This window comes from Lactuca virosa, chromosome 4, assembly GCF_052849685.1.
Source record: "Lactuca virosa cultivar CGN04683 chromosome 4, Lactuca_virosa_CGN04683_v6, whole genome shotgun sequence".
Classification (NCBI taxonomy): Eukaryota; Viridiplantae; Streptophyta; class Magnoliopsida; order Asterales; family Asteraceae; genus Lactuca; species Lactuca virosa.
Window position 1 is genome coordinate 92,634,236 of NC_136429.1, and position 144,179 is coordinate 92,778,414.

General features: G+C 37.3%; 1 protein-coding gene across 2 annotated transcripts; it reads left to right on the forward strand.

Moving 5' to 3' along the window:
• The first annotated feature begins 25,570 nt into the window (after window positions 1-25,570).
• LOC145106348 (GDSL esterase/lipase At4g18970-like) lies at window positions 25,571-107,827 on the forward strand. 2 transcript variants are annotated; one of them, XM_079043349.1, is made up of 5 exons: window positions 25,571-25,887; window positions 106,697-106,821; window positions 106,923-107,168; window positions 107,281-107,518; window positions 107,613-107,827. In XM_079043349.1, exons 1-5 carry the CDS (start codon window positions 25,638-25,640, stop codon window positions 107,825-107,827), a joined length of 1,074 nt encoding a protein of 357 aa, XP_078899475.1. In that variant the 5' UTR covers window positions 25,571-25,637. The 2 variants fall into 2 exon arrangements, 1 of the variants encoding a protein (XP_078899475.1); XR_013707545.1 differs by lacking the exons at window positions 106,697-106,821; window positions 106,923-107,168; window positions 107,281-107,518; window positions 107,613-107,827 and adding an exon at window positions 35,151-35,253 and having other exon boundaries at window positions 25,792-25,887.
• The last annotated feature ends 36,352 nt before the right edge of the window (window positions 107,828-144,179 follow it).

The following is a 144,179-nucleotide window of genomic DNA, read 5'->3' on the forward strand; positions in this document are numbered from 1 at the left end:
TCCAAAATGAAGTCCAATGCGTTGGGTTACTCTTTCTGTCCTGCTACAACCTTACTAACACCCATCTGAGTTCTTTTGACCCTCAACAGATATGGGACTCAAAGCCTTGGACTCGTCGAGTCCCAAGAACGGACTCGCCGAGTTGGTCACGTCCACACCCTAAATCCTCGATTTCTGATGTACAACTCATGACCAAAAGATAGATCTAGGCTCCTACAATCGTTCTAGCACGTAAAGTTACAAACTTTATGTGCATGCATGGGACTTTGAGTCCAGAAGGTCCTAAAACAAGCTCTTGGGTTGCATGGAGTCTTCCTTGGGTGGAAAAGCACCCACTTTCTGCCTTGTGACCCCTCAAAGGACCTAGATCCGAAGCCTTGTCCCCAACCATGCTTGCATTCATGGTTGGCTACCTAAAATGGCTTATAAAAGCCCTAAATCTCCACAAAATGGGATCTAGCAAATGAACAAGCAAGTTAGCAACTTTATACCTTCTGAGGACTGAAAATGAAGCATAAACTCGAACCCCTCTGGTCTCCTCTTGTTTCCTCAAGCTCTTCTTCTTCCTTCTTAAGACCACCAACACCAAAATCCACCAAAATGACTTAGATTGCTTTAATAACGGCTAGGGTTTTCTATAGAGGGTTTCTGGGAGCATAAGGGACGATGGAGGCTGTATAAGGTTGTTTAAATAGGGTACAAACCCTCAATTTAGGGTTTTGTCCAGACAGAGTCTACTCGTCGAGTCCGGGACTCGACTCGACGAGTTCATCACTTAAATCCCGCGTCTCATCCCGCTTCTACTCGGCGAGTTGGGCCTTCAACTCGCCGAGTCCCAGGCCAAAAATGCAAAATTGCTAAAATAAAATACATACCAGGAAGCGGGTGCTACAAATCTCCCCCACTTATTTTAGACTTCATCCTCGAAGTCTGCTGCTCGATCCTGGAATAGCTCCGGGTAATGCTCCATCATCTCATCCAATAGTTCCAAGGTCCATTCCGAGCCCTTCCGGTGCTGCCATTGCACCTTCACGAGCTCCACCCTCTTGTTCCTCAGATCCTTCGACTTCCGGTCGAGAATCGCTACAGGACGCTCAATGTAATTCAGGCTGTCATCGACCTGAATATCCTCTAATGGTACCACTGCCGAGTCGTCCGCCAAACATTTCCGTAACTGGGAGACGTGAAAAGTGCTATGAATCTGACTGAGTTCAGCTGGCAGATCCAACCTATATGCCACCTTGCCCACACGGGCTATAACCCTGAAGGGTCCAATATACCTGGGACCCAACTTGCCCCGTTTCCTGAATCAGATGACGCCCTTCCATGGCGACACCTTCAGGAGAGCCATATCCCCGACCTGGAACTCCAGGTCTGAACGACGCTTATCGGCATAACGTTTCTGCCGACTCTGTGCAGTCTGAAGTCTGCTCCTGACCTGCTGAATTCTTTCTGTCGTCTTGAGCACCACCTCGGTACTCCCCATTACCCTCTGGCCAACCTCGCCCCAGCATATCGGGGTCCTGCACTTCCTCCCGTATAACATCTCAAAGGGAGGACGGTGAATACTCGTGTGGTAGCTGTTGTTGTAGGAGAACTCAACCAACGGAAGGTAAGTATCCCAACTACCACCAAAATCTAACACACATGCCCGCAGCATATCTTCCAGAGTCTGGATGGTCCGCTCGCTCTGGCCATCCGTCTGCGGGTGAAAGGCGGTGCTGAAATGCAAACGAGTACCCAACTCGTCGTGGAATTTCTTCCAAAACCTGGAAGTGAACCGAACATCCCTGTCAGAAATCACGGAGACCGGCACCCCGTGACGAACCACCACCTCTTGAATATAAATATCGGCCAGCTTCTCGGCCGATATGCTCTCCTGGATCGGTATAAAATGGGCACTCTTGGTCAACCGATGCACGACGACCCATATGGAATCCACTCCCCGCGCGGTCCTGGGAAGCTTGGTGATGAAATCCATAGTAATATCTTCCCACTTCCACAGGGGAATATCCAACGGCTGCATCTTGCCGTGTGGCCTCTGGTGCTCGGCCTTGACCTTCCTGCAGGTCAAACACCGCTCCACATACCATGCTACATCCCGCTTCATGCAGGGCCACCAATAATCAAGACGAAGATCCCTATACATCTTCGTCGCCCCGGGATGAATGGAGAATCGGGATTTGTGCGCCTCCTCCATTAAAACCTGGCGCACGCCTCCGAGGTATGGAACCCACACCCTGCGGTGTAATGTCAATAATCCCCTACTGTCATAGTCGAAGGAGGAAACCTGACCCACTATACGCTCACTCTTCCGATGTTCCTCCTTCATAGCCTCCTGCTGGGCCTCTCGGATCTGCTCCAATAACGGGGTCACTACTGTCATCCGCATGCAGATATCTCTGATCGGCGCCGCCTTGTGGCTAAGCGCATCGGCCACCACGTTGGCCTTCCCCGGGTGGTAAAGGATCTCACAATCATAATCCATTACCACGTCAAGCCACCGACGCTGCCTCATATTTAGATTTGGCTGGTCCATGAGATACCTCAGGCTCTTATGGTCCGTGTAAATGGTACAACGGACCCCATATAGGTAATGACGCCAAATCTTGAGGGCGAATACAACAGCCCCCAGCTCCAAATCATGCGTCGGGTAATTCGCCTCGTGAGGCTTCAGCTGCCTCGAAGCGTAGGCAAAAACGTGCCCTCTCTGCATCAAAACCGCACCTAAACCCGAAATAGACGCGTCGCAGTATACCACAAAATCCTCTACGCCCTCTGGCAGGGCCAAGATCGACGCCTCACACAATCTCTGCCTCAGGGTCTCGAATGCGGCCTGCTGCTCAGGCCCCCAACGGAAGACTACGGCCTTCTTAGTTAGCCGAGTCAATGGCACGGCTATCTTGGAGAAATCCTGGATGAATTTCCGATAGTAGCCAGCCAATCCCAGGAAACTCCGAATCTCAGATGGAGATTTCGGAACCTCCCATCTCATTACGGCCTCCACCTTGGCCGGGTCGACCAGAATCCCGTTCTGATTGACAAGGTGCCCAAGAAACTGCACCTCACGCAACCAGAACTCACACTTGGAGAACTTGGCGTACAAGCTCTCCCTCCTCAGAGTATCCAAAACCTCTCGCAGATGCTCCTCATGCTGCTCCTGCATCTTGGAATAGACCAAAATGTCGTCGATAAATACTATCACGGACCGATACAGCATCGGCCTACATACGCGATTCATGAGATCCATGAACGCGGCAGGATCATTGGTGAGCCCGAAGGGCATCACCACGAACTCATAATGGCCATATCGAGTCCGAAACGCAGTCTTCTGTACATCCTCCTCTCTGACCCTCATCTGATGGTAACCCGAGCGCAAATCAATCTTGGAAAACCAAGATGCTCCCTAAAGCTGGTCAAAGAGGTCGTCAATCCTCGGGAGTGGGTAACGGTTCTTTACCGTTACCTTATTCAGCTCCCTATAATCTATACACATCCGATGCGACCCGTCCTTCTTCTTCACAAACAGAATCGGGGCTCCCCAGGGAGAACTGCTCGGTCTAATGAATCCCTTGTCTAACAGCTCCTGCAGCTGTGTAGACAACTCCTGCAGCTGTGTAGACAACTCCTGCATCTCAGGAGGTGCCAACCGATACGGTGCCTTGGCTATCGGAGCTGCACCAGGGACTAGGTTGATCCTGAACTCCACCTGTCGCTCTGGGGGTATCCCAGGAAGCTCCTCTGGGAACACCTCTGCGTAGTCTCGCACCACCGGGACGTCACTCACCGTCGCCCTACCCACCTCCCGGGTATCCATGACATAGGCGACATATCCTGCGCAACCCTGCTGAAGGTAATGCCTAGCCCTTGTTGCCGAACACAAAGCTGGTCCTCGCTGTGGCCTCTTGCCCTGAATCACCAGTTCTCCCCCACTTGGGGTCCTGATCTGCACCAACTGCTGCGCACAGTCGATCACCGCCCCATTGGGGCTTAGCCAATCCATGCCGATAATAACCTTGTTGCCCCGTAAAGGTATGGGAACCAGGTCTACCAGGTAGCGCTCCTCGAATAATCTCAGCACACAATATCAGAGGGCAATCCAACAGGCCTGAAGACTCGGGAAACCTCTTGCTGAGCGCAAGAGAAACAAACGATCGGGTAGCACCCGAATCAAACAATACCTGAACTGGGATATCGTTCACATGGAACGATCCTAAATAGGGCACATATCAATATCATATACATCATATAAATAAATCAGAGGGAAAGAATCATACCCGTCACCACGTCTGGTGCAACGCGTACCTCCTCTGTCGTCAACTGGAAAGCCCGACTCCTCACCACTGGAGCCTCTGCCTTGCCCTGCCGGCCATCCGTAATCCGCAGGGTCGCTGGAGCTGGCGCCTTCACTGGCGCTGCTGCTGCTGTCAACTGGGGGCAACTGGCCTTCTTGTGGCCCCTCTGGTTGCAGTGGAAACACAGCAACTCAGATGTCTGAATAATGGGTGCAGGGGCGGTACAATCCCTGCTGAAATGCCCCGTCTTGCCGCGCTTGTAGCAGCCAGACGATCCCATCCTGCACGCTCCCTCATGAGACCTGCCGCATTTCTTGCAGCGGCCCTGTCCCGGCTGGCCTTTCGGCCTCCCATCTAGCCCCTTGGGCTTCTTCCCCGAAGCCCCAGTCACCAATCCTTCCTCAGCTTTCCTCTTACCAATGTGCTCTAGGTCAATCTCTCTCTCCCTCGCCCTGGCAATCATAGAATCCAGGGTGGGACAAGCGGAGAAGCTGACATGCTCACGAATGTCGGCCCGCAGCATGTCGTGGTAGCGGGTCCTCCTCATATCCTCATCTCCCGCATACTGAGGCACCAATAAAGCCCTCTCTCGAAACTTGGCGGTGATCTCCGCCACGGACTCAGTCATCTGCCTCATATCGAGAAACTCCCGGACTAGTCGCTGGAGCTCCACAGCGGGTGCGAACTCAGCCCAGAATCTGGTCACGAAGTCCGGCCATGTCATAGCCTCAATAGCTGAGGCTCCCAGGGAGTCACCGACCGACTCCCACCAATCTCTGGCTCTGTCTCTCAAACATCTTGCTGCATATCTCACCTTCGACCCCTCAGGGCAGAAGCTGGTCAACTGTGCAGACTCAATGTCTGCAATCCACCGTCTGGCCACAATGGGGTCCTTCGCCCCATGGAAATCCGGCGCACCACTGCCCCTGAAGTCCTTAAAGGACAGTGTGCGTGATCCCGACTGGCTGGTCGCCATGTCGTTCCTGAATGCCCGGAGGCGATCCTCCATCAGCTCGACAATCCCTTCCTTGATCGACCCAAAGATGACCGGGGTCGCATCAAGGATGCCTCTAGTGATCTCGGACGCGATAAGCTCGCGTAGCCTCTCATCCACTGGTTCAGAACCTGAGCCCGAACCCGATCCCTCTCCTGAACTGCCAACTGCTGGCCTCGAACGTAGTACCACCATTCTGCAATACATAATGACAACCGTCAGTGATACTAATACATCTAGAGGGATCTCACCTATCACAAGTTCCCTGGTCTTGCCTCAGCCTTCCTCGATTCAAGTACGGATCCTCTGCTTTCAGTAGTACGGGCCCATACTACCTTCCACATCTATCCGTACTTTCCTCAAGAACCGCCTCGACTCCACCAAGTCCCTTCTACTACTACTGCTGATCTCATGCTAATCTCGTCCTAGGCTTGCCCTAGGTAATCGCCAACCCACTCTCCGCCATCAGCTGCATAAGAAGTCCCTTCTTTCTTCCCCTAACTAGCTCGCGAATACTATTACATATTACTCAGACTAGATAATTCTTCGAATGAGAGATCCTACCCTACAACGGTTGGACTCAAACAAGAGCTGCGAAACAGAGCTAGACTCAACCTTCTGAAATTATTTATTCCTTGCAATATGTAACTTAACATATTCGTTTACTAGTTAGTGAAAGACAACTAGAACTCCTAAAAGCACAAAGCAAGCAGCATTCGGGCATTGAGTACACATAATCAAGTATATACTACTCTGGCTATCATACTGACTAATCTGTACTAGCATGCAGTTCTCAATAAGCTGGTACGCATATAACAGGCACATAAAGCATCCTTCCTAGATCCTTAGCCCTAAACCAGCATGTAGTTCTCATAAAGCTGATACTCATACAATAGGCACATAAGGCAACCTTCCTAGATCCTTAGTCCTAATCTAGCATGCTGTTCTACTGAAACTGAAACTGATAATCATAACATCAACTTGTATGGGTACTTTGGGGAATACTTACTTGAGCTCGGCCGGTCGCGCACATCACATACTTTGTTCTTTTTCAAAACTCTTTATCTTAACTTTTAGAAAAATCATTTTCTTTTGTAAAAATCTTTTAGTCCCTCGATTTGAGTCCAGACACTCCCGAAGGTGCGTCCGAATCCCTCAAACCAGGGCTCTGATACAAACTTGTAACAGCCCAATTTTCACGCCCAAAAATTTCATTTTTATAAATTATTTTAATTAAAACATTCGGAGGAAAAACATTGTCACATCATAACATCTCATAAAACTATGTATAATGTCTGAAAATCCAAATCGTAAATAGTGATAATGTCAGAGCACAATCCCAAGGAAACTCATAGTGCGGAATCCGGGGTGTGTGTATGATGTGCAGCTACCGCGCCGACTCCTTCCCCTTCGAAGAAGAGGTACCTGAAACAAAACTGAAAACCGTAAGCACAAAGATTAGTGAGCTCCCCCATAATACCACATACCATACACATATAATGAACAGCTAGGAGATACGGGCCTCACCCACACTCATGGAGATACGGGCCTCGCCCACACGCCGCTAGCTGGGAGATACGGGCCTCGCCCACACTCCACTATCTGGGAGATACGGGCCTCGCCCATACTCCACTATCTCTGAGATACGGGCCTCGCCCACACTCAGCTACTAAACCATAACATACAAGTATCACACAGACAACGAGTATAAACAATTCTATCGTACAAGCATATATCATAATCAAGCTCAACTATGAGATACGGGCTCTGCCCACACTCCGATACTAGCATATCGTCTATACGGGCCGGCCTTGGTGCCTTAGACCCGTTCCTACTGGAAGGAAACTCACCTCAAATGAGTAGCTATTGATAATCTGTGCGGGGGAATCTCTGACTGCTGCTGCTCCGGAAATCCTCCGGCTATATTCTTGTCACACCCCAAAACCGAAGGCGGAAACGTTCCGGGGCGGAGTGACGTCATGCGTAGTATCACAACAGTTGTATCATAGTAAGCATAGTAAACGCAACCATTACAATATAATAAGAGTATTTACATTGTTCAAAAACATGGTTTATACATATCAGTATATATAGCAAAAAGCAAAAGATGTGACTTCAGGATGTTCCATCTTCTCCAAAAGTTGGCAAAAGTACCTGCCTATTGATGTCCTGAGAATACAAGCAGTTTTAAAATATATCAGCATAAAGCTGGTGAGTTCATAAGCAGTTAATTCTGGTGAAAGAAATGTTTCCTTGATTCTTTGAAAAGTTTTTTCCCAAGAAAATCCCATATTTTCTTATTAAAGAGGTTTGATTTCCACCTGTTTATGAAAGATTGAGTTATCCCAAGAAAATCCCATATTTTCTTATGAAAGAGGTTCGATTGTCAATTCTGAATGAGATGTACAAGTATCTACCATACTTGTATCGATAGATGTAGTTTCCTTGAAAACCTTGGATGATCACTGAGAGACGTATTAGCCTTATTACATAAATAAAACTAATAAAGTAGATACTGAACTAGATCCTAAGGGTATTATCAATACCCTCTAGTAATCAAATCGGTTATTACTTTGGGGTTAGTTCACTAGATTCATTATTACCAAAGTAAATCTTTGTTATCTAGGTTGCGAGTTTTATAACCATACATTTAACTGGATATGGCACGTACGTTGGCCAATATCATTTTGTGACTTTGTCACCCGTAGACCTGACGGTCCCACTGTAGCTAGCAGCGAGGTGCGGGATAGTCAGTCCCGTATAGATCTATACACAATAGTCACGCTCTCCCTCCAAGAGATTCTAGTTATAAGGGTAGTCCTACACTCACGAATCCGGTGGAGTGTTACCAAGGACGTGTCTCCAATGCTTAAACTAACAAATTTACAAGTAATAATACAGAAAACCCTGTTTATGGTTGGTATGAATCCTTTGTAAAAATATCACAATTTATGACAAGATTCATAAGTTCCGTGCTTTAGTTTTGAAAACTGTTTCTACGAGTTGATTCCTAAATCGGATGGTAAAACGATTTTCTGTTTTTGAAAGCATACTGAACATGTAATTATTTTAAACAAAATAATATATTTGAGCACAAGTTTCCTTGTACTTTTGCTTGTATCCCCCCCCGAAAACATGAAAAACTTGGAAAAGTATAGGGGTATGAACTCACAGTTTGACGTAGTATCTGGGTGTATGATCGGTTACGAATGCTGAGTGTCAACCGATGTTTCGTGCGCAAGTGGATCCTATTAACATGCGATAACACATATGTGTGTTAGATTTAGGGTGTTTCATGACTAAATATGACGGGAAACCACCCTAAAGGCTTGGAAATGCTTGTCGGGACCTTTATAGTCTAGGAAACACTTATATGGAAGTGTTACAATCACAATTGATTGCATAAAAGGAGTGTATGGTTACCAAATGGAGCTTTCGGTCCAAGTGGTTCTCGGTCCAAATGGTTTTCGGTCCGAAGGAGGTTCTCGGTCCGAAGAGGTTCTCGGTCCGAAGGATTCTCGGTCGAAGGGTTCTCAGTCCATGAAGGGTTTTCGGTCCATGAAGGTGACCGAAAACTCCAGATCTTTGATGCATGTGGTGTTTCTCAAGGGTTATGCTCAAAGGGGATCAGTTTCGAGGGTTCATGCTGAGTCTTAGGAGGGTTTAAGGCTATAAGGACCCCTTTAAGGAGGGTTTTCGGTCTAAGGAGATGCATAGACTGAAAACACCTTTTGTTCTTAGATAAATGTCGATTTCCAGGCCTTAAACAAGAGTTTCGACTAGATAATAAGTGCAGAAAGTAATACCTACGATATGGAAGCAAGGAAGAGTGTTTTCGGCCAAACACACACTAGTGTGTGTTCTTGGTGTTCTTGAAGATTAAACCCAAAAAATGAAGTTAGTGAATGAAATCGAAGGGGGATGCTAGTTAGGAAGATCCATCAACGATTCAAGGTGAAAGAAACACTTACATTTTCGAGAATTTGAAGACCAAAGTGAAGAACTTGATGATACCTGAGAGAGTTTTTGAGTTCTAGACTTGTAAAAAGGGAAAGAATGATCGAAATGGTCATGAAATATATATGTAAGATGGGGTTTTCGGTCACCATGACCGAGAACTCTAAGGTCTTGACCGAAAACTCCTTTTTGAGGAGGTTTTCGGTTTGCTTCATGACTTGAACTTCAACAATTCATCCTAACACCGTTTCCTTTGATGTACAAGTTTAGAATATTCCTGTTAGTCCGAAAATAATACTAACGTGAACAGAAATAAATCCGAATTGATTTATTTACACGCAAAGTCTTTCCCAAACTATCAAATTTGACGGAATTAAATAAAAACCCGAATTTTGATTAACGGAAATTGAGTAAGGATAATGGAAAAAGAGTTCCGGGTTGTCACAATTCCCCACAAAACACTTAATCAGAATCTGGTATCTACCCTTTAGGGTAAAATGACTATTTTACCCCAGACCAAGTCCAAGTTAAAGTCAAAGTCAACTTCAAAGTCAACTTCCAATTGACCCGACTCGCCGAGTTGGGTCGTCAACTCGTCGAGTCCCTACCTCTTCAACTGTCCTCCTCCACGTCCCTACTCGTCGAGTTTAGCGATGACTTGACGAGTTCTCCTTCTAACACAACCTCAGATGAACTTTCATCCGACTCGTCGAGCGGTATGAACACTCTTCGAGCCCGTCTTCATCCTAAGAACACGTCCTGTCCTCGACTCGCCGAGTTGTATGAACAACTCGTCGAGTTCATCTTCAAGGATTGGGAGATTGCCTTGGACTCGCCGAGTCTGTTCTAGCACTCGTCGAGTCCCATGAACTCCAGGTCTAAAATGAAGTCCAATGCGTTGGGTCACTCTTTCTGTCCTGCTACAACCCTACTAACACCCAACTGAGTTCTTTTGACCCTCAACAGATATGGGACTCAAAGCCTTGGACTCGTCGAGTCCCAAGAACGGACTCGACGAGTTGGTCACGTCCACACCCTAAATCCTCGATTTTTGATGTACAACTCATGACCAAAAGATAGATCTAGGCTTCTACAATCGTTCTAGCACGTAAAGTTACAAACTTTACGTGCATGCATGGGACTTTGAGTCCAAAAGGTCCTAAAACAAGCTCTTGGGTTGCATGAAGTCTTCCTTGGGTGGAAAAGCACCCACTTTCTGCCTTGTGACCCCTCAAAGGACCTAGATCCGAAGCCTTGTCCCCAACCATGCTTGCATTCATGGTTGGCTACCTAAAATGGCTTATAAAAGCCCTAAATCTCCACAAAATGGGATCTAGCAAATGAACAAGCAAGTTAGCAACTTTATACCTTCTGAGGACTGAAAATGAAGCACAAACTCGAACCCCTCTGGTCTCCTCTTGTTTCCTCAAGCTCTTCTCCTTCCTTCTTAAGACCACCAACACCAAAATCCACCAAAATGACTTAGATTGCTTCAACAACCGCTAGGGTTTTCTATAGAGGGTTTCTGGGAGCATAAGGGACGATGGAGGCTGTATAAGGTTGTTTAAATAGGGTGAAAACCCTCAGTTTAGGGTTTTGTCCAGACAGAGTCTACTCGTCGAGTCCGGGACTCGACTCGACGAGTCCATCACTTAAATCCCGTGTCTCATCCCGCTTCTACTCGGCGAGTTGGGCCTTCAACTCGCCGAGTCCAAGGCCAAAAATGCAAAATTGCTAAAATAAAATACATACCAGGAAGCGGGTGCTACATCGTGCCACTTGTAACTTCGGAATACTCCATCTCCCAAATTAAAACGCGGAGAAATCGCCAACGACTCAGAACATGAAGATGACAATCCGAAACTTTCTCCTCTATTGCTCAAAACTCATGCAAGAATACTCATAACGACCCTGCAGTTGGTTGCCCAATCAACTTCTTCCCTTCCCATACTGTATATAATAGCCCATACTCTGAACCAAAAATTCTGAACCGCCGAACTAACCTCACATGCCAACCACCTCGAATTCACCATTTTAACCTTGAAGGATTCCTAACCACCACAAGGTCTCCGACCAACGACCACTTGTCGTGGAAACACTCATCCTCTCCCAAACACGTACCACATGCACTATCTCACTCTGCACCTCTCCTTGACCACCAATAACCCTGGTCTCAGGAATCCGCACCGCAGGCCTCTCTATCTAGTTCTCTAACCGCTCTTAAACAAATCTCTGATCTCCTCAAAAGTACCCGGTTCTCCCCCACTCAGGGTTCGAACCATCACCAATTGGTTCGCCAACAATCTAACCCACATATTGTTTTTCCCAATAACATTGCACCTACTCTTGGAAGGTGATACGCATTGTTCGATGATCTTCCCGATGGAGGTCAAGCAATTCCAAATACCCCGAATATCCGATGAAATCCTCAGAAACTCCTCATCATGACTACCTCTTAGTCATTCAAAATCTCGTACCATCCCACTACCGGACATCTCAACTGTCCAATCGTAACCCTGACTCTCAGTCTGAAAATAACGAACTAGCATATTCCTCATCCTCGACTCTTCAACCAACGTTCCATCACGTGGGTTGAAATAAGAGTGGAGTCCTCATTACCACACTCGATATTCATCAAAGACAATAAGAGCCGCCGTCCCAAAATCCTCTTCTTGATTGTCTGTCGCTGCAGCTAATACATGCCCTACTATGCTCAAATAGGGTGTATCCTTGTCCTTAACCATCCCATTCCCCGCTGATAACCTGCTCATGCTCTAAGATTACCGCTTGGCAGACATACTGCCCAAATATTCTGATGAAAGATCGAAACCAAAGCTACCCCACAGGGCTCACCCGCAACCTTGGAAACCAAAAATCTCAATACCTCTCTTGTTTCCCCCAGGAACAGAAATGGCACCGCTCAGGTCACAGAAAATGACATCTCCACCATCGGCCGGTCGCTCAGCCCAGACCGTATTCTCCCATAACCGCCATCTCTACTCATCCCTGAGTCTTGCGACTCCAACTGGCATCTCACCAACAATCCCTCGGAGCTAACTCGATTTCCCTTTTAAGGGATGCTCCACTAAACTCGTTCATCATGGCCCTCTGGCCCCATATTCTTTCACATCTGATCTCAGTCTAGACAATCACAACGGAAAAACTGGTAGAGCCAGCTACACTAACCGCCACGGGTCATGGTACTCGAATCATGTGGCCACCTCTCGATCTGCTATGAATCATGGTACCCGAACCATGTTATCTCTTCTCAATCCGCTACAAATCATGGTACTCGAACCATGACATCACCTCTCGATCTGCTACAAATCATGGTACTCGAACCATGAAATCACCTCTCGATCTGCTACAAATCATGGTACTCGAACCATCAAATCACCTCTCGATCTGCTACTTAAAACCTCCAGAATGTTCCATGTATCGAGTGCGGGTCCTCTGCTTTCAGTAGTACGGGCCCATACTACCTGCCACATCTACCCATACTTTCCAAACGGACCATCCCCGAGTTCCTAAGTAGCTGCTCGACCTCCTCAATCACCAACCCCGTCATGCATGTTCGCTCCTCTGCAAAATATCCTACTCTGTCAGCGTACTCATCTGACTAGGGTCACCCTTTCCTAGGCTCTTCCTAGGTTCTCTCACTTTACCGCCATCAGCTGCTGAAGAACTCCTTATGATGCCAGCCATCTACCTCCTGAATATCGTCATATTCACTTAGTAGCTGACTCTCGTCATCAAGAGTTCCACAAAGCATGAAGCAAGCAGCATTCGGGCATCGAATAATCTCTACCCACATGTAAAACCACTCTAGGTCATTACCCACTTGCTCTCCTCATACTCTAAGGATACCACCGAACCCAAGCAACTTTACCCCACGCGGACATCTGACTACTCCCTCAGTAGACTCCTCAAATGCTCATATATGTATCTCTCCTAGATTACTCCCCTACTCAAATCCCTCTCTAGAGGATTCCTGGTGGATACTCTTACTCAGCACATGCTCGAAAGCACATTACAGATAACAATAACTCCTAGGCTAAGTCATCACAAATCAGGCCACTCTAGTCCTAACATATGAAATACCTAGCCTATCTCTAGCATGCATAATATCTCATAACATATCTCATAAATATCTCATAACACAAACGTAAGGGTATTTTGAGAAATCACCATTCGGGCTCTGGCTGATTGTACACATTGCACCTTCTCGTTTTCTCTTAGAAACTCTTGTTCGCATTAGAAAAATCATTTCTTTGAATTTTTTTCTCAAATCCTCAGTTTGAGTCCAGACTTACCCGAAGGCGCATCCGAATCCCTCAAACCAAGGCTCTGATACCAACTTATAACACCGTAATTTTTCAAACAAATTTTTTTTTCATTTTAAAATCGCATACTTTTCATAACACATTGTATAGAAATCTCGTTTATTCAAATTACAAAATACAACTCCATTAATAATCCAGGATCATCAAAACATAACTCTTTCTCTGATGTGTACAATCAAGTCGGTGCCTTCCCGCGATCCTCTGAGATACCTGAAACACATAACACATAACACGGTAAACACGAAGCTTAGTGAGTTCCCCAAAATACCACATACAACCCATAAGCCACTCGAGGCTATAACTCGGTATGACCCTCCGGTCAATGTGTCTCAGCGGGACCCTCCAGTCTCGTAGCTCGTTGGACCCTCCAGTCCGGTCTAGCTCGTTGGACCCTCCGGTCCGGTCTAAATCGTTGGACCCCCCGGTCCAGTCTACTCGAGGACCCTCTGGCCTCATAACTCGTTGGACCCTCCGGTCCGGTCTATATAACACATAGCATACATATATCACAATACACATAAACTCCAACATACACATAATACATAAGACCCTCCGGTCTGCACATAGTTACCACTCTAGGTAATGTATAGTGAGAAGACTCACCTCGGCTAGCAGGTGAGCAAATAACCTCGCGCTCGGATCTCGAACTAGCCTCCTCCTAACACAAAGGATGAATATCTCTTATTAATACTCTTTTCACGACTCAGATAATCGAAGGCGGTTCTTCCTCTTTCTAACTCTTTAAAGTGGGTAAAAGACCATTTTACCCCTCCAAGGTCTCTATCACACATGTTGACCAAAACCCCAAAGTCAACAGAAGTCAAACTCGAGTCAACAGTCCAAGTTTGACCCGACACGTCGAGTGCACTCCTGCGACTCGCCGAGTCCCCTCGTATCCTCAGAAGTCTGAAAAGTCCAGCTCAACTCGTCGAGTTGACCCCCAACTCGCCGAGTTATCGCACAATCAAACCATCGGGACAAACCCTCGCCGACTCGGCGAGTCAGTTCATGGACTCAGCGAGTCCCTTTGATCTGATTTCTCATTCAGACGATTTCAACTAGATCTATCACTCTAAACTATAGATCTATCATCCCAAGGCTCAATAATTACGTAAAGCTTCGATGTTTACGTTCATACATGACGCTATTGCTTCAAAAAGCCAATACATGCTCTTCATGAAGGTTTTTGCTCATTAACCCTCATTTGGACCACTAAAGCTGAGACATCTAGACTCTAAGGTCCTTAGGAGGTCTAGATCTGAGGTTTCCAACCACAACCAGGTCTCATTCGACTCGTAGATTCAAAAGGATGGAAGCAAAGCCCTAAAACTCCCAAAATGAGATCTAGTACAAGGAATGAACAAGATGAGGACCTTGTACCTTCTCTTATCAGCTGAAACACTCAATACCACAGATCCACTGCCTTCCTTTGCTCCCCCTCATGAAGCTCTTCATCCTTCTTCATAGAAATACACCAAGAACCACCATGTGAGCTTCTCTCTCTCACTCTCTAGCTCCAATAGAAATTAGGGTTTGCTCTCAAGGGAAGGTAGCCGCAAATGAGGCTATAAATGCCTTTAAATAGGTCCCAAACCTGGGAAATTAGGGTTTCTCTGCCCAACACCTACTCGGCGAGTCCCTCCTCTGACTCGTCGAGTCCATTCATTAAATCCACGCGAGCAACTCGAATCGACTCGGCGAGTTGGTCCCTCAACTCGTCGAGTCCCTCCTTAAATTTCAAGATTAACATACATATTAATGTCCCTGAAAATCTGGATGTTACACGAGACCCATGGTAGTCGGGAGCTCCACAAGCTCTGAACTCCCTGAAAGTCAACGTGCGCGATCCCATCATGGCTGCCATCTCAGTGTGGAACGCGCCCATCTTCTTATCCAAAAGCTCTAAGATACCCTCCTTGACCGATCCAAAGATCATAGGAGTCTGGTCTAGTATGCTGTGTGTGACCTCCGAGGAGATGAACTCCCTGGTCTGCTCATCTAACTTCCCGGCTCCAAAGCCTGGGCTTCATCCCTCCCCTGCACCTGAACTACCATATGCTGGTCTAGGGCATAAAACCACCATTCTGAAAACACATCATAACAATCGTCAGGATATTAATATAACTGGAGGGATCACACACACTACAAGTTCCCTGGTCTTATCTTAGCCTTCCTTGATTCGAGTACGGATCCTCTGCTTTCAGTAGTACGGGCTCATACTACCTTCCACATCTATCCGTACTTTCCTCAAGAACTGCCTTGACTCCACCAAGTCCCTTCTACAACTACTGTTCTCTGCTACACTCACCCTAGGCTTGCCCTAGGGTAATAACCAACTCACTCTCCGCCATCATCTGCATAAGAAGTCCCTGCTTTCTTCCCCTAACTAGCTCACGCATACTATTACATATTACTCAAACTAGATAATTCTCCGAATGAGAGTTCCTACCCTAGAACGGTTGGACTCAGACAAGAGCTGCGAAATAGGGCTAGACCTAACCTTCTGAAATTATTTAGTCCTCGCAATATGTAACATAACATATTCGTTTACTAGTTAGTGAAAGACAACTAGGACTCCTAAAATCACAAAGCAAGCAACATTCGGGCATTGAGTACACATAATCAAGCATATACTACTCTGGCTATCATACTGAATGATCTGTACTAGCATGCCATTCTCACAAAGCTGAAACACATCTAACAGGCACATAAGGCATCCTTCCTAGATCCTTAGTCCTAATCTAGCATGCTGTTCTAACAAAGCTGATAATCATAACATAGCATAACTTGTATGGGTAATTTGGGAGTACTTACTTGAGCTCGGCTGATTGCATGCACCGCACCCTTTTCTCTTTTCAAAGTTCTTTTCTCAAAAAAAAAACAGTTCTTTTTGCTTTTTCTAAAACTCTTTTGTTTTTTAAAAAACAGACACACCCGAAAGTGTGCCCGAATCTCTCAAACCAAGGCTCTGAGACCAACTTGAAACATCCCAGAAATACAACCCAAAAATTTCATTTTTAAAACATTATTAAGCCCATAATCTCATCGCCAAAGTATAAAATCATAAACCATGTGTTTCAAAATCTCATGATATCTATCACATATCAAATCTCATGTCAAATATCATATCAAAATATCAGAGTAAAACTCCCAGGCTGAAGAATGTGGTGTGTGCCATGCGATCATCCCGAGCTCTTCCCTTTGCTACCGGAAGTACCTGAAACCAAAATTGAAACTGTAAGCACGAAGCTTAGTGAGCTCCCCCAAACTACCACATACCGTACAAAGCACATATAACAAATAACATAACTCTGGGACTACTCCCAACTGCATCGGGACGAATCCCGGCATCGGCTTACCCGGCATCGGACTCCTGCCCGGCATCAGGCTCACCCCGGCATCTGACCGCATCGGGCATCGGGCCCCCCCCCGGCATCGGGCTTGCTCCGGCATCGGGCTTACCCCGACACATACACAACATAACATATATCATAAACACATAACATAATCACATAATCTGCATCGGGCCTGCCCCGACATCAGACCGAAGCCCGGAACACATAATCATATCATATAAACTAGCATACATCGGGCTTACACCGGAACATATAATACATGGCATAAAAATTAACATACATCGGGCTTACCCCGGAGCACATAACACAATAAACATGCATGAATCACAAAGACATAAAGCATACATAACTACTTCTCGTGACCACCCCGGCATCAGACCGAAGTCCGGAAACATATAAACTACATCGGGCTCACCCCGACATACTCTACTACTTAAACGGGCCGGCATTGTGGTCGTAGACCCGTTACTACTGGAAGGAAACTCACCTCGTATGACTGACTGCTGAAAAACCGGGTGAGGGATCCCTATCTGCTGCTCCGGGGACTCTCCGGCTATAAATTCCATAACAACACTTAATCAAAAACTGATAATCCTTCCTAAGGTAAAATGACCATTTTACCCCTGGTCAAAGTCAACGTCCTGGCCAAAGTTAATCTTCTGGGTTGAACTACTCGCCGAGTCAGCCTATTGACTCGCCGAGTTCTACAACTCAGAAACCCTAAAACTCGCGACTCGACTCGCCGAGTCCCCATGCTAACTGTCATCGCGACTGGGCGAACTGACTTGTCGAGTCGTCCTTAGACTCGCCGAGTCCTAGCGTAATCAGAAAAAGGACATATCGACTCTAACTCGCCGAGTCCCTTGGTAGACTCGTCGAGTTCTTCAACTCTCGTGTCCAAGTCCTGACCAACCCACTGAGTCACCACCTCAACTCACTGGTCCTACCCCAAATCAGGAAAGAAGTTAGGGTTCACGACCCGACTCGCTGAGTCCGAGAACAACTCGTCGAGTCCTCCTTGTGACATATCCATTCAGTCAATTTTAATCCATTTCAATGCTTCTAACTCATAGATCTGGACTCCCTAGGCTAGTATTACACGTAAAGTTGCTAACTTTACGTTCATGCATGATGATATGGAGCTTAAACACCAAAACTTAGCTAGTAATGGAGGTTAAGTGCATAGAATGGGGACATGGCCGAATAAAGGTGGCAACTTTGAGCTTCTGGAGCTCTTGAATGTCTAGATCTGAAGTCCTTTCATCGCCAAATGCTCACTACTCGAAAATGAACTTAGAAATGGCTCAAAAATGGCAACAAGCAAGCTTTCATGGAGATCTAAGTGAAAAGAAGCCAAGGTATAAGCTTCATACCTTCAAAGATTCTGAAATGCAATAAAAGCTCTGGATCTACTGCCTCTTTTTGAATCACCAAGGGTTTCCTTCCTTCTCCTAACTTCAATCACACAAAAATGGCAAGAAAAGCTTAAGAATACTCCAAGGCTGCTAGGGTTTCGATAATGAGGAGTGGAGGTAATGGAGGCTGGAATGGGGGCCTGAAATGTTGCTTAACTAGGGTGCAAACCCTAAGGATTAGGGTTTGCTCCTGATGGACCTACTCGCTGAGTCAATTCCCGACTCGCCGAGTAGTCCATTTAAACCCCGCGGTTAAACTGACATCTACTCGACGAGTTAGGGCTACCAGCTCGTCGAGTAGCTCTTATAACATGAGCAATTAATGAACTATATACGTACCGGGAACCGGGCATTACAAATCGTAAGAATATAAATAAATTAGCATAAAAGTTTAATAATAACTTTAACAAGCACAACAATTTATCATCCAATTAATAAGAAAAGTTATTCAAATTTTAATATAGCTTAAGAAAAGAAGTAAATTTGGGTATTTGTATATTTGAAAACATAGAAATTTTTGAAAATTTTGGAGAAAAACTTTAAAATTTAATTTTTTTAAAATTTTTTTATATATTAGTTGAACACTGAAATACTATGAACTTTTGAAAATTTGAAAATTATGGTTTAATATTTAAAAATTTGAAAATTTGGTCGATTAGGCCGCCTAGGACCGATTAGAACCGTCTAGCTCCGACTTTGAACCCCTTTGACCAAAACCGATTAAGCCCACCGATTAGCCTTAATCCTATTCGGTAGAAGACCGCCTAACGTTTAATTCCCGATTAATCGGCCGCCTAGACCGGTTTTTACAACATTGGCTTTCACCATTAATGGGCCTATGAGCCAATGGGCTTGGCATATTAGGGTTTTAGGTCTGATCCCTCAAATATAAATAGACTCATATCTCCATCATTGTATGAGCGCAAAAATTTCAAGATAGTAATCACTGTGAGGTTGAGAGCACTCATTCGGAGCAGTTAGTAAGCAAAAGATATTCTTTTGTTTTGAGAGCTCAAGTGAGGTGTAACCTTTGTGTGTGATTGTAATTGTTCTTGGAAGTTAATAAAATCCTCTCTCTCTCGTTCGCCCGTGGATATAGGTCACCTTGACCGAACCACGTTAAATATTGTGTTCACTTGATTTACATTTTCAAAAGTTTTATTTCCGCAAGTTCATTGAAGTTTAGTTGACTAATTTTATTTATTAATAGATCATTCAAATCAACTTATTTCTTGTTTTTATCCTAAAAATATTATCGGATATATAGTAGAAAACAAATATTAAAGAGTATTTCATTATTATATATATATTAAAGTTATGAAAGTTAGGAACAGTTCCGGTTTCCCGGTCATTTATCCCCACACCCGTAAGTTAATCGCACCTTCCAGTTTCTTCCTTCCGCTGCTTCTTATCCAAACCTTCTCTTAACATCAATTGTGCACCACCGCTCCCACTTTCTACCCTTTCCCCCCTCCACTCCCTCTTACCCCTGTTTGAACATCCCCATCGGCACCTCCGGACAAACCACCGCCGAACTTGTCATGACCTTCATCACTACCACCGTCGATGGATCTTTTTCAAGCAGACTCTTCACAAGCTTTCTCAAATTTGATTTGTACTTCCATTTCATCTGAAAATCGCCTTTTTAGGGTTTTTTTTTTCAGATTCGTTTTTTTCTTTTTGACGGTTTTACTCTTCCTACCTGAGGATGAAGAAGCAGGAACATAAAGTTAATGTTCCTCTTCCTTGACTACCCATGTAAGTGAAACACTTCTCATAATAGTTATTATATAGGTAGCTTTCATTCTGCACACCAAATGTTTGATAGAATGCTTAAACCAAACTTTTTGAATTTCTATTCGTATCCATTATTGAAGGTGATGTGTGCAACACCGACTCCTGCTGCACCGGTCAAGAAGAAAACCACGACGATCCTGCAGCTGTAAGTGCCCGATGGCTGCGATGGTTAGGTTCTGATGGTGTTCATTCTGCCTGAGCGTGGTTTTGTGCTTCTTAAAAATCATAAATATGTTATTGAATCAGATTGAGGCTTGGTAAGCGTGCAGTAGGGACACGAAAACTTTAAAAAATTTGAAATCAGTATCTAAGAATATACCTGGCTCCTTTGTATAACTAGAAGGAGACGAACCGTTCATTCAGGTAAAATCCACTTCAATGATTTTCTTCAAATCGCTTCTTCATTCGAGTTTCTTCCCTATTGTTCACACTTTGGTTTTTCAAATCGATTGGTTTTCCCAACTCGACCTGCTTCTAATGTTTAATTGTCGATCTTTTGGCGGTGCTTCTGCTTCACTTTTGGATTTCAAGGTCTTTTTTCACATTTGGGATTTATTTTGGTTTCCAGATTGTTGTAATTTTCGTCTGCTGCTTCAATTGGTTTTCTCAGGTAAACCCTTAACTTTAGTTTCTTTACAATACGTTTTGTTTTTGTTTTGGATGTAAATTAGTACAAATTGTTAAGTTCTTTGTGATGGAATCCATTCAACTGTCATGGGAAAAAAATGTTTTGGGGAAGATGAATCGGATGGAGGTGTATGAATAAAGCTCTAAATCTATTGTGTGCCGTCGGCAAAAGGTATGAGTTTTTTTATCAGTATTTTGTGTTTTTTTTTTTGGTTTTCATTGCTCTCTGTCTGAATAACTTTCAGACCGTTAGCAAAACCAAACCGTTCCTACAGGACTCATGTACACACAGACTCGCCCATATTCGCCTTCCAAGAACGAAGACACCTTTCATTTTCATAGCATGAGACAGGTAATCCAAACGCTCATTTCTTTATTTCTTTGTATATCTGTTTACAACAAGAGAAAAGAGACAAAATATGTCGTCTTTTACCTAAATTTTTATGTTTAACCAAGTATAGACTAAATTTTTAATGCCCACAAGGTGTTTGTTGTTTTTCCTGTAAGAAATTTGAAGGGAGAAATGTTCAGTCTTGGTTTTGGAAGAGGTTGGTGTGAATTGGATACCGTTCCTTAAGAGTTCTTACATTATTTTTAAGAGGATCATAATCTGTACGCCGCCAAATGGGTGTTTGCTTCCACCACTTCTCAATTTCATTCCCTATAGTAATAATGATATTTAAAAAAAAAATCATAACTGGTGATTGTTTGGTTCTAGAGCATGGCAGGAAGCATTGTGCATTCCTTCGTCTATAAAAAGTACAATAGGAAGGAAACTTTTTCAAATCACACATCTTACTTCATTTGTTCCATGTAGTTATGTACCTATTTTCTAGAGATGTAAATAAGTCCTTATAAAATCCGGTATTTACAAGCTATGGAGGAACATGTTGTGGTAGTTGGTAAAATTATTGAAAGACAATGACACCCCATATGGTGTATGAAAAACACTACCTGTGTTTTTGATGGCAATAGATAGTAATTACAAATAAATGGCAGTATAATGTAGAACTTACACCTATTGAAAAAACAGTATTTAATTCATAAATATTTATATTTAACTGATGTAATGTAGTTTATTGGGTATTGTAGCAAATTAAAACTTAACAGTTTATGAGTGCAATACTTATTGATGACTTCCAATGTTGTTGTAGGTTATTAGAAATCAATGTTCATGTTATCTCAAAAACGAAGAACATGGGTTATTAAAAGCAAGAGAAGTTTTGGGTACAAGGCAAGTTCCTAAACACATATCTTCTTATTTTAGATTTTAATTTTATTCGGCTAATTTTGGAATTTTTTATTAAACTTATATCATTTACATATTTGTTAGTGTGCTAAGGATGGATAAACCGAAATCGAATCCGAATCGTTAATTTTGGGTTTTCAGATTTCAAAATAAAAAAAAATCGGTTTGGGTTCTGCTTGCACATTAAAAGCCGATTCACTTAAACTGAACAAACCAAATGGTTTTAAAGCTTTTGGTTTCTAAAAGAAATGTTTGCGAATTTGGTCGTGATTTTGAATTTTGTTAATGATTTTGGTTGCTGCTAAGATGATAAAATTAGAAGAAAAAAAAAACTAACACCTAGGTATTTGGATTTGATGATAACTTGATTAAGGACCTAAATTGCTATGAAACGTCAAAATAAGGACCAAAATTGATAAGAAATTTTATTAGGGAGTAAAACCAAAAAATTATGCTAGAATCTGGGACCTTATTTGTAAATTACTTGAATTTTAAATAATTTATTTATAATACTTACAATTTGTTATATAGGATCCAAACATATATGCTCACAAAGAGTTTGATTTTGTGACATTTGTTCAAGATGATGCTGCAGATTGTGTGACATGAATGTCATGTGAGATTTGTGGACAACAGGTATTTGAATTGTCATTTTTATTTTATTTTAAATAAATTATATTATATTTTTAGAAGAAATTCGGATTGTGGGGGTGTATGACGGAATTGGAGTTCCAGATTTCGTTTAGTGATGAGTTTCGGTTGCCAAATGGATGGAATCCTTCCATCATTCATGGAATCTACCACTCCATATATTTCATCACACTTTCATTTATTCCTATTATAACATTGGACTTTCAAGTGTTTTCTAAAATAATCGCATGATCTACTCAATTAAGACAATGTATTTTCAAAAAAAATCGGAAGTACAATACTATACTTGGTTTACTTTTCAAAATATAATAGTGTGATTGGTTTATTTTTGAAACTATGATGCCATAAAAAGTTATAGTTTGACTTTGTATTTTTTTTTACTAGGTGAAGGAATTGGGATTTATTAGTGGTAACAGGAAGAGAACTTTGGCGCCTTTAACATTATGATGCTTGGATCCAATTAGCCCAACCACAACCAAAAGGTTCAAACATTTGATTATTATATTATAAAGGTACATGTTTTTTTGTTGATTTTTTTTCAGTTTTAACCGCTATAGTATATTTATTTCATAAGCGTTCAAATTAGGTCTCATCATTCACAATGGTCGTTGTATTATTGTTACTCTTTTATTGTTGGAAACTTTATTTTTTTGGGGGGTTTTGTGGTAAATTAAATCCCAAAGGGACTTATGAACAATTTGAAACTAATTGCTCTGACTGATGATAGTGTTGTGGAGGTACAAGGGGAACGTGAAGGTATACACAAGGCAGTTGAACTAATTGCTTCACAGTTGTGGAGGTACAAGGGGAACGTGAAGGTGTACACAAGGCAGTTGAACTAATTGCTTCACATTTTAGAAAGTTATTGGTTGACCGCAGTGTTATCGGTATATTTGAAAAACAAGTAAGTTAAGTTTTTCAATTTTATTATATTTTGATTAAAAATAATAATAATAATCTAATTAATGTTTATAGATGCAAATATCAAGTGCCCGACCAAACCAGGAGATGGCAGCTCCCCAACTTTTGGTCAGATTCTGTATTGGGTGTTTTATTATTATAGTATGAAATATCATATTTCCCTATATATATTTCCCAATTTTCATTTCTAAGGTATAAGGAATGTCATATTTAGCTGTCTAATTACCATTTTTGTGTATTTGATCAATAAGCTTATAATAATTTACGAGTTTTGTTTTTGTAAAGATTTACTGTTGTTTATGTTTGTTTACAGAAATCAAGGGTATGCACAAACAAGGCAGAATATGATACAAGAAGCTCCAGTGGAAATGTCATACAGGCACGTTGTGATCACCGAATCTCTCATCAACGATCTCGACAAAGACACCGTGCTCATGCTCGACATATTCCAACTAATGCAGGAGAACATGAGTGCAGCAACAGACATCTGCAAAAAAATCGTTGAAGACCACCGAACACCATAAGGAACCACACTGTTGTAATCGAATGCCCTGTAATGATCTATTAATGAATCGATATCTTTTTATCGTCATCTCTTGATACATTTATCTACTCCAAAAACAAAACTATACAAACGAAAACAGATATGATTTGTTGTATATTTAAAAAGGGTATGGAATGTTTTGGCTAACTGTTCGACCCAATATCATACGACCATATCAACTCCCCCTGCCCCCCACGAAGCGGGGGTTACCACTCTAGTTTAAATTAATGTTATAATAAACTTAATATTTATTCGATAGTACAAAACTAAAAATAAATTTTGAAAATGCTTGGATTATATTAGATAGTATAAAAATACTAGTTAATAGATTTTTTAACTTTTTGTTAATTCGGTTAATGCCCAAAAATATGAACGAAAACGTAAACTCCAATATATTTTTAAAAGAAATAAAATATCATCCTACCTTTTGTTCCTATACATTTGATTGCCAAATATCAAAATTAAGGGATGTCATTACTAACAAGGTGTCTAACTAGGAGTTTCTAATCATGAGGTCTTGGGTTCAATCCCAAGCAAATACTAACATGACCGTTCAAAAAAAAAAGAATGTCATTAAAAAGAGAGATAATTAGTGATGTCCATATGTCATTATTATATATGAGTAAGAGGATTATAAATATGAACAAAATATAGAAGCATATTTAATTTTTTTAATTTTTAATTTTTACATGCAGTTATTTTAACTACATAATATAATAACTACATAATTGTATTATTGCTCAAATCGCAAAGTTGGTCTAATATTTAAATATCACAGTCAAATTTCAACAACAAATGGAGAATAGGCTTGTACTTTGTTTTAACTTGGTCAAAAAATATCTTAGAATCATAAAGTCCTCCTTTAAGAGTATTTGACAAAGAAAGAAATCAAACGTGTGGTAGTGTTTCAACCTCCGTCGACTTTGCTTGATGATTAGGTTACTCCATTAATGGAGACATTCATATGTAAATTACAATAAAAAAAGATCATTTCATATATTACTTCTTTTATTGTGGATTAATGTTCGTTTTCTTTGGCTTTTTCCTTCAAAAGTCGCATTTCATGGTTTACTTGAGATCTTTGTGATTATTTTTGGAAGACCTAACACAATTTTTTTTCTTGTATGTTGCTTTTATTCTCATGATCGATTTTTACAACAATTCTGCTATCACTATCGGTGTATATTTAATTAAATAGGTTGAGACTTTTTTATAATAAAATAAAAATCATGCGACGGAATTTTGATTATAATATAACATTGATTCTTCAATAGAGAAACATAAAAAAGTATTTCCCCTCAAATGTGATTTTTTCATGCTTTGTAAAAGAATTTATTTATTTCGCCTAACTTGTTGCCCACCTCTCCTCTCTTTATGTTCCACGCATTTTGCATTCAATATCAGCATTTCTCTCCATCTACTTTAACTTGCACTATTTTCTTGGATTTGATAACCTTGTTTCCCCACTTGTTTCCTCTTATACCAAACATGGCTAATTGTAAGCTAAATTTATTTCAAATTTGTATCCTTTCCGTTTTAATAAAGTTTGGAACGTTTATCATCGTGGGCAAACCAATAGTCCCATGTTACTTCATATTTGGAGACTCATTGGTCGATAGTGGGAATAACAATAAATTCAAGACGGCCGCTAAAGCCAATTATCCACCATATGGAATTGATTTTCCTCGTGGTGTCACCGGCAGATTCACTAACGGTCGAACCCTGGCAGACGTTATAGGTCAATATTTCTCATTTTGTTAATAATGTATATTCTTAATATGCCATCAAAGTTAACCAAATTTTCCTATTTTCATCTTATTACATTACAATATCGATAAAATTGCAAAAATGGTGTAATGTATTTTTTCCGACGTTTAGTCAAAAACCTCAACTTTTTTTTTGGTATCATGGTCCTTTTGAGTTGGTTTGCTTGTGTTTTTGGTTCCGCGGAAAACTAAAAAGACTAAAATCTCGTTTAATTTTTTTTTTTTTTTTTACATTTTTAATACTTTTTTTTTCATATTTTACTAATTAAAAAAAGTCTCTCTCTCTCTCTCTCTCTCTCTCTCTCTCTCTCTCTCTCTCTCTCTCTCTCTCTCTCTCTCTCTCTCTCCGTAGTAACAACGAGATTAAAATTCATCCTCACCTTTTGATTTCCGAGTTCACATCATGAAATTTTCATCTTTTTCTTCTTGTTTCTCTCCTTTAAATTTCATCATCCTAATCTATATTTATAATATGTCAAACAATTTAAACTTGAGCTCCAAACCAAATCCCTCCTGATTTTGAATACAACAACCAACACATTGCTAGCTCTGGTAGAGAAAATTGAGACATCCTAGGTCGTCGACCGGATGGTTGCCTTCCTGGTTGAAAAAACAAGCCAAGACCATCCGTCATCATCACCGGGGAGAGCGAAATACCCTCCGGGCACACATCCTTGAGATAAACAATGGATGTGAAGATTCATAGAACCGGCATAAGAAAATTAGGTGTTCCCAAAATGTTGAATCCGCTAGTTATCTTGATAACTAGATTGAATTGGGTGAAGAACCATAATGAGCTGGTGGTTCCAATTCATGTCAGAAATCAGAAATTAAACGAGTACTTGTTCCTAATGAAATCGAAGACAGATCTAAATCTGATGAATTCAACTGAGTGTCACTTCCCTTTTGAACAAAGCATCATCTAGTTTGAGGTTTGTCTTGTTGCACGCCTCTGCGAGGGGCATCAACTTGTGAACTAATCGTATCCTAACCTTTGATTTATGGGTTTTTAGATGCCAAACCCTTAGGGTTTTGGAACAAGAAACCCAAATCTTTGATTTAGTTGAGGTTCTATAATGGTTTTTGAACAGGGATGAAGGTTTCATCTTCATCAGTTTTTGAACAGGGATGAAGGTTCCCTAGTCACACCAGAAATCCATGTGTGTGTGTGTCTTTTGCTTCCGACTCTCATCTCACCTCACCAAATTCCTCTCGCCTCCCACTTGTTTTTCTTTACCATCATCATCTCCCCCCGAACTCATCTTCAAATAAAAATTAAAGCTTATAATCAACACCAAACCAAAATCAAGAACAACCTAGAAATCAATTCCACCTTCGAAAGCAGAGGAGGGGAGAAGTATGGATGGATAACAGGTGGGTGAATTGGCTTTGGGATGAACAAGAATGGTGAAAAGACGGTGGAGCTCAATGGAGTTGTTGGGTTGATTTTTCCAGCATTTTGTTTTCCGTTTCTGTATGAGAGAGAAAGAGAGAGGTTGTTTCTTGTTTTTTAATTAATAAAATATAAAAAGTATTAAAAAGGAAAAAAATAAAATAAAATACATTTTAGTCTTTTTTTAGTTATCCGAATGAGCAACACCACAAGCAAACCGATTCAAAAGGACCATGAGAACAAAAAAATCGAAATTTGGACTAAAGCGCAGAAAAAATGCATACGATAGAGACAATTTTTGCAGTTTTGTCTACAATATATTATTAGTGATGCTTGATTTTCAAGTTACATAATGAAAATATTTGTTAAGGCCTTTTAATTTTTTTTTTGAAGTAGAAAGATTGTTTTTGATAAAACTATCAAGATGCTAGAAATATTAAAAAGAAAACAAAACATTACAAACAGTGATGTGTTCATTGCGAGAAAAAGAAATGACTTTAAAACATGTTCATGTTTCCAATATTCATTAGAGTAGACAAAACTTAAGGTCTTTAGATGAACAACATTTGGATTGGTTCTTTCTAAAATAAGGAATGAAAGAAGGCTATGTTGGCAATCCAACATTGGATTAAGCTTCCTCAAAAATTAAAAAAGTGTCATAGTATATAGAAATATGAAAAGGGTTTCTATTAATTTGTTGTTAAAATAAAACTGATACCACAAAAGGGTATATATACAAGTTGGATAAAAAACCTAGACATAGTAGGAAACTAAAATATTCAAACAAAAGCTAGATAACTATGAACTAGATGACTATGAAGTCTTTGAGTTGGAATAGATAGTTTATGTTGTGTGGCTAAACGATTCCCTTTACTCCCCCTCAAGTTGGGACGTAGAGATCACAAACGCACGACTTGCCAAGAAGATAACGAAACTGCTTAGCACCAAGGGTCTTAGTAAAAATGTTAGCAACATGTTCAGTAGAGCTTGTAGAACATGTCTTAACTTCTTGGGATTCAATATGCACACAAACGAAATAGCAATCCATTTTGACATGTTTTGTGCGTTCATGGTGGAGGGGGTTATATTCAATATATCGTGCAACTTGATTATCACAATAAAGAGGAGTTGTACCTAATTGTGACACACCAAATTCTTGTAGCGGCCAACATAACAACAAAATCTCACTAATAGAAGAAACCATGGAACAATATTCAGATTAAACGGAGGATCGAGAGACAAACGAATGCTTCTTTAATTTCCATGAGATGGGAGCATTTCCCAATGTGATAAAATATCCAATTTTAGAACGTATTGAAAAGGGAAACCCAAGCCCATCAGAGTCACAAAAATCCTTGAGAGGTAAGTTACTGGTAGAAGGCAGAAAAATACCTTTTCCCAGGGTGGATTTAAGATAACGAAGAATGCAAAGAGTTTCATCGAAATGTATGTGTCGTGGAGAAGAAACGAATTGGCTTAAGGTGTTGATAACACGTGTGATGTATAGCGGGTAACCTGTAGGTAGAGAAGACATCTAATAAGTCTCCGAAATTGACTCATATTAGCAAGAGGAGTGTCATCTGCTTGATCGAGATGAAGGTTTTGCTCTATTGGAAAAGCACTAGGTCGACAACCTTGAAGGCTACAATCTTTGAGATTGTCTAATGTATACTTTTGTTGGCCAAGGACCATCCCATTTGGAGTTCTAGATGCTTAAACTCCAAGAAAAAATTTCAATGGACCCAAGTCTTTTATGTTGAAACAGTTATTCAGATAAGATTTAATTTTAGTAATACGGTCAATGTCATTGCCAAGGAGGATGACATCATCGACATAGATAAGGGTAGCCACAAAAGTGGTTGGTGTTTTGAAGATGAAGAGAGAATGATTGACTTTGAATTTTGGAAACCAATACTTAACAAAGGATCATTAAACTTTTTATACTAGTTACGAGATGCTTGTCATAACCCATACAAGAATTTTTGAAGTTTGCAGATGCGTGTATCACCAGTTTAAATAAACCTTATAGTATTTTCATATACACTTCTTCCTCTAAATCGCCATGCGAAAAGGCATTGTTAACGTCGAGTTGATGAATGCTCCATTTTATTTGTACTACAACAACTAATATTGTTCGAACTGTCACAAGTTTGGCAACATGTGTAGAAGTTTCATGAAAATTAACACCTTCGATTTGGGTGAAACCTTTTGCAACTAGACGTGCTTTATAACTCTCAACTTCACAATTGGTTTTGTATTTTATTTTATAAACCCATTTAGAATAAATTGCTTTCTTTCCCGAAGAAAGATCTGTCAAGATGTAGGTATTATTACTTTGAAGAGCTTGGTTTTCATTTTTCATAGCTTCTTACGATTTCGTATCTTTAGTTGCATGAGAAAAGTGTTTGGGCTCATCGTGTGTAGAGATAGCAATCATGAAAGATTTGTAAGTGTTAGAAATTTTTTATAAAAGACAAAATGAGATAAAGGATGTACCGTCGAGGATGATGAAATGGCATTAGGAAGAGAATGGTCTATAGAAGGCAGAAGCTCTACTTCATAGTCACCAAATCGTTGAGGAAATGTTTTCATCCTTTTTGGTCGGTGGTGTTGTGTGGGAATGGTGTTTGATGTCGAATCATGTTGTTCAACGCCTTTAATTGGAGTCTGATTAATAATGTCTCCTGGGTTCTCGGTTTGTGTGTGTTACGTTGTATCCTTCATAGCAAATCGATGAGCTAGATCATGCTTCAAAGACTCAATACCACCGTAGTCATCACTTGTAATAATCATGTCATCCACATATAAGGATAGAAGAATCCGTCCTGCACTTGAGCGTCTAACAAACAAAGCAGAATCGTGATTACTCTGGACAAATCCAAGAGAGGTAATCACTGTGGAGAATTTCTCAAACCAAGCACGAGGGGCTTGCTTGAGACCATACAAAGCTTTGCGAAGCCGACAAACCTCACCCGACCGGTCCTGAATTCCTGGAAGAGGAGTCATATAAACCTCTTCATGGAGATCACCATTCAAAAAAGCATTCTTAACATCCATTTGAAAAATATTCCACTGTCGAACGGATACAACTGCAATCATAGTATGGACTGTCGTCATCTTTGCAACTGGGGCAAATGTCTCATCATAGTCAAAACCATACTGTTGAGAATACCCTTTTGCTACAAGCCTGGCCTTGTACCTCTCAACAGACCCATCAACTTTTGTTTTTATCTTGTACACCCAACGACAACCTATCGTATGTTTCCCAGGAGGAAGAGAAACCAAATCCCATGTATGATTCTGATGAAGAGCAGTGAGTTCCTCAGCCATAGCATTCTGCCAAAGAGGATCTAAAACAGCTTCTCTATATGATTCATGTTCAGACAGATGATGGATGCTCGCTATAAATGAAGCAAATGGTCCTGAATATGTAGAGTAAGTAAAATATGGAAGCTTGGTGGACTTGACAGGACAAGTAGATCTCCTGAGGGGTGGTAGTGGTGGTGAATCCTCAATTTCAACAATCGGGGGAGCAGGCTCAGGAACAGGGGGAGTTGAGGAACTCTCTGAAGAGGTGGGTGTATCATGAGCTAAAGGATCAGGTGGCGTAAATGGATCTCGAGCCTCTATCTCTTCATTAAAAGGATCAATATGCAGAAGATCGGACTTCGTTACATTGTGGGTTGTAGCAAGAATTGAGTAGAAAGGAATATGTTCCAAAAAAGTGACATGCCGGGAAACATATAACTTCTGACCCACAGGATCATAGCAACGGTATCCTTTCTACCCAATACCATACCCCAAAATACACAAATAGCAGATTTCAGCCCCAACTTGTTCCTCTCAACATGAGGACGAAGAACAAAACAAGTACATCCAAAAACTCGTAAGGAAGAATAGTCTGGTAGATGGCCATATAATTTCTCAAAAGGAGACATTCCTGAATTCAATGAAGTAGGGATACGATTAATCACATACACAACAGTTAGGACTGCTTCTCCCCAAAAGGCACTAGGGACCTGCGCAGACAAGAGCAATGAACGGGCAGTCTCAAAAAGATGACGATGTTTTCGTTCTGCCACACCGTTTTGCTGAGGTGTGTCAGTACACAAGGACTGGTGTATGGTACCATCAGAAGCAAGTAACTGAGTAAAATCATTAGAGGTATATTCACCCCCTAAGTCACACCTGAAGCACTTAATCACAGCCGAATGTTGAGTTTTAACAAGAGCTCTAAAATTACTGTAAATATCAAAGAAATCAGATCTGCGTTTCATAAGATAAACCCATGTATATCGAGTATAATCATCTATAAAAGATACATAATAGGTTGACCCACCCTTTGTGGATACTGGTGCAGGACCCCATACATCAGAATGAATAATGTCAAAAGGAGCAGTAGAACAAGACATACTTTTATTGAAAGGTAAAGCAGAGAATTTTGCCAGTTTACAACCACTACAATCAGAAATATCACAAGTGTCTAAATGAACCAAAACACCACTAGATGCTAAAAAACTCAAACGTGATACAGACACATGTCCCAAACGAGAATGCCAAAGATAAAACTCAGACGATAAATGACTCAAACGGAAAGAAGATAAATCAATGTTGGAGGCAGCAACAACAAACACTTTGAGAACCTCCAAGACATACAGTTCCCCCACCCTACGGCTATCTCAATCACCTTCTGGGTGTGTTGATCTTGTATAACACAGACAAAATCAGAAAAGAACACCCAGTTACCCGACTTACATAACTGACTCACTGAGGCAAGATTCAAAGTAAGTTTGGGAATGTAATAAACATCAGGGAGAGTGATATGAGAAATAGAGACAGACCCAACACCCTCAACTAGCATAGATGTATCACTAGCAGACTTAACAAAAATAGATGACACTTGCGACAAAGAAGTAAATGATGACAAATGAGGGGTCATATGATGGGTTGCACCAGAATCTAAAATCCACAAAGATGAGGGAATACCTGATGTACCAGATGAAGTAGGACCAGAGTGAGACATAGATGCAGACATGGCAGTGGGATTAGAAGCTAAATACTGTCTGAAGCTTTCAAACACCTTGGGATCCAATGCAGATGGGGGAATGTTTCCAAAAGAATCTGTATCAACTGGTGGGGTAGCAGCAGCAACAAATTGTGGAGGACGAGGGGTCCATGGAGGAGTACCAGATGAACGTGGCTGAAACTTCTGTTGACCAGACCTATTTTGTTGTCCCGACTGAGGTTGACCAGATTTACCCTTGTTGACTAACAATGGACACTGAGCTTTCCAATGATTCTTCTGTTTTCAGAATGCACACTCATCATAAGCAGCCCTTGAAGTTTTTCGAGACTTATTTGAGGAGACAGCAAGCACAGCAGGAGTGGGAGTAGGAATAGAGGTTTCTTTAAACCCTTTATCTGCATGAGCCTTGATACGAGTCTCTTCTGCAATTAACTCATGGACAACAGAATCAACTGAGGGAAGAGGAAAGCGATGAATAATTGTTCCACGCAGACCTTCAAAATCAGAACGTAAGGCCATCAAGAACTGGACCAAGCGTTGTTCTTCCCTCCTAGCAATGTAAGGCGTAAAATCTTTTAACTCTTTAGATTCAGTAAGAGCCAATTGATCCCACAGATCAGACATAATAGCATAGAAATCTTGAATACTCTGGCCATTTTGTTGAAGGGCACGAATATCATATTCTAACTGGTATTGTTTAGCAAAATTGGACTGAGTATACAGTCTCTCCAAGTGATTCCAAACTTCCTTTGATGTGTCATACTTAGCCAACTGCATACCAATGGACTGAGTAACAGAGTTATTAATCCAAGTGATAACCTTGGAGTTATCAGTCTCCTAATCATCAAGCAAAAAATCATAATTCTCAGTTTGAGGCACTGAGGGTTTGACTTTAGTCCCAGTGACATAACCCCACATATTCTTCCCACGAAGGAAGTTCTTCATAACATAGCTCCAATACGTATAATTCTTTCCATCTAGACGAGTACTAATTGACTGAAGGGAATCATCCTTTCCAGTCATGTTGGTAGCGAATAAATAACCACAATAACAGTATAACAATCTGAGAATGAAAGGAGTAACAAACCAGCGGAAGCAATCAATCAGACAACGAATCAACAACGACAACGAATGAACGTAACAACGAACGAATCAACAGCAACAACGAATCAACACATCAATCTGCTACGAACAAATCTGCCCCCCGTAACCCCCAAGCGAACTCACCGCGGAGTTCGATCTACGCCACAGATGACTGCTATAAAGGCTTCTAACAACGTATCAAACCGCCGCTATGATACCATGACAACATTGTCATATGATTATAATAAAGAGAAAATACAAGGGTTCTCAATGAAAAGCATAAAGACTAAAAAGAAGAAAGCGGATATAAATACTAGCTAGACAAAACCCTAATGGGCTAAAAACTAAATAGCCCATAAGCAAGTGGGCTAATAATATAAAGGCTAACAGTTCAACGCTTTATTTGGAGTCTGATTAATAATGTCTCCTGGGTTCTCAGTTTGTGTGTGTTGCGTTTTATCCATATTTTTCTTAGGTTGTGTATTAGTTGTGTTTGAGGTAGGAGATTGTTCATGGTTTGGTAATATTGGCCAAAAATTAAGACTGGAAAAATCATTCTCGATGCCAAGGGTAGGAGGTTGTTTATCTTGGGTGGTGTGAAAAGGATATTGACATTCTATGAACATCACATCTGTTGAAACACTCATATTTTTCTCCTTTAAATCCTAAACTCGATAACCTTTTTGGCCATAGGTAGCCAAGGAAAATGCAAGGGATTCCCTTCTCTTCAAATTTATCCTTTGATATTTTGTTTTCTTTTGCGTATACCAAATAACCAAAGACTCTCATATGATCATAATGTGGATTTTGATCAAACAAAAGTTCATAAGGTGTTTTCTTCTTTATGACTTTGGATGGTAGTCTATTGATGATGTAGGTGGTTGTTAACATGCATTCTCCCTAAATTTTTTACGGGTAGATTTGCTTCAAAATGCAAGGTTCTTGCTACTTCCAATAGATGTCGATGTTTTCTCTCAACAACCCCATTCTATAGGGGTGTGTGTATGCAAGATTTTTCATAAATGATTCCATTATCTTCATAGTATTTTACCATTTAATTCGAAGCAAACTCACCTCCATTATCACTTCAAATTTTCTTAACTCCTTTTCCAAGTTGTGTGTTTACCATTTTACAAAAAACTATCAAACTAGTGCTTGCGTCTGATTTATTTTTGATCAAATATAACCATGTAGATTGACAAAAATCATCAATAATTGTTAAAATAATAACGAGCTCCGGAGGAAGAGGGTACTCAATATGCTAATTAAATATCGCAATGTAAACGATCAAAACAAGTAGTACATTTTATAGAATTATCTAAAAAAGTATCACAATCTTCTAAGCTAACTATTTTTCCTACGTGATCAATTCATTGTAGTGTATTGTTGGATGCATGCCCTAACATTTTGTGCCAATATCCGAGTCAACTTTTATTGCTAGTGCTGCAATTCTTTTATCTGTTCCTTCTAATTGATATAGACCATTCTCATATCTCCCCGTGCAAAACAACTTTCTCGAATGTAAGTCCTTTAAAAGGAAATAATCCAGGAAAAAGGTCATAAAACAATTGAAATCTTTTGTAAATTTACTGACAGAAAGTAAATTGCGTCTAAAATTAGTAATATATAAAACATGACCAATTTTTGTGTCTTTTGAAAGAAATACAATTCCAATTCCTTCAATTGGGACATTATCACTATTTGGTATGCTGACTGGGTTTCCTTTGTTTCAGTTTCTCACATTCAAGAGAGCTAATTGTTGCAAGCAATGTTTTCAGTAGCACCTGAATCGATGATCCAAGGGGTATTAAAATTAAGCTTACCAAACATGTCGACTTCTGGTTTCGATGAAGTCTCACTTAGTTGTTTAATTAATTTTAATTATTACTCAATATTGAGCCCATGTATGGGGCTAGACTCAATTTCAACATTCATTTTGGTGTGGATGTTTTTTGTTGATTCCCTGATTGCTTTTGTTGTCGAGAATCCCACCAATCTAGGTAACCAATCTTCTCGAAGCATCCATCTATGGTGTGTCCATTCTTTCCACAGTGTTTTCATTTGATACCTTGATGTGTATTAATTCGTTTTTCATTATTTTTATTTCTCTAAAATTTTATTTCATACCTGATAGGCTGCAGCATTAGTTGTGGTTCTTCTTGAGGTCGAGATGTTTCGTTATTGTTCGTCTTTTGCAACCAGGTGATACGTAGTTCCATGGCTTGGCATTGTTTCGGTGCTTAGGATTTGGGTTTTAATAATTCTACATATCTCATCAAGTCCCATAAGGAACTCATAAACACACTCCTTTTTCTCTTAACTCGATAAGTTGGTTTCCAAGATCACATGTGCACTTCCCGTATGTACACTTTGGAATCAGTGATACTGTGTGGATTTTGTCTCGGATGGCTCTCAAGATAGTGAAGTAAGTTAATATAATGGTATTATCTTGTCTCGGCATCGTTAGTTCCCACTTTAATTCATAAGCTCGAGGTGTACTTTCTTTTCCTAAGCATTATTCAAGATCTTCGCAAACTTTGTGGGATGTGTTTGCATATTTGATACTATTGCTTATATCTTTTTCTATTGCAACTGTCATCCATCCGCATATTAAGGCATCACAATGTTCCCTTTCCTTGAGTTTCAAGCCATCTTCTATAGGTTTGACATGGATCCATCAACGAAACCTGATTTGTTTTTTTCCAAGAGAAAGTCTTTCATCTCTCTTGACCGGTCGACCTAGTTGTTGTAGCTGAGGATATCATTGATGTGGATTTGTCAAGGGTAGTATGTAGGATGGATGTAGAAGGGCGAGCCATGATCTGATGATGGGTTTGTGTTGTAGGAAGATCTTACACGAGTCGAGCCTTTCATGGTCGATTAGCAGTATATTAATTGTGTATCCTACTCTGATACCATATAGAAATCTTAAAGGGTTTCTATTAATTTGTTGTGAAAATAAAATTGATACCACAAAGGGTATATATACAAGTTGCATAAAAAGGCTAGACAAAGTAAAGAAACTAAAATATTCAAATAAAAGCTAGATAACTATGAGCTATATAACTATCTAGTCTTTGAGTTGGAATTAGATAGCTTATGATGTGTAGATAAATGATTCCCTTTATATTAAAACCACAAAAGCTAAAGAGTGTGATTGTGAAGAAGGAAGGATGATGAATCATGTCATATGTTGAAGTCGTGAAAGGTGATTTTCCAAATGTTGAGAAATATAGAAAACACATGCCTAATAATGGCGCATAATGTGAAGAATTGGAGGATACTCCATGAGTATATATATATATATATATATATATATATATATATATATATATATATATATATATATATATATATATATATATATATATATATATATATATATATATATACTTCCGATAACATGAATATGAAGTTAGCATGCATAATTTTTGGGAAGGTTAATTCATTTGATATGCTAAAATTATATATGTTCCATGAGGCTGAAGGAATAACCGATGCATATTTTTAGTACATTGGTAGGCTATGTGTCCTTTTAGAATTTGAAAGTAGAGACTAAGCTCATCAATTCAAAAAAAAACTTGAGGAACTAGTTCATAAGGGTTACTAATTGGTAAATTTTGTTTTCAGTAAAGGCCATACTTGCTTACGTCTAAGGTGTTGCCTTGCCACCTCGTTTTCCTAGAGGCTTTCTTAGAGTTGGGTAGACTTAAGTGGGATTTCATTAAGTCAGTTGGTTATAGTCTACATCTGAATAACAAAGAAAGAGGAAAATAATTATCTCCGCCACATAAATACAATGTATCAATTGTATGGTACTTGCCAACATAGACGGTCAAAGGTTCGAGGACATAATAGTTGAATACATTGATGGATAAATTAGCCCCTTCATTGTCAGATAATTATTTCTCCCATGGTTTCAAGTGTAATTCAAATGATAAGTGCTAATGACATGGTATCAAGGAAAGATGAGACGATGATGGTGTGATATATGTTTATCAGATGAATTACAATACATTCGTTGTCCCTGATTCCTATTGTGTTTTTTATAAGCATGAGCATCGTGTAAATCTGTTAAACCCCTTTTTCGTTTGGTCCCTATGTTCGACTCCTTTAGCCCTTTAGCTAAGTTTAACATAATTAGTTTTCCTATTTACATCGTCTTTTCCTATCATTGTAATTGTACTATTTATTTTCAATAACAACACCCTATCAATATTTTGTTCATTAGTTTACATTCTTTCATTAGTTTACATGGTAACAGAGTCGTATTTGATCTATCATTTATGATTATTGGAGGCGAGTTGTACATAAAGCTGCAACGTTTCGCAAATCGAAAATTTTGACGATTTTGGGTACCTGTTTATGATATTTATGTATTTAGTTTGGTTTGGTTTGATTTCTTTGAATTGTTCGAGGGTTTCAATTATTGATGGTATTTGTTTGATTTTGGTTTTTTTTTGTCATTTTTTTGCACCGCAATTTGGATGTTGCCACCACAAAAATAACATTTTCGTCGATATCTCGTTGGGATTTTATAGCTCTGCGATTTTTTATTAGACAGAAGATTTCGATAAATATTTTTTATTGTTATTGTCAACATGGATCCAAAAATAACTATCTTTAGTCGATTACTACTCAACTCGATCGTAAGAACTATGCCTAATGGAGTTATTTATGAAGAATTTTTTACGAGGAAAGAACATGTAAGGAATTGTGGCAGGTACACGAAACAAGCCAACTGATTAGAAGGTTGCAAATTATGCAACCTTACTAGAATCATGGGAGACTGATAATTCGAAGATGATCACTTGGATTAACAATTATGTAATTCAATTGGCACATAAATGGCAAAGTATGACACTGTAAAGGAAGATTGGGATCACTTGGATTGACTGTACATATAGTCTAATTTTGCAAAACAATATCACCTAGAGTTTGATATTCGACCCCTCTAGCAGAACATTCTGAGTATATTACAGAGTTTGATGTTTCTATGTCTGATTTGTGGGATCAGTTGCTCTTACTGAACCAACTGACCTGAAGTCCTTCCAAGCTTACATTTCCAGAAGGGATGAGCATCGTTTGGTTCAGCTTTTTCATGCCTTTATATTTATATTTTATGCTTCTATGTCTAATTTGGTTGTTCGTGACTTCATTACTGAATAAGCTCATATCAAGTCACATGCTAATAAAGGTTCTAAGTCTACTACTACTCCAGCTATGTTTGTTGTTCCTAAAATACCTCAGAACTCTAATCAAAGTTTCCATAGAGTTGTATTTGATGGGTGTGCCTTCTAGAAAAATAAAAACATTGGCAATCTCAGTGCCCCTTACTACCGAGCAAGGGAAATTAGCAGCAACAACAAACTAGACCATCTGGACAGTTCCAATCTCCACAACAAAACTGACCTTCTAGAAAGTTTTTGCCACGCCCCTCCTTTCCACCTTTTCATCCACCACAGTTCACTGTCAGGGTTGCATCTTCAGTAGGGTTGAAACCACTGTTACAACACCATCAACTTTGGGTTTGTTGTTATGTATATTGGGTCTTCTTCTCTGGTTTACTATGTTGTGTACATGATCAACAATCTCGGAGGGTGATTGGGATCGACCGTAGACTTCTGGAGCTTTATGTTTTAAAACAACTACAAGTGTCTGATGTTGCTTCCTCTAGTGTCGATTTGTCATCTTTTCATTTAAATAAATCGTCTTCAGACTTTTATCTTTGATATTCTCGTTTAGGTCATATGTCCGCATCTCGTTTAAAGTTTTTAGCTTCTACTGGCACGTTAGATCTTTTGAACAGTCATGATATATTTGATTACTGAGGCTATAAACTGGCAAAATTTTCTGCTCTTCCATTTAATAAAATGCCACTAGTTTTATTGCTCCTTTTGATCTTGTGCATTTTGATGTGTGCGGTCCCTCACTAGTTTCCTCTACAGGAGAATCCACCTACTATGATTCTTCTATAGATTATTACACTCGTTATATGTAGGTTTATCTTATGAAGCTCATGTCTGATTTTTTTCATCACATATAGCGAATTTAGATCCCTTGCTAAGACCCAACACTCTACTACAATAAAATGCTTCCGTTATGATTTGGGAGGGGAATATACTTCAAATTATTTTACTCAATTACTTCCATGTTATGGCACTATGCAACAATCATCATGTATAGATACTCTTCAGCAAAACAATATTGTAGAAAGAAAACATCGTCGCCTTGTTAAAATTGCATGATCCTTTCTTTTATCCTCTAAGGTCCTTAATATCATTTGAGGAGAAGTCGTTCTTACGACTACATATGCCATTAATCACATTCCCACGACACAAAGTTCTAGGATGTCTCATTATGGAAAACTAAACTTCCTGATTATCCTTCACAGTGTGTATTTAGGTGTACATGCTTGGTTTCACAACCTCACGCTGAGCGAATAAATTTGTCTCCAAAATGTGCTCTATTTTTATTCTTGGGGTATGGTATTGGTAAAAAAGGATATCGATGTTACGACCCGACAAATCTAAAAGTGTATGTTTATTGACATGTCACCTTTCTGGAACACATTCCTTTATATAACATTCTTGCTAGTCTCACATCGTGATTCAGTTAGAACTTCGGGTTATTGATCCAGTTAGCATTGACAATGGTGACGTTTCTTATAATTCTTCCACTACTTCAGATAGCCCTCCAACTTCTGATCCTACACCTGTTGTTGCTTAGGAACCCCCACATACTCAAGATCCACCACCATAAAGACTTACTCATACACTAAAGTCCACCAAGCTCCCTAAATTTTTATATTCCTCTTACTCGCCAGTTATTGCCTCCTTTATTGGGAATATACATCGTTTCTCCGAACCAGCATGCTACAAATAGGTCGTTTCTGGTCCTCTTTTGCAAAATGCTATGGCTGAGGAACTTACAGCTCTTTGTCAGACTCATACATGAGATTTGGTCGAGCTCCCACCTAGAAAACACATAATTGGTTGTCGTTGGGTATATAAGATCAAAACCAAGTCTGATGGGTCTATTGAACGTTATAAAGCTAGACTTGTTGCAAAAGGATACTCGTAAGAATATGGTATGGTTTATGAAGAGACTTTTGTCATAGTTGCAAAAATGGCAATAGTTCACACTCTGATTGTTGTTGCTTCTATTCAGCAATGGAAGATTTTATCATATGTGACAACCCGAAATTTCTATCCTGTACAACCATTCACTGCAATAGGAGTCAAAACTGTTTCTGCTAATTTTCAAGCTTTTTGGAATAAGTTTGAGTATTTTAAGATTAGTACTTCAGGAGATACCAGGAGAGAGGATGCTCTAGGGTTTATTGTGCAACAATAAAGTCCCAAAGCTCCAAGAGTTTGGAGTTTACGGCCTAAACATAGGTGTTTACAGCCGTAAACCCTATATTGGGGGTATATATATGACACTTAGTCATTATTTACCATTTTTCACAAATTCAAGATCCAAACTCAATTCTCTCTCGAGTATCATCCAACAATTCTTCAAGATCTTCAACTTGTAAGTGTTTCTAGCCCTAATAAGTTGATATATTACTTAATCTAGTGATTTAACACACTTCCATCCGTGAAATCATTCCAAAAGGTTAGATCTTCAAGTTTCACCAAGAACACCAAGAACACACACTAGTGTTCTTGGACTTTTAGCACCTTTTCAAGCCTCTATCTTGTAAGTACTTCTATCCTAGAGTATAATAAGGCTTGTTACACTTCAATACATCAAGAAAACACCAAGGATACCAAGGATCAAAGGTGTTTACGGTCCAAGAACACCATGGACCGTAAACCCTAAAAAGGGTGCCAAAGTGTGCCCTAGTCCCTTCTAAGCCTTGGAAACTTGCATAGATCCCTTCCTTAATGACTTTAGTACTTGAAAACATCAAAAGACCATAAACCATATGGGTTTACGGCCGAAAAACCAAGGAGAAGTGGTCCAGGGACCGTAAACTCCATTTTAGGAGTGAAATGGTGCCCTAATCTCTTCCTAAGGCTTATACATGAAGTAGGAATGCTTCTTTGGACTTGTAAGGCTTCAAAACACGAAATGGTCAAAGAAACATGAGTTTACGGCCGTAAACTCATGGGTTTACGACCGTAAACTCAATGAGTTATGGTCACAAAACCGTAAACTCAAATAAAGGGTTCCCTTGAACCCTAAACTCAATAGCAATGTCCTACAACACTTAGATGCAATCCTTAGGACTTATAGCACTTATATAAGGTGTTTTACATGTCCTAGGATGTCATAAATTTGTTAATTAGTTGTTTAAAGACTAATTGGATACATATATGTGATATTATATGTTAACTAGGATCATCGTGTGTGTACAAGTCTTCACTTGACACCTAACATCCTATACATTACGTTCATCCAAACCACTCACTACAGGTGAGTTCATACCCCTTAATTAACCTTTTAAATGTTTTTAAATGCTTTTATGGGGGGGGGGAATACAAGTTGAATTATTATAGTTATTATATCAATCACATGTGATTAATAACTACCAAACAAGTGGATTTCTTACTTTTCAAACTGTGTTACCAAACTGTTTTACTTCAAACTGTTTTACAAACTCCTTTTCATGTCAAATACTTTTACTTAAACTCTTTTAAACTTATATTCTGTTAAATGTGTATCTATATAGATATAGTTATATAAGTAGGATTGAAAGGACTTAGGACTGATAGCTCACCTTACTTCCTGTTCCTTGTTTGGTTGTAGACTTAAGGTATTAGGGTTATCTGTCCGAAGGTCGTTTGAATCCTAGTTATATATTATGTATATGTATATAGATACAAAGGTTCCTTCTTTCATTCAGCTCCATACCTTTGGGTAGCAAGGGTATACATACATGTTCATACATTACTAGTAAACTACTATAGGAGTAGTTTAGGAAGATACTAATACTATTACTAGATCAATGAAACATACAAAGAGTCAGTTCATACATAAAACAATACCATACAGAGTAGATAACAAACAATACCATACAGAGAAAGAGATAACAAACAATATCATACAGAGAAAGAGATAACACACAATACCATACAGAGAAATAGATAACAAACAATACCATACAGAGAAAGAAATAACAAACAATACCATACAGAGAGAACATACAGGCTAGACAGAGGTAGAACATACAATACAGCTAGCACATTCATTACATATACATTATTACAGTTATGTGAGCCACCTAACGGGGCATGACACTACCTGCCATGACCGTTTTTGTATCCAGAATCTCCTTAAATAGGGAGCGTATGAGTTTGTGTATAGATCTATACTGGATTGACTATCCTACACCTTGCTGCTCGCTACAGTGGGACTTGCAAGTCTACGAGTGCCAAACGTCATTTCTTACGACGTCTTACATCGTCGTTTTTCTATTGATTTGGTAGCAGGATACAGGCCGATCACATGGTACTTTAAATAACAATTGGTTTAAAGTAGTTAGTACAACAGTAGTTACTTAATACAACACTACAGTACTATATCATTTTCCCATTATATTTACTTTGTGATATTTACACAATAAACAATAATGTAAAAACTATATTTTTGGTTAATGATAGTCGGATTTGGGAAAATACACACTTTTACAAGAGACACACACACAGATACTAGATGCCTTGGTAGAAGGCTACTTTTAGTAGGAAACATAGGGTTTTGTAGGAGAATTCAAAAAATTACAAACTTTTACAAACATATACAATTACAAACTTACAAAACACTTTCATACAACTACATACACTAATATACTTATGATCTCACCAGCTTTAAAGCTGATAAACTCTTTCAAAATAATTTGTATTCTCAGGTCGCCAGTAGACAGGTACTGGAGCCAGGTTTTTGCGAAGATGGAGCTCGTATCAAGACTCATCTTTATTTTGATGTATATTATTTTTGGTGTCTATATATAACTTGACTGAACACACTTGTATGAAATTATATTATTAATGCAATGGATGATGTTGTTTCTTGTTTACTACTTTGCATTGTTGTGATACTGTACATGACGTCCTCCACCCCCGAACGATTCCGCCGTTCCGATTTTGGGGTGTGACAGATTGGTATCAGAGCATTGTTTATAGTGAATCGAGTGTATCAACCCATAAAAGATATACGAACTATAAACACAGCGGGATTAAAATACTCTGATAAAGAGTTTATACTTTTAAATAATAAAATATTTAACCAAGTATACATACTTGCATTCATACTAAAATCAGTTTCACTAGGACAGAACAAAAGTATTACGATTGTTGGACAGCACAAGTAGACTTAGAGACATATGGTCAACCCTGGGAAGATGTAGCCTGATCAACTACATTATCCGAGGAGTGATTATCATGTGCCTAAGTGTGGTTGTGAGGTTGCAACAAGTCTAAAAACTTACCAACACTTCTACAACGAGAACAGTAGAACAGAACATAAACTTAAAATACTATAGGAGTATTTTGTGTTACTATTAATTACTTACCTGAGAACCAAAGGTCTTTATTAAGTATGTCAATAGTTGTGGAGTGGATACGCTAAGGTTATGTGTGTCTAGGATATCATAGACTTAGAATCTGTGATCTTTGCTTTACTTCCTGTTCCTTGTTTGGTTGTGGGCTTAGAGTTAGGATCACTTATTCGAAGGTCTATCCTGTCTAGGTTACCTATGACTGGTATGCACTACGCAAATGTTGGAGTAACTGATAAAGATCATCTTATAATTATCTAGTTAGTTCGTCTATTAATTATTTCCTTATCCCTTTTCTCGCGTAAATATAATGGCTGGATTCCATTTTCCCGGAGACCCGTACTATCCCAACAACGGCAATGCTGGATAGCTTGGAGAAGAGCCAGAAGATGATCACCCAATCCCTTTGGATGATCACGAAGCTGAAGGCTTTTCTGATGGTTCTGACTCGGAGCCAGAAGTCAACAACCAACCCCCAGCTGTCCAAAACCCAAACCCTCGTCCAGCATTTCAAGGACCCACACCTCTGTGGGCCACAAACTTAAATAGGTGGAGTCAGGAACAGGGGCAACCCATGCCCTACCATGGAGACAGAAGCTTCTACAACCTCACTGAGGGAGGTTCAGCTGACAGGGTCCTACCCATAATGGTCCGTAGGATTGCTCGGAACACTGAGCAAGGTCGAGCAGCTATTGACCGAGTAGTGGAGATGGACGCCAACTCTGGCGTTAACACTGTCCGCATTCGCCAACTTGAGTCTGCTCATGAAAGGACTCAGATCCGCAATGCAGTTCTATAGAGGGAACTTGTTGAAACCCAAGCTGAAGTCAGGGAACTTCGAGCTCAGCAAGCAAGATCTGATAGGCGCGTGAGAGACATAAAACGCCTTCTGTCAGATTCAAGAACTCACTCTAGTAGTTCTCGTCGCCGATAGAGTCTTACCGACTTCTCTTTTGGATATAACCTAGTTTGTGTAAAAACTCTAGTCTAATTTCCTATCTTTGTAAATCTTAGACCCGTTAAGTCTTGATTTGGTAGTAGTCTGTCAAAATTTTCCATCTTGGTTGAGGTAAGACCTACTTCTAGGTCATTTTCCCGAACTCATTACATCTGTAATCCCAGTATAATTGACAGATATCTAATCTTATGGAAATCAATATCCAATTGCTATCATCTGTTAGTACTAGATCTTCATTCAATCATACTATTCAATTGTGCTATTCATTTGTGCTTTTGGACTATGGAGAGTTAGTCCATGAGTCATTCTTATCAATATCTTCATCTTTCTAAACTTATAGTTAAAAGATGCCTCCACGTAAATCAACAAGACGCGATCCTCCCGCACCGACACCACCTGCTCCTCAATTCGATATAGCAGCTCTAAATGCTGCTGTAGCTACGGCTGTGGCTACAGCCATGGGTCAATATCATTCCTCAGGTTCCACTGAAGGAGGAACCCCTGTCCTATCTACTCATGGTGAAATCCCGGTGCGCTTGAGAGAGTGCTCCTATAAGGACTTCACCAACTGCAAGCCCAAGTCTTTCAGAGGGACTGGCGGAGTCATTGCCCTCTCGCAATGGTTCGAGAAAACCGAATCGGTTTTCGAGATCTGCTCCTGCCCAGAAGGGAGCAAGGTCAAGTTCGCTGCTTGCACCTTCGAGGAAAAAGCCCTGACATGGTGGAATAGCCATGTCTAGTCACTATCTCTAATAGTGGCCAATGCTATGGGATGGGAAGCTCTGAGAGAGCTGATGGTTGAGGAGTACTGCCCGATGGGCGAAATCCAAAAGCTAGAGGAAGAACTGTGGAGCCTAACCATGAAGGGCTCCAACATAGTCTCTTATACCGCCAGGTTCTGTGAACTGGTGGCCCTCTGTCCCAACATGGTTCATACTGAGGGAAAGAAAATCGAGAGATATATATGGGGGCTGATGCCACCATACCAGGGAAATGTTTTGGCATCACACCCCACTACATTTGATAGTGCCAAGCGATTGGCACAGCGGCTCATAGACCATGGGGTTCGTACCCCGGCCACAACAACAACCCTGGCCATCTCAGAACCCGCCAGAACCGCTGATTCCAAGCGGAAGTTTTGGGATGACAAGAAAAAGAAGAAGGCTGCCAAAAAGCAGCAGATCGTGGCAGTACATGCTGCAATAGCACCTGCCGCTGCTGCTCCAGTAAGGCAATACGCCGGAAGTTTGCCCAAGTGCAACAAGTGCAACTTCCACCACACAGGAGCCTGCCGGGAAATGCAGTGCTCGAACTGCAACAGGAAGGGGCACACTGCCCATTTCTGTAAAGCTCCGGCGAGACCACTCAACCAAGTCCCCGGCGCTGGTGTGGGACAGGCTTGCTACAATTGTGGCGACGTGGGCCACTACAAGAGGGACTGCCCAAAGGCAGGAAATTCTGGTAGAGATGGAAGAGTTCTGGCCATAGGCCACGAGGAAGCGGTTGCCGACCCCACAGTGGTCACTGGTACGTTTCTCCTCGATAACTCATATGCATGTATACTATTTGATAGTGGAGCGGAGAGGAGCTTCGTGAACCAAAGATTTGCTCATTTACTTAAGCAAAAATCACGAGCACTCAAAGAACCGTTCACTGTAGAAATGGCTAATGGAAAGACAGAGAGCACTACCAGTATATTCATAGGGTGTACCCTAACTTTAGATAGCCATTCATTTTTGATTGATCTCATGTCGGTATCTATTAAAAGTTTCGACGTCATCATCGGCATGGATTTGTTGAGTCTTCATCGTGCCGACATCATGTGTTATGAAAAGGCTGTCCGCCTTAATCTGTCGTCTGGCGAAACTCTAGTAGTATATGGTGACAAACCCGACACGAACCTCCGTATCATCTCGAGCATTCAAGCTTAGAAATTCTTGCGAAAGGAATGTCGTGCATTCCTTGCTCATGTGGTCGATGTGAGCCAAGAAACGAAAGACATTCAGAACATTCCAGTGGTACGCGACTTTCCCGACATCTTTCTAGAAGAACTCCCAGGATTACCTCCGCAACGACAAGTCGAGTTCAGAATCGACTTAGTTCCAGGGGCTACCCCCGTAGCCAAATCGCCCTATCGTCTAGCACCTACAGAGATGCAAGAACTGTCCTGTCAACTTAACGAACTGCTCAACAAGGGCTTTATAAGACCAAGCTTCTCACCTTGGGGAGCTCCAGTCTTGTTCGTCAAGAAGAAAGACGGATCGTTTCGTATGTGCATCGACTATAGGGAGCTCAACAAACTGACCGTCAAGAATCGTTATCCTTTGCCTCGGATTGAGGATTTATTCGACCAACTTCAAGGGGCGAACTTCTTTTCAAAAATCGTCTTAAGGTCCGGATATCACCAACTACGAGTGCTAGGGGAGGATGTTCCGAAGACAGCCTTCCGAACTCGTTATGGGCACTACGAATTCGTAGTGATGCCGTTCGAATTAACAAACGCGCCCGCAGTATTCATGGATTTAATGAATAGGGTGTGTCGTCCTTACTTGGATCAGTTCGTCATCGTATTCATCGATGACATACTTATCTACTCTCGTAGTAAGGAGGAACATAGTCAACATCTGCGACAAGTCTTAGAAACACTACGTTCGGAGAAGCTCTATGCGAAGTTCTCGAAATGCGAATTTTGGATCCGACGAGTCGAATTCTTAGGGCACGTGGTTAGCGAAGAGGGAATACACGTGGACCCTTCCAAAATTAAAGCCATTGAGAGCTGGTCAGCACCGAACACGCCTACAAAAATTCGTCAATTTCTAGGCCTCGCTGGCTACTACCGCAGGTTCATTCAGAACTTCTCCCGCATAGCGAAACCTCTTACAACACTGACCCAGAAAGGCGTGGCCTTTGACTGGGAAGAGAAGCAGGAGAGAGCGTTCCAAACGCTCAAGCGAGCCTTGTGCACCGCACCAATACTATCCCTCCCTGAAGGGATAGAAGACTTCGTCGTCTATTGTGATGCGTCAAATCAAGGACTCGGATGTGTTCTGATGCATCGAGGTAAGGTCATTGCCTATGCCTCGAGACAGCTGAAGACACACGAGGTCAAGTACACTACCCACGATCTGGAACTAGGAGCAGTTGTGTTTTCTCTGAAGATCTGGAGACACTACCTGTATGGTACAAAAAGCACAATCTTTACAGATCACAAAAGCCTACAACATATATTCGAACAGAAGGAGCTCAACATGAGACAACGACGGTGGGTCGAGCTACTCAGTGATTACGAATGTGAAATTCGTTATCATCCGGGTAAAGCCAATGTAGTAGCTGACGCCCTAAGTCGGAAAAAATATTTCGGTCGTAGAGTCAAGTCATTGACTATGACTATCCATTCACACTTGTCCACACAAATTAAGGAGGCTCAGCTCGACGCTTTGAAACCTGAAAATGTGGCAGGTAAATCCCTGAGAGGAATGGATAAGAGCTTGGAGGTTAAGGGTGGCCAAGCTTATTATCTCATGGATCGGATCTGGACCCAGAAACTTGGGGGTTTCAGAGACTTAGTCATGAACGAGGTGCACAACACTCGTTATTCCGTCCACCCAGGTTCAGATAAGATGTATCTGGATCTTAAAAAGTTATACTGGTGGCCTAACATGAAAGCAGAGATTGCTACCTTCGTAAGTAAATGCCTTACTTGCGCCAAGGTCAAGGTCGAATACCAGAAACCCTCCGGTCTACTACAACAGCCAGAGATACTGGAATGGAAGTGGGAGCGGATCACTATGGATTTCATAACCAAGTTGCCCAAGACAACGGGTGGACTTGATACCATATGGGTCATCGTCGACAGATTGACCAAGTCCGCACACTTCCTGCCTATCAAAGAAACAGACAAGATGGAGAAGCTTACAAGAACTTACATTAGGGAGATCGTACGACTGCATGGTGTTCCGATATCCATTATCTCGGACAGAGATAGTAGATTCACTTCGAGGTTCTGGCAGTCGTTACAAAGTTCCCTAGGAACTAGGCTGGACATGAGTACAGCCTACCATCCGCAGACAGACGGGAAAAGTGAGCGGACTATCCAAACCTTGGAAGATATGCTGCGAGCCTGTGTGATCGACTTTGGGAAAGCATGGGATACTCATTTACCCCTTGTCGAATTTTCCTACAACAACAGTTATCACACAAGCATAAAGGCTGCTCCATTCGAGGCCCTCTATGGCCGCAAGTGCAGATCCCCTCTGTGCTGGGCTGAGGTGGGTGATACCCAGTTAGCTAAAGGACTAGTTCCTGAAAGCACTCTCACAGGTCCGGAGATCATTCGGGAAACGACAGAGAAGATCGTTCAAATTCGTGAACGATTGAAAGCCTCTAGAGACCGACAGAAAAGCTACGCTGATAAACGAAGGAAACCGTTGGAATTCCAGGTGGGCGACCGTGTTCTATTGAAGGTCTCACCCTGGAAGGGCTTGATACGCTTCGGAAAGCGTGGAAAGCTAAATCCAAGGTACATAGGGCCTTTTGAGATTCTCGCAAGAATCGGCCCTGTAGCTTACAAACTTAACTTACCACGCGAACTCAGTAACGTACATTCTACTTTCCACGTCTCGAACTTGAAAAAGTGTCTGTCCGACGAGACTCTTGTAATCCCACTCGAAGAGATTGAGATCAACGAGAGCCTCAACTTCGTGGAAGAACCAGTAGAGATCATGGGCCGGGAGGTCAAGCAAACGAAACAAAGCCGTATCCCGATAGTGAAGGTTCGCTGGAACGCCAAGCGAGGACCTGAATTCACTTGGGAGCGAGAGGATCAGATGAAACTGAAATATCCTCTTCTTTTTACTTAGTTATTTGTACCTACTTATTTGCTTAAACTCTAATTTCGGGACGAAATTCCTTCTAAGGGGGGGATGATGTGACAACCCGAAATTTCTATCCTGTACAACCATTCACTTCAATAGGAGTCAAAACTGTTTCTGCTAATTTTCAAGCTTTTTGGAATAAGTTTGAGTATTTTAAGATTAGTACTTCAGAAGATACCAGGAGAGAGGATGCTCTAGGGTTTATTGTGCAACAATAAAGTCCCAAAGCTCCAAGAGTTTGGAGTTTACGGCCTAAACAAAGGTGTTTACGGCCGTAAACCCTATATTGGGGGTATCAATATGACACTTAGTCATTATTTACCATTTTTCACAAATTCAAGATCCAAACTCAATTCTCTCTCAAGTATCATCCAACAATTCTTCAAGATCTTCAACTTGTAAGTGTTTCTAGCCCTAATAAGTTGATATATTACTTAATCTAGTGATTTAACACACTTCCATCCGTGAAATCATTCCAAAAGGTTAGATCTTCAAGTTTCACCAAGAACAACAAGAACACACACTAGTGTTCTTGGACTTTTACCACCTTTGCAAGCCTCTATCTTGTAAGTACTTCTATCCTAGAGTATAATAAGGCTTGTTACACTTCAATACATCAAGAAAACACCAAGGATACCAAGGATCAAAGGTGTTTACGGTCCAAGAACACCATGGACCGTAAACCCTAAAAAGGGTGCCAAAGTGTGCCCTAGTCCCTTCTAAGCCTTGGAAACTTGCATAGATCCCTTCCTTAATGAGTTTAGTACTTGAAAACATCAAAAGACCATAAACCATATGGGTTTACGGCCGTAAACCCAAGGAGAAGTGGTCCAGGGACCGTAAACTCCATTTTAGGAGTGAAATGGTGCCCTAATCTCTTCCTAAGGCTTATACATGAAGTAGGAATCCTTCTTTGGACTTGTAAGGCTTCAAAACACGAAATGGTCAAAGAAACATGAGTTTACGGCCGTAAACTCATGGGTTTACGACCGTAAACTCAATGAGTTATGGTCACAAAACCGTAAACTCAAATAAAGGGATCCCTTGAACCCTAAACTCAATAGCAATGTCCTACAACACTTAGATGCAATCCTTGGGACTTATAGCACTTATATAAGGTGTTTTACATGTCCTAGGATGTCATAACTTTGTTAATTAGTTGTTTAAAGACTAATTGGATACATATATGTGATAGTATATGTTAACTAGGATCATCGTGTGTGTACAAGTCTTCACTTGACACCTAGCATCCTATACATTCCGTTCATCCAAACCACTCACTACAGGTGAGTTCATACCCCTTAATTAACCTTTTAAATGCTTTTAAATGCTTTTATGGGGGGGAATACAAGTTGAATTATTATAGTTATTATATCAATCACATGTGATTAATAACTACCAAACAAGTGGATTTCTTACTTTTCAATCTGTGTTACCAAACTGTTTTACTTCAAACTGTTTTACAAACTCCTTTTCATGTCAAATACTTTTACTTAAACTCTTTTAAACTTATATTCTCTTAAATGTGTATCTATATAGATATAGTTATATAAGTAGGATTGAAAGGACTTAGGACTGATATCTCACCCTACTTCCTGTTCCTTATTTGGTTGTGGACTTAGGGTATTAGGGTTATCTGTCCGAAGGTCGTTTGAATCCTAGTTATATATTATGCATATGTATATAGATACAAAGGTTCCTTCTTTCATTCAGCTCCATACCTTTGGGTAGCAAGGGTATACATATATGTTCATACATTACTAGTAAGCTACTATAGGAGTAGTTTAGGAAGATACTAATACTATTACTAGATCAATGAAACATACAAAGAGTCAGTTCATACATAAAAAAATACCATACAGAGTAGATAACAAACAATACCATACAGAGAAAGAGATAACAAACAATATCATATAGAGAAAGAGATAACAAACAATACCATACAGAGAAAGAGATAACAAACAATACCATACAGAGAAAGAAATAACAAACAATACCATACAGAGAGAACATACATGCTAGACAGAGGTAGAACATACAATACAGCTAGCACATTCATTACATATACATTATTACAGTTATGTGAGCCACCTAACGGGGCATGGCACTACCTGCCATGACCGTTTTTGTATCCAGAATCTCCTTAAATAGGGAGCGTATGAGTTTGTGTATAGATCTATACTGGATTGACTATCCTACACCTTGCTGCTCGCTACAGTGGGACTTGCAAGTCTACGGGTGCCAAACGTCATTTATTACGACGTCTTACATCGTCGTTTTTCTATTGAGTCGGTAGCAGGATACAGGCCGATCACATGGCACTTTAAATAACAATTGGTTTAAAGTAGTTAGTACAACAGTAGTTACTTAATACAACACTACAGTACTATATCATTTTCCCATTACATTTACTTTGTGATATTTACACAATAAACAATAATGTAAAAACTATATTTTTGGTTAATGATAGTCGGATTTGGGAAAATACACACTTTTACAAGAGACACACACACAGATACTAGATGCCTTGGTAGAAGGCTACTTTTAGTAGGAAACATAGGGTTTTCTAGGAGAGTTCAAACAATTACAAACTTTTACAAACATATACAATTAAAAACTTACAAAACACTTTCATACAACTACAGACACTAATATACTTATGATCTCACCAGCTTTAAAGCTGATAAACTCTTTCAAAATAATTTGTATTCTCAGGTCGCCAGTAGACAGGTACCGGAGCCAGGTTTTTGCGAAGATGGAGCTCGTATCAAGACTCATCTTTATTTTGATGTATATTATTTTTGGTGTCTATATATAACTTGACTGAACACACTTGTATGAAATTATATTATTAATGCAATGGATGATGTTGTTGCTTGTTTACTACTTTGCATTGTTGTGATACTGTACATGACGTCTTCCACCCCCGAACGATTTCGCCGTTCTGGTTTTGGGGTGTGACATCATATGCATGTCAAAAATGCATTCTTGATTGGTGATCTTCATGAGGAGGTATACATGTCTCCTCCACTATGTATTGCTCACCGACCCAGTGAAATTTGTTGGCTTCGAAAAGCATTGCATGGTCTTAAACAAGCCCCTCATGTTTGGTTTGAGAAATTTTCTACAGTAATTAATTCCCTTGGTTTTCAATCTAGTTGTGAAGGTTTTTATCAATCGGATATATTTCAAGTATAATAAACAAGAACAAACTGACTAAGCAAATAAAGAACAGAAAAGTAAAGAACACGAAATATTCACCAAATTGTCTTTCGCCAAGAAAGGGAGTGTTTTCACCAACAAAACGAGTTGTCACAAAGAGGATTATGAAACCAAGCCGTTAACATTAGGGTTTCACCCTAATGTTGTATATATACTAATCTAATCTAAATAATCCCTTTAATCAAGGGATTCTATCTAATCTACATATAAACAGATGCTTATCACCAAGATATCAGATTTGTTATCTATTCTATATTTATACAGAATAACTACCTAATATACAAAGATATCTTCATAATATATATAAATCATATCTTCCGAAATGATATCTTCCTAATATACAAAAATTACTAAGATCATGGACTTCACGCTGACGGTGAACACTCTTGAGCTGACGCTGGTGCTAACTCTGTCGCTGGTGGTCAGCATGTAGTTATGTTTGACTCAACGTTTAATTTATGTTTGACTAATCAGATCATAAGGTGTGACCTTATAATCTCCCTTATCTGATGATGTCAAAACTAATCTTCAAAGAATTCTTAAGCTTTAACGAATTCTCCTCATAAGAAGGTGTGTGTCACCCATTTTTGGTTATCAGTAGTAGACTAAGAACATCGGAAACAATCAGCGTATCATGAGTTATAGCGAATTGATAGATGATAAGGAGATGATAGAGTGTTGATATCAACTCCCCTTAGATTTTGCTCCCCCTTAGATAAGCAACATTTGAGTTTTGCTCCCTCTTAGATGTGTAATATTCTTTCAAGTGTGCCAGCTATGAATGATCAAGAAAAAATGTAGCAGAAGTAGACATTTCTCCCACTTTTTGACAACATCAATAAACATTGCCTTCCTTTTTTAAAGAGACAGCAAGCAACCTGACATAAAAAGAAAAACATGAAATAAAGTTAGAGGATAAGATAGGTGTATCACATTATTGTGTTGTTGAAATAGTAGATCATTTACACAGAATTGCAAAGTCTCATCATCGTATGGTTTTATACGACGAATCATTAACTTCTTTTAATAGAAGAATTGTTGGGAATGAATGGGTAAGTACGTGTAATACATCATGGACAATGATATACCCATCGGCACAAAGTTTTTGAATTCTCATCAACGTCTGGCTTCATACGCTGAATCATGAAATTCTAAAGAAGTATATATGGCAAGAATGGATTGGTGCGTGTGATAAGCTATAGTATATAGCCTAACCATCAACACATAGTTTCTAACTTTTATCAGTGTGTGATATTGCATAGTTAATCATCAAGTTCTATAAAGAATACATGTGGAAGGAAGTAAGCTTTCAAATCATGTTGAGGTGAAATCAGTGTGAATCATTGACAGTGATCACCCATTAGTAAGAAGTGGTTTAATCCTTGCATCATAGAGTTAGTTGCAGTTTAGAATCAAAGAGTCAATGTCAATTCGTAGTGGTACCATGTCATACCTCAGACTAGGAGGCCAAGGACCTGAATAACCCTTTGTTATTTAAGGACCACACAAGTATCTATTACGCTGATAACTATGCAATTAGGGTAAACCACTACGTTATGCTCAATGTTTCAGCAGAACTTAAGACTTGATGCATATGGAAAGCATGCTTCTAGGGACGAGAGTCAGGTAAGAGACGATTAACCTAGAAAATAAACACCCAATCCTTTCTATAATTCTCCGATTTAGACCAGACAATCTCACTTTGAAAGTTTAGACGATGCTAGACAATCAGCATGAGTGGGTGACTCAATGTCATCTCAACAGATGGTCTCGCTGATGAGATACTTAGAGAGATTTAGGCACATATAGCAACATGATTCTATGGATACTATCTATTCATAAGTTACATACTTGGTTCAAGACATGCCACCGTCAAATCATGAAAGGTATCATTTGGAAGGAATGACCATACTTGATGGAGCTCGTAAGAGACGACTCTACCAATCATCTACCTTCAGATAACTTTATGACCAACTTGTCAATTTTTAGCTTGGTTACCTTTATCAAACTTGATTGCTCCCCCTAAGCGTGTGGTTCATCAACAACTTCAATTTCCGGCTCCTAAAGTATGACATCTTAGAACACATAGTTCACTATCAAGAATAATTCTAAAATGGTGCAATGAAATTGAAAATATTAAACCAAATGTGTATTGACACATTAGGTAGGTCGTCACCGAGACCCATTAGAACCTATCAATTCTAAGCAAAAAGAACCATCATGTGATTTAGCATCCATGTTATCACTTGTTCAACTGCTGATTAATGCCTGAAACAAAAGAACTTTGAACACACAATAAAGATACGACGGTTAGACACTTTAGGGAGTAAATAAGTTCGAATGTTCATAGATAATTTAAACATCAGACACATTGTTAAATTTGTCCCCCTAAGCTGAAGTTTCACTCGATTTTGTTAATTCTTCAGTGCATTCTCCCCCTTATATTCCTATCAAGCTGATAGATAATATACACTTAAAAAATCTTAGCTAAAAATACCTATATAACACTCGTTTTTGAATTTTTAAATTTAAAGTATAACTATAAAATACAATATTTAAATAAACCAAATAAAAGATAAAAGATAAAATTCAAACGAATCAAAACAAAACAAACTTGACACTTGTTTTTGTATTTTTAGAAATAAAGTATAACTAGAAAAATAAATATAATAGACAAAACTAAAAGGAAATAATTAAAAAAATAATTAAACCTTTTTGAAAATAAATTTACTTATTTTAGTTTAGAAAATAAAACTTTTCAAAAACATTTTCCTATTTTTTTTGTTTTATCATAACTAAAAGGAAAGCTAACCGGAGCTCTAAAAACTTTTTTTTAAAGAAAAAATGATTAACAATAAAACAAAATGATTCTTTGACGTTTGTATAGTGATTCTGATTTTTGTAGGGGTGGAAATTATTTGGTCCGGAACCAAAAAACCGAAAACCAAATCGAACCGAAATCGATTTCAGACCGAACCATATTTAAATTCGGTTTTTGGTTTGGTTTGAGACCAAACTAAATTGTAAATTTGGTTTATGGTTCGAGTTTTGGTCTCATGAAGTTTAAACCAAACCGAACCGAAAAACCAAATTTTATAAGTCAATTAATTAAAAAATATATTTTATATTTTATATTAAATAAAAGTATTAATTATAAAGTAAAAATCATTTTAACCTATTTACTTTTTGGATCATTTTGTATGAAATTTTAGATCTTTCTATTTGCAACTTTAGTTTTCTATGTTAAAAACATTTTAATTTATGTTTGAAATTTTTTTAAGTTAATATTTGGTTTCCTCGGTTTTCAAACCGAACCAAACCGAATTAGAATTCGGTTTTCGGTTTGGTCTAGAGAATTTGAATTCGATTTGGTTCGGTTTTCGAATTAGACTAAAAAAAATTTCAAACCGAGGAAACCGATTCGAGGAAACCGAAAAACCGAACCGATTTCCACCCTTAGATTTTTGATTAAAAAATGTCCCTTTGCTGAAATAATAGGGACCAAAAATGTAAATTTGGTGCTTTCTCCCTATTAATTAGCCATGTGAAGAACAATTTTTAGATAAAAAATAGGAGAGCCTAATACAAGGACAACACCTTTACTATCTTCATCAGCTACCAAACCTTCACAAACAAACACCATCATCCTTGTACCCTTCTCATTACCTCCAACAACACATCTTCACCATCGAGTCACCTACAACATCTCTGTACACACATCCTTCAGTCAGCCCTTTTTCAGAATCTGCTATTATTTATGCTTCTGTTTTTTGTTAAAAGATTACCATATCACTTGGACTACAATATGTTGGTACAGGCCCTTGAAAACACACAGAACACACACTACTCACATATATATATATATATATATATATATATATATATATATATATATATATATATGTGAAAGTCTACATCTTCCTATATATATATATATATATATATATATATATATATATATATATATATATATATATATGTGAAAGTAAACTTGCAAAATGGAAACTGATTACAAAACAAGGAATATTTGAAAGTCTACATCTTCCTATATTCTAAACCAAAAACAAAGTACATGTATTTATACTAAATAAAGAGCTGAATAATAGCTACCATCTAGCCACGAATCCATGCTAAAGTGAAGCCACTATCCTTTTTATTTTCCACAAAACCCGGTCAAAGATAAGCCCAAATCATTTGCTCCAAGTTTGGATTACAACAAATCCGATTAACCCAACACAATCTATTCATTTCTTTTGGGAGATTGTTCAGCAGATGGGTTGTCATAGTGTTTAAATAATATTGCTAGCTGCATTTCTCCAGGGCACCTTGAGAATTTAATTGTTGGATGTTCTGTCTTATATGTTCATCATTCTAATTAGTGTGTATTTTTTTAAACTATAATCTGACAAGCAAGGCGGTGGTTGGTTGTGATGGAAACAACGAGAGGGACTTCAAATCGGCAGAAGAACCCCTTGAATCAGAATGATATCATATTCATTTGACGAAAATACCATTGAAAGTAACTATCTACCTTTGACCTTAATGCCCTTTTCTTGTTAGTACCTCTTTGTATTTTATGCATGACACAGTGAGACCCAGATCTATTGAATCCATTCGTGGTGCATCTTTAGGTGTAAGACTAGCTTTTGTTTTAAATGACCTCAAGAAAGACCCACCAGCTCTTGCATTGTCAACATCATCTTTTTCTTGAATCAGTAACTCTTGACAGCAAGACAAAAATCTAATGCAACTTGTTCCATTAATATGTGATAGCCTTTGTTCCTTTTTTTATGCTTTAGAGTTTAGATAGCCTGAGTATACAAACTAGTTATAAGGTCACACGTAGCTTTGATAGAAACTAACAGGAGCAACACTAGCTGCAAAAAAAAAACTTTCTTTAATTCAAGAAGAAAACCCAATTACTAAAAGTCTTTTGATAGTTAAAAGCCATTGACCAAACTATTCTTGTTTCAGTGAACAACTAGTGACTGAGACTAGGGTGACAAAAGAATTGAACCCAATATATTAAGACTTTCATGACGCTGGAGAAATCAAGTGAACCAATAGAAAATGAACGTTGGAAGGTGACATTGAAGGCTTAGACGTGTGGAAGAAGCTGGCTTAAATCATTGAGAACATGGAATTCCCTTATGCAGATCGAGAAAAATAAGTGCAACTTTAATTGGAACAAAATACCACTGCTTATGAAGAGAGTAAAGTGAACTTTACATGACCAGTCATACATAGTCTTTCTTTAAATAATTTTTGACCAAATTGCCTCATTTCAGTGAATCACGCCAAGTGCAAAACAACACACCAGCTTGTACCACAACATAGTCCTTGACATCATTTTGAACATAATACCGATCTGAACCAACATTGTCACTTTCTTTTGCAGCTTTCATTTCTTAAAAAAGATACATATTTATTTGAAAACCAACGAGAATAATAAATTCCATTCCCATGTCAATTGTAGCTAGACATCTTTATGACAGAAATTTGAACATTGATCCGAGTCATTGATTGCAGCTTTACAGAATGTTGGAAATCAATGCAACTTTGACTTTGTGAAAGAAACCAGCTGACTAAGAAGTTCAGTTATGCATAACTCCCACGAGTCCAACTAATCATAAGATCAGCCAGACAACCATATACCCTTTTTCCGTTTGGAAAAAAACTACCCTATTGCTTTCTTTCCCACTATTCCATGCATGTGATGCAATCAAATACCCTCCATCAATTTATGTTTAGACCTGCCCTTGAGCATCTTTGAGTCTTTGCATTTTCTTTCCATTGCATATCTATATGTGACAATTAGAAGATGATAAGAGCCTTAATATTTCAGTCTAAAATCGATATCACACAAACAGGAAACACCAAAAATATCTTTTCATTTGCAATCTCTTTATGATTTGAAGCCAGACCTACTAGATCTGTCTTAAATTCGGTTTTTGCAAAGCAGGAGGTTGTGAAGCGGACTTTTGATCAACAGCTGACAAAAGTTTGTTATACCAGTGTGAGAATCTCATCAATGAGAGAATTATCTTGAACTTGAGGTTGGAGATATTTAAGAAGCTGGGAAACAGAGCTGGAAGGAGACACTAGAAGCTTAAGCTTCAGGATGAAGCTGACTATTAAATATGAACAATGGCTAAGACTGGAGTAAATTCAACTGGAGAGCTGGTGAAATCTATCAGCGAAAGTATCATTATAAATCTTAGATCAATGTGAATCTAAGTTGACTCTCCTTACAAAAGCATAAACCCAGAGAGAGCATATATAAAAAATATCTTCTCAATTTCTCTTGGTCTCTTCTTGTTCTCAACAGTGAGTGGACCTGTAAGATGAGATCAATCACCATTTTGAACAAAGATTCCAAAGTCCATGCAATTCCTTCTATTTCTCATATATATCATCAGTGAAAAACAACAAACATCAGCTTCAACCAAACTGCCCATGACAACAGGTCATCACAGACCAAGAAGCTTCATTCATCTTTTCTACCTATTCCTGTTTGACTTCCAACCAGCACATAAAGATTTCAAAAATAAAATCTGTACACAAAACTGCAAAAGAAAATCAAGTAAAAGACATGTAAAAAAACTTTACACAAATAATATACAAGGTAATCTTACATTTACTTAGTGGGAGTGAGAGAGAAAGAGACTGCCAACCAGACCTTTGAAAGATTCCAGTTCTTTCTCACATCTTCAGATTTTAGCAAATGATTTTTAGAGATCAAAAGAAGATTTGATATAGAGACACTTACATGCTGGTATCTTTGAACAGTAGAATGATGAACACAATGTTTCAGTGTCTGAATAAGTCTTGAAGAGATACATTTTAATCTCACTTTTTCTAAAGATTTCTGATATGAAAGAAAGACATTTGCTTCAAGATTTTTGAACCCTTCCCTTCTTCTCCCCAGTTTCAAAAATTTCTGATCAGAATTATCTTAAGATGTATGAACTATTTTTTTTTTCTTCTTCTTCTCTATCTACATCTTTGTAATGGCCATCAGATCTGGTAAATGATTCAATAATGAAAGTTTCTTCCTTTTTTTTTTTTACTTTCGTGGTTACAGAGAAACAATATATGAAATTTTATGAACAAATCTTAGAACGAAAATTCTAACCAACTATGATAACTTGAATGTATCAAAAACTCTGCCCTGATACCAGTTGAAGGTTTGTATCGATCGGATACACTTCAAGTATAATAAACAAGAACAAACTAACTAAGCAAATAAATAACAGAAAAAGTAAAGAACACGAAATATTCACCAAATTGTCTTTCATGAAGAAAGGGAGTGTTTTCACCAAGAAAATGAGTTGTCACAAAGACGGTCACCAAGACGATTACGACACCAAGCCGTTAACATTAGTGTTTCACCCTAATGTTGTATATATACTAATCTAATGTAGAGAATCCCTTTAATCAATGGATTGTATCTAATGTACATATAAACAAATCCTTACCACCAAGATATCAGATCTATTATCTATTATATATTTACAGAGAATAACTACCTAATATTAAAGATATCTTCCTAATATATGTAAATCATATCTTCATAATATACAAAGGTTACTAAGATCATCGACTTCAAATTGACGCTAAATACTCTTGAGCTGACATTAGCGCTGGTGCTGGTCATAAGGTGTGACCTTACAAGTTAGTGTTTGATTTGTAATTATGTTTGACTTAGTGTTTAATTTATGTTTGACTCATCAGACCTTAAGGTGTGACCTTACAAGTTCTCATGATTCTACTTTTTTGTTAGATGTACAAGTGTAAGTCAGATCCTTCTTTCCTTATATGTAGATGATATGATTATTACCGGTGATGTTTATGATGGTATAGAATCGTTGAAACGTGATTTGTCTAGCCGTTTTGTTATGAAATACTTGGGCTTACTTTGTTATTTATTAGAGATTGAAGTTTCACAATATCCAAAAGGTTATATTTTATCTCATATGAAGGATATCTCAAATTTGTTTCAACGTGCATGACCTTTGGATGACAGAACAGTTGATACCCCTATGGATAGTAATGCAAAGTATTCTCCAACTGACGGTGTTCCCTTGTTATATCCGAGCCCTTATTGTACCATTGTGGGGAGTTTGGTCTATCTTACCATCACTAGCCCAGATATTGCACATGTAGTTCATGTGGTTAGGTAGTTTGTCACAACTCCTTCTACGGTTTATTGGGGAGCTATTCTTCTTATTTTGAGATGTCTTCTTGGTACTCAATTTTGCAGTCGAGTATTTCTTTCCACTTCCTCTCTCTTGAGATGCATGCCCATAGTGATGTAGATTAGGATAAAAATATTTATGATCACAAGTCTACTATTTATTATTGTATCTTTCTTGGAGATTCATTGATTTTATGGACGAGTAAGAAACAACATGTTGTCTCTTGATCATCTACATAATATAAGTATCATGATAAGGTTGTCGCTACTTGCTAGATCGTCTGGCTGCAATGGCTCCTTGCAGAAATGGGTGTTCATATTTCTCAATTTTCCCTTTTACAATGTGACAAAGAGAGAGAAATAATGATTTCCAAGAATTCGGTGTTTCATGAGCGAACAAAATATAGCATTAATACAATTTATCAAGGAAACACAAACAATAAAAAGTTTACTTAAGTGAACATTCTTTAGAAATATTACAATCTAGTTAATGACCTTGGATATTATTTTCAACAGTCTCCCACTTGGACAAGTAATTAAAATTTTAAAGTCTTAATAGTTCTCAAATAACTAACGGAGAGTTAGACATCCAATACAACTGCTAAAACTTGATCTTAATCAGGTTTAGCCCTTAGATAAGTGATCAGATATTCTTTTGTTCTAGATATACGTATGAACTTGAGAAATGGATAAACTTAGAGTTCAAAATTCTATTTCCCGATAATTATTACTGACAATCACATCTGATTTCTAAATTGAACAAATTACTTTAGTCAGGACCTGGTCAGACACATTGGATGTCAGTACTAATCTATCGGGGGGGGGGGGGGGAGGGTGGTGGAAGGATACCACTTCTCCTGTTAAGGAAGAAGGATCAAATAAGCTTTCACTTAATAGTTTTTGTCTACTTTTCTAATCATACATGGGCATACCCTTTATGACCACCAATTACATATAGTGTTGGAGTACACCAATGCACAACAAATTTCGCAAATAAAAACCCCATATGCATCCCCGTTTAAAGAGTAAAATATATTATAATCTTAACTCGAGACTTGATACATGAAGTAATATTTAAGTGGATGTTGTTATAATACTTAAAATGTTCATTTCAAGTACACATGCAGTGTCAGCATAATCTTGTATGCAATGTCTAATCTCGTATGATCCAATCAACTAACTTTCATGATAGTCATAAATTCCAATACTCACTCCTAAGAGTATGGCTGATTGTGGAGTTTTAAAAATAATTAAATATTATTGAACTTATTAAATATTCTATGGTTTTCAAACAAACCTAAGGTGTTCAAGCCAATTCATTTGCTTATCTAATGTCTCAAGACTTTGTTTGACTAACAAACTTGGTCGATGACTTTGACTTGGTGAATGGATTAGCAAGATTATCTTCCGATACGATTCTATTGACTATGTTATCTTCACACTCGAACAACTAAATGTCATTTACTAACGGAGTATGTTTCATGTGAGTTTGTGTGACTAGGGATCTATGCTTGAGGTAAGTTCACCCTTATAGTCACAAGAACCTTCATAAGGATCATCAATAATTGGATTTCAACAATGATGTCACTAATGAATTTCTTTTAGTCACATTACTTCCATTACATTTCAGCTAGATGCATATACTCTAGGTTTATTTTAAATCCACTATGGTGTATTACTTGGTATTCATCCAAACTGAAACCTCACCTTTTAGAGAAAACATGAATTTCGACTACTAACATAATTGTCTTTACTACTCTCAAACTTATTATTAGTGTACCCTTTACATTGATGACTTCCATACTAAGACCCTTTCATTTTTGCTCTTAGGACACCAAGGAATGCACTTATTGTTGATTCATTGATTCATGCCAAATTGATCTTATCAGACATGTCATTGTCAAGGCATACGAGTCCTCACATTTGGTATAAGTCAGGATCAATCCCATAAGTAGAAGCTTATGGGATATGAGTAATTTCTTCTGGATCAATCATAAAGCTAGGATATTAGCTTTTCTCAGTGTTATTTCATACATTATATGCATTAACTCTCTTGGAGTTACATATCACAACTTTCCTTGAGGTTTATGTAGTTTGGCTTAATATATTAAATAGTAAGCTCTATCTCTATAGATCCTTACTCTCAGTATGTATGTTATTTTTCCCATGCAATTCAAGGCAAAACAATTCCCAAGCTAAGCCAAGTTGTTACACCTGATGAGTTAGAAACTTGTTTCCTATGAATTATGTATTATCCATATACATATTAAATGTGACAACAGTGCTTGGACTAGCATGACATATCTGTGACTATTCATTGTTTCTTAAAATTAAAATTCCTTGAATTTCCTCGTTAAAATAGGGTTTCCAGTCACTCCCACTGGCTTTGACATACTTACGGTCCACCTTCGTTTCTCGGAATTCAAAACTCCTTCAACTGGATCATTAAAAAGAGGATTTCATTTTGTGAGATGCTTGTTTCAGTTCATCGATGAAGTTTACAACTTACACATTCTATCTTGATTCAAAAATATGCTTGCACCTATCCATATTTGTTATCTTCTTAAAGATACACAAACACTTACAGTTTTAAGGTCGAGTACTTTATCAACCAAGATTCAAACTTACATGGACTAATTCTCGTTCTCTATGTCATTCTTCTTTTTTGCAGCTTTTTAGGGCATGCTATGAATTCTGATAGTTGGCATACTTTGATTTTTATCTATCTGTAACTCATATTCCTCAATAATATAGATCCTATAAAAATAGGTCTATGACGTCGTCTAACAAGTCTACTAAGAAGAGTTAGAGATATGTCGGTTTCCTCAATAGCTCATTCAAATTCGAATTTAAGGCTAGGACCAACTTTAGGTTCTTCCTTGGTTGAATCTTGAAGCTTGTCAAGATCAGTATGGAACCTACTAGGTCTTTTGGATTACAAATCGCTCTCAAGGAGGACTGCAGTTTGAGTAACAAACATGTGTTCTCAAAAGGTTTGTAAATATTTATCCAAAATTCTTGTTGGGATGTCCAACGAGACAACATATCTCTAATTTAAGTTCTATATTATCGAACCCTTCATGACAAGACTAAGCCTCATAATCATAGACTTTTACTTATGCTAGTAGGGTACGAACCCTACTTGTGACAACCCGAAACTTTTTCCGTTACTGTTAGTTGATTTCCATTAATAAAATTTACGTTTTATTAAGTTCCGTCGAATTCCTTTGGTTTGGAAAACCATTTAATTATATAATTGAACTTTATATATGAGTCGGGACGAAAATCACGCGAAATTTCAAGTTTTCCTTCGAACAAAACATCAGTTCACAACCTGACTGGAGTTCACGACCGTAAACCCATTTACGGCCGTAAACTCGTTTGCGGTCAGTGCCAGGTGGACCCCACCACCGACCATGAAAACCACCCTATAAATACGTATCCCTACCCTTCATTTAGACTTTTCTGGCCGAAAACTCTCTCCTTCTCTCTCTAAACTCTTGACCGTAAACACCCAAAACACCCTCATTTAACTCGAAAAATCATCGGGAAACACTTCTGGAGGCTGCTTAGGAGCATCTAAAACACGTTTTCATCGAATCCAGCATCTTTGTTCTTGAGTTTACGGTGGTACACGCTTCAAACCTTCAAAGGCCGTAAATCCTTCAAGAGGCTGTTCACGGCCGAAAACAGATCACAGCCGTAAACAGATCACAGTCGTAAACAATTCACGACCGTAAACCCCTTCGCGGCCGCAAACCCTCCCTAAGCGGTGAATTAGCCTGAAACCCCGTTTTCCTCGATTCAATCAAGTCCCGGTAACATTCTTTAACCAAAAGCAAGTGTTTTTCTAACACTTTATCTAACGAAATCGCTAATTTAGATACATATATGTATTTAATTGTTGTTAGGATTCCGTTAAGTGTCACATACAACAACTCGAGGGTATTCATTCCAATTCGTTGATTCGACGCTTGTATACAACTAACAGTGAGTTCATACCCCTACGCTTTTATGATTTTTGATGTTTTCAGGGGGGAATACAAGCCAAACACAAATGATTTTTGTGAACCAAAACAAAAGGATTTCAACAAGTTTAAAACTTATGCAATTGATACAGTCAAACTATTTCCACGTTTCATAAAATATTTAGATATTTTATCCCTTTTGTAATATGTTGAGCATAAGGGACACTTTCAACTTGGAAACATAATTGCATAGTTTTCAGATACAATTTACAAACTAAGTACATAACATTTCAAGCAAACTATAATGTGTAAAGTTTGGGGAATTCAATACACAATTTTTTACCGATTCAGACTACATACATGGGTAATTATATAAACTATGACAGATTTAGTTTATGATATACATTACTACAAGAGAACAACATTTAATAATTATTTAAGTATAATTATTACCTTATACAGTATACACACGGATTTCAATACCGTAGATCAATACAGAACTACACGCAAACTAGTTATTACAGGATTGTGAGACTCTATTTCAAAACTGTACCCTTTTGTGTACCGAACTAAATCCTATCATAGTATAACCAGAGTCCCCTGGAGGGAGAGCATAAGATTTATGAATAGATCTATTCGGGACTGCCAATTCCACACCTGAACTGCTAGCTACAGTTAGGCAGGCATGCCTAGGTTGACAAATGTCATTTATCCGACACTTGAAGAACGTCGTAAAGGTCACTAGGTCATATCTAGCATGGTTATACGACTCACAATGGTATAAAATAACCTTTATCTACGGGATTTCATTCTTCATTAGTTTTATTTTAATTAATAGAACGATTATACATTACACTGGCGGTAGCCGGGGTTTTCAAACATAACATACTATACATACTGGTGGTAGCCAGGGTTTTCAAAGAGAACAACCTTTACGAAGGTTTTTCATACATAATTCATCATACAATACATCTAGTAGTAACCAAGCATACAAACTAATATGTTTCATATACTATAACAGGATACAGTAACAAACAATCTTAGTTAATTCTATAATTTCTTAGTTTATGCATCGGGGTTATGTATAAAGGATATTCGATAGACTGTGGAATGTGTGGTTTCCGCCTCATTCCCTGTTCCTTGTTTGGTTGTGGGTTTAGGGCAGATCCACATAGTCAACTGTCTGTTCGATATTGGTTTATACTTGGCCAGTATTAACTAAGTGATCATAGAAAGAACTGATATTATCATGCTCTTACTAATGAAAAAATTGGATTTTCTTGGAATCGTACGAACATTTTTACAGATTTATCAACAGGTTTTTCATTACAAAAACATCGCTTATAAACTGACCAGCTTTATGCTGATACTCTTTCAAAACTTCTTGTATTCTCAGGAGATCAGTAGACAGGTACCTCCTAGAGTTTTGAGAAGACAGAGCGTATAGAGTCACGTCTTTTACGTTTGATTATACTTTTGATGTATAAAAACAAGAATTAAACAGATGTAAACTCCTTTTCATATATATTCAATGTAATGGATGTGTTTACTATGATTACTATGATGTAATTGTTATGATACTACATATGACGTCATCCACCCCCGAACGTTTCCGCCGTTCCGGTTTGGGGGTGTGACAGATTGGTATCAGAGCTATTGTTTATAGTGAACTAAGTATACCGAACCTTACATGGTATACAACTATAAACACTAAGGGGCCGAAGTGCTCTGAACTAAAAGAATACTTTTAAAACATAAGTATTTTATAAGAAGTATACAAGTATATATACGTACCAGAAACAATATCATAAGTAGAACAAAACAATAGTATTTGGATGTTGGACACTGCGGTTAAACCTGGATAGTTATGTAATCATGTATGGGATCAATATAGCCTGATCAACTATATTTATTTGAGACATGACTAACATGTGTCTGGGAGTAATCGTGGTGTTGCAGCAAGCCTAAAACTTACCAAGCTATATACATCAAGATATCGATAGAACAGAGCATAGAAGTTAAAATACTATAGGAGTATTTTAGCTAGAACCGAATACAGTGTAGAAATTCATTCCAAGTGTTGCTACTTATTTCTTCCTAGCGATAGTTTACTTGCATTGGTAACCTTTCTCTGTTTATCGCTTAGTAGAACACTTTATTTATCAGGATGAGATATTTCTTGTTTCATATCTCTTGATTTAAAGATTTAGGGGACTTATCATCCTCTTCTTCCTGATTAATTATTAGAAAAAGATGCCTCCCAGAAAGAGACCCAACAGGAAGAACAACGACCCTCCGCCACCACCACCTCCTCAATTCGATCTTGTATTGTTCCAAGAAGCAGTTACGGCCGATGTGGCTGCTGCAATGTCGCAGGTAAACCCGGGTGGCGCGGGTGGATCAGGAGGTGGACCAGATCCCCAAAATCTTGGTGGAGGCCAGGGACACCAGAAGGAGTGTTCCTATAAAGATTTCATGAACGCGAAACCCAAATCTTTCAACGGAAATAGAGGAGTCATTACCCTAACCCGGTGGTTCAAGAAGATCAAATCAATTTTCGAAATTTGTGCTTGCTCTGAGGCAAACAAAGTAAAGTTCGCCACATGCACCTTCACCGACAGAGCACTGACCTGGTGGAATGGTCGAGTCAAATCCCTAACTTTGCCGGTAGCGAATGTCATGGGTTGGGAAAACTTAAAGGAGCTTATGATTGCTGAGTACTGCCCAAGGGGCGAGATGCAGAAGTTGGAACACGAGCTCTGGAACCTGAAGATGAAGGGTTCCGACATCGCCGCTCTGGACAACTGAAAGGCTCCAGACTCATGTTAATACGAAGTTGGTCATGTATTGTGGTTAATTTGAAAGACTTAATTAGTCTAAACTAATTCCAACGGATATTCCCATCACTTAATGATGTAAATCTTATCAATCTTGATAAAAAAATTTGCATTTATCATAAGACTTAAGGTCGAATGATTTCCAAAATCCTACATAACAGGATCTTTGGTAATGCAATTCTTATTTATATCAATGAGACTACTGTTTCATAAGTACATTTCATCAAAACTTTTTAATGTATTTGAATCAGTATGTTTTATGGTCAAATCTGAATGGACAATTAGTTAGACCATTTCTTTCAGATATTCATCTACCTTGAAAAATAAGGCTTGCATTTATCTTAAGACTTGTAGTAAAATGAATTCCAAAATCTCATCCAATTAGATCTTTGGCAATGCAATTCTTATTTCCAAAAAGATGATTCTGCGTTAGTACACCACATTAAAATATTCAAATTTCATTTTGGACTATTGTTCCTATATCATGTTCATAGACTTAATGGCTTTCCTTCTAAATAGGAGACGTATAAAAATGTTATGCATTTAATCAGTTCGGAACAATATTATGAAATTCTGTATAAACAATTTCAATCACAAACCATAACCTAAACAACTAGGAGAACGATTTGTCCTTTAATCCTATGAATCAAGGCAAAGAGGCCCAATAGTCATGATCAACTTTCCTTCTCCTAGTTTCAGTCTTCTTACTTCCTTTTGTCACTGCGCATTCTTAAAAATGTCAGCAGTTTACTCTTAGTAAAAATACTCAAGGATTAGAGAGCAAACATTTAGAAATGAGATAAATTTTGATCCTAAGGATAACATCATGAGCTCGATATCCTTGATCAAACTCTATTTTCAATGTTCTTTTCTCTTAAAGATGTATTGAAGATTTATGATTATTAAGTCCTTTTCTTATTTTGGAAACGAATAGCTTATCATAACAAGTCTCAGAATAATCCTTCGTATTGTCCTTTGGTGTTTGGGGCTAGATAAGGTGTATCAACACTAATCGCCTTTCTAGTATGGGCGATGAGATTTCTTCCTCTTTGAGATTTCATTTTACTATGGTGAATGTAGGAGTATTTTTGAAGTTGGAGTTTCTTTGAATAGTCATGTTAGTTCCAAAAGGCCTCAAAATGCCTTGCAATGCAATTATGGACATCTCCTGGTTGTTCATATCAATATCATAATGAACTGGTTATATGCATATGTCAGCTAATTGATCATGATAACCATAATCAACTTCTAATTAAATAAAATTCCATTTTACTTCAAAAATATGTTTGATAATTGTTCATACATCTTTGCAATGTAGTGGTAGGAGTAGACTTAGGAAGAGCTCTATTGCAAGCATGCTTTATCTATTTGTATATGTGACCAATTCTAAACTACGAGTTGGAATAGATGGATCGTCCTACTAGTTTATCCTTTATGAGGTTTTATTGTAGTAGATTTTAGTGGATTATCTTATACACATCATTCAATATTAATTCCATTCTTGTTTAATTTATTAATCCTTAAAATAATTTTTTAACACTAATTAGTTATTTCGAAGGCTATGTTTGGTTGTGTTGTAAACACACTATGAAGTTATTTAGGTAGGTAATGCACTTTGCCAATTTCAATCTCTTATGAAGCTCCTAGATCTTTTGAGATTCATTTAACATTAATTGGAATGTTAATCTCAGATTGTGCTTATATCAATTAAATGACAGGGATGCCAGAGATCATCGAATAGTTGGTGAGTCAACCATGAAAAACTGTGTGACCCTCGATATATAAAGTATTCTTACATTGATGTGCTGGTTAACCGGACATACTCCGTCAACATAAAATTTTCATGAGAGACACATCATTTCCAACTTATATTCTCGCAATGATGTGCCGATTAACCTATATATATATATATATATATATATATATATATATATATATATATATATATATATATATATATATATATATATATATATATATATATATATATGAAATGTGCATTTTTATTGGTAAGACTCAACTCACGGTTTTGTATAAAACAAGAATTCAATTTATTACTTTAGTTAATACTTTTAGCTTTCAAACACTTTTCCAATCAAACCCCTTCGTTAACTCCAATCTCAAAATGCAAAAAGTGGTGTGGGTGGTAGCTTAGGGCATGTAACAACTGACCTCATTAGGAATCAAAGAGACTTCCATAAACTTCTCTTATAACATTAGATTACGTGATCCTAGTCATGATTCGATGATAAAATTCCTTCTAAACATGTGAGGACACATGTTTGTATGATTGTTATACATATAGTAATCATACCATATACTAAACTTAAACCTTTTAAATTTATTTTCTTTTCTTTTTTAAATATTCACATTTAGATCTTTAATTTAAATAATATTTAAAGTTTTAACTAACCCTTTTTATTCTCTAGTTAAATAATATTCAATCTAAATATTCAAATTCTAAATAAATTTTTAATAATATTCAAATTTAATTAATTTAATGTTCAAATTGTAACTCTAATTAAATAATATTTTAGACTAAACTCATTATTTTAATATTCAAATTTAAACAATTAAAATAATATTTTAATCAAGAGGTTTATCCACAGTTATTCAAAAATAAGACAAACTAAAAATTAGGAAATCGCCCACTTGTGTCGCGACTTGTGATTGACACTTTTCTAGACTTCGATGTTTAAACAATGCAAATAACTAAAACCTAAAGGCTCTAATACGACTATTGGATTTTTATAGCATAAATACACTCTAACAAGAACTCGGAAACAATACAAATTTACCAAAGTGTGCATGCATCCTAGGATGTAGGTTTTACGAGTTATAGCAACATACTTTCAAAATTAGCTAAAGAAAAGGATAAAACACTTACCTCTTGATCTCTTGATTAAGAACTTATGATTTAAAACCATTGTAATGAATGAAGGACCCAAATTAAAATCCATCTAATGTACTTAGACCTAAGACTCCAAGAAGCAAACAAGGAATAAACCCTAGATTAGGGTTTATATGAAATTTACTAACCATAAGAGAGGGGTATGAATTTCGTCCACTAGGAGAAGGAAGAGAGATAAACATAAATTAGAGGCAAAATATCATCTAGGGTTTAATCCCTAGCATCCTACTTATAGGCAGCTGAATAGTTGTTTATGGTTTCAAATTCTTAGGGATTATCCTTACCATATTCAAAACCTCTCTTATCCTTGTCAATGATAAAAAGAAATCGTCCACGTACTCTTTCTAGAGACTTATAAAATATTCTAATTAATCTAAGGGATTTAATTAATATTCAATCTATTTAATTCATTAAAACTATTTAAATAATTACCAAAATAAATTCTAATTAATTTATTATTAAATTAATAAATTAACAATTTATTTTTTCTCCATTTCCTTATTGCTAATTGTTTCATGAGGCTAACCCAAAAGGACCTTGCTGATACTTAGAAATATTACCAACTAGTTCATGATCTTGGATACTATGTCCAACATCCTCTTCCTCGTGTTCCATCCACAATGTAGATGCTGGTATATTTACAAAAGCCTTGACTGCTACTCGATTTCATTTTGTATAACAAATTATCAATTCTTATTGACGTCGCATTAGGCGTTTGAGGGAGGATGTTATCTTAAGAAATCTATTATGCCTTTTTTTGGTGTGGGGCCTATGTTTGGACCTTTTAGCCCTTTAGCTAAGTTTAACCTAATTAGCTTTCCTATTTATATCGTCTTTTCCTTTCGTTGTAATTGTACTCTTTATTTTTAATAATGAAATCCTAGTAGTATTTTGTTCATTAGTTTACACATCCTAATATTCTTCCTACACCCTTCTCGGGATAGTTGTACTCCAAATATCTTATGATAAATTACCGTACATAAAAATGTTGATTATTATGAGGGCGGTTAGGAAATCTACAATGAGAAGATGAGAGAATGAAAAAAGAAGCTATTGTTCACCATGAAAAACCTACAAAACCCCTATAATTCTTCAAAGAAGAAGAAGAAAGGTTGGAAGTATTAGCAGGATTTGGTTTCAGGTAATGTCAGGGAACAACATTTTGAAGTCCCAAAGGATAGAGATTGGAGATCAGATTTTGATTTGTATTATTATATATCATCATGTCAAAGAATATAAGAGTTTTGTAGTTCCTCTTAAGCCCCCTTATCTTTCTCTAATGAAGTCTAATGTATGTACCAAAGGGATCCTAGCCAAGTGGTATACGATGTTTCCTTCCCTCCTTGAGGTTGAGGGTTCAAGTCGCGCAATGGATATAGGTGGATTAATTTAGGAGTAGTTTTGTATATTTTCTGTTTCCAAAAAAAAGTATAATGTAGGTATGATGTAACTTGGAAATCTTATTGGTTTTTGTTATAGAAGGAATTAATTGAATTGGGCATGAAAGTTATTATTGAGAATGATGAACAAACTCCTCAATGTGAAACTATTTTATGTAAATATTAAGGTTCTTTAGAAGGACTTTAAATGACGTTCGATTAATAAGCTAGTATCCAGTAATCATATGATTGGGACTAGGGTGGAAAGAAGCCAAGCCAAGGTCGTGCCTTACCAATGTCAAGCTTGGCTCATTTAATTTTTAAAATGCTCGAGCTCGAGCTCAACTCAATTCAAGCTTTAAGAATGAATCATGATCTCGGCCCATGAACAATTTAGTGAGCTCCCAAACCTGAATGAGCCTACTTATTATTATTAATACTATTATATATATATATATATATATATATATATATATATATATATATATATATATATATATATATGCTCGTTTTCGCTCGCGAGCTTACTAATTAAACTCGGATCGAGCTCGTTTCATAAAAGAGCCTAATATTGTGGCTTGAGCTCATCTTGGAATCGTTAAGTTCGATATCGAGGTGGTCATGAGTAACTCGTCTCACTTACACCCCTAAATGAGCCCTTTCAAGTTCTTTAATTCATGGTTAGATGAGGTTGAATTGTGCAAGATAGTGAAGCTGGAGTGGAAAAAGCAACATGCATGTTTGAAATTTTTTTTTTAAATCGTAAGACTTTGAAGAAAACATAGAGCTTTAAAGGGTGTATTAAATTATGGAGATAAAATAGAGTAGAAAAAACATAAACCTATTTAAAGATTTTTTTTTTCAAAAGGATGGTGTAATCATCGATATGATTTCTGAAAACTCTTTCCTTGGTATGGATGCATGCCTTACATACCGATAGAGCATTTTGTATTTCTAAACACAAAAGGAACAAGAATCCATTCACCAATGCAGTCCTTACAAAAAAAATCTAGCTTAGATAAAAGTGGACTTTTGAGGGTGATGAGAGTTCAAGCTTCTTTCATGTGTTGATAAACATGAAGCTTAATAGCTCCATTATAAAATGGTTAAATTTCAATGGGAGTTGGGTATCTTAGAATTAAATATTAGATCTTTACATTTGACAAGCATTAATTCAAGGGACCGACTTAGAATTAGCCGAAGTTCCATAGTCATAAAGTCAAAATGATTTTAAGCTCTCGGAGTGACTTCCTTGAAACGCATTCCACAAAGAATGAAGTCAAAGCAATTATGTGGATGTGCAAGACTAAAAATGTTATTGGCTTAATGCTTATTATGTAGAAATTGATGTACATTCATGGTAGAAACATTTCTGATGATCCTCTTGTCCTTAGTGAGGTTATTTTGTGGGCTAAAAAGGCAATAAGAAATTTTTTATCCTAAAAATGGACACTAATGTATATTTCCTCATTTCCATTTTTCGTGATTGTGAATGCTAACAAGTAATTTTCTTTTGTCGTTAGTGAGAGATGATCTTTCACACAAAGCCCTCTCGTCTTTTCTCTTCATTATCGTGGATGTAGCTATTAAAGTGGTCATGGAGGAAGCTACTGAAAAGGGTATGTATAAAGGTGTGGCCATCTGCAGTAATGACATAGTTTTTTTTTATATTCAAATAGATAGGTGATAATCTTTTTCTTCGATATTGGTATAATGATAATGATGCAAATCTTATTCGGATAATGAAATGCTTTTTCCAAGCATTCGGCCCCAAGGTGAATCTTTTTAAAAGTAAAATTTTAGGTATTGTTGCAATGCATGCATATATTTATGGAGTTATTTAGAAAATTTAGTTGTAGCTTTGGGCCCCGGTTCGAAAAAAATGTCTTGTGTTGGTAATTGGGGTCCTCTTATAGTCAAATTCAATTCAAAACTTTCTACACAGAAGAAAATAAATATTTTTTTTTTGGGGAGGCACATCCTTTCAAGGTTGTTCTGGGCAGTCTTAAGTACTATATGCTACTTCTCATTATAGCCTCTACTATACCGATTAAACAACTAAGAGTTATATGTAACAAGTTCTTTTATGGTTTCTGCAATGTGAACAAAAATTTCATTTCGATTGTTTATAAAAAAAATACTTAATAGCGATATAAGGGGTTCTCGACATTGGAAGTGTCCATGTTATTTGTATTGGGATTTATAGGTTATAATAGCAATGTACTTGCTGAATTTCACATAACACTTATGGTGGCATGCAACCTAAAAGTATATATGGCTTTTCACTATTGATAGCAACATACTTTATGAAACAAAACTTCCATCCTACTATACTTAAAATTACTAGTAAGAGAAAATACCTTTAGCATAATCAAATATGTTAGTTTCTTGGGTTATTCGAATGCTCTACAGAAAGAAAATTCCACAAGAATGAACGCCTCTAATGGTTCACACCCAAAACCCTAGAACACTAGAAAGATAAGCAAAGAGAAGAGGAAGGAAGAAAATTTCGTTCTCCGCCTTCTAGATATGACAAGTCAAAAAAATAGGATGCCCAAGGGTTCTATTTATAGTTTAGGTTATTTATAGTTTAGGTAACTTGCAGATGAACCCATATTTGAATAACCAAATAATAGATTTAATCTCAGTTCAAATCTATTGGGTACAAAGTTATCAATGTATGACTTTGTAAATGGTTTGACTTTTATAGACCCACTTGCATGTGGTAAATTAGCCTTGTGACATGAGAGATAGATAGATAGAGAGAGAGAGAGAGATGTAAACACCTCTATATAAGGTGGGTTCATACCACTTGTAGAGGTGTGCTTGAGAGATGTACTTCGTAGTGATTAGTGAGTGAGATATTTATGGAGTTCTAGATCTAGTACCTTTTTTGTACTCATTTACTATGATCGAATACACCTTTTAGCACCCAAATCACCATGTTCTTTGTGCGTTCTTTAATTCCGCATGCCAAATCAATGTTCATAATTCACATCAATTGGTATCAGAGCGGGTCTTCGAAGATCAACATGATTTTTTGAAGAACCGGTTTTCGGTTTGGCTAAATTCATCACAATTGGAACATTTATGGTGAGTCTCTCTATGATCTCTCTAAATCTCGTTGATTAGTGCATTACTTTCTTGAATTTTTGATCATTTTGACTCATTGGATCAAATATTTTTTGAAAAATCCACTTGTTATGATCCAATATTTTTTCATTGATCAAGCCCGATCCAATCTTATTCTCGTTTGTTCGATTCGATTTTCAAATAGCAATTGTTCGTTTGAATCGTGATTTAAGCCCAAAATTCATTATGATTCAATCATTTTATTGATTTATCCCAAATGTTATTTTGTGATCCATTTTTCGAAATCTATTGTTCATAAATCATTTGAGCCCAAAACTGTTAACCTGTTACTGTTTATTGATCAATTATTGGGAGCCCAATTCATTCTTTTAAAAGATCCGATATCGTTGATTGAGATCGGAAGTCATCAATTGGGATTATTCTAAAAACACTGTTCCGAGATCGACTTGTATGTTTGCTTATCCAGTTGTACGATCGAAGACTTATGTATCAGATCACAATCGAAATTGTTCTTGAAGTATAATCACATTGTTTCATCTTTGATTGTTTGATTCAGTTTCTACTTGATCATCAGTTATTAATTGATTATTCAATTAGTTCTTAATTATCGATTGTTCATTGACATTTTCAATTTGTTCTTGATCGTATTCAATTTTCTCCACAAAATTGATTTGAAGAACTCTATGATGAACTGATGTAGACAGATCTGATTTTGTTTGAAAATGGAAATTTGATTTCTAATTCGATTTTGGAAGATGAAGACAAGATGAAGAACTATTTGATTTTGTTTTGACGAACTTAGTGAAGAATATTTAAGAAACAGACGAAAAGGATTTGAAATTTTTGTTTGATCTGAAAATCGATTTGTATTTGTCGACTTTGCAGTAGAACAAACTAGTTACGATGGGTTATGGACAAGTCAAACAGAGAGTCAAATATGATTTTTTTTTCGATCAGTGAATTACGACTATCGAATGGGGATTGAAGTCAAACTCACATGCTAGAATTGAATTCGAATTGGAAATCAAATGGCTAAGGAGTCGAACTCAATTTTGACTCGTATTGGGTTTTGAGTATGAATTGAATTCGATTGATGATAGTTGGGTTGCTGAATATAGATATCGACTAGAATGAAAAGCGAATAAGGAAGACTCGATGTTCGACAATTGATAGTGAATAGATGACGAAATTTGACTTTTGATTTCTAAAGGTGTTGGAGTCGATTGTTGGGTTCATTTGATTTCGTCAGTAGATTGTGGGGGTGTTTGGGATTACTTTTCAAGGTGAAAACTCCTTTTTGTAAAAGGACTTTTTGCAAAAGACCTTTTTTCAAAAGATGTTGTTTAAAAAGTGTTTGAGATTTCTTTTGCTTTTCCAGCCTCAAAAGTTCAAAACGACACAAAAAGTCATGCATGTGTGACTTTTGCAAATGCCACTTTTTGTGCTTTGGTAAAAGTTGTTTTTAAAAGTACTTTACCACTTACCAAACAACTTTTGGACTTTTCTAACTTTTTGGAAAAGTTAAAAGTCAAAAAGGTGTTTTAAAAGGAAAAACAAACACCCTCTGTGTTTGGGGTGTCGATAGTCGAAACCTGATTGGGTTATGCGATGATCGATGGGTTTGTAAAAGTGAATGAAGGACTGGAATCGAATGGTCAATAGTCGATGATTTGAAATCGAAGCATTTGGGGCCGACGATTTACGATTTTGGACTTGATTGTGATTTCGAGGGTCTTATTTCAAGAACCGATTGCAAAAACAAAGTTTGGAGTTTTGATTTTGGTTGTTAACCAGTTAAATGGTCGAACTCGGTTTATAGATAGTCAATAACTAAAGTGAAGGCTTTGTCAAGTTGATTTGCTTGATATCGACTAATGAGTAAGAAATTGATCGGATTGGAGTTGTTTATTCGATGGTCGATGGTTAACGTCGATAGTCGAAAATTTTAGCATCGATGTTGACTAACGAAGGTTTTGGTGTCAATGTTTCGAAGGTTTTGGTATCGACCTTCGCGAACTGGAATACATGAATTAGGGAAGAAATATAAATTTTCGAAATTGGACCTTAAAGTTTCGAAAGTTTGACAGCTTTTATCCACCTTCGAAATGAGGCTTAATTTTCCACATATTGAAAGAAAAAGGCATAGTTTTGAAATTAGTTTTTAATGTTTCGAAAGATTGACAGTTTGCACCCATTTTCGAAATGAGGACTAAATTTTCGACAGTTTGAAGAAGTGTGCAGAACTTTCGAAAGTAGCACCTGCAGTTTCGAAAGTTTGGTAGTTTATACCCAACTTCGAAAATGGTGTAATAAAAGCTGAGAAATTGAAAAAGTTTCATTTCTGGTCCTTGCAGTTAATGCGAATTGACATTTTCTACCCAGTTTCGCAAATGGGGGAGAGTTTCACATTTTTGACTGTTTTGGGCGCACCGGGTCACTGCAGAATTTTGAAATTGGCAATTTCTACCAAATTTTGAGAAATTTTGTCAAAGGCGGTCCGTGAACGAAACTAAAAATTGAAGATTTTTTGGATTTTCCGTATTGAAGCAAAATGTTTATGTCATGTGTTAAGGGGGAGTTTTGGATTAAAAAAATCCGAATTGAGCGCTTTCTCATTCCCTTTTTGGTTTTATAATCATTTTTCGATTATAAAAAAGGGGAGATATTTATATAGAAAGTCGAAAGTTGAATTTTTCATATTATTCGAACTTGAAGACCGAAGTGACCTCGAGTATTTGAAGTTTATGAGATGATTCGATTGGAGATTTGGAAGTGGTTTCTGTTCATAATGGGTTTGGACTTATTGAAGACTTTTGGGGTGTGCTTTCATGCTCAACTTTAGGGTGATTATTTGGAGATTGAGAAACACCTAATTATCCGTTGATGCTCGGTTTGTATGGTCTCACATTCTAGAACCCGGATTGAAAAAATCATTGAAGATTTGAAGATTTGAAGTTCATCTCTACATGTGTCACGCTTGAGGCTTGGTTCGTGAAGTTTCTTGATTTTGGAAGAGTGAAGCGGGTCATCCATTCCTAACTTTAAGGGGGATAATGTTGGGTACAAAGTTATCCATGTATGACTTTGTAAATGGTTTGAATTTTATAGACCCACTTGCATGTGGTAAATTAGCCTTGTGACATGAGAGAGATGGAGAGAGAGAGAGATGTAAACACCTCTATATAAGGTGGGTTCATACCATTTGTAGAGGTGTGCTTGAGAGATGTAGTTCGTAGTGATTAGTGAGTGAGGTATTTATGGAGTTCTAGATCTAGTACCTTTTTGTACTCATTTACTATGATCGAATACACCTTTTAGAACCCAAATCACCATGTTCTTTGTGTGTTCTTTAATTCTGCATGCCAAATCAATGTTCCTAATTCACATCAAAATCATTTCCTTACCAGCAACTAGGAGGCTTCCAGAAATCGTAGAAACTCCTCCCAAACCATCCATACCATGGATAGTTCTAGAATTGCCTCTTTTATTTACCAATTAAAAATTACAATTCACCCCTTGACCCTTTAATTAATTCCAATTAATATTTAATGTCACACCCTCAAACCAGAAAGGCAGAAACGTCTGGGGGTGGATGACTTCCTGTACAATATTATAACATAATGAATAATAGTGATCAAAGCCATACAACCATCATATTGATAATTAAGAAGTTTACATTGTACACAAAACGTTGTTTTCTTGGTATTAAATAAATATGACAAAAGAAGACAACGTGAAGCGGCGACGCACCATCCTCAAAACCCTTTTGGTTACATGTTTACTGATTTCCTGATAATACAAGTGATTTTGAAAAGTGTCCACAATTAAGTTGGTGAGTTCATAAGCGTTTTGTATGAGAGAAATCGGTAACTTTTCCTTGTAAATTTATAGAGTGCGCTTTCAGAAAATCCAATATTTTCTTTAAAAATGAGATGTAAGTTTTGAACAAAAGATCAAAAATGTAAGTAGTGTTGTACTGGAAAATAGTATTATGAAGATTTATATTTATATAAAATTATTTGAATGTATGTTAACCCTGTAAACCAAATGTATTTTTAATACCCCGTGTGAGTTATTATAACCGTGCTAGCGACTAGTGGCCTGCTACGACGTTCTTCAGGCGTCAGAATGCTAGACATTTTTCACCCTAGACCTGTCGGTCTAGCTGTAGCTAACAGCTTGGGTGCGAGGAAGTCAGTACCACATAGATCTATTCACAAGTGTCACGCTCTCTTACCGAGACTCTGGTTATAATTCAGGACTTCAGTGTGCACTATGGTAGGTACGGTGAAGGCATGTCTCACAAATTTCTATTAACCGGTTTACGTCTAGTGTAATGAAAACCCTTTTCCTTGTAAATGAAATTATTACTCTTCCATAGTGGTTACACAGTGCAAAAATAATTATACCTTTAAATAATTATATGTTTCGTCCGAAATGATAAAGTAGTATTTGTGACCCCCAAACTATACCAATTATAATTTATTATGATTGTTTTGTTAAGTCTATTTATACAGTCATTTATATAAATACGTAACAGTTATCTTCTCTAGATGTTTTTAAAATATTATATCATATAAACTTACATATAATGCAAGTATGAGAAATTGATATGAAAAAATCCATTTCGAGCTATTGCCATTTTTTAACGGTATTTACCTGTGACAAAAACAAATATAACTTGGTAAAACTTACTTTTACCCTTCTTGGGGTTTTAACTCAGTTAACTTTATGTGTTTTTTTTAAAACCATATATATCAAGTTAAAATTCACCAAAATGATGTCATACTTGTTATAACCACTTTTTGTTTAAAAATCCATATTTACATGAAATACTAGGTTTTTGTGTTTTTTTTTTGTGTAGCTAAAACTTTGGTATTTTTGTCTAGTTTCAAAATGTAGGGTCGAAGCAACTTATTTTGGGTTTTCTCCCAAAAAAATGGTGAAATAACTAGAATCTAACCATTTTTGCTAGAAAACCATATCTTGATCATAAAAGTCTTAAAGTCCTTGTAGCTTTGTGGTTTTAACCCCTTTCTAAAGAACATATAACATAGTTTATGTTGTTTTTCTTAGTTTTGTGTCATTAACCAACATAATACAAATAAATGTTCTACAAACAAATAGTAACCACATTTCATGAAGAAAAATTCTTTAAACACAACATATATTTGAAGCATGCAAACATTTGTGTATAAATCAAACTTTTTTGTATCCCCCCCCCTAAAACATGAAAAACTCGAAAATATGGGGGTATGAACTCACCTTGAGTGTGTTTGTGGTTGGATAAAGAGGTGATGGTGAAGATCTTCAAACTTTGAACACTACAAGGTGGTTGAAGAACTCTTTGAATATGGTGTTATCCTATGAGTTTTAACACATAATAATGTGTGTAAATGAGATGAAACTAGCATGAAAGTGTGTAGAAACACTAGATTAACAAGGAATACTTACAAAAAATCTTAAGAATCAACTTGAAGAATAATTCCTTGGAAGGTTTGAACTTGTTTCTTGAGAGAAAAGTGAAGAAGTTTGAAGATGGTGGGGGTTGGAGGAGCTATCGGCCGAAGTTAAAGAGGGGGGTGAAGTAATGTTTGCATCGTTACATGTTGGGTAAAAGAATTGTTATATGTTGTGTAATATTTCTTATTGGGAAAAGATGCATCTTTCACGTCACAAGTCAGCTCCTTTATTTTTCTTCCCAACCGAAAACTTCATTAGCCCACCGAAATCACATGGTGATTTCGGTCTAGTACCACCGAAATCATAGAGTTTTCGGTCCTAACTAAGAACTCTAAAAGCAAGATCATAGATTGTTCGGTCCTAAACCGAAAACTCTAGAAGCAAAGTATAACTCAAAATTTATGTCCTAATCAGTTGACTTTAGTTGACTTGTTTGACTCTTGTTGACTTGTTGACTTTGATTGATCCCGAATCTGCCAGTTGTCATATTATCCCCCCGTTAGAGGGAATTTCATCCCGAAATTAGTTCTAGCATGGGTACTCATGAGCTAGGGAAAAGATGTGGGTACTTTTATTTCATTTGATCTTCGTGTTCCCAGGTGAATTCAGGCCCTCGCTTGGCGTTCCAACGGACCTTCATTATGGGTATGCAGCTGTGTTTCGTCCTTTTGTCCTCCATGTCCATGATTTCCACAAGTTCCTCTACGAAGTGTAGACTCTCGTTTACTTCGATTTCATCGAGTGGGATTATAAGAGTCTCGTTGTACATACATTTCTTTAGGTTGGACACGTGGAAGTTGGGGTGTACGTTACTGAGTTCTTGTGGTAGTCGAAGTTTGGAAGCCACCAGGCCGATTCTGGCAAGATATCAAATGGTCTGATATACCTTGGATTCAGCTTCCCATGTTTTCCAAAATGTATCATTCCCTTCCAGGGTGAGACCTTCAACAGAACGCGGTAACCAACCTGGAATTCCAATGGTTTGCGTCACTTATATGCATAGCTCTTTTACCGATCCCGGGATGCCTTTAATCGTTCATGGATTTGAACAATCTTTTCCGTGGTTTCCCGTATGATCTCAGGGCCGGTGAGTGTGCTATTAGGCACTTGTCCCCTTGCTAGCTGCATGTCACCTACCTCAGCCCAACATAGATGTGATCTACACTTGCGCCCATAAAGGGCTTCGAATGGAGCAAACCTAATACTGGTGTGATAACTGTTATTATATGAGAATTGGATGAGCGGTAAATGGGTATCCCAGGCTTTACCAAAGTCTATCACACAAGCTCTCAACATGTCTTCCAGCGTCTGTATGGTTCTCTCGCTTTGACTGTCGGTTTGAGGGTGATAAGTTGTACTCATGTCGAGTTTGGTTCCCAAGGACTTTTGAAGTGATTGCCAAAATCGTGACATAAATCTGCTATCTCTATCGGAGAAAATGGATATTGGCATGCCATGCAATCGTACAATCTCTTTGATGTACGTCCTGGTTAGTTTCTCCATCTTGTCTGTCTCCTTTACTGATAGGAACTGTGCTGATTTGGTTAATCTATCGTTGATCACCCAGATGGTGTCCAATCCACCCTTCGTTTTGGGCAACTTAGTTATGAAGTCCATGGTTATCCGCTCCTACTTCCACTCGGGCATATCCGGTTGCTGAAGCAAAACCGAGGGCTTTTGGTATTCTACCTTGACCTTGGCACAAGTTAGGCACTTTCCCACATAGGTAGCGAGTTTTGCCTTCATGTTTGGCCACCAATAAAGTTTCTTGAGGTCCAGATACATCTTGTCTGAATTGGGATGAATGGAGTATTTGGTTTTGTGAGCCTCATTCATGACGACGTCTCTATACCCTCCAAATTTCGGTGTCCAGATTCGGTTCATGAGATAATAAGCTTCGTCCTCCTTGGCTTCAAGGTTTTTGTGCATTCCCCGCAAGGCCTCACTTGCGACGTTCTCAGGTTTCAAGGCTTCTAGGTGCGCCTCCTTAATCTGTGTAGACAGGTGTGAATGAATGGTCATGGTCAATGATTTTACCCGACGACCAGAGTATTCTTTTCGACTTAGGGCATCTGTTACTACGTTGGCCTTGCCAGGATGATAACGAATTTCACACTCGTAGTCATTTAGCAGCTCTACCCATCACCGTTGTCTCATGTTGAGCTCCTTTTGATTGAGAATGTCTTGAAGACTCTTATGATTAGTGAAGATGATGCATTTTGTACCGTAAAGGTAGTGTCTCCAAATCTTCAAGGCAGATACCACTGCTCCTAATTCGAGGCCGTGTGTGGTGTAAATGACCTCATGGGTCTTGAGTTGCCTTGAGGCATAGGCAATGACCTTTCATCGTTGCATAAGCATGCATCCTAGGCCCTGTTTGGACGCATCGCAATAGACCACAAAGTCCTTAGTCCCTTCTGGGAGGGACAAGATTGGAGCACGACATAGGGTTGTTTAAGCGTTTGGAAAGCAGTTTCTTGTTTATCCTCCAAGATGAAAGTCACTCCCTTCTGAGTCAAGGTAATGAGCGGCTTTGTGATTTTGGAAAAATTTTGTATGAACCTTCGGTCGTAGCCGGTAAGGCCCAAAAACTGGCGTATCTATGTCGGTGTTCTTGGTGTTGCCCAGTTTTCAATTGCCTTGATTTTGGAAGGGTCCATGTGTATCCCTTCCTTGCTGACTACGTGTCCCAAGAAGTCTACCCTTGGAATCCAGAATTCGCATTTCGAGAATTTTACATATAGTTTCTATACCCTTAACGTCTCCAAGACTTGCCGTAGGTGATGACTATGTTTTTCCTTACTTCGTGAATAGATTAGTATGTCGTTGATGAATACTATCATGAATTTATCCCGGTAAGGTAGGCATACACGGTTCATTAGGTCCATGAACACTGCTGGCACATTAGTCAAACCGAAGGGCATCACCACAAACTCGTAGTGACCGTAGCGAGTTCTAAATTCCGTCTTAGGAATATCTCCTTCCTGAATTCATAGCTGATGGTAACCCGACCTTAGATCAATCTTTGAGAAATAGCTTGATCCACGTATTTGATCGAAAAGGTCCTCGATTCGAGGTAGGGGATAACGGTTCTTGATAGTGAGTTTGTTCACTTCTCGATAGTCTATGCACATGCGGAATGATCCGTCCTTCTTTTTCACGAACAAGACCGGTGCTCCCCAAGGTGAGAAGCTCGGTCTAATGAATCCTTTGCTCAGCAGTTCGTTCAGTTGATTGGACAATTCCTACATTTCAGTTGGTGCTAAACAGTATGGGGATTCGGCTATGGGGGTGGCTCCAAAAATCAAGTCGATTCTGAACTCGACTTGGCGTACGGGTGGTATTCCCGGAAGGTCCTCATGGAATACATCGGGAAAGTTACAGACTTCAGGAATGTCCTTGATGTCTTTCATTTCTTGTTTCTCATCCACCATGTGGGCTAACAAGGCTTGGTATTCCTTGCGTAGATACTTTTGCGCCTTGATGCAAGAGATGATTTGTAGATTTGCGTCGGGTTTGTCGCCATAAATGACGAGGGTTTCGCTACTTGGCAGGTTAAGGCAAACGGCCATTTTGTAACACATGATATCATCATGGTGAGGACTTAACCAATCCATGCCAATGATAACGTCAAAACTTCTTATTCTGACCGACATTAGGTCGATTTGGAAGGAATGATTGTTTAGAGTTAGAGTGCATCCTACGTATATATCTTTAGTGCTATATGTTTTTCCATTTTTCATTTCTATAGTGAATGTTTCATTTAGTGATTGGGGTTTATGATTGAGTAAGTGTTTAAACTGGTGGCTCACGAAACTTTTCTCCACACCACTATCGAAAAGTATGCATGCATATGAATTATTGAGGAGGAACGTACCAGTAACTACGGTGGGATCCTTCATGGCCTCCTCATGCCCGATTGTTTAAACTCTTCCCATGCCTCCGCCATTTCGGCTCTTTGCCTTTGGGCACTCCTTCTTGAAATGCCCCGTCTCACCGCATCCGTAGCATGCCTGACTCACCCCAGCATTAGCGGCTTGGGTGGTTTGCTGTGCTGGCGCCTTACAGAAACGGGAAGTATGCCCCTTCCCATTGCAATTATTACAATGCATCTCTCGACAGGCTCCATGGTGATGGCAGTTGCAATTGTTGCATTTCGGAAGAGTCCCAACATATTGCTTGGCTGGTGCAAAGGCAGTAGGGCGGTGACGGCATGGACGGCCACATTTTGTTATTTCTTGACAGGATCTTGAGCGGGTTGGCCCTTCTTCTTATTCCTGAACTTTCTCTTGTTGTCTCCTCGTTTTTTTGTTTGGGCATAGGGGTTATAATGCCCTGACGGACTTCCTGGTAAATAAGAGTTTGCGCCAAACGCTTGGCACTGTCGAAGGTGCTTGGGTTGGCGGATATGACCATTCCCTGAATCTGAGGGGGTAGCCCCCAGATGTAGCGTTTCACTTTCTTGGTCTCTAGGGTGACCATTCCAGGGCACAGAGTTGCCAGTTTATTAAATCGAGCAGTGTAAGTGGTGATATCAGAGCCTTTCATGGTGTGATCCCACAGTTCTTGTTCCAGCTTTTGCATTTCGATCCTTGGGCAGCACTCCTCCAGCATTATAATTTTCAGGTCTTCTCAACTCATGGCGTTAGCCACAGCTAGAGTCAGAGTTTTAACGTGGCTGTTCCACCACGACAAGGCCGAGTCCGTAAATGTACACGCTTCATATTTGACTTTGAATTCGTCCGGGCATACACGAATTTCGAATATGGACTCAGTTTTCTCAAACCATCTTGTCAAAGTAACGACTCCGTCGTCGCCATGATAGGTCCTGGGCTTACATTTCATGAATTCTTTGTAGAAGCACATTCGTTGGTGCCCTTGAATTTCGCCTAGATTGGAACTGTTAGTCCCGTTTCCGCTTTCGTTGCCGTTATTGCTTATTTGGGCCATGTCAGCAGCCACAACGGGTGTTACAGCAGTCTGGAACATGGCATAGTCCTTCTGTGGAGGTGGCGGTGGCGGAGTTGTTGAGGTATTGACAACGCGCCTGATGACTCTTTGTGGTGGCATCTTTCTGCCATAAAGTTGAAAGGTGGAATGATGATAAGTCTAAGATGAGGGTTATGAGTCGGGCATTACCATAATGGAATGTCTTGGTTATATATGTATTAAGCCTCGTTGTTATTGTATATTGCAAGCAATTCATAAATGGAAATTTAGTATAATAACTAAACATTTGCATAACAAATAGCAACACCCAATGAAATACAACACATGCCCATTTCATTGATAATATAGTATTCGTACATAGTTTTGTAAAAACCGACCTTTAAGAAGGTCTACATTACATAAAAATTTTGGCAGCATAACAACCCCTTGAATAGTGTAATCATTTATTCGTTGGGTCGAACCTACACACGGAAAGAGTAGCACCAACGCTTACTCGTAATCTAATCGATCACAAAACGTGAGTAGTATAAGATCTACTCGCAGCGTGTGGTCTCCTGTGGGCCATGTGATGAAGTCATGGAGGCCTGCATCTCCATTATCCGACGCTCAGCCGCGATCACCCTCTCTTCGAGGGCCGAGTGTGTCTCCTGGTACTCTCTGGTTTCTGCTCGAGCGGTGGTGAGGTCCTCTTGGAGGCGGTCGATGACACTACATGTCTGGGGGTAGTCCCTCTCTAGTCATCGAGATCGTGCGTCAGTGACCTCCGCGGCTGCCCCCAGCTCCAAGATCCAAGTTGCCGATGCCCTGGTCTGATCCCCGAGATGCGCAATCCGCTGAATCATGACAGGGAGGGCCTTGTGTGTCGGACCTTCATGACTGAGGTTATAAAAACCTCACTCCATGTCGTATGGGGAACGATGGTGTTGCTGTCTGCTCCACCTCTCCAAGTCCTCCGCCCAACGGGGCGTGGGCCCCTAGTAGCCCTGACGATGTGCGGGAACCCAGGCGACATAGGGACGATTAATGACCTCGGACTCTGCGTCTGAGTCCTCCTCTACCTCCTCCTCGTCTTCTTCCTCCTCTGGATCCTCTTCGGGATCTTCCTCCATTATCTCCTTAGGATCCTCTTCGGGATCCTCCTCGATCCAACCGCCATTTCCTTGGTTAGGGAAATAGGGGTCTCTAGGCATATGGAACCCTGCTATGACGTCTGTGCAAGAATAGGGATATGATAAATACATGAAGGGTCTAAGTGTATGACTCTGTAGTATTCTAAATACTCCTATAGTATTTTAAACTTTATGTTGGGCTCTTAGAGTTTCATTGTATGGGGGGGGGGGGGGGTTGGTAAGTTTTAGATTCGTTGTTCACCACGACCATTCCCAAACACATGTTAGTCATATCTCTCATAAATATAGTTGATCAGGCTATATTTATCCCAAATTTGATTACACACTATCTAGGTTTAATTGTAGCATCCAACTTATCGTAATACTTTTATATGGTTCTTTTTATGACACTGTTCTAGTATGTATGCATGTACGTATACTTTTATAAAAATACTATTATATTTTAAAAGTATGCTTCTTAGTCAGAGTGTTTTAGCCCCATTGTATTTATAGTTGTATATTTTACATGGTTTGATATACTTAGTTCACTATAAACAATGCTCCGATACCAATCTGTCACACCCCAAACCAGAATGGCGGAAACGTCTAAGGGTGGATGACTTCATATACAGTATCATAACATAATGAATAATAGTGATCAAAGCCATACAACCATCAAATTGATAATTAATAAGTTTACAATGTACACAAAACATTGTTTTCTTGGTATTAAATACATATGACAAAAGAAGATAACGTGATGCGACGACGCCCCATCCTCAAAACCCTTTTGGTTACCAGTTTACTGATTTCCTAAGAATACAAGTGATTTTGAAAATTGTTAACAATTAAGTTGGTGAGTTCATAAGCGTTTTGTATAAGAGAAATCGGTAGCTTTTCCTTGTAAAATGATAGAGTGCGCTTTCAGAAAATCCAACATTTTCTTTAAAAAAGAGTTGTAAGTCTTGAACCCAAGACTAAAAATGTAAGTAGTGTTTTACTGGAAAATAGTATTATGAAGTTTTATCTTTATATAAAACTATTTGAATGTATGTTAACCCTGTAAACCAAATGTATTTTTAATACCCCATGTGATTTATTATAACCGTGCTAGCAACTAGTGGCCTGCTACGATGTTCTTCAGGCATCAGAATGCTAGACATTTTTCACCCTAGACCTGCCGGTCTAACTGTAGCTAACAGCTTGGGTGCGGGGTTTTCAGTCCCGCATAGATCTATACACAAGTATCACGCTCTCTTAGGACTTTAGTGTACACTATGGTAGGTACGGTGAATGCATGTCTCACAAATTTCTATTAACCGGTTTACGTCTAGTGTAATGAAAACCCTTTTCCTTGTAAATGAAAGTATTACTCTTCCATAGTGGTTACATAGTGTAAAAATAATTATACCTTTAAATAATTATATGTTTCATCCGAAATGATAAAGTAGTATTTGTGACCCCCCAAACTATACCAATTATAGTTTATTATGATTGTTTTGTTAAGTCTATTTATACAGTCATTTATATAAATACGTAATAGTTATCTTCTCTAGATGTTTTTAAAAGATTATGTCATATAAACTTACATATAATGCAAGTATGAGAAATTGGTATGAAAAAGTCCATTTCGAGCTGTTGCCCTTTTTTAACGGTATTTACCTGTGACAAAAACAAATATTAACTTGGTAAAACTTACTTTTACCCTTCTTTGGGTTTTTACTCAGTTAACTTTATGTGTTAACTTTATGGGTTTTTACTCAGTTAACTTTTTTTTTAAAACCATATATTTCTAGTTAAAATTCACCAAAATGATGTCATACTTGTTATAACCACTTTTTGTTTAAAAATCCTTTTTTACATAATATAGTAGGTTTTTTGGTTTTCTTTTTGTGCAGCTAACACTTTGGTATTTTTGTCTAGTTTCAAAATGTAGGGTCGAAGCAACTTATTTTGGGTTTTGTCCCACAAAAATGGTGAAATAACTAGAATCTAACCATTTTTGCTAGAAAACCATATCATGATCATAAAATTCTTAAAATCCTTGTAGCTTTGTGGTTTTAACCATTTTCTAAAGAACATATAACATAGTTTAAGTTTGTTTTTCTTAGTTTTGTATCATTAACCAACATAATACAAATAAATGTTCTACAAACAAATAATAACCACATTTCATGAAGAAAAATTCTTTAAACACAACATAAATTTGAAGCATGCAAACATTTGTGTATAAACCAAACTTTTCTTGTATTCCCCCCCCCCTAAACATGAAAAACTCGAAAATATAGGGGGTATGAACTCACCTTGACTGTGTTTGTGGTTGGATAAAGAGGTGATGGTGAAGATCTTCAAGCTTTGAACACTTGAAGGTGGTTGAAGAACTCTTTGAATATGGTGTTATCCTATGAGTTTTAACACATAATAATGTGTGTAAATGAGATGAAACTAGCATGAAAGTGTGTAGAAACACTAGATTAACAAGGAATACTTACCAAAAATCTTAAGAATCAAATTGAAGAATAATTCCTTGGAAGATTTGAACTTGTTTCTTGAGAGAAAAGTGAAGAAGTTTGAAGATAGTGGGGGTCGGAGGAGCTCTCGACCGAAGTTAAAGAAGGGGAGGGTTAAGTGATGTTTGCATCGTTACATGTTGGGTAAAAGCATTGTTATATGTTGTGGAATATTTCTTATTGGGAAAAGATGCATCTTTCACGTCACAAGTCAACTCTTTTCTTTTCTTCCCAACCGAAAACATCATTAGCCCACCGAAATCACATGGTGATTTCGGTCCAGTACCACCGAAATCATAGAGTTTTCAGTCCTAACCGAGAACTCTAAAAGCGAGATCATAGAGTTTTCGGTCCTAAACCTAAAACTCTAGAAGCAAAGTATAACTCAAAATTTATGTCCTAATCAGTTAACTTTAGTTGACTTGTTTGACTCATGCTAACTTGTTGACTTTGATTGACCTCGAATCTGCCAGTTGTCACACTTAATTAACTTAAAATTAATTCTGATAACTTATTAATTAATTTTGACTATTTCTAATTAATTCATAGTTATGTATTAACTATTTCCAATTAATATATTAATCACATAATATATTCACAAATCATTTGATCTCTTTCATGTAGTCATTTCTAGCTATTTCTAGCTTTTGAGGGCAACCCAAAAGTAATTTACTTTTATTCCATAAAGTTATATCAATTTAGTTATGACCTTGGTGAATTTGGTTATGACCTTTAACACATATTCCAACAATTTGTTTCTTTAACGAACATTAGGAATCATTGGAGATAGGTTATTATGAAGATTCACAGGGGATGGCGATGGTATCGATAGGCAGAGGTTGATGGAAACATTGTGTAGTGTTTGGGGGCAGAATTGGTCATGTTCGTATTTCCCTCAAGCATAACATAGTAAAATTAAAAGTTCTTTATGACCAGTAAGGGAATATCGACGAAGGATTTAGAGTATGTCCATATAGTTTTTGGTTACGCCGTTTAGAAAAATTTGATCTCTTAGCTTAGAGGGCTCACCTAGGTACACTCCCCACGTGTGTTAATATATACTTTACATATGTTTCCATTCTTTTTTTCTTGAAGTTTCTGTCATACCAAACCTGAAACTAAGGAGAACCTTTTCTATATTATTACATGATCAAGGACCTAGTTCCACTGTGTACAATTGTTGGTTAATCTTTCAAATCTCCTTTATTTCTATTAGGAACTTGCTTATTATGCTAAAGATAAGAAAGTAAGCTATAAAATCATGCATGTCATCAATGTAGTTCTTCATGCATTTCTGTAGACCAGATTAGAATTATAGAAACACCCATGTATTTAATTTCAAAGTTAGGTGATGCGTAGACCTAGATAGTGAGATTAATATCTCTATGCTTCAGTTGTTCAAAACTATATCTAGAGAAGGGGAAAACATATTAGGATAATGGGTGCTATGATCTGATAAAGAAATTCTTGTATAAGATGTAACTTTAGGCTTTTTCTAGTTATGTCTCTCTAATAAAAACTTCTTGTTCTAAAGAGGCATATTACAAATATGAAATAGCAAGTTTTGGATTATGAAACCAACACACCTAATCAAGGTTAAACATCTTTCTTCTAATTATCAACCAAAAGAAAGAATAAGAAACATTATTGTCAAAATATCCACCTCTTTGGTTTAGTCACGAAAAAATATTGAATTGATGAATTCGATAGAATCAAGTAGCAAATACAACTATTTGAAAGGCTTTAATTTTTACTAACCTCCAAGGTGTAAATCTCGACCAAGACAACTACTTTGAAATCATGTGAGAAGAGGGGTGATTTAAATCCCACCAATGAGAACTAAGATACCAACACGAACCACCATCAAGGAAACGTAGTTGTCATCACTTGGTATGAAACACTCCAAAAAGGAGTTCACCCAAATTCGATTCCCACATGCATTAATCTTAGGGTGGTCATGTGTTCAAAAACTTAATTAGAATAAAATAAGAAAGCAAATAAAAAACACAAGGGCACACATGATAAATAAATGTCTGACCATTTTGGGTGTGATTCGCACATTAAGTAGAAAATAGACTTTACATCATTCTCTATGTATCCAAATTTATAAATTTAATAAAATTTTCTACATTAGTCCACAGATATTGATTGGAACAAGATTATTACATCTAATAGGTTTTTTTTCTTGTCACAACGAGTAATTCTAAATTAAAATTCTATCAAAAATCCCTAAGAAATTCTCTTTCAAAAATCCTTTTCGTGATTTTAGTGTTATCAACATGTTTTAATAATAATGAGATAGTATGAGCTATTATTTAGTCACCTAGGTTGTAGGTACGGGGTAAACACTCAGAGTGAAAAATATAAGCTCGAGATACGGCGGTCTGAGGATAGTGTCCCTAGGTACGGGGTTCCAAGGGGCAGCACCCCTAGCAGGTTCCGAAGGGCAGAGCCGGGAGCCCCTAGTGGTGGTTCCAAGTTCAATACGATGTAGGTGTCGGTTATATCCAGTAACTACCATATATTGGCGCCAATTTTGAGTAAACCGGTTTTAACCACTTTTCCTTCATGTATAAATAAGATTTGAACAGTCCAGGAAAAATGTTAAAGTCTCATGTACTCGAAATCTATTCATCAGTGTTTCTCTATCTCTCAAGAACACATCAAGCAAAGGTATTATGTGTTTCACATTTGACTTAGGCTTGTAATTCAGATTGGTTTTGTTCTTTGATTATCCTACTTCTAGATTCATGTACCCCATACAATATGGACGAATTACAAATTTCAGAAAGTGTTCAAAACATGATCCTTGAAGTTATCCTAGTAATGTATATTGTTATTCTGATTCCCTAATTCTAACATTCGAAAACTGTAATTTCTGTAAAGCAATAACAATGGCAGAATCTGTTAGGGACCTGAGTTCAAGTTCGGGAAACTTTATAAGTTTGAGGGAAATGATTTTTATTGCAGGAAAAAGAAGATGCATTTCCTTCTCACGAATCTAAATTTTTCCACATTTTAAGCAATCATGCACTGAAACCAATGGAGGATGAAACTCTTAAACATGCCAGAAGAAGATGCATATGGGAATATGATGATTATATCTGTCATGGGCACATTCTAAATGGTATATATGACTCGTTCTTTGACCTATATCAAAATCATGAATCTGCAAAGGATATGTGATATGCTCTTGATTCCAAGTACATGGCTAGGTATGCTTCCAGTAAGAAGTTCCTTGCGAGTAATTTCTAGAATTACAAAATGGCAGATTCACGTCTGTCATGCAACAATACAATGAACTCATGAGGATTCGAGGACAATTTGAACAACACAAGATGCAAATGCATGAATCCATTTCCATCTAAAGTGTCATTGACAACTTGCCTCTATCCTATAAGACTTTAATCACACTTTAAAACACTAAAATAAAGATTTTTAACTAGCACAACATGGTAGTCACTTGAAAATTAAAGAGAGTCTTCAAGCTTAAGAAAGTGGAAAAGGAAAGGAAAATGAAGTTCATGGATCTTATATGAACATGGTAGAAGATTACAAACATCAAAAAAAAATAATGAAGGAAAAATGAAGAAGAAATATGACCATCAGAAAGGTTCAAAAAAGAAAGCAAAACTTGTATCTTGGACTTCAACAAACCTAGTCACATGAAACGAGATTTTCATTTGAAGAACAACAAAATTGAGACAATAACTTCTAGACAAGGATCCCGTGATCAAGGTCCAAAACCACAAGGTCAAAATTTTATTTCTGAAAATACTACTACTGTTATATATTGTGTAACACTTATTCCCGAATCATTCTACGTTCAGAATGATGATCATGCATTGTGGATCGACTCGGGGGCGAAGAGTCATTTGTGTAAAGTGAATGGTTTTATATGTTACAAAACATCTTATTTTAGCAGAAAACCATATACCCTAAGTTCACATGCACCCTAAAGGATTTATGTTCTCTCAATGATTTGCAAACAACAATTGAATATCAAGAACCCTAAAGTACATTGTTATTTCCGAAATTAGCAAAAGGGTTATAAGAAAATCATAAATTTAGTTTATTATAGCAAATAAACTAATATTCCTTTTGTGTTGGTCTTCAGAAAGCAAGCACCAGAAGTCCAGTGCCTCTAATGGCTCATACCCAAACCCTTACAAGTTGGAGGCATAAGAGGATAGAGGGGGAGGAAGGAAAGTTTCAGATTTTCTCTTTGGAATGAAGTGAATTACGAAAATATTAACCCAAGGGGTTTATATGGGTAATAATGAGGCTAAGGATAAGGCAGCTTCCTTTTAGTTAACCCTAATCCTTTTGCTTTTCCCATAAGGCATCCACCTTTCCTTAGAGCCGAATGAAAGATCTAGAAACCCTCTTGAATTCCTCTAGAACTGTCCCCCCCTATGGGAGGTTCTATAATTGGCCAATGTTCCACTTTTGAACATTATCACCTTTAGTCCTTCCACTTTTAATTAATCCAATTAATTCCAAAATTAAATTCAAATTAATTTCTGATTAATTTTTATTTAAATAATACTATTTCTAATTAATATATTATTCTCATAATATATTAATAAATTATTTAACCATATAATAAATTAATAAATCAGTCTCTCTCTCTCTCTCTCATATATATATATATATATATATATATATATATATATATATATATATATATGTATGTATATATATATATATATATGTACCAGTCAATTACTAGGTTTGAGGGCAACCCAAAAAGACTTTGCTAATAATTCAAGATTATACTAATTTTGTTATTGGCTAAGACACCTAATCCAATAGTCTCCCACATGGATAAGTCTAAAACTAAATTACATCTATAACTTCAAAATTAAACAGCAAAGGGTGCTTTCCAAAGCAACTATCGAACTCTGATCCGATCAGATATTTGTCCTTAGATAAGTGATCAAATCTTCCTATGTTCTACAAGATATCGTATGGATATGAGACATAGATTAGAATCAATCTCATAATCCAAAATATTGTTTCCTGATTTCCTGATTTGTGATGACATCATCATACTTCTAATTGAACACATTAATTTAGTCCTGGCTGGGCCCAACACTATAAGTCAGCACCAAATCACTGAGGGCCCAAAGATATCACTTTTCTTGTTAAGGCAATAGGAACAAAGAAACTTTGACTCATATGATCGTATCTTTTGCCCTCTAAATCGCACATGACACTACGTTTTATAACATCAAGTTACTGATGCATTTTCGCAATACCAATGTACAACCAACTTGTAACTTACAACTCATATATCTCCATTTTAAGAATATAAGACATTATCATCTCATACTTACACGTGATATAATCCATAAGGTAATTCTCTGAGTGTGGGTTTATCCAATACTCAAATCTCCATTTTCTAAGTCCTCATGAATGTTGCAGCAACACACTTGCTATGTCTAAACTCCTTAGTCAATCTACAATCAAATTCATGATAGTCTTCATTCACTACTTACTTCTAAATTATGAGCGACTGTGGAGTTTTGTAATCAACTTATTCAGGAGGTAATACATGCAAAATGAAACACAATAATAAACTAATTAACTATGGTCTCAAATCTATTGATTATAAATAATCTCCATTATCTAATAGCCATAATAATTACAACTTCATTCATTGTATAATTTTTCGAGTAATCAACTTATCACTTGAATTAAGCATCAATTATGGCATTTTTTAAACTTGCATACTATTCCTCTATATGGTCCTTCCTTTGTTTACAGATCAACAGGACATTATTCCAATAATGGTTATTTTACAGTTCAAAATTCTTATTACTACCCATGATGTGATAGAATTCCAACTTAACATGCATTAATCCATATAATATCAAGATTCCAAAGTCTCAAAGACTGAGTCTTTGATATTACAGAATATCCAATTAGAACTTTGTTACTAAAAACAATTCCATGGTAATTTCTAATTCAAGGTACACTTCTTGAACACTTCTCTTTGCATTAAAGTTTCCAACTCACATGTAGATTTTTCAATTATATCCCATTATGGAAAAATTTCCATATTCCCATATGACCATCAATTCTGATTAAGAACCATCTCAATCTAGAATCATGTCACTATGGTCCTTCCAAGTTAATATCATACTTCCAATTGTCAATAAGAAACAAGTCTTTTGGTATAACCTTAGAATGTTCTTGACAGTTGTTTGACAACTTTAGTCACACAAAATTCTAGTCATTTTTCTCACAATTCTCTAATCATTTGAAAAATTAGAATAAGTGAACATTATAGCATATATAACCGATCTTATATTCGAAGCATATGGGACTCAACTCATTATATTATAAGGATCTAATATCTATTCAATCTCTTGCTATACTATTTCCATATATTGAATTTTCTATGTTGACCCATTTCAACATGATATTCATATATGTCTATGACTAAGTTCTATTAAACTCTACAATCTAAACCTTTAATTTTGTAAAGAAGTATGAGTGCCTTCTCCCTTAAGTCTACTATAGCGAAACAATTCCCAAACTTTACAATTTGCAAATTTGAAACATTGTTCACTACGAATAGGATTGTCAACATGCAATACTAGCATAAAAATTATGCTCCCACTAGCATTGACATGTACCAAAAAATCAACTGGACTTCTAGAAATTAATACTCTTGACTTTCTTAATGAAGTATAGATTTCTGTTATGCGATGCTTCGATAAGTCTCGAACTACACTTCTTAAGCTTATACACCTTCATTGGATAGTTTACGTGTGTGTATAAACCCTTTCACAACTTGTAGATATATGTCTTGAAAGTTTAAAGAATTCCTTTCCATTCCTCACAATTCGAAATATGAAGAGGGATGTCGTAATCATATTTTGAATTTGAGAATGCTATTAGCATAACCAATATCCATATCGATCTTTATAAAATCTTTAAAATCTACTAGCGAAAGTATTTCCTCATAATAATTCTCATGAACTAGAGCGAAACATTTCTCACCCAGATTTTATGGTGCATATGTTCCAATAAATGTGAATCTACCATTTCCAACCTACAAAAAATACCAGGTGTAGGACAAAACCAAATTCAAACTTAGCTTTTGTTCATGGAATGAACTTCGCTATTATAAATTTCTTGCCCTCTGGTAGCTGAAGAACCTACCTGTGCTTCCATGTTGTTAGCTAGTCACCCATATCGATCAATGCACTTTCACTGACGAATGCACTTTGCTTTTGTAGTTAAATGAAAAACATAGAACTCATAATCTTGCCTACTTAACTAGAAGTGCACATAAATAAGAATGTGTCACAATAGGTTATTAACTTCATGTCATGTGTTAGTGATAACTAAAAGGTTTATTGTCGATTGACTCTTGAAACTCTCAAGATCAATACGACTCCCAATGAATTCTTGATATATGAGTTTTCTCTCAAGGAACATTCCTTTATGAGCTAAAACAAATATTCAAAATTTCGTGTGGGTTCTCAAGAAGAAAACACTTCACCGAATAGGTCTTAGTTTATCTTTTGCTTCTCGATTAATAGAACATCACAACTCCAATCCTATATGTGCTAGAGTAAGAAAATATTTTACTCCATGTATTTCTAGGTGTTTTGAATCTTCTTAGTTTGATAAGAGTCTCAAGATATGATTCATAGTTACTATATCATGGCTCTAAAACTTCATTGGAACGAAGTTTGACTGATCTATGTTTGAACCATTTCCAACAATGTTTGATTCCTCTTCTTAGTCATACAATTGCACTAAGATGTTCTTGGAGGAGTCAATTATGTTACAATTTTGCAATTATTAAGATGATCATAAAACATTATACTAAAGCATTCTCTTTTCTTATTAGATTGGAGAATCTTTTATCATTCTGCCTAATAGATTCTTCTTATTCGTTATGCTACTCTTTGAATCTTTTCAAAGTATCAGAATTAGGCTTAATCTTATAAACACAACCATATTTATGGAAATATCAGAAAAACATGGCGAATAGAGTTATCATCATTTGTGGTGGATCTGAGTAGTCCATATCAACATGTACTAGCTCCATTAGTCATTCACTTGACTCATATAAACATGTGATCATTGGATTAGTTATAATTTTCCAATTAACAAGATTCTCATATACTATACAATATGACTTGTACAATACCAAGTATTTTTCCAGTTGGTGATGAGATTTCTTTTCACTTTGTCAATTATGATAATACAACACACGATATCATAAGAATCAAATCCACAACTAATATTGCTAATATTAGAAATGTAACCAATACTTTCATAAATGTCATTTCAAGTAAATATAAATAAGGCAACTAGATAAACCAAAATTTCACTTTTATTGAAAATAAACGAAAAAAATGGAACTTATCCTTACAATGCATAAAATGAAAAACTATGTTTCTAAACATCTCCTAAGAGTAATAACAATCTATTAAATTATCCTAACTACTTAGTAGTAGCTGCAAATTTCGATCATTGAACCATGTGACCGAAGTCCATTTCCCACTATCAGATTTAGCTCACTCTGCATAAGCTTCCTTCTTTCTCTTAGATCTCGCAATAATATCAAATGTGAGAATCACATAATGTGTTAAGTGTTTATGAATAGCAAATAAGAAAAATAATGGAGTTAGATAATGGATCTACCTGAAGTAGAGTCATTCGAATTGACTTTCCCATCTCTGAGATCTTTCAGTCATTCCGAGCAGCTTCGCAACCAATGTTCCCTCAGTTAGCAGTAAAAACAAATGGACTCTTTGTGCTTAACACATATGATGATCTCAGAATGAGCCTTTCTATTTACCATACAATCAAACTATTTGACCTTGGTTTATCCGTTTCCATTGGGAAGACAAATCTTTTCTGGACCACCAATGTCAACATCACCAATGTCCATGGAAACTTTGGAATTAGACCCTATAAACAACTCTGCCTTAGATGTGCTCTTAAGCATTTCTTCTTTAGGAACTATTAAAAATTGGGTTAGACCAATTAGGGTCACATCGAGATTCCTCAGATGGAAATTTTCAACAAACTGACCATATGACTTTGGAAGCAAGAGTTGAATCAAATCAATGGCTTTCTCCCTTGGGAAAATGAAACATATTTTATCCAACTTGTCAATGTACGATTTCATTTGTAGAACATGCACACACACATAATTTCCATCTTGATGTCTACATGACAATAAGGCTTGATTTGTTTCATATCTTTCAACTTGACGAAAATGTGACGTTGGGAGAGTCATAGGATGAGGATGTGGAAGAATTGAAGAAGCATGATGTCCAGTTCCACCAATTCCCGAAGAAGAGAAAACATTTTCACCTTGATCATAATGTGGAAAATCATCTTCAGAACGAAGAGGAAAACCATTTCCAAAAAAACATGGAAGATCATTTCTATCTTCATAAGACATCTAAAATTAGAGAAAATAGAATTCAAGTTAGTTTATTTAATCCTTAATTATTAACCCAAAATTTAAATTAAGGAGAGGAACCATATTTTTGATTCGAACTTTGAAGAGGGATGTCGTAATCAAATTCAAATCTATTTTAAGTAGGTAAGGCTTTTACCAATTTCAATCTTATGAAACTCCTAGAACTTTTGAGATTCTTTGAATATTATCAATGGCATGTTGAATCTCAGATTATGTTCTCACTTTTGTGACTGGGATATCGAGGATCACAAATGAGATGTGAATAACCATTGAAACCCTCTTGTGAACCTCGATGTCATTTATCATCTCACATTTATGTGCCGGTTAACCACACATGCTCCATCAACAATGATAATTTCAGAGATGCCAATCATATCTCTTTATAGTTCTTATTAGTGTTCCGGTTAACCACACACGCTCAACTAACACCATATAAAGTATGATGTGTGTTTTTATGGATTAGCATACTTTTCACATTTTTCCTAAAGTAACTAAGAGTGAGATTTTAAAAATGGATTAATTACTTTATATCATTATACTTATTAATGAGATTATGTCCTATCAAATCCATTCAGCTAACGACCCTCCACCATACAAAAGAGCAGTGGGTAAGAGTGGATATCCAATGACGGTTATTTTATAGATCGCTTCTTTAAACTCCCTTTATAGTATGACTTTGTGAATGAGGCATACTAGCGATTTGAATGACTTGACTTATATATATAATGAATTAATCTTTTAATTATATATAATATAAGGTGTATTTTAAAACTTATCTAAAATACTAGATTTAAATTTAAAATTTTGAAATTAATATAAAAATAATTTAATTTAAAAATAAACCAATTTTGATTTAATCTTTATCTTTTAATTAACCAATTAGTTAAATTAACTAAATAATAATGGATTAAATAATTATTTACAATTAACTAATTAATAAAATAATTCAAATTTAATCCTTATCCTAAGCCTACTAATTTTCAAAAATAGCCTAAGGTTTATCAGGTTTTAATTGTTCAAATTTTAAGGCTTTTAAAATAACAAATAAGGAAACAAGGTAAACACTAAAACACTTGAAAATTTTCGAAAACTAGGCAAAGGGGGCTAGGGTTTCTAAAACCCTTGCAAATTTCAAAAATATAGGGTGGAGGCCAGGGTTTCAAGAACCCTAAGGATTTTTGAAAATTGCTTCCTTAGGGTTTAATTTCTATAAACCCTAATTTTGATCTATTCAACTTTGTTCAAGATCAATGAGAACAGTGGCTCTGATAACAATGATGGTTTTTATATGTTACAAAAAATCTTATTTTGGTAGAAAAACATAAACCCTAAGTTCACATGCACCTTAAAGGATCTATGTTCTTATTATGATTTGCAAACAACAATTGAATATCAAGAAGCCTAAAGTACATTGCTATTTTCGAATTTAGAAAAAGGGTTATAAGAAAATCATACCTTTAGTTTATTATAGCAAATAAACTAACATTCCTCGTGTGTTGGTCTTCAGAAAGAAAGCATCAGAAGTCTCGTACCTCTAATGGCTCACACCCAAACCCTAGCAAGTTAGAGGCTTAAGAGGAGAAATGAGGGGGATGGAAATTTTTTGGATTTTCTCTTTGGAATGAATTGAATTCCGAAAATCATAACTCAAGATGTTTATATAGGTGATAGTGAGGCTAAGGATAAGACAGGTTCCTTTTAGATAACCCTAATCCTTTTCCTTTCCCCTATGGGAGGATGGAGTCATTCCCTCCCAACCCACTGAACCCACTGTCACATTAATTTTTGTCTCTCTTTTTTCTTCATCTTTCCCAACCCACAACACATGGAAATCCTATCTTTCTCAACCCACTCAATTAAAAAAAATAGAAAACAACTAAGGTACAAGTTTTAAAACACATGGTACAAGAGAAAATGAGAGAGAGAAAGTAGAGATAGGGGATGAAGTGGGTTAGTGAAACCAATTAAACAACCCGGTGAAGAGGGAGTGGTACCGGCGGTAAATCTATTGCTAATTAAGATTTTACCTTGATTGTTTTGTATTTTTTTTTAATTGAACGGGTTAAGTGGTTTGAAAAAGATAGGGTTTCTGTCTGTTGTGGGTTGGGAAAGATGAAGAAAAATGAATGAAAAAAACTAATGTCGCAGTGGGTTCAGTTGGTTGGGAGGGAATGACTCCCTCCTCCGTAATGCATCCAATTTTCCTTAGAACCCAAGAAAAGCTCTAGAAACCCACTAGAACTCCTCTAGAACCGCCCCCCCCCCCCCCTATGGGAGGTTCTAGAATTGGTCAATATTTAACTTTTGAACATTATCACCTTTAGTCCTTCCACTTTTAATTAATCCAATTAATTCAAATTAATTTCTGATTAATTTTTAATTAAACAATACTATTTCTAATTAATATATTATTCTCATAATATATCAGTAAATTATTTATTTTGATTTCTAATTGATTTTTAACCATATAATAAGTTAATAAACAGTCTCTCTCTAAAAAAAGCATTCTAGTCAATTACTAGGCTTGAGGGCATCCCAAAAGGACTTTACTAATAATTCAAGATTATACTAATTAAATTATTAGCTTAGACACCTAAACCAACATAACGTTCTCTCTTGCTTCAAGGATTTTGAAGTAGTTAATGATGGATCGGTATTATACATGGGAGACCATAATAAAGCACATGTTGTGGGTCGTTTTTATGTGTCTTTATGTTTTAGTTCTCGTAAAAGTCTTCTTGTTAAGAAGGTTATTCATGTTCCTAAGATTAGCAAGAACTTGGTTTTTGGTGGTATAATAAACAAGTGTGCATATAAATACGTCTATAAATATGATAAGTAGGTATTATCTAAGTGCGGTACATTTGTTAGGTTTGAATATTATTGTAATGGAATGTTTAGATTAAATGTAAATAATAAAGATGTATATTCTACATATATGGCTTGTTCTAGTATTGATTATTCTTCTTTATGGCATGCTCATAGGACATGTACATTATAAAAGAATGCTTGAATTATCTAAAATGTAAAAGTTTCATGTTAGCTAAGATTACTAGACAACCATTTCCTAATGTTAAAAGGAATTTTGTTATGCTTGAATTAATTCATAGTGATATATGTGATTTGCACTCTACTCCATCCTTTGGAAATAAGAAATACACAGTTACTGTTATAGATGATTATTCTCGTTTTTGCTATGTATACTTGTTACATTCCAAGGATGAAGCTCTTGATAAATTCAAAATTTATAAAAACGAAGTTTTTTTTTGAAAGAGATTATAAAAATGAAGTTCAATTGCAATAGAATGATTTCATCAAACGACTTCGCATTGATCGATGAGGAGAGTATTATGATCTTAATTATTTCTAATATAATGGAATTATGATCATAAGAAATACATAATTACTTTTATAGATGATTATTCTCATTTTTGCTATGTATACTTGTTTTATTCCGAGGATGAAGCACTTGATAAATTAAAATTTTATAAAAATGAAGTTGAATTGCAACAAAATGATTTAATCAATAGATTTCACACTGATCGAGGTAGAGAGTATTTTGATCCTAATTATTTCCAATATGGTGGAATTATACATGAAATAAATTCTCCATATAAGCCTCAACCAAATAGGATTTCTAAAAGAAAAAATAAAGTTCTTAAAGAAATGGTAAACTCTATGTTGTCATACTCATGTTTGAGTGGTGGGTTATGGGGAGAAACTATGTTAACTGTATCTTATATTCTAAATAGAGTTCCAAATAAGAGGAACCAGATAACTTCCTATGAACTTTGGTAGAAAAGGAAACAAAAAATAGGATATATTAAGGTTTAGGGTTGCCGGGTTGTAGTAAGGCTGAATGAACCAAAGATGAAGACTTTGGGTTAAAAAGGTATTGATTGTATCTTCATTGGATTTTCTGAGCATTCCAAGGCTTATAGGTTTTATGTTATAGAACCTAATACTTCTATTTCAATTAACACTATTATAAAATCAAAAGATGCAATATTTGATAAGCATCTATTTTCATGCATACCTAGAACAAAGGATATGGTTCCTAGTTCCAGTGGAGGTACTAATGAAGTTGTACCTGATCCAAATGAATCATCTGACCTTAGAAGAAGGGAAATATAAAGGAAAGCTAAATCATTTGGTAATGATTTTCAGCTTTACCTGGTTGAGGATTCTAGAGATGAGATTGCATGTCAATATTCATATTGTTTTACTATTGAAGAAGATCCTAAAACATATGATGATCTAATGAAGTCTCAAGATGTTGCTTTCTAGAAAGAAGCAATAAATGATTAGTTGTATTCTATTTTGTGAAATAATACTTGGTTGTTTTCTGATCTTTCTCCAGGATGCAAACCTTTGGGTTCTAAGTGGATATTCAAAAGGAAGAAGAAAGTTGATGGATCAATTGATAAGTTTAAAGCCATATTGGCTATTCTAGTATTTAGACAAAGACATTTCATTGACTACTTTGATACATATACACCATTTGCTTGTATATCTACCATTAGATTGTTGATTGGCTTAGCAATAATTCATAATCAGGTCATTCAACAAATGGATGTGAAAACAACATTCTTGAATTATGATTTGGAGGAAAAGATATATATGAAACAACATGAGGGTTTTGTTATGCATTTCAATGAGCATAAAGTGTGTAAGTTGGTTCAATTGTTGCATGGGCAAAAAGAAGCATCAAAACAGTAGCATCAAAAGTTTGATCATGTCATCTTATCACACGGTTTCAAGTTGAATCAATGAGACAAGTGTATGTATAGTAAATTTGATGAGTCTGGTAAAGGAGTGATCATATGATTATATGCAGATAATATGTTGATCTTTGGTACTGATCAAATGTAAGTTTACATGACCAAATAGTTTTTAGCATCTCAGTTCTCCTTGAAGGATATAGGGGAAGCAGAAGTGATTCTTCGAATAAGAATCAAATGTGAACATAAAGGAATCTCAATTTCAAAGTCTCGTTAAATTGAGAAAGTACATGAAGAGTTCAATTTTTCTGATTGTTCTCCTATTAGTACTCCTTTTGATCTAAGTATGAAACTTATACCAAATACTAGTGAAGCGGTTTCTCAAATTGAGTATTGAAAGGTCATTGGATGTTTGATGTACGCTTTGACCAACAGAAGTCCTAATATTGCATTTGTTGTAGGAAAGCTAAGTAGGTTTACTAGCAATCCTAGTACTCATCACTGACAAGCAGTAAGGAGAGTGCTGAAGTATCTTAAGAAAACCGTGTACTTTGGTTTGACTTATGTAGGGTTTCCTTCAGTCATTAAGGGATATTCAAATGCTAGTTGGACTACTAATACCAAGAAGCACTGTTCTACAATTGATTGGGCGCTTCTTCTACATGGAGGTGCCATTTCATGGGCTCATAAGAAACAAACATACATCACAAATTCAACTACAAAATCTGAATTTGCAGCCCTTCCAATTGCTGGAAAAGAAGCAGAATGGTTAATGAATTTAATATATGAAATTCCTTTGTGGCCAAAGCCTATATCACCTATTTCTATACACTATGATAGTACTGTCACCTTGGCAAAAGCATACAGTGAAGTGTATAATGGAAAGTCACGAATTTAGGTGTTAGGCATAACATGGTACGTGAGCTCATTACTCAATGTATCATTTCTCTAGAGTTTGTTCGATGCCAATAGAATTTAGTTGATCACTTGATGAAGGTGTTAGATAGAGACTTGGTAAATAAGTCAGTTATAAGGATGGGTTTAAGTCCCACTTGATATCTCTATAGCGGAGATACCCAATTCCCTTCTAATACAATGCTAGAAGTTAAGTTCAATGTAGAAAGCTTGTTTATGGAGATTGGAGCACATTTATGTTAGTACATCCCAAGGTATGTTCTTATAACATTTAGAGTTAAATTAGGTTGATTAATTAAGTTCTTAATAGTTCTTTTGAAAAAATAACCTTTTATGCACTCATGAATGGCTAAGGAACATGGTTGTAATAGTGTCAAGTATGAAACATTAGATATTGTGTTTAATTTATCGGTATAGTATCTTTAGTTACTCAAATAAGTTGTAGGGTTCAAATCTTAGGACTTCGTGATTCTCGAGTATTTGAAATGTGTATTGTACTAATGTGAAAATTCAATTCAAGATATTTCCATTTATGTGGGATTTTATTTTGTGATTGCTATTAATTAATTAAGGATTACACTAAAATGGGGGAGGAATGTTGGTGATTTTAGTGTTATCAATATATTTTAGTGTAGTTTTTATTAATATTGAGATATGCTTAGTTCTATTTCATCACCGAGGTTCGAAATGTTGAGTGCACACACGGAGTGATAAATATAAGCTCGTGATATGGGTGGTCTGAGGGCAACGGTGGGTACGAGGTTCCAAGGGGCAGCGCCCCTAGCGGGGTCTAAGGGGCAGAGCCCCTGGCAGTTATGTCCAATAACTACTATATTTTGGTGTCAATTTTGGTTTAACTGATTTTAACAACTTTTCCTTCATGTATACATCAAATTTAAATGTTCCAGGAACAGGGTTGAACTACTCGAAATCTATTCATATTTTCTTTATCACTGAAGAACACATCAAGCAAAGATATTTTATGTTTCATATTTTGAATTAGGCCTGTAATTCTGATTGGTTTGTTCTTGGATTATCCCACTTCTGAATTTGTGTACCCCAGAAAATAGGAGAGAATTATAGATTTCAAAAAGTGTTCAAAACACGATCTTTGAATCTATCCAGGTAATATATATTGTTATTTTGATTCCCTAATTCTAACAAATCCATGCTCCCATAATCAGTTGCCATTGTGGCCAACTAACACAAAATTTTGTAAAATACCCTTCAACTTGTACTAATGATTTCCTTTCTCCTTTCCTTTGTATGTATACGCAAAGATCATGGAAAATAGTCAAGTGAACATCAATAAATAACCGTGCAACTTCTATTGTTTTCTAGTCGAAATAATCTAAGGATCGGTGTTTAAAAGGAAAGTGACCATACTAAAGATTGTAAAAAAAACTAGTCAATCAACCATTACCCACCTTTTAGAACAAAGAGAGGAACTGATACATTTGAAAGCTAGATGACTATAAGTAGGTAAAATGTTGATCCACGGCCACAAATAAGATCCTTGAAGGCCTAACACTTCAAGTTGAATACTCACGCCAATAATAGTTTTAACCGCTCTAACCCATAAGGAATTAGAGTCATGAGCAAAGGCCGTCGCCACTTTAGCACTCGGCTCCAGAGTTCACTAAAGAAAAAAAAATGGATGATTTTCCTTTCCTTTCTCTTTAATTCCTCCCGATTTAGGAGGACAATTTATAAGATAAGTTAGTATAAATTTTCCTTTGCTTTCTCTTTAATTCCTCCGAATTTGGGAGGACAATTTATAAGATAAGTTGGTATAAATTTTCCTTTTTTTTTTCTTCTCTTCCTTCAAATTATTAAACCTAGGAGCAATGATTTTTTAACAATCATCATGCTTCCTTTCCTTTCTCTCCTTAAATGAAACTCTGGAGCAACATATAAAAGAAGAGCTTAGGGCACTGTTAGGTTTAAAAAATATAATTTTCTAAGAAAATATATTCTACTGTGAAACTTCTATATAAATATGACAAGGAATTTTTTTGACACTAAAGCAGGAAAGCCCGTTTTGGTATATTTTGCTGTTTGACTGTTTAGATCCATTGCAAATACATAAATTAGTTATGCCATTTGATCTGATCTCACAAATTTCCATCGCTGCACCCTATTGGAAAATCTATTAATCAAATTATGTTTCCAACGTCTGTTAACCAAATTATGTTTACTTGATTGCAGGTGAACTACTAAATTTTGATGAATATATTCCTACATATTCCACTGTAACTGATCAACAAATCAGTAAAGGTGTAAACTATGCTAGTGGTGCAGCTGGCATTAGAGACGAAACTGGAAGTCATCTCGTAATCCGACATGCACTATTTTAATAAAATGATATCTGTTAAAACCAAAAATCGCCATTTGTGACATGATATTAAATCTTTCGTGTTTAAATTTTCCACAGGGTGGTCGAATAAGCTTGGACATGCAACTACATAATCACTGCACTACGGTGTCACGAATTTTTAAATTGCAACAAAACAAGACGTTCACCAATGGATACCTACACAAGTGCATTTATTTAGTGAATATTGGAAGTAATGATTACATTAACAACTACTTAAAGCCAACTTATTACACCACCAGCCATATATATACCACAGTCAAGTATGCAAAAGTGCTCGTGCGACAATATTCTAAACAACTAAAGGTACATGTTTTTTTTACTTTTTTTCGGTTTATGTTTATTTTATATAATACTATTTTTCTATGCAAGTAACTTGCTTTCTGATTTGAAACCCCCTTGTTTTGACATATGGTAGACTTTGTACGATTTGGGAGGTCGAAAGATTGTTGTATTTGGCCTTGGTCCAATCGGTTGCACTCCAGCTGAGATATCCAACTTTGGCATTGATGGAGAATCATGTGTTGAGGCAATCAACGATGCAGTCAAACAATTTAATGGCAATCTTAGGTCTCTTGTTGACAAGCTAAACTTAAACAACCGGGATGCAAAGTTCACATTCATCAACCTTACAAGCATTGCACTGCAACGACCAGGTAACAATATGTATATCTAATTTCTTGAGTGATAATTTTAGAGTACAAATTAACAATTAAAAGACATAATTTTCTAATAACTAAATATTTTCAGGTTTGGGGTTGTCAAATGGTCCTTGTTGTGAAGTGAGGGCAGATGGACAATGTATTAAAAACACACATATATGCCCTGTTCGAGCATTGTCAATTTACTATGATGGTTTCCATCCCACAGAAATTGCTAACACTATCATTGCAACAACATCATTTTATTCGGTCTCACCCATGGATGCTTCTCCATATGATATTAGTCACTTGATTCGACTATGACAATCAAGATGTTCGACATGGTTATGTGATTCAGTTAACACAGTTGCAAATTAGATCATAAGTAGATATCTCAAAAGTGTTTGATTTTACAAAAAGGTCATGATTACTTATGATTTCAAGTAAATGCATTCCCATTATAGGCGAATCTAAATTCAGCAGGTTGACAAATTTCAATATATAAAATTTGAGTAATTGACAGTGCCTATTACTCAAATTACACACCTAGTCAGTCACGTGGTCTACAAAAATTATATCGTTAAAAATGTAAGGAGTTTTGGTGACTTAAAAATAAGTCTAAGGGTTACATGTGCAAATAAGTAAAGATATCAAAATTCATTTAGTTTATGTCCCCATATTAGTGATTTTTATTTTATTTTGTTTTAACTTTTTTCCTTATTACTTTTTACATGTGGTTCCATCTTCTTGTTTAAATACATTTAATATAACAAATTTTAGGAAAGTTTTGAAGTATATTTTTAATAATCTTCTTCCAGAAACAGTTACGCAATAATATCGTGAAGGAGGAGTTTTTTGCATATGAACATAACATTACATAGAGTTTTTGAGGAATTCATAAAAGGGTGGAGATCAACTGTTGGGTGACGGTCCAAAGTGTGTTTTCAAGTGGGATAGTCAATCAAGATCAAGGGCATAATATATTTTTCAAATACCAATATCACAACGTTATGGTGCCTTTTGGGACGAAAAGTTCAATTAGATATTATTTTTTTAAAATTTCCCATTAATTTTGGGTGTTTGAATTAAAAATGGGATACATCTAATGTCAGCATCTTTCAAATGATCTAAGGGGTATTTTCGTAAATTAGCATGAAGGGTATAGTTGTAATTTAAGATTCAGATAGTTAGGTGTTGTTTGTTTTTCCAAAGCAAAAATTCAAAAAGTCTGCGGACCACCTCTGCAAACCTCTGCAGCAGAAGAGGTGGACCAAACGGCTGCAGGCTGTAATAAGAAGCGTGTTTGTTTTTGTTAACATCTGCAGACTGTTGCATGCATTAAATATTTTAAATAGACTAATTTAAAAAGCAAAATTTTAATGAATTAACTTATGTAAATCAAATGGAAGAAAACAGTTAAAAAGGATATAAATTTAGTGTATTAAATGTTAAAAGGGTGAAAATAGAATATAGTATATAAGTAAAAGACCATAAACGTAATATTAAATATACTTTATGGACACTTATTTAAAAAACAAGACACGTCGTTGTTAGATTTTTGGGAAAAAAAATGGTCGATTGTTTATTCGGATTGGATTTTTTTAGGTTTAGGTTTGAAGGGGCGGGAAGAGGTGGAAAAAGGTACAACAAGTGCTTCCCGAAGAAGCACACGGGCAGAGGTTTTAAGCCCTGAAGACTTCCGAAAAACAAACTGTTGCGGGACAAAAAGTGTTGCGTGTGCTGCGCCGCCCAGCAATAAGAGTTTTGAAGAGGTTTTTTTAAGAAAATCAAAGAGCACCTTAGAGTTGTTGCTTCCAGTTAGTTAATCAGTTAGAAGTTTTAGTTCTTGTATAAATGTAATAAGCTCTACATGGAGAAGGTTAATCAATGAAAATTTTAAGATGGTATCAGATGAAAATTTTAAAGTTTTTCTCTCATTTTCGATCATGAAAACTAACATGGTATCAGATTAAGATGTAATTACGTCTTCCGCAATCATCTTTCTTATTCAATTTCAAGTGTTTTTTATCTTGTTTCGTTATTCTCTTCTATAATCTGTTGAAATGGCTGAATCAACAATCAATTCCACCGATCCAAATGTTCTTCCCGTTTCCAGTCTGTTTTATATCAGATCATCTGATAATCCTAGCTCCGTTTTGGTCACAAACGTCTTCAATGGTGTTGGATTCACAGCATGACGTCGATCTATGACCATCGCCTTATCAGCTAAGAACAAATTAGGGCTTGTCGATGGATCAATTCCACAACCTGCTCCTAATTCTTCATCTTATTCCAACTGGTATCGTGCTAATTCAATGGCCATCAGTTGGCTTCTTAACTCACTCCATAAGAACATTGCAGACAGCGTTCTCTTTCTTCAGACTGCTTCTGCGATTTGGAAAGAACTCAATCAAAGATATGAGCAATCAAGTGGTGCTGTGATTTATCAAATTCAACAACAGCTCTATTCAATTACGCAAGGATCGGATGATTTCTCCACATACTATACGAAATTGATGAAGATATGGGATGAGCTTCGTGTTGTACAAGATCTCCCAGCATGTTCTTGTGGTACTGCAACAGCTATTCAGAAATTTCTTGATGATCAGAGATTGATTCAATTTCTAATGGGGCTCAATGACTCATACAAGATAATTAGGGGAAAAATACTCATGATGAAGCCTCTTCCTTCTCTGTCAACTGCTTATGCCCTTATTGTTCAAGAAGAGCATCAAAGAGAGGTTCATTCTTCCCATGTTCTTAACAGTGATGCCATGGCCATGCATATTTCTTCTACACACTTTAATAATTCTTCCAAAAGAACATTGACTTGCACTCATTGTAAGAAGAATGGTCATACTAAAACAAATTGTTATCGATTGGTTGGATTTCCCCCAAATTTCAAGTTCACCAAAGGCAAAAAAGAAGATTCTTCATCTTCTGTTCATAATGTTGCTGCAATATCTACTGGTCAAAATGTTCCAACATCTCCATCAATGAATTTCACTGCTGAACAATATCATCAACTGTTGCAATTACTTAGCAATAATAACATCAATTCTACTCGAGTCAATTCTTCTATCTCTGAAAGGGCACTCAATTCAGATGGTAAAACCTTTTCCTTCAAACATTTTTGTGCTAATGTTTACAAGTCATTCAATCTTTTGCATAAACATAAATCATGGATTGTTGATTCGGGTGCCACTGACCACATTTGTTCTAATCAATCATTTTTTGTGTCCATGTCCAAACTTGCTCTTCCACAGTTAATTGGACTTCCTAATGGTAATGACACTTCTGTTCAGTATGTTGGTGATGTTGAGATTCATGAATAAATAATCCTTCATGGTGTCTTGTACGTTCCTGATTTCAAATATAATCTTGTTTCTATTCCAAAATTAACATCAGATCTCAAAACCTTTACAATTTTCACTAATGAAAATTGTCTTCTATAGGACCCTTCCTTGAAGAATAAATTTGCTCTTGGCATTCTTGGAAAAAGGGTTAATGATTTGTATGTTTTTGATCATTATGATCTAAAGGCTTCACTCAAATTCAATTTGTCTATTTTTACATCTTCGTTGTCTTGTCAAACTTCTGTTTTCACTCCTTGTAAAAGTTCAAACACAATGTTATGGCACAATAGACTTGGTCATATTCCTGTTGCAAAACTCAAAACATTATCTCTTGTAACATCTAGTTGTCATGATTCAAATGTTCATTCTTGTATCATTTGTTCCAAAGCTAAACAACATCAGTTACCATTTCCTGTTGGTTCATCTCTTTCTAAATCACATTTTGACTTGATACATGTGGATGTTTGGGGACCATATAAACACATAACACATGATGGTTTCAAGTATTTCATAACCATTGTAGATGACTACAGCAGACATACCTGGATTCATCTTCTTTCTCATAAGAGTTATGCTTTTTCCTTAATGAAATCATTTGTTAAGATGGTTAAAACTCAATTCCAGACATTGGTAAAGATTATTCGAACAGATAATGCAATGGATTTGGGATCAAGTGTTGAGGGTACTTCATTTTTTCAAGACAATGGTATAATCCATCAAAAATCCACCTCTTATACCCCTCAGCAAAATGGGATAGTAGAACGCAAACACAAACACATCCTCGAAACCGCTAGAGCTCTATATTTTCAACCGGGAATTGGTGTACAATATTGGGGAGAGTGTGTCAAAACTTCTGTTCATCTCATAAACAGGATGTCATCCACAATTCTCAATAATAATAGTCCTTTCCAACTTCTTTACAGGAAAAAACCTTCTTTACAACAATTGAAGAGTTTTGGATACTTATGCTATGTTTCAACTACATCCAATGGCAGGGACAAGTTTATGCCACGTGCAAGATCTTGCATTTTTATTGGGTATCCACAAGGGCAAAAAGCATACAGATTGTTGGATTTAACAACAAAACACATTTCAACTCCTACTCATAATACATTCCCTTTACATTCCATTCAACATTCTTCTACATTGGAATCTTTTTTACCCAACTCTTGCACTGATGATTTCTGTTCAGAAAATCAATCCATTTCAACTCCCACTAATAATACAATTCCTTCACCCATTCAACCAAATTTGGCATCTGTTAATCAACCTTTAAGGAGAACTGCACGTACCAGTAGACCCCCAGCACAATTACAAGATTACTTATGTCAACATGTGGCTTCTCAAGGTTCTGCTGATGTTTGTTCTCATACCCTTACAAATCTTTGCATTAACATTCCTTCTCAAGATCCCACAAGCTATTCTATGAATGTCTCTATACTTGATAAAATCACTTTGGACAGTCATAAAGAGCCTGTATTTTATCATGAAGCCAAGGGAATACCATATTTGGAAGAAGCAATGAAGAAAGAGTTAAATGCATTGATTTTCAATAACATATGGACAGTTGTTTCTCTTCCTAAAGGCAAAAAACCTATTGCTTGTAGGTGGGTGTACAAAATAAAATACAGAGCAGATGGTAGTCTTGAGAGACACAAAGCAAGATTAGTTGCTAAGGGTTTCACTCAAAAAGAGGGTGTGGATTATCACGAAAATTTTTCACCTGTGATAAAGTTTAACACAATTCGATGCATTGTTTCAATTGTTGTTAAAAGGGGATGGAATGTTCATCAATTTGATGTTAACAATGCCTTTCTTGATGGTGATTTACATGAAGAGGTCTATATGTGTGTCCCACCTGGATTCAATGTTTCATCTCCTTCACAAGTTTGCAAGCTCAACAAGTCGTTATATGGATTAAAATAGGCTTCTAGACAATGGTATGCCAAATTGTCTTCAACCTTACCTTCAAGAGGGTATAAAAGGTCATGTAATGATTATTCACTCTTTATCAAGAAAACTCAGGATCATATTGTCATTGTGGCAGTCTATGTGGATGATATTCTGGTAACAGATGATGATTCTATTGAAATTGACAATCTAAAAGCTTCTTTGCATGCACAATTTCAAATTAAAGATCTCGGACACATAAACTATTTTTTGGGTCTTGAATTCAACAAAGTAAATGGAGGCATGGTAGTTCATCAACAAAAATACATCAAAGAATTACTTTCTACTTACTCTATGCTTGATTCATCAATAGTTACTACTCCATTACCTCGTAAACTTCAATTGCTTCCTCAAATGGATGATCCTTTGTCTGATCCTACAATATATAGACAGTTAATTGGCATGTTGAATTTTCTTATTCACACAAGACCAGATTTGGCCTTTTCAGTACAATACTTAAGCCAATTTAACCAAACACCTTCTCAAGTTCATTATCAAGCAGCTCTACATGTGTTGAACTATCTTAAAGGATCAATTTCTCAAGGGTTGTTCTTTAATGATAAACCATTGTTCAATATTGAAGCATTCTGCGATTCTGATTGGGCATCATGTCCTATTACAAGGAGAAGTGTTAGTGGCTTCTTTATTTTGTTTGGCAACAATCCAATATCATGGAAATCAAAAAAGCAGGTCACGGTTTCATTATCTTCTGCAGAAGCTGAGTACAGGTCAATGAGACGTGTATGTGCATAAGTCGCATGGTTTAGTCGACTTTTGAGTGAATTACAGGTCTCTAACATCACTCCAATTCCATTAAAGTGCGATAATCAGGCTGCTATATACATTGCAACCAATCCTGTGTATCACGAACGAACAAAGCACATTGAATTGGACAGTCACTTTGTCCAAGAAAAGTTGCAAGCATGGCTTATTTCTTTGTCTCATGTCAATACTCATGAACAATTGGCAGATGTGTTTACAAAATCTCTTTATAGACCTCAACATCGTCATGCTGTTTCCAAGCTTGGATTACTTCCCTATCCTCCAGCTTGAGGGGGGTGTCAGCATCTCTCAAATGATCTAAAGGGTATTTTCGTAAATTAGCATGAAGGGTATAGTTGTATGTTGTGACAACCTGATATTTCGAATTAATGTAATGACCTAAAAAGTCAAGAATTGTAATCTCTTTTGATATAATGAAATTTGCATCAAAAATAAAATGTTCAAAAGTCTCTATTGGGTTGCCTAAAAAGATAGTTATCATGTCAAGGTTTTCAGAAATATAAAGAACACTAAAATCCGGGTTATAACGAAGAAGTTATGACCAACCTAAGATACACAGCAAAACCGTCAATACTGTTGAACGTAAAACGCGAAGTTTCAATACAATAACTTTTAGCCTTAGGTATCTAATTGAAAGTCGTAGATATCGTTAAACCGTGAACATACATAAAAAGAACGCCCAAATCTGACTTCGTATGAGGAAGTTATGATTTTTCGAAGTTTCAGACATAGCAGTAGACAGCTAAAAACTCGAACTAGAGATCGAGAGACTTTTGACCGAAACAACTTAAATGAGAATCGAAGATCTCAACAATAGTAGTGCAACGGTGAAAAGTCTGACAGAAACGGACATCGAATGAAGAAGTTATGGATTTTTAACGGACTTTTCCAGTCCCGGCCTGTTAAAAATATAATATTAAAAATAAAGTCAAAATTTGCCGACGAAGTCTAAACGAAAGTTGTAGAGCATAATCTTACCTACGCGTGCATATAAAGAACGTCAAAAACAGAGCTCGTACGCGGAAGTTACGGATTTTACAAGTTCGAGACACGAAAATCGAAGCTGTCAGGCGGCTCACGACGTGAGCCAGAAGACTCACGACGTGAGTCTGTGACTGATGGGTTCCAGAGCCTATCAACGAGTTTTCAAGTCTACGGGAGGAGACCTGGTCGAGCTCACGATGTGAGCCACCCATGCTCACGACGTGAACTCTCAAAATGCACCCCTATAAATAGAAGCCAAGGGTTTCGGGTTTAGGTGCTCATTTCTTCTCTTTCTCGTGCTGAAGCTCTACGTTTTAACCCCCGAAGCCATCCCAAAGCCCCGGTCTTCACATCCAAGTTCCGAAGGAAGGTCTTACACTCTCGAGAATTCCCGAGAATCCTGAGAAAATCCGCTTTCTCCTGTCGAAGTTCTGCTCGGATTTCATCTCACCATCTTCACTCTATCAAGTTAGTTCATACCCCTATAACTACGTTTTCAAATGCTTTATAGATGCTTTTATACACTTTTAAAGGGGGGAATACAAGTAAACACACGATTATCCTCGTGTGAATAACATAAATCTTTTGTTATACTTTTTGTTATAATCAATCTTATGTGATTGATAACTATCATACGAAAACATTCACATACAACATATCACGAGAACACTTGGTCCTTTTTGGGATAAAACATGTTGTTAAGTAAATATGAAACACTTTGTTTATATATTGAGTATAAATATTCAATAATGTTATTACAAATGTTATAATTTACATACAAAGTCAACACTACACTAGGGTTTATATACCAACAAATCACACTTTTGGAAAAACTATAATAGGTATAGTATACTAGATATTCATGAGATTTCACATACTATAAATACTATATCAAGGGAATACTTTCATATACAAGAACAAATGGACTTTCATCCGTAAATCTATTTGATACTAAGTTTTGTGAGACATTCAACTTCACGTACTTTCAAGTATGCAGTTAAAGTCCTGTATTATATACCATAATCTCTTGTAGGGAGAGCATGATTCTTGTGTATAGATCTATACGGGATTGACAATCCCGCACCTAAACTGTTAGCTACAGTTAGACTGGCAAGTCAGGGGTGACAATCGTCATAACATTCCAACGCCTGAAGAACGTTGTTACAGGCAGTCTTGGTCAATAGCATGGTTATAAAACTCACATGGAGTATTAAAAACTCGTTGATTTACGGGGTTATCAAATGCCTTAGTGATTTTATACATACATAAATCTACTATCCTAGGCATGAAAAACACTTTTGCATTTCAGTTTTGGAACTTTTAAACTACCACATATTTATGGAAAAACATTGGATTTCTAAAAGCAAACATTCAAATCAGTTGGGTCTTGGCAGAAGACTACTTTTATACTAGTAGGAAATATAGGATTTTTCTAGGAGTTTTCAAACATATACAAACAATTCATTCAGATTTATACAAACATTTACATTAAATACTTATGAACTCACCAGCTTAAATGCTGATCTACTCTTTCAAATCTACTTGTATTTCTCAGGGATTCAGTAATACAGGTAACTTCAGCTTTTGGAGAAGTGACGCTAAGGCGTCAGTTTAAAACTCATTTTATCATCATATTGTAATTTGTTTTGAAACAAGTACTATTTAACGATGTAACTTTTAAATTATATATATGATGGTTGGTTTACTTTCTTTACTATGTATTCAACTGTTACGATACTACATGAAGTCATCCTCCCTCGAACGATTCCGCCGTTCTGGTTTGGGGGTGTGACAGATTGGTATCAGAGCATTGTTTATAGTGAACTAAGTATATCGAACCACATAGGATATACAAACTATAAATGCATGGGGACTAAAACTCTCTGACAAAACATTTTTACACCTAAACCGCGTTTCATGTAGCTTAAATTATTTGGGTCATAAAAGCACAAATACATGCATACAAAGAGTCATTTTCATAGTTATAACTATACAAGAAGTATTAACACAAGTTGGACACTACGACTAGGCCTCAGAATATGTAATCGGATTTGGGACGAATATAGCCTGATCAACTATATTTATCCGAGATCGGACTAATGTATGTCGAGGAATGGTCATAGTGAGCAACAAGTCAAAACTTACCAAAAAAAATGATCTATTTAAATCAAACATAACATTTAGAATACTATAGGAGTATTTGGTAAATGCAACAAGTTAAAACTTTGATACTTCCGTATGTGCTTTAGATAATAGTCAATTCTTAACTCTATTCTCGTACAGACACAATGGCTGGATTTCACCCACCAGGGGATCCCTACTACCCAAATCAGGGCAATGGAGGGTGGGTAGTATAGGACCCCGAAGAGGATGAGGAACCCATGGAGGAGGAGGAAGAGGATGACTTTGGGACAGACTCAGAACCAGAAGTAATCAACCCACCAGTCGCTCAACCTCCCGCAGTTAGGAGAAACTTTCAGGGACCAACTCCCGTCTGGGGAAGTCACCTCCACCATTGGAGTCAACAGCAAGGATTGCGTCCTCCCTAAGGCATGTGTCGGGACTTCTACGACGTTAGTGGTGGAAGTTCAGCTTACAGGGCTCTCCCAGTCATGGTGGGCAAAATAGCCAACCAGTCCTACCAATCAGGAGTTCAAGCGAACTGGATTCACGAAACCGACATAGAGGTACAAGGTAACGCAGCCGATATCCGTCGCCTGGACAGGATGCAGGAGGATGCCCAACTCGACACCGACACACTCCAAGACCAACTAAACACAGCCCTCTCTGAGATAAGAGAAATGAGGGAGCAGCAAGCCACCTTTGACAGGCGCCTTATGGGGGCAAAGCAACCAGACACGGAGTCAAGCTCCAAGCGTAACCTACGTCGCAAGTAGAACTTGCTCGAATCTCAAGGATTTTGTTATAAAATAGGAACTCGGCTAAAAGTCTTACTTTTCTTTAACTTCTGTATCGGAGACCCATAGAGGGGTCGAAATTTTCTTAACTTCAAAATGTAACTTAACATATTGTTTAATATATATGAAGAAACTTCTTTGTGTGTTAATTCCTTGAATACCACTCAGGTTCATAAGTCTATCTATCATTATACAAACTTTTATTATGAAACAAGCTCTAACCCGTGAGTAGGTCAGTCAAATTCATAAATGGACGAAAATAACAAATTTATTAACACACCGCTTCCAATCATTAAAGACTTATGTTCTTCATTCTATTTCTCTAGCAGAACGATGCCGCCCCGCAGATCTACACGCCATGTCAACAACGCAACACCTCCACCACCACCACCTCCAACAACAGATAACGCCGCCTTAATAGCTGTTGTAACAGCTGCAGTGACAGCAGCAATGGCACAGATGAGCAATAATGGGTCCGGAGGGGGAGTAAATAGCTCTACGAATGGCCAACGTCAGGGTCGTTCAGGGGATTGCACCTTCAAAGACTTCACCAATAGCAAGCCCATATCTTTTAATGGATCCGGAGGGATAATGGCTCTATCACAATGGATAGAGAAAATAGAAGCTGTTTTTGAGATCTGTGCATGTCTGGAAGTGAGCAAAGTAAAATTTGCTGCTTGTACATTCTTCGAGAGAGCTCTGACGTGGTGGAATGGCCATGTCAAGTCACTAACTCTGGTTGTGGCTAATTCTATGGGCTGGGAGAATCTAAAGCAAATGTTAATGCAGGAGTACTGTCCAAGGGGCGAAGTACAAAAGCTAGAGCAGGAACTTTGGAGCCTTACTATGGTAGGCTCGGACGTCACAACCTATACCAATAGGTTTAGTGATTTGGCAATCCTTTGCCCAGGGATGCTTGCTCTGGAAAGCAAGAAGATCGAGAGGTACATCTGGGGACTGGCACCCCAGATTCGAGGAAGTGTACTAGCTTCCAAACCCATCACTTTTGATAGTGCCAACCAGTTGGCACAAGCTCTTGTTGACCATGGGGTCTGCCAAGGCTTCGCAATTGTGGTTCCGGAGCAAACCATAGGAAACAACAACAACAACAACAACAACAACAGTACCAATAACAACAGCAAGAAGAAGTACTGGAACAAGAGGAAGAGTCAGTCTTCACAAGAACCTGCCAAGAAGCAACAGATGGTGGCGGTTCATGCCGCTACTAGCCCCACTGTTGTTCCTGTTACCCTACACCAGTAAAGCAATATGTGGGGAACCTACCAAAGTGCACCAAATGCAATTTCCATCACAACAGAAATTGTCGGGAAATGCACTGCAACAACTGCAACAGGAAAGGGCACACTGCCCGTTTCTGTAAAGCACCGGCACGACCAATCACCCAAGTTCTGGGAGTAGGTGTAGGTCAGGCATGTTATGGGTACGGTGAGGCTGGACACTACAAGAGAGACTGCCCTAAAGCCAGGAATGCTGGCGGCATGGGAAGAGTGCTGGCAATAGGGCAGAACGAAGCAATAGCTGATCCCACGGTGGTTACGGGTATGTATCTCCTCAATAGCACTTATGCATGCATACTCTTTGATTGTGGTGCGGAGAGGAGTTTCGTGAGTCATAAATTCAAACACATACTAAAACAGAACCCTAAATCACTTAATAAGATATTTACAGTAGAAATTGCAAACGGTAGAACAGAAAGCACAAACGATATGCACATAGGCTGCACACTAACTCTAAACGAGCATTCCTTCCCAATCAATCTAATGCTGATCACTATAAAGAGCTTTGATGTCATCATCGGTATGGATTGGTTAAGCCTGCACCATGCCGATATACTTTGTCACGAAACGGTCGTTCGCCTAAATCTGCCAAACGGCGAAACTCTTGTCATTTATGGTGACAATCCCGGTACCAATTTACAAATCATCTCTTGCGTCAAAGCCCAAAAATACCTGCGTAAGGAGTACCATGCCTTCTTAGCCCACGTGGTAGATAGGGAAAAAGAAGCGAAAGACCTCAAAGACATTCCAGAAGTCTTCAATTTTCCCGATGTCTTCCCTAAAGATCTTTCCGGAGTCCCACCAGAACGACAAGTCGAGTTTAGAATCGATTTAATCCCCGGAGCTACCCCTGTAGCTAAGTCGCCGTATCGTCTAGCGCCAGCTGAGATGAAAGAATTATCCAGCCAATTAAACGAACTACTCAACAAAGGATTCATCAGACCGAGCTTCTCACCTTGGGGAGCGCCAGTCCTGTTCGTAAAGAAGAAGGATGGATCTTTCCGCATGTGCATCGATTACCGGGAACTCAACAAGCTCACTATCAAGAACAGATACCCCCTACCACGCATTAACGACTTGTTCGACCAACTCCAAGGAGTGAGTTATTTCTCGAAGATCGATTTGAGATCCGGGTATCACCAGCTACGAGTCTTGGAAGGAGATGTTCCCAAAACAACCTTTCGAACTCGTTATGGTCACTACGAGTTTGTAGTGATGCCCTTTGGATTAACAAATGCACCGGTAGTGTTCATGGACTTAATGAACCAAGTGTGTCGTCCATTCCTGGACAAATTTGTGATCGTGTTCATAGACGATATACTCATTTATTCAAAGAGTAAAGAAGAACATGGTCAACACCTACGACAAATCTTGGAAACTCTAAGGAAAGAGAAACTATACGCGAAATTCTCAAAATGTGAATTTTGGATTCGGAAAGTAGATTTCCTAGGTCACGTGGTTAGCAAAGACAGGATACACGTGGACCCTTCCAAAATCAAGGCAATAGAGAACTGGTCAGCACCAAGAACCCCAACGGAAATCCGACAGTTCTTGGGCCTTGCTGGCTATTACCGAAGATTTATACAAAACTTCTCAAAGATTGCTAAACCACTTACCACCTTGACCCAGAAAGGCGTAACTTTCAATTGGGGAGAAAGACAAGACGCTGCATTCCAAACACTGAAGCAAGCACTATGCAACGCACCTATATTGTCCTTGCCAGAAGGAACAGAAGACTTTGTGGTCTACTGTGATGCATCTAATCAAGGTCTTGGATGTGTTCTAATGCAACGAGGAAAGGTCATCGCCTACGCCTCAAGGCAACTCAAGACGCACGAGGTCAACTACACTACACACAACCTCGAACTAGGAGTAGTCGTTTTCGCCTTAAAGATTTGGAGACACTACCTCTATGGCACAAAATGCACAATCTTTACCGATCACAAGAGCCTTCAACACATCCTCAATCAAAAGGAACTCAACATGAGGCAAAGACGATGGGTGGAACTGTTGAATGACTACGAATGTGAAATTTGTTATCATCCAGGAAAAGCGAATGTGGTAGCTGATGCTCTTAGTCGAAAGGAATACTCGGGCCACCGCGTGAAATCCTTAACCATGACAATCCATTCACACCTTTCCACACAAATCAAGGAAGATCAGAGGGAAGCCTTGAAAACAGAGAATGTGACGAGTGAGGTCTTAAGGGGGATGGATAAGAATCTTGAACTCAAAGGCGACGGAATTCACTACTTCATGAATCGGATCTGGACACCGAGGTTTGGTGGATTCAGAGACGCGGTCATGAATGAGGCTCATAAGACTCGATACTCCGTGCATCCGGGTTCGGACAAGATGTATCAAGATCTCAAGAAACTGTATTGGTGGCCGAACATGAAAGCAGAGATCGCGACCTATGTGGGCAAGTGTCTGACTTGCGCCAAAGTCAAGGTAGAGTACGAAAAGCCATCAGGATTACTACAACAACCCGAAATACCAGAGTGGAAGTGGGAACGAATAACCATGGATTTCATAACCAAATTACCCAAGACAGCAGGTGGGCTAGACACCATCTGGGTAATCGTCGATAGATTAACAAAATCCGCACACTTCCTACCCATAAAGGAAACCGACAAGATGGAGAAGCTAGCTCGAACATACATCCGAGAGATTGTACGACTGTATGGGGTACCAATATCCATTATCTCCGACAGAGATAGTAGGTTCACCTCGCGTTTCTGGCAGTCGCTGCAAAAGTCTCTAGGAACGAGGCTAGACATGAGTACCGCTTACCATCCACAAAACGACGGCCAAAGTGAGAGGACCATACAAACCCTGGAAGATATACTAAGAGCTTGTGTAATCGATTTTGGTAAAGCATGGGATACCCATTTACCGCTAGTCGAATTCTCATACAACAATAGCTATCACTCCAGCCTTAAAGTTGCTCCATTCGAAGCCCTCTATGGCCGGAAGTACAGATCACCACTGTGCTGGGCTGAAGTGGGTGACACGCAACTAGCCAAGGGACAAGTACCCGACAGCGCTCTCACAGGCCCGGAAATCATAAGAGAAACAACCGAGAGGATTGTTCAGATTCGGTAACGACTAAAGGCTTCAAGAGACAGACGAAAGAGTTATGCGGACAAAAGGCGAAAGCCCTTGGAATTTCAGGTCGGGGACCGTGTGCTATTAAAGGTCTCGCCCTGGAAAGGGTTAGTACGTTTCGGAAAACGTGGGAAACTAAACCCAAGGTATATCGCACCATTCGAGATCCTTGCAAGAATCGGTCCGGTAGCATACAAACTACAACTACCGCAGGAACTCAATAACGTACATCCTACCTTTCATGTGTCAAAGTTGAAGAAATGTTTGTCCGATGAGACCCTCGTCGTCCCCCTAGACGAAATCGAAATCAACGAGAGTCTCCACGTTATAGAGGAACCAATTGAGGTCATGGATAGGGAAATTAAACGAACAAAACAAAGTTGCATACCCATTGTCAAGGTTCGCTGGAATGCAAAATGGGGACCTGAATACACTTGGGAGCGCGAAGATCAAATGAAACAAAAGTATCCGCATCTCTTTTCCTAATCCACAAATGTTTATCTTACATTAAATTTCGGGACGAAATTCCCTCTAACGGGGGGATGATGTGACAACCCGATATTTCGAATCAATGTAATGACCTAAAAAGTCAAGAATTGTAATCTCTTTTGATATAATGAAATTTGCATCAAAAATAAAATGTTCAAAAGTCTCTATTGGGTTGCCTAAAAAGATAGTTATCATGTCAAGGTTTTCAGAAATATAAAGAACACTAAAATCCGGGTTATAACGAAGAAGTTATGACCAACCTAAGATACACAGCAAAACCGTCAATACTGTTGAACGTAAAATGCGAAGTTTCAATACAATAACTTTTAGCCTTAGGTATCTAATTGAAAGTCGTAGATATCGTTAAACCGTGAACATACATAAAAAGAACGCCTAAATCTGACTTCGTATGAGGAAGTTATGATTTTTCGAAGTTTCAGACATAGCAGTAGACAGCTAAAAACTCGAACTAGAGATCGAGAGACTTTTGACCGAAACAACTTAAATGAGAATCGAAGATCTCAACAATAGTAGTGCAACGGTGAAAAGTCTGACAGAAACGGACATCGAATGAAGAAGTTATGGATTTTTAACGGACTTTTCCAGTCCCGGCCTGTTAAAAATATAATATTAAAAATAAAGTCAAAATTTGCCGACGAAGTCTAAACGAAAGTTGTAGATCATAATCTCACCTACGCGTGCATATAAAGAACGTCAAAAACGGAGCTCGTACGCGGAAGTTACGGATTTTACAAGTTCGAGACACGAAAATCGAAGCTGTCAGGCGGCTCACGACGTGAGTCTGTAACTGATGGGTTCCAGAGCCTATCAACGAGTTTTCAAGTCTACGGGAGGATACCTGGTCGAGCTCACGACGTGAGCCACCCATGCTCACGACGTGAACTCTCAAAATGCACCCCTATAAATAGAAGCCAAGGGTTTCGAGTTTAGGTGCTCATTTCTTCTCTTTCTCGTGTCGAAGCTCTGCGTTTTAACCCCCGAAGCCATCCCAAAGCCCCGGTCTTCACATCCAAGTTCCGAAGGAAGGTCTTACACTCTCGAGAATTCCCGAGAATCCCGAGAAAATCCGCTTTCTCCTGTCGAAGTTCTGCTCGGATTTCATCTCACCATCTTCACTCTATCAAGTGAGTTCATACCCCTATAACTACGTTTTCAAATGCTTTATAAATGCTTTTATACACTTTTAAGGGGGGGAATACAAGTAAACACACGATTATCCTCGTGTGAATAACATAAATCTTTTGTTATACTTTTTGTTATAATCAATCTTATGTGATTGATAACTATCATACGAAAACATTCACATACAACATATCACGAGAACACTTGGTCCTTTTTGGGATAAAACATGTTGTTAAGTAAATATGAAACACTTTGTTTATATATTGAGTACAAATGTTCAATAATGTTATTACAAATGTTATACTTTACATACAAAGTCGACACTACACTAGGGTTTATATACCAACAAATCACACTTTTGGAAAAACTATAATAGGTATAGTTTACTAGATATTCATGAGATTTCACATACTATAAATACTATATCAAGGGAATACTTTCATATACAAGAACAAATGGACTTTTCATCCGTAAATCTATTTGATACTAAGTTTTGTGAGACATTCAACTTCACGTACTTTCAAGTATGCAGTTAAAGTCCTGTATTATATACCATAATCTCTTGTAGGAAGAGCGTGATTCTTGTGTATAGATCTATACGGGATTGACAATCCCGCACCTAAACTGTTAGCTACAGTTAGACTGGCAAGTCTGGGGTGACAATCGTCATAACATTCCAACGCCTGAAGAACGTTGTTACAGGTAGTCTGGGTCAATAGCATGGTTATAAAACTCACATGGAGTATTAAAAACTCGTTGATTTACGGGGTTATCAAATGCCTTAGTAATTTTATACATACATAAATCTACTATCCTAGGCTTGAAAAACACTTTTGCATTTCAGTTTTGGAACTTTTAAACTACCACATATTTATGGATAAACATTGGATTTCTAAAAGCAAACATTCAAATCAGTTGGGTCTTGGCAGAAGACTACTTTTATACTAGTAGGAAATATAGGATTTTCTAGGAGTTTTCAAACATATACAAACAATTCATTCAGATTTATACAAACATTTACATTAAATACTTATGAACTCACCAGCTTAAATGCTGATCTACTCTTTCAAATCTACTTGTATTTCTCAGGGATTCGGTAATACAGGTAACTTCAGCTTTTGGAGAAGTGACGCTAAGGCGTCAGTTTAAAACTCATTTTATCATCATATTGTAATTTGTTTTGAAACAAGTACTATTTTATGATGTAACTTTTAAATTATATATATGATGGTTGGTTTACTTTCTTTACTATGTATTCAACTGTTACGATACTACATGAAGTCATCCTCCCTCGAACGATTCCGCCGTTCTGGTTTGGGGGTGTGACATATGTTATGATTCAGATAGTTAGAGTTGTTGCTTCTAGTTAGTTAATTAGTTAGAAGTTTTAGTACATGTATAAATGCAATAATCTCTACATGGAGAAGGCTAACCAATGAAAAGTTTAAAGTTTTTCTCTCATTTTCGATCATGAAAACTAACATCTACATATATTTTTGTGTTGAGATGGTACTTTTTATTATTAAATGCAAGATGTTTGATAAAAGTCATCAATGAGATCACAATTGTTTTTAAGGAACAAAAAAAGGGGTTGTGGTATTTTGTGTGAGTGTGTAAGGGGGTGTTATTCTTTAAGGGTTCATTGAAAAAACAGATTTAGTTTATGGAAATCAAGATGCAACAATTGTTGAGAAAAATAAGGAATCTGGTTTCTAATTTTTGGAGAGAGGCCCACAAGTCTAGATAAGACATTTTTTAATAAAAAAGAAGAGAAGGTCTATTCTAAATTATTGTTGTCACTTTTAGAGAAGGTTCTTTGTGAGGTTGTTGATAAAGTAGGTGTGTTGGTGTTAAAATTAATAACTTCAATCTGTTGACAAACTAACATTTTGAAGGTAAGGGTATATTTTTTAATAGTAGGTTATATATAGGGTGTAGGTTATCTTCTGGATCAGTTCGAGGGTAGGAGTGAAAGTTGGTTGTATCAGGTAGGGTTTGTACGCGGGTCTTAGGGTCTTCTTTGACCCGACTATATATTGCAGTGGAGAACTGTGTCTATTCATCATTCTCTTCAAATATTTTATAGATCTTCTTCTCTCTCATTCACACAGTTAAACGATTAGGGTTTCCTGCATCTTATTTGTTCTTGATTGAGTTTTACTCAATTCTTTAATAGATTAGGTTGTGTGATTCGTTGTGAGAGTAGTGTAGGTTCTTTGTACTGAGGTTCTTGTATAAGTTGATGAAAACCTTCTGACTCTTAATCTTCTAATGATATAAGGGTTGATGATGTTGGGAAAGTATTGTGTTTAAGTTTTAGCTCTTTCATGTGAGTTAATATGGGTTTTCAAAGTGATGTGTTATATAGGGTTGAAAAATATGGTTCCTGTGAATACTTTTGTGATAATGAGTCAGCAATGAAAATTGCTCTTAACCCTGTTTTTCATGATAAGACAAAACATTTTGAAATAGATGTTTATTTTATATGGGAAAAAAATTTCAAACGGTGTTATAGAATTGGTTAAGATTACTTCTACTAATCAGGTTGTTGATATTTTAACTAAGTATCTTTCTTCTTATCAACATGGTTTTTTTGTGTGAAAAATGTGTTTGTTTGATCCTTTTTCAAATTAATTGTGTTTTCAAAATGGTTAGTTTGAGAGGGGCTGTTAAAATTAATAACTTTAATCTATTGTCAAACTAACATTTTGAAGGTAAGGTTATATTTTGTACTAGTTGGTTATTTATAGGGTGCAAGTTATCTTCTGGATCAGTTCGAGGGTAGAAGTGAAAGTTGGTTGTATCAGGTAGGGTTTGTACGCGGGTCTTCGGTTCTTTTTTGACCCAAACGTATATTGCAGTGGAGAACTATGTCTATTCATCATTCTATTCAGATATTTTACAGATCTTCTTCTCTCTCGTTCACACAGTTAAACGATTAGGGTTTCCTGCATCTTATTTGTTATTGATTGAGTTTTACTCAGTTCTTTAATAGATTAAGTCGTGTGATTCGTTGTGAGAGTAGTGTAGGTTCTTTGTACTGAGGTTCTTGTGTAAGTTGATGAAAATCTTCTGACTCTTAATCTTCTAATGATATAAGGGTTGATGATGGTGGGAAAGTATTGTGTTTAAGTTTTTTTCATGGTATCAGAGCTCTTGGAACTCTTTCATGTGAGTTAATATGGGTTTTCAAAGTGATGTTTTATATAGGGTTGAAAAATATGGTTCCTGTGAATATTTTTTGTGATAATGAGTCAGCAATTAAAATTGCTCTTAACCCTGTTTTTCATGATAAGATAAAACATTTTGAAATAAACGTTCATTTTATATGGGAATTTTTTTAACGGTGTTATAAAATTGTTTAAGATTAGTTCTACTAATTAGGTTGCTGATATTTTAACTAAGTCACTTTCTTCTTATCAACACGGTTTTTAGTGTGAAAAATTGTGTTCGTTTGATCCTTTTTCAAATTAATTGTGTTTTCAAAATGGTTAGTTTGAGAGGGGCTGTTAAAATTAATAACTTCAATCTATTGCCAAACTAACATTTTAAAGGTAAGGGTATATTTTGTACTAGTTGGTTCTTTATAGGTTGAAAGCTATCTTCTGAACCAGTTCGAGTGTAGGAGTGAAAGTTAGCTGTATCAGGTAGGGTTTGTACGCAGGTGTTCGGGTATTCTTTGACCCGGTTGTATATTGTAGTGGAGAATTGTGTCTATTCATCATTCTCTTCAGATATTTTATAGATCTTCTTCTCTCTCGTTCACACAGTTAAACGATTAGGGTTTCCTGCATATTATTTGTTCTTGATTGAGTTTTACTTAGTTGATTAATAGATTAAGTTGTGTGATTCATTGTGAGAGTAGTGTAGGTTCTTTGTTGTGAGGTTCTTGTGTAAGTTGATGAAAACCTTCTGACTCTTAATCTTCTACTGATATAAGGGTTCATGATGTTTGGATAGTATTGTGTTTGAGTTTTTTTCAGTTGGGTTTATAGTGAAGGCTTAAGTATTCAGATATGCTGAAATCCATAACAAACAAGCTTTTATCTAGACAATGGCTGTTTTCTTTATCCATGAAGGAGTTTTCGGTGTTAAAACTAAATTCAATATTGATGGACATGGAAATGTCAAAGTCAAGATCATGTGACATGAATTCTTTTGGTTTCTTTATTGGCATTGTATTTAACATTTGTTAGTTGTTTTTGTTAGGTTGAGATAAAATAACCTTAGAAAAGTTGGGTTATGTTTGCAATCTAGGGAGCTTAGGCTTATGGTATCTAGGATAGTTCTAGAGTCTCAACCGGTGGGGTTGCATATTTCAACTTAGAAGATAGGCCGACCCAAACATGAGAACGAAACTTCAAAGTATCAAAATATAAAAATCTCACTTATGCGGTTTTGGTCACAATTGTCGTGGAATTGGTCATTAGAAGAACGAGTTTGCAGTTAACAATATATAAGGGTCGAATGACAATGTCAAGAATAGGGGTACAAATTTGGAGGATATGTTTTGTAATACCCCATTTTTATACATTTAAAAACCATAAAATAGGGACAACATATGCAATAATGTCTTTAGGATTTACAAAATTTGGTTATAACAAAAACAATTTGCAGATCAGTCCACAAAAGGGCTGATAATCTCATATCAAACAACCATAGTGAAGAATATTATAATTACAAAAATCTGACTTTAAAGGTAAGTAATCATCAAAATATTTGTTCAAGGTAAACATAGAACTCCATATACTCATTGGGGAAGACCCCCCCCCCTGATTTTTTGGTTAGAAACAGTCCTTATAGTTTTATTTTATATATTTTACGCCCAAAATATAAAATTTTGGCTGTGGCCCCACTGTTTACCAATTTTTTATACATATTATATTTTCGACCCCCGAATCAAATGTTGAAGCTCCGCCCCTGCATATACTAGGACTATGGTCTTTTAATCTTGGACACCTAAACCAGGAATAGATGGCATTAAAAACAAAATACATAAGACACAAATATCTCATACGCTACATGATGTTTAGACACAAGAATATTTATGCTTCCAAATATTTATTTTCCAATATGGACTTTAAATGATTTCCCTTTGAAGTCATTTTGTATTACAAAATAATTTCTTTTAAAAGCATATCATTCAAAAACAGATGTTAACCATTGTTGAACATCTTTTACATTTGAAATTATATTTACCAAACACTTCAAACACTGAAATAGTGTATCCTGACAATAAATCAACTTTCAAAACTTGACATGCATTACTAACAATTATCATATATCATGCCATTATGTAATATATGATCCAAGTACACAGTTTTGTGAAACAGATGATCTGTTCCCTTGCAGGAAAGTTAGAAGAGGAGATATACTCAAATAACATTACAATATTACATATCAAGAATTTCCCCTTTAGGGACATATATGGGAAATATGTTTATTATTCTTATCTCTTCTAGATTGTATACTATTGGGCCCATCTTGCATCCAACACATCCTAATGGGCCTATCACCTTAAGATACTCCAATTGGCCTTATCCCAAGGGAGGGTGGATACAAATACTTTCAGGTATCATCCTAGTAGTTATCCTAATTTCTTGACTTAATACAAAAACAAAATGTAAGTCACATTCCAATATATGGATTACCATCACTTTTATTTTATTAAATTTCAACAACGCAATATGTCATTCCAAGAATGATGTTATACATCATAAAACTTTCACATAATTGTCAACAATATGACATATAAATAGCATCAAAAGTAATATTAATTATACTCTAACTTCCACCAATAGTCAATACCATGAAAAAGTAGTAACATACTTTTTCTTTATCAGTTCTAGTTAACAGTATAAACAAACTATGTGTTTATCAAATATATCCCAAAGTATGAATATAAGATTATCAGATTTATTTAATATTATCAAACTACTTGACTCTCTTCCAAGTTATTCAAAAGTATCAAAATACTTGACCTACATCAAAAATATTCAATAATATTAGAGTAAATTACACGAATGATCCCGATGGTTTGGGGTAATTTGCGCGCTTGGTCCCTAACTTATTTTTTTAACTCGGAAAGTCCCTACTGTTTGTTTTTGTTACGCGCTTGGTCCCTACTGTTTGTTTTTGTTACACGTTTGGTCCCTGTCTTACATAAAAAAAAATATTATTTAAATAGGGAAAAATATTGGGGTAGGTAAGGTAAGGTGTGGGAAGTGAAGTTGTGGGTGTGTTTATTTAAATAAATTACAAAAATCAAGGGCAAAATAATTTTTTTAGGTAAGACAGGGACCAAGCGCGTAACAAAAACAAACAGTAGCGACCTTTCGAGTTAAAAAAATAAGTTAAGGACCAAACACGCAAATTACCCTAAACCATAGGGACCATTCGTGTAATTTACTCATAATATTAATTTAACGCCCGATATGTATTTTAAATAAGAATTATTCGTTTTTGCAAGGGGACTCGACAAGTTGGAGGCTCCAAACTCGTCGAGTAGGAACAAAATATTGTTGGACGCGGGACTTGAAGTCCACTCGACGAGTCGAGGAGCCTCGACTCGACGAGTAGGACTGCCAGAGTCAAACCCTAATTTTTAGGGTTTGCACCCTATTTAAAGACCTTAACACCCCATTTTGACCTCCCTCGTCGCCTCCCTTAGTCCAGAAAACCCTAATTCGAAACCCTAACCCATTGTGAGTGTTTTTTAGCCATTGTTGTGTGTTTTTGGTGATTTTGAAGCTTGAGAAGGAAGATGAAGCTTGGGGGATCAAGAGGAAACAAGTAGATCCAGACTTTGTGCTCCATTTCCAGTTCATTTGAGGTATAAAGTCTATACCTTGACTATTCATTTGCTAGATGCCTTCATGGAGTAGTTTAGGGCTTTAAGGAACCATTTTTGGAACCGTTCATGGATGCAAGCATGTTTGGGGTTAAGACTTCAGATCCAGGGTCTTAGAGGGACTCCATGGCATAAAGGTGCCAACTTTATGGCCATGGGAGTCCCATGCATCATAAGAACCACTTTTAGAGCCTTTTTTGAGCTAAACAACCCATTTATGAACGTAAAGTTTGTAACTTTACGTGTTATTTCGACCCTAGAAGGCCACATCTATGTTTTGGATGCATTAAGCCCGACTAAAATCGGTTGTATGGAATTAGACTTTGGGGGACTCGACGAGTCATTCTTAGGACTCGACGAGTTGGGTCGTGGTACCCCAACCTTTTCTGTTACCGAGCAAATTTGTTGAGTCTATAAGATGACTCAGCGAGTTGGATGTGTTTATGGACTTAAAGATCAAAGAACTTGACGAATCCAAGGATGAAGTCGGCGAGTTGATGAGCAAAATGTCCCAACATATATGAAGAGGAAATCGACGAGTTCAAGGATTAACTCGGCGAGTTGCGAGTGAAATGCCCCGATTTGTATGAAGGGGAACTCGACGAGTTCATGGAAGGACTCGACGAGTTCAAACGGAACGTCCCGATTCTGTCATGAAGAGAAACTCGGCGAGTTAGAGGGTAACTCGACGAGTTAGATCGCGAGTTCGAGATTCTCTGAATCATCGAACTCGACGAGTTGACGGACGAACTCGGCAAGTTGAGTCAACCAGAAGGTTAAATTGGACCAGAAGGTTGACTTTGACCAGAGTGTTGGCCTTTGACTTGACCATTGACTAGAGTTGACCCTTAAAGGGGTTATAAGTTAGAAAGAGTAATTAAAAGAGATGTTATGTGTAGGAGTTTGAGGAGAGTTGATCCCAGCACCGAGGACAGTTCAACTACTTCACGACATTAAGGTGAGTCACCTTCCAGTAGAAGTGGGTCTAAGTCTACATTGTCGGCCCACTAATAGGAGATGTTTGTTAGATGTTTGTATTCGTGATTATTGTATGGTATGTCACTATCTGTTATGCTTTATGTACTAGTATGCTATGTTATGGTACGGTAGTGGTAGGGGGTGAAATAGTCCCCAATTACCGGCCAAAAGATACCGAAGAGGAGGCCAGTACCCATATATGCTAGACAGTATATGATACATGTATGGATGCTAGGGTATTATGTTGTAGTAGTAAGGGGTGAAATAGTCCCCGTATCCGGTTGAAAGATGTCGAAGGGGTAGGCCAGCACCCAGATATGCTAGACAGTATCCGGTTGAAAGAGACCGAAGGGGTAGGCTAGCACCCAGATATGCTAGGCAGTTACCGGTTGAAAGAGACCGAAGGGGTAGGTCGGGCACCCAGATATGTCTGACAGTATGTTATTGTATGTTATGTGGTAGGATGGGGGAACTCACTAAGTTTTGTGCTTACAGTTTACAGTTTTGGTTGCAAGTACCTCTTCTTTGAATAGGAAGGAGCCGGCATGACTGTAGCGCATCACACACATGATTTTCCGCACATGAGATTTTTGGGATTTGTACTCTTACATTGTTACTATTTGATGATATGGTTTTGAGATATGTGATCTATGGTTTTTATGAAATGAATTACTTGATGATGTTTTCTTATAAATTGGTTTATGAATCGCTATATTAAAAATGAAATTTTTGGTCTTGAAGTTTGGGATGTTACACTTAACACGCTTTATAACTTTGATTATAAGTTTTTCAACATATATTGTTATTATTTCTGTGTATCCCAATAGGGGAAAAGATCAACATGTACTCACATTAGAAAGTTAGCCTAACACTAACTTATACACTATCATTTCTCCAAAATTTCCTTAAAATATGTCAAATTATGCCATAATACACGTTTAGTACCCATAATTGTGTTTAAATTGTGTACAATAGCCTTCTATTACGAATCAATATGCTACTTGTCCCTTATTTCCATCATAAGATATCCTAGCTAAATACCCTTATGATAACAACAATGTTTTCCATTCAGTTAGCTTTACATAATTAGAATAATTTTTGTTGCTAACTCTAAATTAGAATCATTAATAAAAGTTTTATTTTCTTTTGTCCACTGTCCAATGAATCTAACAAATGGGGTCATATTGCTATAGTTTAGAATAACCACTAATCACAATACTTATTTGTTTAGTGTCATACAATTTGAAACACATTCGATTGGAACATACATTAGGGTTCTTCCCCCCCCCCCCCCCAACTCACATAATTAAGAATAATTCAAGCTTCAAACATGTTCCATCATAAAAACTTTAGAACGAAGCTAAATCTTTCATTGTACAGCTTCAATTAGAATACCCAAGTCTATTGTCAAAACGTGAAGTCCATGTAAATGTCCTAATTTCATTATATATATATATATATATATATATATATATATATATATATATATATATAAATGTTAATATTTACACCTTTATGACCTGAATTTAGTGTGTGAACGACCATGGTATGAAAAGTGTGTGTTCTTGATACATTGTGTTTAAAATTTAATTGGATGAAATAAAGGTGGTAACAAGATCAAACATCCAAAAGATTGGATTATATATATATATATATATATATATATATATATATATATATATATATATATATATATATATATATATATATATATATATATATAATCCAATCTTTTGGATGTTTGATCTTGTTACCACCTTTATTTCATCCAATTAAATTTTAAACAAGAACACACACTTTTCATACCATGGTCGTTCACACACTAAATTCAAGTCATAAAGGTGTAAATATTAACTAAATCGCCATTTAAACCCAAAGTCAACTTCACCCGGTGTAACTTCCCATTTTCACAAGAATTTTTTTTTCATTTTTAAATAATGTGAAATCACCATTTATAAAAAAACCTAAGTTATGAAAACCCATTTTTTCCAAAATACAATTGTTTGAAAATCAAAGTAATATAAATAATGTGGAATCTCCATCACTACGGATGAGTGTGTATAGTTACGCCGTCGCCCTCCCACGATCACCAATTGTACCTGAAAAACATTTCATCCATAACTGTATGCCAAAGGTTAGTGAGTTTCCCCAAAATATCATACACCACAATATACACACAATGCATGCACATATGAGACTTTGTTCTGCCTGGCCCACATCGCAAGGCCTACAACATGCCTGGACCGCTCTCCTGAGCCTACAGTCTGACTGGACCTCCTCGCAAGGCCTAGAGTACAACTTGACTGCTCTCTCTCTCTCGCTCTATTTCGGCATACAGTTGATCCATACCTATCCTACAACACCCCGTTTGCCCACCCGAGTATCTTGGCCTACAACACAAAGCAGGACCGCCTCAACCCGCCACACAATATGTCGATATACGTAACAATCAAGCAATCAAGTAAACACATAAAAGCATTCAACTATCTACACAAATATATCTCTCTAACAACTCACTACCGCATACCAGCCCTCATACAGTACAGTACGCCACTATCGGCATATCTCCAAGGAATGCATAGTTATGTGTAACCAGAGGTGAGATAGACATTTGAACAGGTGATCCCACTCTAAACCCACAACCTAACAAGAAACCAGCAAGAAAGCCTAGAGTAAGAGTTCTCGGGCTATCCTACATGACTACATACAACCCCTAGGGCACTCCCTAGACGATTACACACCTACTGGTACTCTAACCAGCATACCACTACTCCTATATCAGGACACACAAGGATATATATATATATATATATATATATATATATATATATATATATATATATATTTATAGTAACACATAGTATAATATAGAAACTCACCTTAATCGAAGACCCAAGGAAACACAACAGCGCCCTCATTTTGTAAATTGATTACTTTCGTGAATCGGTTGACACCAAATACAGATAAATCCTTAATCAATAACCCAAGTCCTTCAAATTTGACCCAAAGTCAAAATGGTCAAAAGTCAACGGTCAACGGTCAACAAAAGTCAATGGTCAACTAAGTCAACACTCACCCCGATATGGAGACCTCTTGGCCATGCCATGGACACGTCATGAAAAAATAGTCGTGAAGCTGAGAACCACCACGTTGTGGCAAACCCAATGTCACGTCGTGGAAACTGGCAGATTGCCATATTCTTCATTAAGAGTTTAATCCTTATAGATATAAACCCCTAACTTCAGATCTTGTCCTTTCTAGTGACTTAATGGATAAAGTTTCTAACTTTTTCCATTAGCACTCCACCACAACGAAAGTTCTACAATTCGAAATCCAATAAGTCCTTAATGAGGCCAAATCTTGAACATGGATACAAAGTAACTCCAACCATGGCTCTTTTCTCAATTACAAGAAGCGTGGAGACGAAAATGGACCATAATAAGCTCTGGAGTTCCTCTAACTACAAGAGAATCCATGGAAGGGACCAAAACCACCCAAAATGACCCCAAACTTGAATAGAGAGGAAGAAATACGAAGGTATGAACTTTATACCTTAAATAGCTTAGAAATTAGAAGAAACTGATGGATCCAAACTAGGTCGTTACTTCCTTGCACCAGTGTGAACTTCCTTCTCCCTCAAGCTTCACCACAATGCAAAGAATAAGCTCCAAATAAAGAAGATAGGCTATCAAAAATCCATGGAGGCTAGGGGTTCGTGATGAGGGGTTAGATGCTGAAGAAGATTCCCTAATCCTTGAGATTAGGTTCTTATATACGGAATAAACCCTAAAAGATCATGGGCTTGGGCTGCAGTTGCTGCCACGTCGTGGTACTCCTCTTGCCAAATCGTGGCGGCCACCAGATATGTGTTCCATGCATTTTTCATGCCACTTCGTGGTGCTCCATTCACCACATCGTGACACTAGCTTTTCCCAAAAATCTTACCTTTGATTCCTCCAAGCCTCAACTAATCCATCCTGAAAAACGGTGTCATGCCTAGACTTGGTTAACACAGACTATACCGGGGCATGCCTTGTCTGTACTACAATGTCCGAAACTTTTTTCTCGGCGACTCACATTGATTGTTTTGATGTTCACACTTGTTTTCTTTATATGTTTTTTGTTTTTCTCGATTGCTTTTGTGTTATCTTTGTTTTCATCTTAAATATACTACGGTATAACTGCAACATTGTAGTTGTGTTGTTAGTCCTGATATTTACCAGGGAACCCAAGTAGTATCCCTTGAAAACCAATGATAAAAACTAGTAGTATTTGGGTTCTCCATGATTTTCTCTACTTTTCATCATGATTATGGCAATGTTTCATGATATTGATATGTACATCATCTCATACATGTGACATCCCCATTTTCATGGCCAGTGAAGACCGATTTTCTTTATGCTTTATAAAAATCAGAGTACCCTTTTAATAAAAATATTACGGAATTTGTTCCCAGAAAATACATGATAAATACTTTATCAAAGCATTTCCGAAGAAATGTATCTTATTCATTTAAAACATTTGGGATGTCGTCGTCAATACAGAAACATAAGCATAAACAGAACTTACATTCATTTACACTAGTGATCTACATCTATTTTAAATCTCTCAGTGTAAAGTAGCTTCATATCGACACCTGTGATACAAATAAGCTTGAGTGGGTCAGGTTGAGAAACCTGGTAAGTACATAGGGTTTCCAACCCACAAGAATATAATTATTATGTTTGAACATCGAACAATCAACCCATTTACCCATCCCCATTATATGCTTTACTCTTAAAGATCTACCCTAAGCATCAGCTATTCCTCGTTCATTCATTCCGAAGTCCATCGTCGTCAGGGTTTACACAATAGACACTAAGTCCATAGTCGCCAGGGTTTATATAGCAGACACTAAATCCATAGCTGCTAATGCTCGATCGTAAAGCACTAATTCCATAGCTGCGTTCATTGGGTACTAAGTCCATAGCTACCAACGTTTATCGAATAGGTACTAAGTGCATAGCTACCATCGTTTATCTAATAGGCACTAAGTCCATAGGTGCCGATGTTATTTATTAGGCACTAAGTCTATAGCTGCCAATGTTCACTCATATCATCTTTCATCTCTCATCATTCATCTACCCATGTTTTACCCAACATATTCATAGATATAAAATACATATACAATTTAAATTATTTAAAACTGTATAAAATCGTTCATCCAACATAGATAGCAAGTATACAGGTTATATGCACACATAGCACGTAATTTATATAATACTTCATATATATGTGTAAGATGAAAGTAACTATGCACTCACTTGTTAATGTGATGATTCCAAACTCGGGCAGCGCTTCGCTTCTACGATTCTAATTTCCTTCGACGAAACCTAGAATTAGTATCGCTAAATTTTAGTCTAATATTTATTGCGACTAATTATTAGTCTAGATTCGTCATTAAATGAGAGTCTACTTTCATGATCTATCAATTAAGTAACAATCATGTAGGATCATATCGGAGGTAGGGTCTGTTTGGTATATGAAGTATACTGTTTGGAAATCCCACTTTAAACACCTCACTAAATCACAGCCTAGACATCATTCCCTTAAGTAGATCAATCAGTATAACAACTTTAAATCACTGATAAATCTTATTTATAGGTTCATAATAATGATATTATATTTAAATATAAGCTATATTTAAAGTAGGGTAGACGTATCTCACTTACAGCAGGTTTTGCTAAAAACCGGGCTTCGCTGAAGCAGAGCTTCTGAGCCAAAAAGCTCTTTTTCTCGGATCCTTCGGTCACTCCGCGGCTTTCCTCTAGCACCTTGAGGTTACTAGGGATTTAGAGGGATTTTGGGAGTCTAGAGAGAAGTTAGAGAGAGAAAGAAAGGTTTATGGTGTGAAGAAAATATGAAGGATTCACCCATTATTTATAAGGGTTTTAGCGTAGAGTAGGCCCTATGTTTCATCCGTATCTTCCGCGTACGAGCTTTGTTTTCTACTTTATTTATATCCACACATTTTTATTTATGATTACTACAACTTTCATTTAGACCCCGTCGGCTAATTCTCATTCTATCTCCGATTTGCAAAACCGTATCAAATTTATCGCGCTCGAAGAGTAGGGACTAAGTTTCGTCCATATCTTTAACATAAAAGCTCTATTATCAACGTTCTTTATATCCACGTGTTGGTATTTACGAGTACTACAACTTTTATTTAGATCTCGTCGGCTAATTCTCATTCTATCTCAGATTTACAAAATTGTATCGAATTCGCCGCGCTCGAAGAGTAGGGACTAAGTTTCGTACATATCTTTCGCATTCGAGCTCCGTTTTCGACTGTCTTTTTATAGTTGAACTCCTATAATGATATCTTCATTTCTCATTTAATATCTTCATTTCTCATTTGGATTATTTTGTCTAAATATCGACCGATCTAAAATTCGAATTCCGGGTTGCACACTGTTATGCCAAATCTTAGAAAATTCATAACTTCCTCATACCAATTCAAATTTGGACGTTCTTTTTATGCACACTCTCGGTTTAATGTATACCAAAACTTTCATTTAGATCTATAAGGCTAAAAAGTAGTTTATATAAAATTCACTTTTTATGTTACGCGGCGTCGTGCCGGTTTAATCGTAAAACTTCGACAGGTCATAACTTCTTCGTTATAACTCGGATTTCGGCGTTCTTTATATGTACGGAACCCTTGTGACATATACTATAACTTGGTTAAGATTATATATTATAAATAATATTCTATTAAAAATTAATTTTTGACGCTTATTGTCTCTAAATTGACTAGCTCGAATATGCGGGCGTTACAATTATCTCCCCCTTAAGATGATTATGTCCCCAAATCATCAACAAAATAGGGCTTGTATAGTGACTCCATACGTTATCTCTTCATCCTAGGTAATAATCGTAACTTCTATATTCATTCGAATGAATATCTATCTATTGGACTTCTTACTACATACAGTGGTCGATCTTGCACCCGCTCTTCATACTATTTTGTAACCTTCAAGTTACAAACTCAATACTTATTGGAGACTCCTGCTCCTTATTAAACAAACTTTACTTAAGAGAAGTTCTTTATTTTGATTATCATGACAGACCGATGGGTCATGTTCTAATGACCTCTCATCGTATGATGCAACACTTAGACTCAGGTCTCTAAAAGTCAAATTCCATAATGGAATATACCTTCCTTCATTTTCTAATGTGATATAATCACCTTTTAGCATGTAGCATTTCTATCTACAAGTTTCTTACTTTAACAACGATCGCAATCGCTTTGATTATCTTTCACTTCAATCTTCTGGCTTAAGTCGGATGCTACATCAAACTTGGTTCTCTAAACCACGTAACATACTTATCTTGGTCAGACTCAATATGATATGACCACTAGGGTCAGAATAACAACAATATTCTTAGTCATTACCGAAACTATGGTAATGACATACATGAACAAAACGGAATCAATTACTAGCTTCTTGGTAACCTTGTGACTTTCTCTGATCCAATTGTGAGTCATGTGCTTCCGATAGTATAGGCCTCTACTACCTTTCACACCCACTCATACTCGTCCCAAGTATTGTCTCGCAGTTCTCGAAGTCATTATCACAAAAACAATTTTAACACATACAAATGTGTCCAAACAATCATATAATTTTCCCTAGACTCTACTAGGACTTCTTCCATGCGTATCTTCAATCATCAATTCTGCTTCAACTTGGTTAGTGATGGTAATTTTAGACGATGGGATAACTTCATGGATTATACCAAAAAATTTTCTTTCTGCTAATCGAAAGTGTACTTCTCTCATACTAGACGTATTATTTATTAGATGCATTATAAAGGCAATATATCACTCTTACGATATCTTCCGATAGTTACCATTCAGTATCGTAAGCCTTCCCATTTACTCAATTCACTACGAGTATTCACCATGATGTTCTGCACACCAAAGCGGTCGTTTGGTGTATCGAGACGAGAATATAGATAGAGGAAGTTTTATACGCGTATTCCTCCTTATTACTTCGAAAAATTACATGCCAGTTCTAATATCGTAATTAAACGTTTAGAAATCTGAACACATAAAGTTTACAGATCCGGTTGGCAACATACCATAGATCCAATCAAACGATAGCATCATAAAGCATCACAAATCATTCAGCACATAAAAGCATGTTAGGCATTTTCCGTAAATTAGCTACTACATGTGTCCATTCAGGTGTATTACCTAATATTTATTAGACACTGATAGCTCGTTTTATTTCCTTATTTTTATTAGTTTATTTTAGATTTTTAGCTCTTTTTATTAGTATTGCATTGTATATTCTTTATTTTCTTTATCATGGATCATATCGGGGACTTTTTATTTTGCATGAGGAATTTTGCAGGGTTTTGGAGCTCATTGCGGTTGTGGTTTGACTGGAGTTGGGCTTAGTGGGCTTTCCGATGCATTGTTGGGCTTGGCGGATCCATAAAAGGAGATTTGGGCCTTAAGAGTTAAAGACTTGGATATTTTGGACTTGTGAAGATGGGTCATAAACTTCTATTTTTGGGCTTGGAGCATCCATTTTTGTAGCTAAATGATGATTGGTTGGTTTAAATCACATGGATATGGAGGGGACCAAAGGAATCTTTAGTAGTGGAAGGGTGGAGTGGAGGAATGAAGGACCAATAGCATTACAACAACATTTACGTGGGTGGAATTTTCGTCGCGCAAGTACCCATGCAACTGCCCAGTTTTGGGCATTTTGGTCATTTGGCTTGCCATTACCTTGGGGGATTGGGTCTATCAGCTATCACTTCGATTTACACCATTGGAGACCAGGAAGAAGGTGATTTTGAAGCTTGAAACTCATTTCTTTTCATCTTTCCAAGTTATTGGTAGTTTCTTTATGCAATTAGACTTTTGTGATTGTTATTCTAGTGCCATGAGTGGGTAAACTCTCTATTTGGTTAACTTTGGCTAAAAACCCTTGAATGCTTGTGGGTTTTTGAAGGATTCATGTTTGATTATCAATTATCTCATGTTTATTATTCTAGTTCATATTTCTTATGCTTGTTTGATACTTTGATCATGAGCTTGGTACTTGAATGAGCAATTGTTGGTTTATTTCTTTGGTTTTGCATTGAATTGAATTTACTTAGAACAAGAGCTTTATGATGGTAGAAATCATCTCTAGCTTATGAATCATAGCTCCTTTATGGATGTGTAAGCATTGAAATCCTCTAGGAATTGGGGATTCCTTCATTCTTAAGGCTAATTAACTTCTTGGGTTCAATTGCTTCAATTGGATCTTTGATTTTGATTAAGAAGGTGTGTTGTGGGCTTCCCCAACCTCCATACTACCTATGAGGAATCTTGGCATATCATGCTTCATGATTGCTGTAACCAGTTTGGGATGAATGATAAGCTTTGTATTGAATCCTAATGATAAACACACAAATGTTCATTGTCTTGAATTGCCTTGGTTAACCATTTGTTCCCAACATTTGAGCATCTCACCATCTTGCTTAATTGCAAGCTTTTTAGTTATTCAAGTCTTTTAGTTTTCATGCAATCACAACACCCCCCTTTTAGTTTAATTGTAGTTAGTTAGTTTATTTACACTAGTTCTATTAGATTGCATTGGTGATTGAATACAACCATTTCCCCGAGGATCGATACCCCTTTTTACCATTATATTACGTTTTATTTGCAAACAAATGGTGTAATTTTCTTGGTGGACTTGACATCCCACCAAGTTTTGACGCCGTTGCCGGGGAAATTGGTTATTGTTATTTGATTGTTTGTGCCTAGGTCTACAAGAACCGGTGAACTACTCTACAATCCGGAAATTGAAAAAGAAGGAAAAAGGTTGAAAAACTTAGCCAAACAAGCAAAGCAACAACAACTCATTCAAGCTTCTTCCTCTTCTCCACTAATCAACATAGAAGACCAAGTTCATACTTCAAGTGATACCGACACCGAGCCGAGTTCTCCAATTGTTGGTCATTCCTTTGAAGACATTCCGTTTGAAAACTACATAGCCATGAATCACACTCCACCTCACAATCCCAACCCAAACCCAAACAATCAAGATGCCAATACCCCACCCAAACAAACAAGACAACAACAACAAGAACCTCTCATTGATATGCCACCTTGGAATCAAGCCCCTCCTCAAAACCAACCCAATTATCAACCACCACAACCACAAAACCAACAATTCCACCAAAACAATCAACCTCAAACCAATGCTTTTCAAGTTCAACAAGTACATTACCCAAATCAACCCAATTACCAACCCCCTCCAATGTACCAAAACCCGATGTACCCACAACAAAAACCTCCCTACAACCAATACCCAAACTCCCAACCTTATCCACCACCAATGTACAATCACAACCAATACCCATACCCAACTTACCAACAACAACCCAATTACATGCAACAATATCCCAATCACCCTTTTCCACCCAATCCCCCTCAAAAGTTGACACTTAGACAAATGATGGAGGCGGATGTTACTCATACACCTCATGCTATTGTTTATCCCGCAAACCGCCGAGGAATTGAATTGAAGTCAAGTTTCATCCATCAACTTACCAAGTTCCATGGATTGGATATAGAAGATCCTCAAAAGAATTTGAAGTCTTTTCATATGATATGTGTTAGCATGTTGCCCAAAAATGTGACATTAGATGATTTCAAGTTAAACACCTTCCAGCTCACCTTGGAAGATAAAGCTAGAGAGCGGTTATTCAACTTACCACCAGGATCTATTCACACATGGGAAGAGTTACTCAAAGCCTTCAATAGCAAGTTCTATCCCACCTCCCTAATTTCAAGCCAAAGAACTGACATTTTGGGGATTCGTCAAGGGGAGAATGAGACTTTTCATGATTTTTGGGAGCGATTCAACAACTTGTGTACAAGTTGTCCTCAACACACATTCCCGAAAAACTACTTGTTCAACAATTTTATTAGGGTATGAATGAAAAGGATCGAAGGATGATCGATGCCTCAAGTGGTGGTGACATCTTCAACAAGACACCTCAAGAGATACGTTCACTTTTTGGAACCATTTCTCAAAATCAAAGGAATTTGGGACTCGAAATGACATGAAGAGAAATTCTCCACAAGTGGTTGGTGAAGTTAGCAACACTCAACACTTGGAATCAAAGCTCTTTGATTTGACTAATGTGCTAAGTCAAATGGTGGTGGGAAGTGGTCAACAATTGATGGTATGTGGTATTTGTGCCATGACGGGGCATTATACGGATAAATGCCCCACACTTGGAAGTGAACCGGAGGATGTGAATGCAATGGGCGGATATCAAGGTCAACCAAGACCCATGGGATTTCAAAACAACTTCAATCCAAATTGGCGGAATAACCCAAACAACCCATACCCACCAAAGCAAAATCCACCAAACATTTTGATGAGACCCCAACATCCACAATATCCTTCCCAAAAACCTCCATATCCAAAAACTTCTTATACCCCTCAAAATTACCAACAACCTCCTCAACACGGCCAATCAAGTGGTAACCATCAAATGAGCCTTCAAGAACTTGTTACTTCTCTTGCTCAAAGCCAAACCCAATTTCAACAAGAGACCAAGAACACTTTCTCCAACATTCAAGCACAAATTGGAGACTTGGCTACCACTCTCAACAAGATAGAACAAAGGGGTAAACTTCCATCTCAAACCGAGAAGAATCCCAATGTGAGTGCAATCACCTTGATAAATGGGAAAACACTTGGAGAGATCAACCCTAAAAGAGTTTCAATAGAAGAAGAAGATGAGGTCATTGTTGTTGAGCCTCCGAAGGTTGAAACTACTCCAAAGGACCCGATTATGCCAACCAATGATCAACCCGACTCTTCCAACAAGAACATCAAGCCATTGGTCATACCACCACCTTTCCCCTCCCGGTTGGCTTCTTCAAAGAAACAAGAGGAAGAGAAAGAATTTCTTGAGACTTTCCGCAAAGTTCAAATCAACATTTCACTATTGGATGCCATAAAGCAAATCCCATACTATGCCAAATTTCTTAAGGATTTGTGCAATAACAAGAGGAAGTTTAAGGCAAATGAAAAGATTCAAGTCAATGCAAATGTGTCCGCGGTTATCCAAAAGTAGTTACCACCCAAATGCAAGGATCCAGGAATGTTTTCTATTCCTTGTACCATTGGTGATTTGCATGTTGAAAGTGCCATGTTAGATCTTGGAGCCTCAATCAATGTAATGCCATACTCGGTTTTTCAATCTTTCAATGTTGGACCTTTGGAAGAAACCAGAGTCATCATTCAATTAGCGGACAAGTCAAGTGTATTTCCAAGAGGCGTATTGGAGGATGTACTAATACAATTCAATCAACTAGTATTTCCCGCGGACTTCTATTCCATTGACCTTGAAGAGAAGACTCCTTCCAAATCATCTATGATCCTCCTTGGAAGACCTTTCATGAATACCGCTCACACGATTATTGATGTCCATAATGGGAAGATCACCATGGAGTTTGATGGAGAGACCATTCACTTCAACATCTTTGAAGCAATGAGATATCCTAGCAACATTTCTCCATGGTATCAGGTTGATGTGATTGAGCCAATCACCCAAAAATTATTCGAGTTATCAAATGGGGATCTTTTGAAGATGGTGCTCAGCATGAGTCTTGATGGTGAAAGTTTGAAGAAAACATTGGATATGTATACATTGGACTCCGAAGTTGAAGAGATTTTGAAGACTTTAGAAGTTGACAACTCAACAAAAAAGGATGTTTCTCAAGTTGCTTTATCTCATTCTCCAAACAAGATTCCA

Bases quoted from the DNA above. Each gene is read 5' to 3' on its own strand.
- LOC145106348 (XM_079043349.1), top strand. From the start codon at position 25,638: ATGGCTAATTGTAAGCTAAATTTATTTCAAATTTGTATCCTTTCCGTT. The intron at 107,169-107,280 runs GTACATGTTTTT...GACATATGGTAG, and splicing joins AATATTCTAAACAACTAAAG to ACTTTGTACGATTTGGGAGG. The intron at 107,519-107,612 runs GTAACAATATGT...AAATATTTTCAG, and splicing joins CATTGCACTGCAACGACCAG to GTTTGGGGTTGTCAAATGGT.